The 122,847-nt window shown below is 40.0% G+C and overlaps 2 protein-coding genes and 1 pseudogene across 6 annotated transcripts; 1 reads left to right on the top strand and 2 right to left on the bottom strand.

The window, feature by feature from the left end:
* Positions 1–1,183: 1,183 nt before the first annotated feature.
* On the bottom strand, positions 1,184–10,596 carry LOC112631027 (ribosome biogenesis protein BMS1 homolog). Its single transcript, XM_025395530.1, has 7 exons — positions 10,438–10,596; positions 9,337–9,376; positions 7,982–8,061; positions 4,358–4,553; positions 3,341–3,476; positions 2,493–2,614; positions 1,184–1,259 (listed from the first exon to the last, which is right to left on the bottom strand). The coding sequence occupies exons 1-7, from the start codon at positions 10,594–10,596 to the stop codon at positions 1,237–1,239; spliced, it is 756 nt and encodes a 251-aa protein (XP_025251315.1). The 3' UTR covers positions 1,184–1,236.
* A 14,871-nt stretch (positions 10,597–25,467) lies between these two features.
* LOC112632136 lies at positions 25,468–46,711 on the bottom strand (annotated as a pseudogene). Its single transcript, XR_003121264.1, has 8 exons — positions 46,468–46,711; positions 46,030–46,098; positions 43,642–43,710; positions 42,366–42,400; positions 34,684–34,784; positions 32,049–32,084; positions 28,019–28,074; positions 25,468–27,358 (listed from the first exon to the last, which is right to left on the bottom strand). The product of XR_003121264.1 is annotated as an arf-GAP with GTPase, ANK repeat and PH domain-containing protein 5-like (transcript).
* A 4,623-nt stretch (positions 46,712–51,334) lies between these two features.
* On the top strand, positions 51,335–107,867 carry ZFAND4 (zinc finger AN1-type containing 4). 4 transcript variants are annotated; one of them, XM_025397887.1, is made up of 11 exons: positions 51,335–51,470; positions 63,180–63,480; positions 64,367–64,470; positions 73,944–74,019; positions 74,972–75,039; positions 76,463–76,703; positions 84,502–84,649; positions 96,979–98,130; positions 99,140–99,194; positions 105,208–105,328; positions 106,886–107,867. In XM_025397887.1, the coding sequence occupies exons 4-11, from the start codon at positions 73,982–73,984 to the stop codon at positions 107,019–107,021; spliced, it is 1,959 nt and encodes a 652-aa protein (XP_025253672.1). In that variant the 5' UTR covers positions 51,335–51,470; positions 63,180–63,480; positions 64,367–64,470; positions 73,944–73,981; the 3' UTR covers positions 107,022–107,867. The 4 variants fall into 4 exon arrangements, with proteins under 4 accessions (XP_025253672.1, XP_025253669.1, XP_025253671.1 ...); XM_025397886.1 differs by having other exon boundaries at positions 51,354–51,899; XM_025397884.1 differs by lacking the exon at positions 64,367–64,470 and having other exon boundaries at positions 51,341–51,470.
* Positions 107,868–122,847: the final 14,980 nt, after the last annotated feature.

Genomic DNA, 122,847 nt, shown 5'->3' with positions numbered 1-122,847 from the left:
GGCACATATACACCATGGAATACTATGCAGCTATAAAAAAGGATGAGTTTGTGTCCTTTGTAGGGACATGGATGCAGCTGGAAACCATCATTCTTAGCAAACTATCACAAGAACAGAAAACCAAACACCACATGTTCTCACTCATAGGTGGGAACTGAACAATGAGATCACTTGGACTCGGGAAGGGGAACATCACACACCGGGGCCTATCATGGGGAGGGGGGCAGGGGGGAGGGGGGAGGGATTGCATTGGGAGTTATACCTGATGCAAATGACGAGTTGATGGGTGCTGACGAGTTGATGGGTGCAGCACACCAACATGGCACAAGTATACATATGTAACAAACCTGCACGTTATGCACATGTACCCTAGAACTTAAAGTATAATAATAATTTTTAAAAAAATTATGTATTTTACCTGTAACTGCATTAGAAGAGAGTATTCTTGTAGAAAAAGGATGACTAGAAGGATATGCAAAAATGAAAATAGCTAATAACACTCATTATGTCAGGCACTGTGATAGGTAGTTTATGCATATTATAACAAATTACATACTAGATTATCTCAAATTTTCAGATAAATTTTACTGGGAGTCATAAATCAATACAACAAAACCAATGTTTTGCAAACATCCACTATGTATAAAGGTATATAAATTCCAAACCCAGGCTGAAAAATAATTCACATAAGCCACACATCACTGGAAACCTACCCATGGGAGATAATACAACATAATCTAAATAAAACTTTCAGAGACAAGGCATGTGGCTTCTGGACAGCCACAAACTCCCTGACTCTGCTCTAGTGTTTTGGCCTCCAAAACAAAGTCGAGTGGCCTCAGGTCTCTTAAAAAACAAGAAAGCAACTTACGGAAGATGGCGTGGTATTTGAGGAGTATTTGGGGTCTGTTGAAAAATGCATCCTGTATTTTATTTCTAGAAAAGACTCCCTCATAATGTCAGCTAAGTGAAGAGCCCACAAAGACACATGCACACTCAAAGAAAAACAAAGCAACATAGAATGAATCCCACCAAAATGTGTTACGATGGCAGAATTACAGGTGATATGATCTTCTGTAACATATCTTTTTATTAAAAATAGAAAAAAAGCAGACTTCCCCTTGATTATGTATAACCTCCGACCCAGGTGGCTTGGAATCAGAAAACAGCATCACCTGACTTGAAGCCACCTTGGCATCAATGGTGGAGTGGGTAGAGATGAGACTCTGGACCAGCTCATGGGTGGGCCCCACCTCGTCAACACCACCAAGAAAGGGCACATGAGGAAAGCACAAAGATCCTGGAGAGACACTGGTTTCACTCAGTTTTCAAAATTATCTTAGACATATTTCCTGAGAACCTTTCTTAATGCCTCAAAAACCAGAGAAGAAAATCCTTACAACAAAGCTTTAAATGGATCCCCATATCCATTAAACTTTTCCAAAGCTCAGTGAGTATATAACCTGATAACCTAAACACCTAGCTAGAAAAATCTCAGTTCCAGTGCTACAACAATGCTAGCTTTTCTAACATTTTCAAATAGCCCTGATTTTAACCCGATAAAATTCCACTTCAGAACTAAGAAGTAAACATTGGAAATCTGCTTTAAAATAAAGAATGAGGAGACCATTGTGAATGAGAAAAAGAAAAAGACCAATGAGAGCTGGCGAGCACACTGGTTTTGTAGAAACGGAGATAAGCCGTGCAGGTGCCACACTGGCAGCAGGGCCCACGCCGGGGCCACGGATCAAGGAGGCATGGAGGACAGGACTCTTCTGCTTGGTACAATGAAAAAAAAAGGTATTCTTTTTATTCTACATATTTACAATATGCATTTGGGCCTTTATTATAAGTACAAGAGAAAAATCTTCAATAGATAAAAGCTGAGTACATTACTTTTTTTGATTAAAAAATAGACTCGGAAAGAATAATGAGAGTTCAGAGCAATGACCCCCATCTCACCGATGCCTGAAAACTGGCTGCCACCAAGGTCAACATAGACAGCATCTTTGTCATACAGCACTCGCCCAACTCCAGAAAGAGGCACATAAACCAGCTTCTCTTTCTCATTTAAACAGCACTTCTTTCATTGTTCAGGAAGAGCACAAGGGTCTGGGAGGAAAGTGACATCACTCATGGCAAAACCTTCTACCCCTGGAAGACAGGACCCAAAAAGCCAGCTTCAGCTGACAGGAAGTCAGTATGTACTGTTGACTGGGGGGTTAACAATGATCCACAGTCCAAGGGCTTAATCCATGACCTAAAGAAGGGCATCATGCCACACTGGAACAGTGGCCCTCTAGCTACAACACAAAAGGTCAGAGAAGAGGGGATTCGGTAACACCTTTGCAGGCCTACACACAGCTGGCTTACTTTTAAAACCTCCAGCAAGGCCATCTTCCCTTGTTTGGTCATTTTTCAGTTTTTCTGAGAAATGAAGTCATCCCAAGAATCCTATGTGTAATTCTAGTATGTTCTACAAAAGAGAATATCTGGCATGTGAATTTGGCTTTTATTTTTCAAGTGTGCTCCTCTTACATAACCATAAAGTGACACCTGCCGGTCACATTTGATGTTTGTTCGGATATCCTCTGGGTTTGTCAAATCTTCCATCCTAGAAAAATAAACTCAATCATACAGCAGAAATGAATGCCAAAAGTTCCTATACCTCCTTTCATGTGTCAATGACTCATCACACTCTTGTCCACTAAGCATGTCATTCAGAAAACTAGAAAATGCAGAAACAAGGAAGCACCATTCACCATCCAGCAGAGGACAAGGGGCAGGCACACAACTGTCTCTAGGATGAAAGTGACATTCATTCCATAAGACACCAGACAGGGAGATGACGTCCACCTGGGGTCAGGGAAGAGTGAAGAACATATTCAGAAAATCCCTTTCTGGAAGAGGGTGAGCCTGTGCTCTGGGATTTTTGCTGTGGTTTGGATTCTGGCAGGTGGAGAAAGGATATCCCAGGCTGAGAAAAATCACAGCACAAAGAAGAGCACAAAGGAAGGAAACTGAAGGCACACACGAGGACTCAAGCACCCAGGCATGAAGGCAGCATCACTGAAAACTGAGGATGAACGTAGGATGGGGCCACATCCTGTAGCCTTAAATGCTTCCAAGTCCTCCCATTGTCCTAAACATCTCATAGCTAATTTACTCCCAAAGGCACAGCATCTTTGAGCAATGATATAAGTAGACATTTCCCATCAACTACACTTCTACCCCCACTATTCAAACAGGCACAAAATAAATCCTATCACTATTCTTTTTCTAGCCTTTTTAGCTTTGAAATATATGGCCCAGGAAGAAGAAATTTACAATCACTTTTTACCTGTCTGCCAGGATATAAGGGTGAGAAGTTTGCCATGTGAGAGGCCTAAACTTCATAACTGTAATAAGACGGCCCAGATTGTGCATTTCTTGGTTTTGATATTCTCCATGCACCATTCCAGAAAGGGAGAACAGTTGGCACCCTAAACATTAAAGGAAAATTTAAAATTAATTTCAATTAAATTCTCGTCAATACTGCAACAAAATAAAAGCTCTAACAAGAAGCAATCCTGAGAAGGGAGACTTCCAGCAAATCCACTGTCCTGAGGCTTCCAGAGCCTTGCTGGCTTCTTTCAGGACTTATTAGAACCCCACAGCGGCAGACTGCTCTGCAGCCGAGCAGGGGCATCCATCTAAGTATGGTGAGGAGAGGGAGGTGAGGCCTCTGAGCACAGAAACTGTTCTATGGCCGATGGACCAGAGCAGTATGGAAAGGAAGGGGCAGTGCCTGGTCCTGTAACTGGGAGAAACTTCTGATGTACTCTATTAAGTCGCCACCCCCAAACACCCAGACACTGCCTGGTGCAGCAGGTACAGAGACAAATGAGATACACCAAGAGGCCCAGAATAAGCACTCTCTTGAGGGAAACCTTCCAGAGACTGGGAACACAAACACAAAGGGAATTCAGGAGGCAAATCCTAGAGACGTTTAGTAACGTCTCTTCAGTCTTTCTGTTTGTTTGTTTGAAACGGAGTCTCACTCTGTCACCCAGGCTGGAGTGCAGTGGCACAATCTCAGCTCACTGCACCCTCTGCCTTCCAGCTTCAAGCAATTCTCACGTCTCAACCTCCCAAGTAGCTGGAATTACAGGCGTGCATCATCACACCTGACTAATTTTTGCATTTTTAGTAGACATGGGGTTTGGTCATACTGCCCTGAGCTTGAAATGCCTGGCCTCAAGTGATCCGCCCGAGTCTGCCTCCCCAAGTGCTGGGATTACAGGCATGAGCCACTGTGCCCAGCCTCTTCAGTCTATTTTAAATGGATTATAACATTAGCATCTAAAAATTATTTCTCTTCCTACTGGGTAAACTTCTGTCCAGAACCTGTGTTTTAATCGCTTCTTTGGCTTCTTCAGTTTCTTATTATGCTTGAAGGAGTTGAGGTGGGTGAGAACTCCCATAATTTTAGGAAAGCCATGTACTTGACAGATGTTCAGAAACTCAAAGGTTTCCATTTCAAACCCAAAGCTGGCATCTATAAGCATCAGTACCTACAAACAGAACACATCATTTCTCAAAGAAACTACCAAAACAGACCACTTACACTAGGGGTTGGCAACTGGCCCACATGCCAAATCCACCCATCACCTGTGTTTGTAACTAAAGTTTTATTGGAACACAGCCACATTAATTCATTTACATATTGTCTATGGCTGCCTGTGCACTATAACCGCAGAGCTAAGTAGCTGTAAAAGATATGATCCACAAAGCCGAAAATATTTACTATCTGGCCCTTGACAGAAAAGTCCCACTGCAGACTAAATCTAATGACTACACAGACATCACCCAGAGAAACCACCACCCTCTGACTTGCTCTAAAAGGCAACCGTAAGACAATGTCCACTAGGATATAAACTTTCATTTTAAGAATTCTAATGCATGAGAAGTAACTCAGAAAAGGCTGGGTCTAACCTGGTCCTTACCTATGAAATCCTAATTTAAAGAAATGAAGTTTTCTGTAATGTACTTTTAAGCCAAATAACAGGTCTCTGACATCCAAAGAATGGGAAGAAAGTGATAGTCAATGAAATATATTAAATAGGTACAGAAAACCAACCTCTTCTTTCAATCTCACACACACACACACACACACACACACAAAATCTGTTTTTTGCTGGGAAGTATGCAGTGGAAACCTCTATCTTGTATGTTAATTTGTATAACTCAATAGCTCAGAAAATTTTTTAAATAGCTACCAGTTTAGAATTAAGTCAAAAAACAGTAAGATTACGATGAATGGTAGTCTATAAGAAAATATAAGCAGATAAGACCAATTTTTAAAATTTAAGACCTTCAAAGATGCAAAATAATTTCAGAATTGATTCCTGGAAACTTCTAGTTTTAATATTAAAGACAGTTCTGTTCTTATCTTTCCATGGATAACTGAAAATAACACAAAATGGAAACAGAAATGCCCACCTTTGATTAAACTAGGAAATATTCAAAACCCAAAACCACAGAATATATGAAGTTGGGCTTGTAGGAAAGCACAACTGCCACTGCAGACCGAGGCAGCAAGCAGAGCTCTCCAGCAACACTGGACCAGCTCGAAGAACAGGTGGAAAATCCTCACACCACATCTGATGCCAGAGTGCCAAGGGGTAAGAGGCTGGTTGTAGGGTCAGGAAGAACAGGGACCAAACAGTCCCTCAGCCGCCAATCTTTGTCATCTAAGCCAGTGTTACTCCCCTAATCCACACACGCACGTACACGCCCAAATCCACGTATTGTGTGTGCCTTTGCCGTAGTCAGGAGGCTTTGACAACCCAGAGCAGAGCAATCGACATAACCTAGGCTAAATAAATTATGGTGCATCCATAGAATGGAATATTATATTAAAAAGGAGGAGGCAGAGCTACAGTACTTACTGATTATATACCTCCAAGATATATTACACGAAAAAAATCAAAGCATAGAAGAGTGTGTAAAATAAGCTACCATTTGTGTTTTTAAAGGGTGGCATGTGTGTTTATATGCATCTAGAAGGATACCGCTCTGCAGGGACCTGAGACACAGTGGTTACAGCAAGGAAAGAGAAAACGCGCATTGTGTATACCCTGCATTAGTTAGAGTGCTTTACTAAATGTGTGTGCTCCTTTTGAAAATCTGAAAAAGACTTACATAGGCATCTCTCTCAGTGATGCTTAAGAGGCTGGGAAGGGGAGCAGGGAGGGAGGGACAAAGAGGGAAAAGTTAACAGGGTTAACAGGTACAAAAATACAGTTAGAATACATTCTCGTGTCCAACAGCACAATAGGGTGACTATAATTTATTATATAATTCAGAATAACTAAAAGAATGAAATTAAAATGTTCCTAACACAAACAAATGATAAATGTTTGAAGTGACAGATATCTGTACTACCCTGATTTGATCATCACACATTGTATGCTTCTATCAAAATACTACACGTATCCCATAAATATGTGTAACTATTATGCATCCATAATAACTAAAAATAAAAAAAGTAAAGGCATCTCTTAATACACGTCTTTAAAATTAAAAACGTGCTACATTTTAAATAAAAGAGAAACAAATGACTTCTATGAACTATTTCAATCTTTTCAAGTATAAAAGATTTAGTAATCTTTATACAAGTTTACATTAATTACACTTATTTTTACTAATAGTAGCATTACATGTTCAAAATTTGAATGTTTCTGACATTACAACGGCACAAGTTTAAAATCTGTATTACTTTTTCCTTTATATTTTAGGAGTCTTCCTGGGCCAAAGTATAAAATATGTAGCTCTAGATAAAACTAAATAAAAATGAAAAAAAACAAGGTATCTGTCACCCTGCACTTCCTAATCAATATGGCTTATTTTTTTGCTACTTTTTTTTTTTTTTTTTTTGAGGCAGAATTTCACTCTTGCTGCCCAGGCGGGAGTGCAATGGCGTGATCTCGGCTCACCACAACCTCCACCTCCCGGGTTGAAGTGATTCTCCTGCCTCAGCCTCCTAAGTAACTGGGATTACAGACATGCGCCACCTCACCCAACTAATTTTGTATTTTTAGTAGAGACGGGGTTTCTGCATGTTGGTCAGGTTGGTCTCGAATTCCCGACCTCAGGTGATCTGCCCACTTCGGTCTCCCAAAGTNTTCCCGACCTCAGGTGATCTGCCCACTTCGGTCTCCCAAAGTGCTGGGATTACAGGCGTGAGCCACTGCGTCTGGCCTTTTTTTTTTTTTTTTTTTTTTTTGCTAATTTGTATTTTATTTTTGCTAATTTAAAAGATAGTTAATAGAATATCAGAAATAGTGAACATTATCATTTCCATAAATGCAAGAGCCTGTACATTTTCCACACATTGAGTACTATCTAAATTCTCTATTGATAAACTCTGACCTCTTCTTCAGGCAATTCATGTACTTACTTTAGCAATATCATTAAGGATGAAGGTTCTAGAACCATCAGGAACAAGGGTCCCATCTTCACACAAGTTACTTAACTGCTGGGAGGCTCTATTTCATCTTATGTAAACTACAGATAATACCTACTCACCTCAAGAGTGTATCAAGGGTTTACGTAAGCTAAATTTGTAGAAAGCAGTTAGCACAGTGCCAGGAAAGGTCCAAGAAGAAACGGTACTTACTATGATATATTTGTACGTATATATGTATGCATGTTAATGAGTTCTTATTAGCTGTGTTCATTAAAGGTTTTTTCCATCCTGTCATTTGCTTTTAGATTTTGGAATACATTTCATTGTGCACATTCCATTTGTATTATTAATATAACAACATTTATCACTATTATTATTGTCATCATCAATTCAGTTACATTTACTGTATCCCTGATGATGACCATGTTTCCTTTAATAATCATAAACTCTCTTCCCTTTATCACAGGGTAAATAACCTATCACAACGCTGTAAGTCTCCATCAGCACCCCAGGTTGCCCCTGCTGACTTACCAGATCTGCTGCTTTAGCCAGATCAATCATCATGTTAATATCACACCCACATTCAATAATGGTGAGTCTGCGCTTTTTACCTATAAGTGAAAAGATGAAAATTCTACTTTAAAAAGACTCTGAAAAAACTCTAACCATCAACTCTTAATTTTCATTTTTTAATTGCATCCAGTAAAACACCATATACGTTTACAGGAGTGTACCCGAAGTTCATTTTTATAGGCAAAAACTGGTAAAATAAAATAAATTCCATCCTGTTTTTCTTCCTGTGTTCTAAATTTAGATAATATCAAAAGTCTACCCAGATGAATAAAAGTGCTCAAACAGGGAAAATTCTGGCTTGACAGGCTCCATGATAACCATGATCTTGCTGTTCAGCTGCGGGCCAATGTCTTCACCTCTATCAAAATTTCCTGTATTCCCACTATCGCTAAAAACATCCTCAAACAGAATGCAACAGAATACTTATAACAATAATAATTTCTAAATTAAGGTAATAAGAAAATGGTCAAGAAAATATGGGCTGGGCACAGTGGCTCACGCCTGTAGTTCCAGCACCTTGGGAGACCAGGGAAGGTGGATCCCTTGAGCCCAGTTTTGAGACTAGCCTAGGCCACATGGGTAAACCCCATCTCTACAAAAACATAAAAATTTTTAAAAAAAGGAAAAAAAAGAAAAATTAGCCAGGCATGGTGGCATACATTACTCAGGAGGCTAAGGTAGGAGGATTGCTTGAGCCTGGGAGATTGAGGCTGCAGTGAGCTGTAATCACACCATTGCATTCCAGCCTGTGCCACAGAGTAAGACTCTGTCTCAAAAAAAGGAAAAGAAAATATGGATGCTCCAAAGATAAAGAAAAGCCTCAATCCAACTATATTACTCCAATAACAAGAGATTTCAGAGTGTGCATTGCCATTCTACCACTGGAAGTTTGTTATATTTTCCTTCAAACTTGGAAAGGTCACCGTCTCCCAAAGCTGACAAATTCTCATAGGAAAAAGAGAAAACGCGCACTTCCACCAGCATGTGGTTTCATAAGGGCAAGCATGTGCACCTGGCACATAGGAGGTACCTGCTATCTGTTAAATGATGTGTTCACAGTACCAGGCCTGCTAGGCCCTTCCAAGGAACATGCATGGCAAAGCCATACAGCAGTCAGGATAAGATACGTATCACATCCTTATCTCTGGGAACTTACCCTTTTCTGAAGTTATAGCTAACTTAGTAAAAGTGTAAGAGAGGTAACATGATATGGTAATATTTAACATGTTTCACTCAAGAAAACAACAAACACACGCACATCCCTCAGATGACAACAGCCACGCCAACTCTGTGTCTGCAGCGGCATCTCCTACCTGACACGATCCTCACAGGGCCTCTGATCTTGGTCAACTTCTGCCGGGTGAAGTTCCCAATGAGGCATTATATCAAAGTGCTCTTTCCAACTTTGGAGGCCCCGTCACCACTGCCACTATTGGTGGGGGCTCTAGTGGAGTTCAATCAACCACTGGCATATGATGCTTTCTTATCTTCAAATCCTGAGTCCTATTCATTAAAAAAAAAAAAAAAAAAGGAAACTCACTTTCAAAATAGAGTAAAAGGTATCAACCTTATAAGTAGGCTTTTTTTTTAAGCATACTTACAGATATGAGTACTTTAGTATATAGAGAGTAAAACAGACAATATAAAAATATAAGTAACTTGTCAATTATTAACTTCTGACCCCCATCCAAATCAATTGCTGTTCAATAAAGATGTAACAAGATGACTTCAATAGTATAGAGTTGAAAATTAAACACTCCTTAAGTCTGACTGCTTTACGAGTGATTTTAATAATTTTTTAAAAACCAAAAGGTAAATACCGAGGCAGTGCATCATAACAGATAAGAGCAGAGGCTCTGGAGTTAAATTTGGCTCTCCTACTTACTGGTTATATGATTGGAGGTAACGTGTTTTCTTGACCTCAGTTTTCTTGTCCATAAAATGAGGGCAAGAATGATTCCTACTCCGGTGAGGCTGCTGGAAGCATTTAGTTGAATAATGTTTAAAGTACACTGCTAAGAATATCACAAGGACTCACTAAATAAAGCTATGTTAGTATTACATATTGTAATTTTTGTATTTTATATTACAACTTTGTAAAACATATCCAGAGGGAAAAAAGCACACTTATCACCATACAAACAGTTTAAAGTTTAGGAAGAAACAAATTCTATAAATTCTTGTATCTGGGGCAAGAAACACCAACCAGTGTGCAGATGCTGGAGGCAAGGCAGCTTCTATGGCAAAGCTTCTCACATTTTAGTAAAAGCCACACACCACGCATCTCCATGTCCTTTGGAGCTGGACTAGACTTGTGACTCCAAATGTCACCTGTGAGAGGCTCCTACTATTTAAAAAGAATCAATGGAAGAACCATCAGGCTATAGCTAAACATAGCTGTGAAAGGATCAAACCATCCGCACAGCAGACTGAACTGCAAAAGCTTTGGGATTTCTCTTCCAGGCATCTTCTTTGTCTCCTAGCTGGAGATCCTGCAGATGCCGCTTCTTTTTCTTTGCAGCTTTGGGTCCACTGTTTTTCTTTCTGTGTTTCTTCTGGTCCTTAGTCTCCATAGTGGCTATTTACCAATAACAAGTAACCCTAACCTACAAGGAAGAAGGTTGGGGTAAGGAGGTGGGAGAAGCATTTTACAATCCAGGCAATACCCAGGGAAAAACATTAAATTTCATTTATTTCTTCATGAAGAGATGATGTATATACTTGTTCACTGAACAAGGGTAGAAATTTCATTTCTGTTATGCTATAAATTAGATGAATTGCCTCTGCTAACGTTACATTTTATGGTTAAGTTACTTTTTATTCATCTCAAGTGTCAACATCAGCAGTATCTATTTCTGCAAGGATGAAAATATTCCATATCTGTACTTTTCGGCCATTTAGCCATTAGCCACATGTGATTACTTAAAATGTAAAGAAACTGAAAAAATGAATTTTTAATTAATTTCATTCTAACTCTAAATAGTCACACGTGGCTACCATACTGGACAGCTCAGACCTAGATATAAACTGGACTAATGAAGTGGTTTCCTAACTTAAACTAAAACTTAAATTTTAATAAAAAATTTAAAACGTTTTTATGAACTTTCAGTATGATCGCAGTATTATTTTTAGTACCTGTTGACTCTGTAAAACTCCTAAATTACAGCTCATCTACATACATTTGAAAAATAGCAGTATCTGTATGTATGAGATATGACCAGTTCTAGATGACGCCATGAAGAACTAGATGGAGACCCCATGGACTTATAGAGACCCTTCCAGTGATTTCTGATATACCTGGGAATCTGTGGCCAATGAATTGGTAATCACTGAATTAGTGAGTTTTTTTAGGATATGGGGCTGCACAAAATCTGACAGCTTCATTGAAAAAAAGCGGGGCAGGGTGCCATTTCATTCAATTAAGGTCTTGTATTCATTCCGTTTAATAAATGTTTGTGTCTGTCTATGATGTGCTAGCCACTGTGCCAGTAAATGGATACAGTTATGATCTGACTTGCAGAGGAAATCCAAACTAGTATCTTCCGTGCCATGCAATAAGGGCTACACTGCAAGGCTGCACAGGGTGCTACTCGAGCACAGAGGTGAGTCAGAGGCTTCCCACAGACACACACACACGAGCGGAAACAGAAAGTCTTTATCACCATAATGTCAAGGAACACTGGCCGGGAGTTAGGAGAGCTGGGCACTAGGAACGCTTTGAAACTGAATAGCTGTGTGATTTCAGAGGTTATGTTGCTTCTCTACTATGTTTTAGTGCCGAACTTGTACTGTTTCTCTCCCTTTTCTTCCTGGTGGGAAAAGCACAATTGGGGCTCAACAGATTCGGTGGCTCAGGTCTAAGTCGCCTGCCGGGGCCACGTTGCCAGGAAACGACGTCTCCCCGACACCTTTCCTCCCAGTCCGGGCTCTCTGCAGGGATTCATCCCGTCACTCTCCCAACGACCCCCGGGCACACCTCCAGCAGATGCTAAATATGCTGCTCCTCGGGAGCAAAGATGACCCAGAGGACCGGGGGAGGACCTTCCCACGCGCACGACTCGCGATCTTCCCAGTGCCCCAGAGCCAAGGACCCCGCGGCCGCCTGCCCCAGCCCGCGCACCGAACCTGCTCACTACAACTCCTTAGGGCCGCTTGGACACCGCCGGAAACGGAAATTCACCCTCACGCCGACTCGCTGGAGGGAAACAAAAAGGCAGAAAAAAGACTGCCGCCTGGACGACTTTCAGGGGAGAGCGGGAAGAAAGACTCGTTAACAGCTGAGTGCAGGCGCCAGTGCCGTCTGCGCGGCGCGTTCCACCGGATCCGCGTCCCTCCGGATTCAGCCCCACCCAGCCCTCGGAATCCGCTGCCTCAACTCCCGCGGTGGGACTCCGGAACAGCGTGCACCAGCGAGTCCTCGCTGAAGGCCAGAGCAGCTGTGTGGCCTGGCGCTGGTTACTTGATGCGGTGCAAAACCTAGAAGGAGACACATTTGGTTCTGGCCGCCCCGCAGTCACTGTACCCGGGGCGAATGGACTATGGCTGGATTGGGAGTCCACTTCCTCCTCTGTAAAGATGACAGCCGAGGGAGATCTCGCGTTCTGGGGGTGCCCGATAGCCCTCTTTTGGCCGGAAGCGGTGGCTCACGCCTGTAATCCCAGCCCTTTGGGAGGCCAAGGCGGGAGGATCGCTTGAGCCCAAGGGTTCAAGACCAGCCTGGGCAACATAGGGTGACCCCGTTTCGCGGGGTGGGGGGGAGGGGAAGAAAGAAAAGCCGGGCACGGTGGCTCACGCCTGTAATCCCAGCGCTTTGGAAGTCCACGGCGGGAGGATTGCTTGAGCCCAGGAGTTCAAGACCAACCTGGGCAACATAGGGAGTCTACGTCTCCCAAAAAAAAAAAAAAAACCCAGCGTCGTGGCGGGCGCCTGTGGTCCCAGCTAATCTGGAGGCTGAGGCGGGACGATCCCTTGAGCGTGGGAGGCGGAGGTTGCAGTGAACTGAGATCCAGCCACTGCACTCCAGCCTGGGTGACAGAGCAAGACACTGTATCAAAGAAAAATAAATAAATAAAATAAGGCCCTCTTTTTCCAGGACCAACAGACTCTGAGGGCAGGGACAAACTGCCTCCCCTTCCCTGCTCCCGGGAAAGGGGCTTTCCCTGAGGGAATGTAGCATCTTGCCATTTTCTTCCTGCACAGCTTTGTCTTCCCAGGGATCCACCCACTGCCACCTGAGGAAACGCCTTGGAGCCCATCTAGCCCCTAGCCCAGCTACTTGGGACGCCTACAGAGCGTACATTGTCAGAGGATGCATCTTCCTCTAGTCTTGGAGGGTTTCTTTTCAATATGATCCCACCGGTGCACTCAAGACTCAATTCTACACCAAAAAACTAGGCCCATTCCTGTCACCGAGACCCCAGGCTTCAGGTCCTGTCACAGGGACCTTGCTTTCGCCCCCAGCAGCCCCCAGGTATTCACTCTGCATAGGCTATATACTGGGTGCTAGACTAGGGAGGCTACCCACGTGGCGCATGCTTCCCTTATCCCTGAAGAGCTTAGAATGTAACTTCTTCACACTAGGCCTCTTACTTCTTGGAGATGTCAGTATCCGGGTAGATAATCCTTCTAACATCCTTTTGGTCTCATGAAGCCTACTCTTGTCCTCTGCCCTACCTCAGCTTCCCCCTCCCTCCATGATCAGACCTTAGACCTTGTCAGGTCCAAGGACTGCAACCCTCACAGTATCCCACTCTGACCACCACCTCCTATCTAGAGCAATGGAGAGACTTTGAAGGTGAAAGCCGTCTTTGTTACTGGTTCTCCTATCTTCCCTCGCCTGGCTCCTGCAGGTGCTTGACTTCTTCAGGGACACAGTGGCCAGTGCCCAGCAGGTCCCACTCCATCCACCAGCTCCAGGCAGTTTTGTTATAGAGTAACTCTTCTGAGACACCGCTCCTTTCCCCAGCACCTAAGGAAGTATTTCTAGTAAGTTCCAGTGGTATAGCACCGGTGACTCTCCTGACATGCAAAGGGCCATGGCTGGGTTCCTCTGATGAGGTGCAGGGGCAGGGCACTAAGAGGGGAGGACTCTCCTGAATTCTCTACCTCAGCCCTAGACTAGTGGTTGCTACTCCTATACTTCCTACTAGTCTGTGCCTGGTTACTCCACTTCCATGTTAAAATTAACAATTCCCTATGTACACTTGTCCTGTTCAAATGACTGTGTGGCTTCCCTTTCCTAATTGGACTCTGACCAATATGCTATCATTTGCCAACAACTCCCAAATTTTTATCAGTGACTCAGACCTCTAACCTGAACTCCAGCTGCCTCCATGACATATCCATTTGGATGTTTAATAGACATTTCCAAAGTGATATGCCCAACAGAACTCAGGATCTCCCCTCTCAAACGAACTGCTCAGCAGTCTTATGATCTCAGTTGATGGCAACTCAGAACTGAATTGCAGGACACCCAGTTTGTATCTGTAGAGAACTGGAGAACTGCTTAGTGTGGAAAACCCACACATTTGGTGTCAGAAGTGTGTGAGTAGAAACAGTTTTCCTTTTATGTCTGTTGGATGGATAATGATGAACCTAGCAGGGCACAGAAAGCTAGGCAACAGTGGAACTGAGAATGAAGTTATAGTTAATAGCAGAGAATGAAAAAGAAAAGACAGATAGAACATTTTGAAGAAAGGACAGTAATGTATTCCCAATAGGTAGGATTTACAGCATGAAGGAGAGAAGAGGCAACGTTAACTACAAAATTTCTAGCCTGAGAGACTGGTACGAAAAAAATGGTGGTATCAGGGACAGATGGGGTTATTAAGAAAAAGGATTGGATTTTTAAAATGAAGATCTGGTGTAAAATTATCCTCAGGAAAATTGGAAACCCAGGCACGTACTTCTCTCCATCATGTCCTTGCATAGTGCAGTCCCTCTGCCTGTCCATGCCTCACTTCCCCTCCCTAGGATTCCTCTCCCTCTCTTAAGATCCATCTCAAATATCACCTAGACTTGTAAGTAATTTATATGAAACTGGATAGCTGAGGTTTCAAGACTTTATCCCTTTGAAACTTTTTTATAACATGTTACTGTTATCTTTTAGTAAATCCAGCTTTATATTCACCCTTTTAACTAGCATCATTTCCGTTTCCAAGACCTGTTTGGTGTGAAAGTGCAGCTAAGTTTACAGTCAATCAAGATCAGAATAAAAAAATCTACCAAAAAAATTAACAAGATCCCCTTTTAATGCATAATCTTCCATCCATCAGGCTGTAAATTAAATACCTAACATAAAACAAAGCTGTATGTTTTATGGATATGTACCTATATAACTGCAGGGAACATGATTTGGAAGGATATACACTTAGAGAAGACCTGGGTCACATGTGGTAGTCAAAGGAGTCTTCAGCTTTCTTTTCGTATTTAAATTTTGATAGAAATATATATGTATTATAATTTTAAATTTTTAACGGAAAAAAGTATTTTTCTGTTTTTTCCTTGGTCTGTCAACAGGTTGTATTTTTCCAATATCAGCTAAACATTTGCTTCCCAGAAAGCTTAGTTATCTTTTCAAAATTTATTCAGGTTAAAATAAAAGATTTAGACAATGAATTAAAAATCTAAGATGGTATTTGCCTACTTTATACAGAACAGTACATTGATGCTGCTAAAGCAATTAAAGTATCATTTTTCTTTTCTTTCTTTCTTTCTTTTTTTTTTTTTTTTTTTTGAGATGGAGTCTCAAAGCTCCAGTGCTGGTGGACCATGCCTGAAATGCGAAGAGCTCCCCAGGGGCAGCCCCCAGGGCCACACACCAGCCTCACACTCCTTCCACACTGCATCTTCCCCCAGGGCCACACACCAGCCTCACACTCCTTCCACACTGCATCTTCGCCCAGGCCCACAGTAACAACCCACATGGCTTTGCCAGCACGTGTGTGCACAGGCAGGTTTTGCTTATCTCGTCCTGCCAGCCTGTGTGTATGTGTACACCCTGCCCTGCAACTGCTGCAGCAGGAGTGCAGTCTGCTCCACTCTCCCCTCTGACCACCAACAGTCAGAGCCTTGGCAGGCACAGAGCCAGCCAGCCCAACCCCATCCCTGCCAGTGCCCACACATTTGCCAGCACTGCCCCAAGTGAATCTAGGCATGGAGAACAGCAGACTCTCCCCAGTGCTGAGCGCTCCCCAGCACCCTGCTCTCATGTCAACACCACTACCGGTGCAACCACATGCAGTCACCAGCAGGGGCCCCCACCATGCAAACTGTGTTCCCTTTGCCACTGTGGTAAATGCTGGCACAGAGGCAGGCACACCAGCACCCACTAGCGCCCTACTGCAGCCGTGCTGCTGCTGCCACTGCTGCTGGCACATGCAAACGAAGATGGATTCCACTGTCTCTGTACTACTAAATGCTTTGGCTGACACCACTGATTAGAGTGTAGTGACCAGCCATCTGAGAGCATCTTGGCTCACCCAGTGCAGTGGATTCTTAAACTCGAGGAGACAGAACAAAGTTGGGGCTCGACACAAGTCCTCCGGAGTTAGAGCATGCAGTCCAGGAGCTGGGAGCTGAGTCCTGGCCCTCTCAAATCTTCCAGAAATGAAGCCAGTTGACTGAATCCACCTTATATCACAGTGAAACCCTCAAGGTCATCAAACAGGATAAAAGGAAAAAAACCCATCCGAAGGTCAGCAACTTCAAAGATTGAAGGAACATAACCCTGCAAAGATTAAAAAAAAAAAAAAAAAAAAAAACACCAGTGCAAGAACTCTGACAACTCAAAAAACCAGAGTGCCTTCTTTCCTCCAAACAGCTGCACCTCTTCTCCAGCAGGGGGTCTGAACCAGGCTGAGATGGCTGAAATGACAGAAATAGAATTCAGAATATGGATAGGAATGAAGATTATCAAGATGCAGGAGTATGTTGAAAGTCAATCTGAGGAAGCTAAGAATCATGATAACAATGCAGGAGCCAACAGACAAAATAGCCAGTACAGAAAAGAATGTAACCAACTTGATAGAGCTAAAAAACACACTACAAGAATTTGGTTAATAGCAGAATAGACCAAGTAGAAGAAAGTATCTCAGGGTTTGAAGACTGGCTTTCTGAAAGAAGACAGGCAGACAAGAATGAAGAAAATACAAAGGAAGGAATAAAACTTCTGAGGAATATGGGATTATGTAAAGAGACCAGATCTGTGACTCATTGGTGTCCCTGAAAGAGATGGAGAGAGTATAAGCAACTTGGGAAATATATTCCAAGATATCATTTATGAGAACTTCCCTGACCTAGCTAGAGAGACTGACATTCAAATTCAGAAAATGCAGAGAACCCTAGTAGGATACTTCACAAGAAGATCATCCCCAAGATACAAACTCATTATATTCTCCAAGCTCAAAATGAAAAATAAAAATGCTAAAGGCAGCTAGAGAGAAAGCTCAGGTCACTTACAAAAGGAACCCCATCAGGCTAGCAGTGGACCTTTCAGTAGAACCTCTACAAGCCAGGAGAGATTGGCGGCCTATCTTCAACATTCTTAATAAAAAGAAATTCCAACCGCGAATTTCATATCCGGCTAAATTAAGCTCCATAAGTGAAGGAAAAATAAGATCCTTTTCAGACAAGCAAATGCTGGGAGAATTTGTTATGACAAGACTTGCCTTATAAAAGCTCCTGAAGAAAGCACTAAATGTTAAAGGGAAAGACCATACCAGCCACTATAAAAACATACTGAAGTATGCAGACCAGTGATAGTATAAAGCAACCACACAAAGAAGACCGCATAATAACCAGCTAACATCATGATGACAAGATCAAATCCACACATATCAATACTAACCTTGAATGTAAATGGGCTAAATGCCCCAATTAAAAGGCACACCATGGCAATCTGGATAAAGAATTAAGACTCATTGGTATGCTTTCTTCAAGAGACTCACGTTATGTGCAGTGACACTTATAGGATCAAAATAAAGGGATGGGGAAAATGTAGCCAGCAAATGGAAAACAAACAAACAACAACAAAAAAAGCAGGGGCCGCAATCCTAACTTCAGACAAAACAAACTTTACAAACCAACAAAGATCAAAAAAACACAAAGAAGGGCATTACATAACGTTGAAGTGTTCCATTGAAAAAGAAAACTTAACTATTCTAAATATTAATATATATGCATCTAAAACAGGAGCACCCAGATTCATAAAGCAAGTTCTTAGAGACCTTCAAAGAGACTTAGACTCCCACACAATAGTAGGGGGAGATTTTAACATCTCACTGACAGTATTAGATAGATCACTGGGGCAGAAAATTAACAATGATATTCAGGACTTGAACTCAGCACTGGATCAAATGGACTTGATAGACATCTACAGAACTCTCTTCCCTAAAATAACAGAATATATATTCTCATCACCACATGGCACATACTCAAAATTCAGTCACAGAATCATACATGAAACAGTCATCAGCAAATGCAAAAGAACTGAAATCATAACAACCAACCTCTCAGCCCATAGTGCGATCAAATTAGAAATCAAGACTAAGAAATTCACTCAAAATCATGATTACATGGAAATTGAATAGCCTGCTCTTAAATGACTTTTGGGTAAATAATGAACTGAAGGCCAAAATTAAGAAGTTCTTTGAAACTAATGAGAAAAAGGATACAACATACCAGAGTCTCTGGGACAGAACCATGGCAGCATTAAGATGGAAATTTACAGCACTAAATACCCACATCAAAAAGTTAGAAACATCTCAATTTAGCAACCTAACATCACAACCAAAATAACAAAAGAACCAAGAGAAAACCAACTCCAAAGCCAGCAGAAGACAATAAATAACCAAAATCAGAGCTAAACTGAAGGAGATTGAAACACGAAAGTATTTGGAATATCAATGAATCCAGGAATTGGTTTTTTGAAAAAACCGATAAAATAGAAAGACTCCAGCTAGACTAATAAGAGAGAAAATCCATATAAACACAATCAGAAACAATGGAGGAGATATTACCACTGACTCCAAAGAAATACAAATAACCATCAGATAATATTATGAATACCTCTATGCACACACAAGAAAATGTAGAAGAAATGTATAAATTATTGGGCACATACACCCTCCTAAGACTGAGTCAGGAAAAAATTGAATCCCTGAACAGACCAATAATGAACAAGCTCTGAAATTGAATCAGTAACAAATAGCCTACAAAAAAAAAAAAAAAAAAAAAAGCCCAAGACCAGACAGATTCACAACTGAATTCTACCAGATGTACAAAGAAGAGCTGGTACCATTCCTGCTGAAACTATTCCAAAAAATTGAGGAGGAGGCACTCCTTCTCCTTCATAACTCATTCTGTGAGGCCAGCATCATCCTGATACCAAAACCTGGAGGCAGAGACATAACGAAAAAAAGGAAACTTCAGGCAAATATCCTTGGTGAATATTGATGCAAAAATTCTCAACAAAACTCAGCAAACTGAATCCAGCAGCAGATCAAAAAGCTTATCCATCACGGTTAAGTAGGCTTTATCCCTGGGATGCAAGGTTGGTTCAACATACACAAATCAATAAATGTGATTTGTCACATAAAGAGAACTAAAGATAAAAACCACGTGATTATCTCAATAGATGCAGAAAAGACTTTTGATAAAATTCAACATCCATTCACGTTAAAAATTCTCAGTCAACTAGGTATTGAAGGAACATACCTCAAAATAATAACAGCCATGTATGACAAACCCACAGCCAACATCATACTCAATGGGCAAAAGTTGGCAGGTTCATGCATACCCTCTCTCACCAATTCTATTCAACAAAATATTGGAAGCCTTGGCCAGAGAAATCAAGCAAGAGAAAGAAAGAAAGGACATAAAAATCGAACAAGAGGAAGTCAAACTATTCCTGTTGGTAGATCATCCTATATCTAGAAAACCCTGTAGTCTTGGCCCAAAAGCTCTTTAAGCTGATATGTTCAGTAGGCTCAGGATACAAAATCAATGTACAAAAATCACTAACATTCCTATACACCAACAACAGTGAAGTCAAGAGCCAAATCAGGAATGCACTCCCATTCACAATTGCCACAAAAGAATAAAATACCTGGGAATATTGTTAACCAGGGAAGTGAAAAATCTCTACAATGAGAGCTACAAAACATTGCTCTAATAAATCAGAGATAACACAAAAAATGGAAAAAATTCCATGCTCAAGGATAGGAAGAATCAATATTGTTAAAATGGTCATACTGCCCAAAGTAATTATAACTTTGATGCTATTCCTATTAAACTACCAATGACATTCTTCACAGAATTAGAAAAAAAATTATCTTAAAATTCACATGGAACAAAAAAAAGAACTTGAATAGACAAGGCAATCCTAAACAGAAACAACAAAGCTGGAGGTATTATGCTACTCTACTTCGAACTATACTACAGGACTCCAGTACCTAAAACAGTATGGTACTGGTACCTAAACAGACACCAATGGAACAGAGGAGAGAGCCCAGAAATAAGGCCACGTACCTACAACCGTCTGATCTTTGACAAAGCTGACAAAACAAGCAATGGAGAAAACTCATATTCAATAAATAGTGCTGGGATAACTGGCTAGCCATATGCAGGAGATTGAAGCTGGACCCTTTCTTTATGCCATGTACAAAAATTAACTCAAGATATATCAAAGACTTGGCCTGACACAGTGACTCATGCCTGTAATTCCAGCACTTTGGGAGGCCCAAGCAGGCAGATCACCTGAAGTCAGGGGTTCAAGACCAGCCTGGGAAACATGGTGAAACCCCAGTCTCTACCAAAAATACAAAAATTGGCTAGGCATGGTGGTGCACATCCATAGTCTCAGCTACTCGGGAGGCTGAGGCAGGAGAAACAGTTGAACCTAGGAGGCAGAGGTGGCAGATTGAGCCACTACTCTCCAGTGTGAGTGACAGAGTAAGACTCTGTCACCAAAAAAAAAAGAAAGAAAAAGGAGAAAGAAAAAAAGAAAAAGGGGTGGGTTAAAGATTTAAATGTAAAAACTCTGAAAGATGGCCGGGGACGGTGGCTCATGCCTGTAATTCCAGCAATTAGGGAGGCCGAGGCAGGTGGATCCCCTGAGGTCAGGAGTTCAAGACCAGCCTGGCCAACATGGTGAAACCCCGTCTCTACTAAAAATACAAAAAATTAGCCAGGCATGGTGGTGAGTGCCTGTAATCCCAGCTACTCAGGAGGCTGGGGCAGGAGAATCATTTGAACCGAGGAGGCAGAGGTTGCAGTGAGCCCAGGTTGTGCCACTGTACTTCAGCCTGGGTGACGGAACAAAACTCTGTCTTTAAAAAAAAAAAAACAAAAAACCCTGGAAGATAGCCTAGGCAATACCACTCTGGACATAGGAACAAGCCAAGATTTTATGACAAAGACACCAAAAGCAATTGCAACAAAAGCAAAAATTGACAAATGAGATCTAATTAAACTAAGAATTTCTGCATGGTGAAAGAAACTATCAACAGAATAAGCAGACAACAACAGAACAGGAGAAAATTTTTGCAAACTATCCATCCAACAAAGGTCTAATATCTAGCATCTATAAAGAATGTACACAAATTTACAAGAAAAAAATAATCCCATTAAAATGTCAGCAAAGGACATGAACAGATACTTCTCAAAAGAACACATATGTGATGGTTAATATTCAGTGTCAACTTCATTGGATGGAAGGATGCAAAGTATTTTTCCTGAGTGTGTCTGTGAGAATGTTGCCAAAGCAGATTAACATCTGAGACAGTGGACTGGGAGAGGCAGACCCACCCTCAATCTGGGTGGGCACCATCTAAATAGCTGCCAGCGTGGCAAGAATAAAACAAGCAGAAGAAGGTGGAAGGACTTGACTTGCTAAGTCTTCCAGCCTTCATGTTTCTCCCATACTAGATGCTTCCTGCCCCCGAACATCAGACTCCAAGTTCTTCAGCTTTTGGACTCTTGAACTTACACCAGTGTTATGCCAGGGTCTCTTGGGCCTTTGGCCACTGCAGACTGAAGGCTGCGCTGAGAGTTTCCCTACTTTTGAGGTTTTGGGACTCGGACTGATTCTCCACTGCCTTCCTTGTTCCTCAGCTTGCAGATAGCCTATTGTGGGACTTCACCTTGTGATCGTGTGAGTCAATTATCCTAAAACCTCCCTTTCATATATACATATAGCCTATTAGTTCTGTCCCTCTAGAGTACCCTAATACAACATACATGTGGCCAACAAGCATATAAGAAAAGGGTCAACAACATTGATCATTAGAGAAATGCAAATCAAAACCACAATGAGATGCCATCTCACACCAGTCAGAATGGCTATTATGAAAAATAACAGATGAACAAGAAATAACAGTTGCTGATGAGGTTGTGGAGAAAAATGAACACTTATGCACTGGGTTTAGAATCAAATCTAAGACATGGAGAGATCTGTATAAAAACGACCTTCAGGTAGAGAACAGGTTTCACCACGTTGGCCAGGCTGGTCTCGAACTCCTGACCTCAGGTGATCCGCCCACCTCGGCCTCCTAAAGGGCTGGGATTACAGGCATGAGCCACTGTGCCCAGCCTGCAGCAGCTCAATTTTACAGTGTCCCTTTTCTCCTTCTGGAAACTATATGGAGCAACAACAAGACTGAAGAGGAGGAGGAGGAGAAGGAGGAAGAAAAAGCCTATCATCAACATACACATCAAACTCAACTTCAGAGAAATTAGGAAGCTGGGAAGCTACGTAAACCCGAAAGCAGGTGACACCAGCAGAACCAACACAGGAAGCCAGGAAGTGCAGAACAACAGGGCATGGGGGGCGACCCGGCGGGGGGGGTCTTCACTGTTGCTAGCCACACACACTCCCAGGAGGAGAGGACCCTCAGGAACATGAGATACCAAGGAAAGAGGCTGACAAATTCAGTTTCTCAGAAAGAAACAAATAATAGGCGTTTATGAACAGAAGCCAAGTCAGCGATGGGACCAAGGCAAGATGGTGGATCCATGTGCTATCCCCCCCACCTCCCCGACCCAGGGCTTATACAGCATAGGGAAAGGGTAATGTGTGCTTCAGGAGGGATGTGTACAGCCAGGCATGGTGGTTCACGCCTGTAATCCCAGCACTTTGGGAGGCCGAGGTGGGTGGATCACCTGAAGTCAGGAGTTTGAGACCAGCCTGGCCAAAATGGTAAAACCTCGTCTCTACTAAAAATACAAAAATTAGCCAGGTGTGGTAGCAGGCACCTGTAACCCCAGTTACTTGGGAAGCTAAGGCAGGAGAATCACTTGAACTCAGGAGGTGGAGTTTGCAATGAGCTGAGATTGTGCCACTGCAGTCCAACCTGGGAGACAGAGTGAAACTCCATCTCAAAAAAAAAAAAAAAAAAAAAAAATTAAAAAGATAAAATAGAAATTGTAGAAGTTTTTAATGGAAGTGGGATTAATCAGAACATGGCAGATTAGCATCTAAGATAGAATTGCTTTATTCTCATTCAAGGTTTCCCTCATTGTTCACTCTGACCATGCTGGTCACCTTGCTGTTTGTTCCTCAAACACACATCAAATGCTTTTCTGTCTGTCTTGGCAGTCATCCTGCTGCCTGTAATGTCAGCACTGTTTTCCATCATCCCCTCAGTCAGGTCACTGTTCAAATGTCAGCTCTCTACAGAGGCTCTTCCTTATCATTCTACCTAAAATAGCCCCCAATCACTCTGTGTCCCTTCAGCCTGCTTCCTCTTCCTGCTATTTTATACTCCCTGAAAAAATACTTAAGTTTGAACTTCCTAGAACATAAGCTAGAACTTGCTTCATATAAGCAAGAACTGTGTTCCACTTGTTCTCTCCTCTACCCCAGCACTCAGAAGAGCAACAGAGTCAGCATCCAGTAAGTGTTCACGAATCAAGTCACTGCTTGGCAGCATTCAGCACTGTGACCACAGCCTCTCCTGTCTTGAACTCTTTCGAAAGCCTTTTCTTATCCTCTTCTGCTTTTCCTCCTCTCCCTCTAGTAGCCACTCCTCTGGGGGCTTGTCTTTTAAATGACAATAGTCCTTACCAACCTATTTTCTGTCCACTTTATCTGTTTTTGAGACAGGGTCTCACTCTGTTGCCCAGGCTGGAGTGCAGTAGCACAAATACAGGTCACTGCAGCCTCCGCTTCCTGGGCTCAAGTGATCTTCCTGCCTCAGCCTGCCATGCCATGTAACTGGGGCCACAGGCATGTACCACCATGTCCACCTAATTTCTTGATTTTTTTTTTTTTTTTTTTTGGTAGAAATGGGTCTCACTTTTTTGCCCAGTCTGGTCTTGAACTCCTACACTTGAGCAATCCTCTCAACTTGGCCTCCCAAAGTGCTGGGATTACAGGCATGAAATACTGTACCTGGCCTTATTTTTTCTTTTCTTAAGATACAGGGTCTCACCATCTGGCCCAGGCTGGACTCAACTGCTGAGCTCAAGTAATTCCCCCACCTCAGCCTCCCAAGTAGCTAGGACTAAAGGCATGAAACCACCATGCTTGGCTTGTCCAATTTCATTCTACACACTTTCTTGGTATTTAAAGAGCTGCTGTTGCTCGTCATTCCGCAGCTCTACGTCAGATTCATGCTCTAGTCCTGTACATCCAAATGATGACTAGACACTGCTGGCTCTGCTCTCTCAAAGGCACACTGAGCTTAGCCCATCTACAAAACTCTCCCTTTTCCAATCCAGCTTTCCCTCCTGCATCACCTGTCTCTACATCTGGAACCATCAGCAGCTGCCTTTGTAAGGCACCTCAGTCTGGCATTCAGAAAACCACTCTGTTTTGCCAGAGTTGCTTGGTGTTGGGTAGCAAAAGCTGCATGCAATCTAAATCAAGCTTTTAATCATGAGAAATCACATTCCTTCTTTTCCCTTTCTAATATACTCCAGTGTCTTTTTCTTTTTCCTCAATTTTAATAAGCAAATTGTACCACCATCTGATTCTGAAATGTTCCTTTTTAAAAGCTGTAGATCACATTAATGGAAGTGCTTATGCTGGGAATATTTTCCATGTATAATGATCTGTAAACCTCCTATCTCAATAATTGCACATTATTAGTTCACATCCAGTTCAATTAATTTATAAATTAAGAGAGGTGCCATGAGCTGGGCATGGTGGCTCATGCCTATAATCCCAGCACTTTGGGAGGCTGAGGCTGTGGATCATGAGGTCAGGAGATTGAGACCATCCTGGCTAACACGGTGAAACCCCGTCTCTACTAAAAATACAAAAAAGTAGCCAGGCGTGGTGGTGGGTGCCTGTAGTCCCAGCTACTTGAGAGGCTGAGGCAGGAGAATGGCGTGAACCTGGGAGGCGGAGCTTGCAGTGAGCCCATATCGCGCCACTACACTCCAGCCTGCGCGACAGAGCGAGACTCCATTTCAAAAAAATAAAAGAGAGGTGCCATGTGTACAAAAATCAATGCATATTTACGAACTTTTTTTCAAAGATACTTTCACACATCTTATCTAAATACATAATACAGAAGCCTGTGTGACTTGAGCAATGTGGCCCAGGAGGGCCTGAGATTAACATATCCACCTCAGCAAAAGGACATAAAATATCTCTTACGGTCAGAAAAATTAACCTTTTGTGTATTTACTTAATTTACGAAATGCACTCAAAATGCTATTATTAGGTGAATTCGTGATTTCCTTTTGAATTTCTGAGTTATTCTTATTTATTTTTCCCATTTTGTTTTTGCACCAAGGAGACTGCAGTCAAATAAAATTAAAACAGATACTACACGCACTTGTCGGGGCAGCCGTACTGCAGCAGTACCTTGATGCACTCCTGGCTGGAGGCCTGTCGGGCGTAGGCTAGCGCTGTGTTCCCATGGGCATCTCAGGCCATGACATCCACCCCGTACCAGATCAGGAGCTGAGCCAGGACCACATTCCCTTTGCAGCAGGCCAGATGCAGCGCTGTGCAGCCATCTCCCTCCCAACAGGTCTCGTTCACCTCCTCCCGGGAGCCATGTGCCAGCAGCAGGATGGCTGTCTGCAGGTTCTTATCAGCGGTGGCCTGCAGCAGGTGCTGGCCCAGGGACAGCTCCGTGCAGGGTAGTGGGGCCAGGAAGAGCTTCTGCTCATATTTGGCATGGATCCACCATTCCTTCTCTTCCCTTGTGGAGTCGACCGAGGGTTTCATCTGCCCCTGGCTACTCTCTTGCCAGAGGCTGTCGACTAGCTCATTGCCAACAGATGACATAACCTTCACGAGCTCGACTGGCCAGTCATCCAGGTCCGGAGATCGAACTCGGGAAAGGTAGGTGCCAAGATTATGGTGGATCCCTGAGCATTCAATACACACGAGGACTCCTAAATTCAAAGTGGCCCAGTTAGGATTCTGGGTCTCACAGTCCACACAGTGGGAGTTCCCGCGCATGTTTCTGATGGACTGCAGGGCCATGGCCTCGCTCTGGCTCATCAGCCAGAACTTGCTTTTGCTGCTCTCACATGACTGCAGGCTGGCCAGGATCTGGCTCTCGATGGCTTGGACCCAGGCATCCCGCTCCTCATATGTCGTGGCTTCAAAGTGCCACGTTTGGCCAGTGAGGGACACAATGATAAAGTTTTCTTCTTCTTCTTCAGCAGTGCTGGACAGGCCATCGTCTTTCAAGTTGTTGGTGCTTTTCTTCCTTTGGTGTTTCTTTTTGTTGGTATGAGGAGAGGGGGGTGGGTTGAGCTTGGGGGTGGGTTGAGCTTGGGGCTGGTGGTGCTGGAGATATTGGGGCTGGAGCATATGGAGTCACCCAGCCTGGTGTCTGAATTGGCTGAGGTACATAGACTGTTCATGTCCTTGGATAGGCCATTGCTTTTAAAGCTGGAAATGGGCGCACAGGCCAGTGTGGCTAAGGGTGGCCTCTTTCCTGGGACTTCGATGGTAGATACCCGAAGGTCATCTCTTTTTTAAGAATATTCTTCATATAATCACCTAAGCTTGAATAATAGGTGAGCATGCCATTGTCACAGAGGGTGACATATTTCTTTTTCCATTTCTTCAGCCATTTCCCACTTAGCTTTAAGAGCATGCCCTGTTTAATTGGAATGGCTCTGCTGCTCCCAGTGATGTCAGCATGACTCTCTAGGGCTTTCTTTATCTGGGTCATTCCCTTTCTCAGATGTCAACAGGTTGGACCAGTGCTTGGACTCCTTGCGAACAGGTGTGGGTGTGTTGGCACCGGGAGGACTATCGATCTGAAGGTCCTCCTGGCTGGTGCTGGGAGTCGATGGAATGGAGGAGGAATTTGTTACTTAAACTTCCACCTCCATTTCTTGTCTGGGTAATGTGCATGGTGGAACCTGTGTGGAACAGAAGGAGGAATGGCTTCGAACATTGGGTAGTGACTTGCAGGGTCCTATAGACAGCTCACAATTACCTTTTAAAAAGAAATATTTTCTGGGCCAGGCATGGTGGCTCACACCTGTAATCCCAGCACTTTTGGAGGCCGAGGCAGGTGGATCACAAGGTCAGGATTTCAAGACCATCCTGGCCAACATGGTGAAACCCTATCTACTGAAAAACAAAAAAAGAAAAAAAAATTAGCCGGGCATGGTAGTGCATGCCTGTAATCCCAGTTACTCAAGAGGCTGAGGCAGAAGAATTGCTTGAACAGGGACCTGGGAGGCACAGCCTGCAGTGAGCCGAGATCACGTGACTGCACTCCAGCCTGGGCTACAGAGAGACTCCGTCTCAAAACAAAACAAAACAAAACAAAACAAAAAAAACAAAAAACAAAAAACCCCCACATTTTCTGTTATTTGGATAGTATATTTACTCGTATTAGCTCACTAACTAAACAGAGCTGCAGACCAGTTCTTATTCCAGCACATTCTTTTTACAACACTTAAGATGACTAAATGTGACATGAAATGAGGAAGATTTTAAAAAAGTTGCCTTTGACTTCAGCATGAAACAGATACAAGTGTATGATAAAAATACAACCTCAATAAAAGTGCCACTTACCTTAAATGAGTATAACCATTCATCAAATATGTTCAAAGATCTATCTGCATCTCTATAAAATAAGAATGTGCATTACTTCAAAAACTGTTAATATCTTAGTATAATATCTGTTTAGTAAAATACGGCCTCCTGTGTGCTTTGGTGTTTACTTTACCAAAGCAGTATTTACAAATTCTTCTCCTGGATCCTGACTTGCAGAGGGTTTCCTGACTTCTTCTTTCTCAGCACATCATGTCCTGTACTGTGAAGTCTTTTATATGATAACCAGTCAGAAATGCCCATAAGTATTGACTGTCCCTAACAGGGAATGGCAATAAACCAAATATATTTTCACTCTTCTAACCACACATTGAAACACAAGAGTGTTTTACAAAGCAGTAGTGGTGAACTTTAAAAATGTGGTCAGGCACAGTGGCTCATTCCTGTAACCCCAGCACTTTGGGAGGCTGAGGCAGGCAGATCACAAGGTCACGAGATCAAGACCAGACTGACCAACATGGTGAAACCCTGTCTCTACTAAAAATACAAAAAATAGCTGGGCATAGTGGTGCATGCCTGTAATCCCAGCTACTCAGGAGGCTGAGGTAGAATTGCTTGAACCCATGAAGCGGAGGTTGCAGTGAGCGGAGATCGCGCCATTGCACTCCAGCCTGGTGACAAAGCGAGACTCCATCTCAAAATAAATAAATAAATAAATAAATAAATAAAATAAAATAAATGTAAGTGTGGCCAAGCACAGTGGCTCACACCTGTAATCCCAGCACTTTGGTGGGGCCGAGGCGGGCAGATCATGAGGTCAGGAGATTGAGACCGTTCTGGTTAACACGGTGAAATCCCGTCTCTACTAAAAATACCAAAAATTTCCTGGGCGTGGTGGCATACTCCTGTAGTCCCAGGTACTCAGGAGACTGAGGTAGGAGAATTGTGTGAACCCAGGAGGCAGAGCTTGCAGTGAGCCGAGATTGCACCACCGCACTCCACCCTGGGCAACAGAGCGAGACTCTGTCTCAGAAACAAACAAACAAATAAATAAATAAATAACAAATAAAAAATAAATGTAAACGTGATTCAGATTTCCTAGCTTCCTTTCTCTTTAGTTCGCTGTAGTATATTCTCATGATGTATTTACATATTTTCTGTTGTTTGAATTAAAAACTCATCTGCCTTTTTAAGAGGCCAGTCTTTGATGAACTTTAAACTTTGTAAAACTAATGCATTGTGCCTGTGTGATAAAACAGTGGTTCTCCAAATGTGCTCTGTGGACCTCTCGGGATCCCCAAGACCCTTTCCAGAAGGGCTAAGAGGTCAACACTGTTTTTTTTTAGACCGAGTTTCTCTCTTGTTGCCCAGGCTGGAGTGCAATGGTGTGTGATCTTGGCTCACGGCAACATTTACTTCCTGGGTTCAAGTGATTCTCCTATTTCAGCTTCCCGAGTAGCTGGGATTACAGGTGCCCACCACCATGCCCGGCTAATTTTTGTATTTTTAGTAGAAATGTGGTTTCACCATGTTGGCCAGGCTGGTCTTGAACACCTGACCTCAGGTGATCCACTCGCTTCAGCCTCCCAAAGTGCTGGGATTACAGGACTGAGCCACTGTGCCTGGCTGACACTGTTCTGAATCATACTAATTAAACCTGAGAAAGTTGATTAAAAATTTTAAAAATTTGTAAAAGTAATACAAAGTCATTGCCTGCTTTTTCATTGACACTTGCCATGACTGTATAAAAGTAAAAGTGGGTAAACTGCTGGTTTCTCAGCATAAATCAAGGCAGTGGTACCAATTACATTAGTCACTCTATTCTTTACTGACCCCTACAGTTAAAAAAGATAGCCTGAATTTCTTAAGAATGTCTTTGATGAAGCAGTAAAAATTAATGTTGTTATTAAATGTTGACATGTCTCTTTAATATTCTGAATAAGTGGAAAGTTAACAAGAAGTGCTTCTGCTGACTGCAGTATGGTTGTTGTTTTTTTTTTTTCTAAAAAAAAATTCGTGATTCAATTGTGAACTGAACAATCACTTTTTTTTAACGGAACATCGTTTTTATTTAAAAGTGCAACTGGGCCAGCGCTGTGGCTCATGCCTGTAAAATCCCAGCACTTTCGGAGGCCAAAGCAGGCCGATGGCTTGAGCTCCTTCAGCAGTTCAAGACCAGCCTAGGCAACATAAAAAAAACCCTGTCTCTACCAAAAATACAAGAAAATTAGCCTGGCGTGGTGCCACACATCTGTAGTCCCAGCTACACAGGAGTCTGAGGTGAGAGGATTGCTTGAGCTGAGATCATGCCAATGCACTCCAGCCAAGTGACAGAATGAGACTCAGTCTAAAAAAAAGTACAACTATCATTCTCAAAAATAAATGAAGTGAGAGGTTGTCACTTCAAGGAAAATAAGTATTTATTCCCAATGATGAAATTTAAGCTTTCTTGAGGACTTTGAAAAACTCATTCCTTCTACTGTAGGCTTGACAACTTTTCAATACTTAAAGGTGTTTTAAAGTAAGATCGGTGTTTAAAATAAAAGTGATTTTTGACATAATAAAACATAAACCAATATATTCCAAGTAACTAATGCATAATATTATAAATGCAAGTATGGGGGGGGGGAAGATCCATTTAATGTGCAAGAAAGATCAATGAGTACTGATGGAATAAATTTATTAACATGGAAAATGCCACTGTAACTAATTTAAGAAACTAGCACTTGTGAAGTTTTGATTTAGTATTAAAGAATACCGACAACTGTCTGAAAACTTTAAAAATACACCTTTTTAACAACTACATATTTGCAGGAGGTTAGGTCATTTTATTGCTTCTTTTTTCTTTTTTTTTGAGACAGAGTCTCCCTCTGTCACCCAGGCTGGGGTGCAATGGCGAGATCTCAGCTCACTGCAACCTCTGCCTCTCGGGTCTATGCAATTCTCTGGCCTCAGCCTCAGAAGTAGCTGGTACTACAGGCATGCACCACCACGCCCAGCTATTTTTTATATTTTTAGTAGAGGCGGGTTTCACCATGTTGGTCAGGCTGGTCTCAAATTCCTGACCTCAAGTGATCTGCCCACCTTGGCCTCCCAAAGTGCTGGGATTACAGGTATGAACCACCACACCTGGCCATCTTATTGCCTTTTTTTTTTTTTTTTTGAGATGGACTCTTGCTTTGTCACCAGACTAGAGTGCAGTGGTGCGATCTCAGCTCACTGCAACCTCCGCCTCCCGGGTTCAAGCGGTTCTGCCTCCGCCTCCCAAGTAACTGGTACTACAGGTGTGTGCCACCACGCCTGGTTAAGTTTTTGTATTTTCAGTAGAGATGGGGTTTCACCTTGTTAGCTGGGATGGTCTTGATCTCCTGACCTTGTGATTCACCCACCGCAGCCTCCCGAAGTGCTGGGATTACAGGAGTGAGCCACTGCACCTGGCCTCTTACTGCTTCTTTAAAGCAAATTGCAAAGAAAGATCTAGAGTCCAGTTGTCTCCTATTAAGCTCAGCATGAGAGACTTTAAATAATATAAATACATGACACACTTTTTACTCAACTTTTTGTTGTAGAAAAGTTATTTTTTCAATGAAAAATATCTGTTGATATTGTTCTCAAGGAATATTTTATGTTGTACAACCTCGGTCACGGGTTACTACTGACATCTAGTTGGTAGAGGCCATGAAAGCTGCTAAACTCTCTGCAATGCATGGGACAGTCTTCACAACAAAGCGTTATCTAGCTCATAATATCAACAGTGGTAAGGCTGTGAAATCTAAACTAAAAATAGATTTTGAAAAAAAAATTTCAATTTTATATTTCTACCACAGTAAATATCAATATAATCAATATAAACACATAGTCTTTGGGATTCTCAGTAGTTTAAGTATTAAAAGCATCTTAAGGAACAAAGAAAACACAAATAATTTTCTTTGATATTTTAGCAGGCACAATACAACTTATGATGTCTAGAGCTGTGTCCTAACACTGAGCTTGATATCTTGCAAAGTAATTAGCTAGAATAACAAGACAGGTTTCTAAGAAGCTCACCTTTGCGTGACATCATGATGTATCTCCAAGATCACACTGTGGAAGGAAAAAAAACCTCATAACAATAGATGTTATCATTTGTTAGGCCTGAAGATATTTTTTAAAAGGCGGGCAGAGGAAACTCTCCTAGCGGCCCTGAAATTCAAATCTTCTAGTTTGGAACAGTACCATAAGGGCACTTTCTTGTTTTCATTTCTTGGTTTTCCGCAAAAATATGAGAACCAAAATGTGAGGCAATATGCTGTTAGAAGATGTGTTTCTGTTGATGATTATAATGTATAAATAATAACAGATTTCCCTGTTATATGCTCTTCTACCCACAAAACCTTTTGCCCCATGTGATTTATTTTATGTATTTATTTATTTTTTGACCCAGAGTCTTGCTCTGTTGCTCAGACTGGAGTGCAGTGGTGCGATCTTGGCTCACCACAACCTCCACCTCCCAAGTTCAAGCGATTCTCATGCCTCAGCCTCTCAAGTAGCTGGGACTACAGGTTTGTGCCACTATGCCCAGGTAATGGTTTTTTTTTTTTTTTTTTTTTTTTTTTTTGGTGGGTCTTTTCTGTTTTTCAGCCGGGAGTGCAATGGTGCGATCTTGGCTCACCACAACCTCTGCTTCCTGAGTTCAAGCGATTCTCCTGCCTCAGCCTCCTGAGTAGCTGGGATTACAGGCATGCACCACCACACCCAGCTAATTTTGTAGAACGAGGCTCAAAACAACTGAGGGAGGGCAAATCTCAATTTCAGTTAATAGGTCTATACAATATTAGCACTTTTTAAAAAGCCTGTAACATTAGCATGTAAGATGGATACGTCTATAGTGCTTCAAGTAGTTTTCATCTCTGAAATAATTTTAAAATCACAGAATTTAAAGTTACATGCTGGAAAGGACCAATGACCTTACATGACATTTAATTCAACACTCATTTTACAGATCAGGGAAACAAACCTTAAAACTGACTTGCCCAAGGTCCCACCAAATAGGAGCAGTTTCTTGTCCTAAACTCAAATGAAGCCGTGGCTCTCAAACTTTACTGCACATTAAAATCACCTGAGAAGCTTTAATAACGGCCTCATCTTCAACATGAGACATTTTAATGTAGTTAGTATTGGATATGACTTTGGTCATCAAGGTTGTTGGTAAAAGTTTCCCAGGTGATTTCAATGTGCAGCAAAGTTTGGAATGATTGAGCTGGGGTGAAAATCAGAATCTTCTGCGATGCCTTTCTTCACATAAAGATGTCTCACATCCATCCCTATTTTCCTAAAAGGCTTCTCAGTGCCTAGAGATAGAGGGAAAGTGGAGATGGGAAGATGCATGTGTTTGCAAACACGTATTTTGAAAAAAAAAAAAACCGTGCATAAGTGATCTCAGTGAGTTCCACCTACCCCATTGACAACACTGCACTACTGACTCATGATAAACATTTATCAAAATCTTTTCTTGAAACTAATTTGTCCTATTAATTTGCTCAATAAACCTTTATTTCATCAATAGTGAATATACCAAATGATCATTTCTCAAACTTGCTGATGGCAAATTAAAACTTACTTTACTTTCAGAAGTAGACTTCCAAAAAGTAGAATAATGAGGAAAAAAGCATGAAATTTGTTTGAGCAAGATTAATCTTCAAAGCTACTTTTGAATTGTATGCTAACACATCAAAAGCTTTTGAACTCAAAGAAGCCAGGGACTCTAGTCAAAGTAGCTTTTGTGTATGTGCGCTCAAAGATTTAAGAGACTTGGCTGACTACAGACATTTAGTGATTACTCAATAGGTTCCAAAGCTCAGGACTTGAGACAGAGTTTGAGTCCAGTTTTTGCTGAACCAGAATTTCATCTCAACTACTGTTAAAATGGGGGAAGGAAAGTGACATTATTACGAGTGTAAGCTTGCCATTTTTAATTAAAGTAAAAGTTACTGATAATTGAATTAGCTAAAAAGGCTAGTGTATTTGAAACAAAATTGTGTATAAGCTAGGTATGTTTATAGAATGAAAAATAAAATTAAAGATAAAGACATTAATGTTCTAAATTAGTACTTTCCAAACTGTGTTCTAAAAATCAACACTCATAACCCAAAGAGATGATAATAATGTACACTGGAAAGCCCTTATGGAGGTGGTGGTGGTGTTGGTTGTTGTTCCTTTTAAAATAAACTTCATCTCAGGGTGCTCTCAAAGCGCATCTTTGTGGCCCATGAGGTGCTCATGCACAATGGGAGAAATGCAAATGCAGATACACTGTGGTGCCAGAAGAGAAAAAGCTGTTCCTTCTTCCAAGGCTACTGTCCAAAGTAGTACACATTGATTTAGGCCTATAATGCACTGAACCACTAAGTTTTCATGAAAAACATTCAATAAAGGGAACCCATTCTTCTCACTGCATTCAACATTGTCTTAAGGCATAAAGGCATCAAAAAAATACCCTTTTTCTGGGATTGCTTCTTTGCTGATTTTTTCCTTCCACCATGATATCTAAGATTAAAAGAGAAATTGATATTAATATTTAGAATCTGGATACCAATACACAGTTGACTCCAATTTCTTAAACTGATTGCTGCAGAGGAAAAACAAATGGCCGAAACAATTTTAGAATAAAGGAATCTGCCCTTGGCAGTAGAGTTGTACTCACGATATTATTGTCATTGTAAGATAAGGCTAACTGGCTGTGCTGTCTTCAAGGAATATTGTCAAACATGAGCTGTATTGTTGACTGAAACGCACAGTAGATACCTAAAAGGGAAGGGAAGTATAAGTTAAACTTATCAAAGTGTATTATTTTCTTGGTTAAAATGTGAAATGACAAAGCACTAAGATATTTCTTACACTCCATGAACTGCCTGAGTGCGGTATCATTTGCACTCTATAGAAAACCCATCAGAGGCTCTTAACTTGCAGAGACGATGTTTAAGATATGGGTTATAAAATGCTGCCCTTAATATGGTACCTGTCATCAAACCTAACAAGGATTTTATGAATTCCCTTTAAAAATCATAAGAAAAGTTTAAAATAAGATTTCATTTTTTTTACAGCAATATAAAGCAGCTGAGACTTTCTATTTCTATGATTTATTTACTACAATAAAATGTTATGTATTAAATAATACTGGTACAAGAGCATTTTATTGCAGTGAGTACAAGGCTAATGCATTTACTAAATTACTCATCCTAAATGTATTATTTCAGGTGATATTGTGACAAAACAAGTGTTTCAGATTCAGAGGCTCTGTGTGCCAGGGCTGCTAGGCCACCAACAAGTGAGGAAGCCATAGGTTTCTCTAGTCCTATTTTCTTATGTGGAGGATAAAAAGAGTATCACTTAAATATTCTCTCACATACCCTGAAAACAGATGACAACTTAAAAAATTTAACTTTCACTTCATGTTTAAATAAGACTGCCATGACACGACTCAAATGAGACTCTCAGAGAATACTTTCCATTCATTTCAAAACTTGATCAGTTTCATTCTATAAGTCATCTGACCTGCACCTAGCCATTTTCCTGCTCTACCCCGGCTCTCTGCCTAGAATACTGCTTTTCTCTTTCCTTGTTTCAGCAAAAGCTTGACTCCATCTACCCTCTTGGATCTCTTTGTCAGTAGCCACACCAAAAAATGGTTTTTTTTTTTGTACACTAATTAGTCAAATTCACCACTGCTTACAAGATACTAATTCTTGCAGCGTATCCCCCTCATGAGAGAGTATGCCTCTCCATAAGAGTAAGGGAGGGCCCTTATTCTTGCTACCTCCAGCTGCTGAGCATAGAATTCTGAGTAAACCCAAAACTTCGCAAGTGTTTGACAATTCAGTTATAATTCGGAGGATAAGTTTTACTACATTTAACTACAGCAAAAACACTACTAACAGTTTACTGTTTATAGGTATTATTTAAGGTAGTCACAAAATAGAAACAATCTAACGTCAGTCAGAAGAAATCAGAGTATGAAATTTTATGATCTTTAACAAGAAAGGGAAGGGATTACTTAGTAGTTTTAAGATTTAATAACAAAAACTAGAAAATAATTGTACCTAGTAATTTAGTAAGTCAAAACCAAAGCTTTACCACCAAAGGTCCAGTGCCCATTGGACACCAATGCCCACCCACTGACTTCTTCCGCTGTACCTGCTGCCTCTCATTTTAACCCATTAAAAATACTAAAGTTGTTTTCCTGGTAGAGGTCTTTCATCTCCTTGATTATGTCTATTTCTAAGTATTTTATTTTATTTTATTTTTGCAGTTATCGTAAAAGGGGTTGAGTTATTGGTTTGATTCTAAGCTTGGTCTCTGTTGGGGTATAATAGAGCTACTGATTTGTGTACATTAATTTTGTCTCCTGAAACTTTGCTGAACTCATTTATCAGTTCTAGGAGCTTTTGAGAGGAGTCTTTAGGGTTTCCTAGGTATACGATCATATCATCAGCAAACAGCAACAGTTTGACTTCCTCTTTACCGATCAGGATGCCTTTTATTGCTTTCTCTCATGTGATTGCTCTGGCTGGGTCTTCTAGTACTATGTTGAATAGAAGTGGTGAGAGTGGGCATCCTTGTCTTGTTCCGGTTCTTAGGGGGAATGCTTTCAACTTTTCCCCATTTGATATTATGTTGGTTGTGGGTTTGTCATAGATGGCTTTTATTACATTGAGGTATAACCTTTGTATGTCGATTTTGCTGAGGGTTTTAATCATAAAAGGATGCTGCATTTTGTCAAATGTCTTTTCCACATCTATTAAGATGATCATGTGATTTTTTTTGTTTTCAATTCTGTTCATGGGGTGTATCACATTTATTGACTTGTGTATGTTAACCCATCCCTGCATCATTAGTACGAAACCCATTTGATTATGGTGGAGTATCTTTTTTTTTTTTTTTTTTTTTTCGAGATGGAGTCTCGCTCTGTCACCCAGGCTGGAGTGTGCAGTGGGGCGATCTTGGCTCACTGCAACCTCTGCCTCCCAGGTTCAAGTGATTCTCCTGCCTCAGCCTCCTGAGTAGATGGGATTACAGGCACATGCCACCAGGCCTGGCTAATTTTTGTATTTTTAGTAGAGACGAGGTTTCACCATGTTGACCAGGCTGGTCTCAACCCCTGACCTCGTGATCCACCTGCCTTGGCCTCCCAAAGTGTTGGGATTACAGGCGTGAGCCACTGCGCCCTCTGGAACATCATTTTGATATGCCATTGGGAACTACAAAACATTGCTCAATGAAATCATGGACATAAACAAATGGAAAGACAGCCCATGCTCATGAAAGGGTAGAATGAATATCACGAAAATGACCATACTGCCAAAAGCAATCTACAAATTCAATGTAATTCCCATCAAAATACCACCATTCTTCTTCACAGAACTAGAAAAAACAATCCTAAAATTCATATAGGACCAAACAAGAACCCACGTAGCCAAAACAAATATAAGCAACAACAACAAATCTGGAGGCATCACATTACCTGATTTCAAACTACACTATAAGGCCATAGTCACCAAAACAGCATGGTAGTGGTATAAAAATAGGCATCTACACCAATGGAACAGAATAGAGAACCCAGAAATAAACTCAAATACCTATAGCCAACTAATTTTCAACAAAGCCAACTAAAACACAAGGTGAAGAAAGTGAACCCTATTCAACAAATGGTGCTGGGATAATTGGCAAGCCACATGCAGGAGAATGAAACTGGATCCTCAACTCTCACCTTACACAGAAATCAACTCAAGATGGATCAAGGACATAAATCTATGACCTGAAACCATAAAAATTCTAGAAGATAACATTGGAAACACCTATCTAGACACTGGCTTAGGCAAAGACTTCATGACCAAGAACACAAAAGCAAATGCAACAAAACAAACAGGTGAGACTTAACTAAAGAGCTTCTGCACAGGGAAAGGAACAATCAGCAGAGTAAGCAGACACCCCACAGAGTGGGAGGGAATCTTCACAGTCTATAGAGCTGACAAGGGGCTATTATCCAGAATCTATGTGGAACTCAAACAAATTGCGATTTACAAATTACAATTACAAAAATATGGAACCAGCCCAAATGCCCATCAATCAAGGAGTGGCTAAAGAAACTGTGATATACATACACATATACACATGAGGAATATCACACAGCCACAATAAGAAATAAACTAATGGCATTCCCAGCAACCTGGATGGAAGTAAAGACTATTATTCGAAATGAAGTAACTCAGGCATGGAGAACTAAACATCATATGTTCTCATTCATACGTGGGAGCTAAGTTATAAGGATGCAAAGGCATAAGACTGATACAATGGACTTGGGGACTCTGGAAAGGCTGGGAGGAGGGTGAGGGATAAAATACTACAAATTGGGTTCAGTGGATACTGCTCAGGTGATGCGTGCACCAAAATCTCACAAATCATCACTGAAGAACTTAGTCATGTAACCAAATACCACCTGTTCCCCCAAAAACCTATGGAAATAATAAATAAATAAATAATATACAGCATTTTTCTCAGCAAACATAAAACAAAGACTAAAGTTTACATTTTTTGCTCTCATTTTGGGCAGGACAAATTTTAGATATATTTTTATTTTTATTTTTATTTATTTATTTTTATTTTTTTTTTTTTTGAGACGGAGTCTCGCTCTGTCGCCCGGGCTGGAGTGCAGTGGCCAGATCTCAGCTCACTGCAAGCTCCGCCTCCCGGGTTCACGCCATTCTCCTGCCTCAGCCTCCCGAGCAGCTGGGACTACAGGCGCCCGCCACCTCGCCCGGCTAGTTTTTTTTGTATTTTTTAGTAGAGACGGGGTTTCACCGTGTTAGCCAGGATGGTCTTGATCTCCTGACCTCGTGATCCGCCCGTCTCGGCCTCCCAAAGTGCTGGGATTACAGGCTTGAGCCACCGCGCCCGGCCCTAGATATATTTTTAAAGAATTAATAACTTTTTTCCTTTTTCTGCGACAGGGTCTCCCTGTGTTGCCCAGGCTGGAGTGCAGTGGTGCAATTATGGTTAACAGCAGCTGCAAACTCCTGAGCTCAAGTGATCCTCTGTCTCAGCCTCCTGAGTAGGTTAAATGAAAGGCACATGCCACCAGGCATGGCTAATTTGTTATTTAAACTTACTATGTTGACCAGGCCAAAAATGAACAAATCTTAATTAACTTAAATATTTCTAACACTTTGGGCATTCATGAAAACAGCTCCATCTATTGTGAAGTAATGGGAAGTAGATGGCAGTGGATAAAGTTTGAATGAAAATGTCAAACAAGGCCTTAGAAGAAAAGTGAAATATTCTTATTATAGATACATTCATTTAAAAAAATTCTCTGGATTAATGTCATTAATTATACTCAAATTAGACTTTGATTTAAACATAGGTCCTAAATTTGGATTAAATATAATAGATAGACCACAAATTTATTTCTTCTCCCTCCGGAAGTCTCATTAGTCATAAAATAAAGATTACACACATGACCAGGAGAGAAGGTTGACAGAGATAATTTTTAATAAATGCTGAGACATAAAAAGTAGATAAAGGAGTGGTAAATAACATGGAAGTGCAACTTTGGTGCCTACAGAAAGTGACTGGAACAGAAGTGAGCCAGTTTGTCTTGCAGAACTAAAGGCAGGTTGTGAACTTACGGGCAAATGGCACTTTGGAAAGTAGGGTAAAATGTAAAACAAAAGCCAGCAAGGTCAGTTGAAAATCTCTAACCAGAGGCCCGAGTCTACCTGTCTTTCCATCTGACAAGAAACTTAGATGTGTGTTCTCTGGATATATCAAACCTGAGAATTCCTGGCTCAGAGATACCATGGCTTAAACCTGAGATATAAAGAAAACTGTATACCAAAAATGGAACTCCAACTTCCTTCGCTAACTCTGCTTTTGGAAAGCAAGTGGCCATGCTTTTACTTCCCAGGCAGAAAATTGGGAGATCCTTCTCAGAAGAAACTGAAATGTCTCGAATAAAGATCCCCAGATAATACACTGAGGTCCCCCAAATGAAAAGCTAGTTTGGCTTCCAAAACCTCACAGTGAGTGCTATCAGCTAACAGAAGTCCTGCTTCCAAATAAAGCAGGCCGGGGACCACCACACATTGGAGGGAAGCCTCCAACAACAGAAATCAAAGCAACAGAAAAAAGGAATTCATGGGAGCAGTCAAAACCAGGAGCAAAACTTAACAAAAAAATCTTAAAACACTCTCAAAAATATAAAATTCAACAGAAATAGTAGAGGATAAAGTCACAGAATATCCCAGAACTAGAATAAAAGGACAAACTGAAAGAAAAAGAAGGGGAAAAATAAAAAACAAATGCAGGTGTACTGGTCTAAGCAGCCTAGCATCTGAAAAACAAGACTATCAGTAAAAAAGTAACAGAGAAAATAAAAAAAAATTCTCAAGAAGAGATAGTCTCAGGTTTAGTAGCCTCAATGAAAAGATCCCCGGCAAGCTGTTATTATAAAATTTCAGAACTTCAGAGAGAGAGAAAAATCCTAAAATGTTTCGGGCCAGGCGTGGTGGCTCACGCCTGTAATCCCAGCACTTTGGGAGGCCGAGGTGGATGGATCACTTGAGATCAGGAGTTCGAGACCAGCCTGGCCAACATGGTGAAACCCCATCTCTACTACAAATACAAAAATTAGCCAGGCATGGTGGTGCACGACTGTCCTCCCAGCTACTTGGGAGGTTGAGACAGGAGAATCACTTGAACCCAGGAGGTAGAGGTTGCAGTGAGCCAAGATTGCACCATTGCACTCCAGCCTGTGCAATAAGAGTGAAACTCTTCTCAAAAAAAAAAAAAAAGTTTCCACAGATACCTAAAACCTGGTTGTAAATTGTGTATCACACACCGGTAATAGATTCAAGAACAACACTGTAATGAGAGCACAACTGCAAAATGTCTTTAGAATCATAAAATTTAGATTCAACCTAGAGGTTTCCTCTCTATCAAAGAGGAGGGATTTTAAGACTGGCCAGCTCTCTAAATATCTCCACCCAGGAAAATGTGTTCAGGTACAACTAGAAAGAATTACAGGACAGAAGGAAACACAGAATCTAGGACTCAGGCGATCCCACACAAGACAGCAGTTATGTGAGATCCCAAAAGACTTTAAGGAGATAGCACAGAAAAGCAGACATCGAGCACATCTAGGGAAAGCCACTCCATACTGAACTAGGATGACAAAAGGCCAAAGAAGGTTGACCCCCCCAACACACACACAAAAGGAACAGATGTGTTTTTGCAGATGCAAAATATCTTTGAAAGGCATGTGATAAATGCTACAACACTTGGAGGAAAAGCAACTGTTAGAAAATAAGCAAATGAATATAGTCAGAAAATTAGCTTCATGCTGAAAAATAATGGATGTGAAAGCAAACAGACCACCCAGAGGCTCCTTACTATATTTGGATGGATAAACTAACATAGGCTAGGAAAAAAGAGAAGATCCAGGAGAATTGCAGAATTGCTCAGATTTCAGAACTGTTTCAGAGACAGGATGAAGAATATGTAATGCAGAGGCACAATGAAAACACCATATGACTTAGCAGTGAATAATATTTGCAGAGTCATAATCATGTAAATATTACTGATTTAATGAAGAAGTGTGCTACTATTGGAAGAAACAGAGGGAGGAACATAAGATCATGGTGTAGCAAGAAAGGTATGCTTTCACCTGCTGTGATAAAAAGTCAGTAGACAGTGCTGGCAATTAACTTAGCTATTCTATTTTTGTTATTTCATTAAAAATAAGATTCAATATTTAAGGCAGATCTCTTTGTTTTTTTATTTTGTTTTGTTTTGTTTTGTTTTGAGGCAGAGTTTCGCTCTGTTGCCCAGGCTGGAGTGCAATGGCGCGATCTCGGCTCACTGCAACCTCTGCCTGCCGGGTTCAAGTGATTCTCCTACCTCAGCCTCCTGAGTAGCTGAGATTCCAGGCATGCGCCACAGCGCCCGGCTAATTTTCTATTTTTAGTAGAGACAGAATTCCACTATGTTGGTCAGGGTTGTCTCGAACTCCTGACCTCAGATGATCTGCCCACCTGGGCCTCCTAAAGTGCTGGGATTACAGGCGTGAGCCACCACGTCCAGCCTTAAGGCAGATTTTTTACCACAACCAGACTATTGAAATTCAATTTAAATGTCAGAAATCCTTAAAAGGTGGACACAGTAAGCTAAAAATTTTTCTGGATAAATTACTTAGGAAAATAGAAGAAATTTAGAAAATCCACAAAAAGAGCTCCATGCTACCACCACTGGGTACATATTGTAATTTAAAAAAATCAAGAGAGACATGCTTTTATGTCAAACTATCAGTTTCTCAACTAGCTGTTTACTAACATGGTTTGTACAGTTGCTTCTTCTCATTTCTACAACTAAGAAAAAAAATTTTTTTTGGTCTCTACCACAAATACAAAAATTAGCCAGGTGTTGTGGCACCTGCCTATAGTCTCAACTACTTGGGAGGCTAAGGCAGGAGAATCGCTTGAATCTAGGAGGTGGAGGTTGTAGTGAGCAGAGATCAGGCCATTGCACTCCAGCCTGGGCAACAGAGCGAGGCTCCATTAAAAAAAGAAAAAAAGAAAAAAGAAAAAAGAATGTGGTACCTTCCCCCTTCCCCTCCCTCCTTCCTCTTTCACCATGTGGAACCACCTGCTTCCCTTTTGCCTTCTATCATGATTGTAAGCTTGCTGCGGCCCTCACCAGAAGCAGATGTTGAAGCCATGTTTGTACAGCCCCAAGATCTATGAGCCAATTAAACCTCTTTTTGTTATAAATTACCCAGCCTTAGGTATCTCTTTACAGTAATGTAAAAAATGAACACAAGTTCTAACCAGAAATAACTGATTCAATTTGGGCAAAGTCTACTCAAACTATAAAAACAAAGGTTACAACCTCTCATGTTTTACTGTGCTGCATTACTTCACATATTATTATATAACCCTCACTTGTATTCTTGCTGTTTAAGTCAACTGGAAAACTTGGCTGTGTATGGCTTTTTAGCAAACAAATGAGGATTTAGCATAACATTAAGGAAAATAAGCAGGAGTAGGGCATGTTTAAATTTACATTACATCAAATGAAAAGGTTAAAAACTTAAAAGTTTTGAGTAGCATGAACGTGGATGTGGTAAATGAATGTGGTCAGAGGACTGTGTGAGAGGAGGCCCAAATCACAGATTCAATCCCCGATGATAAACAACTATGTTTTTAATTTGTTTAAATGAAAACCAAGCTGAAGCCTAAGTTCTATCATTCATCTTTAAAATGTACTCTTTCGAGTAAGGAAAGAGGAATTATAAATAAAAAGAAATCCAAGAATTATAAATAAAGATAAATCCAAGAAGTATAAATAAAGAAGTCCATGACTCCTCCGTCACATGACAAATTAATTGTGTTGATAAAAAGATGGCAAAATGTATAAACAAACAGTTTACATGTTTTCACTAAAACAATAACAACTAAAGGAAAGTATATCACATGTTAAAATAAGACAAGTGAACATGTGAAAAGGTGAAAAACTTAAACCAATTTGAGTTTTTCTAAATACTTTCTATAACCTAATCAAACAAGAGTTTTTATTATTTCTCTTGGTAGAAAAAACAATGTTGTCTCACCATCCTTTTGAGAGTTTCTCTGGAATATTGTGCTTGCCTCTGGATTGGCAGGAGGGTTAAACTCCAAAGCTATACGTATAGAGGGAGAAAAGAAAAAAAGATGTAATCATTTATAAAATTTATCAATTTGTTTATTCAACTGCTGCATTTAGGCTGTTTCACTACCTCTACTTTTATTCTTATCCATTGAAATGAATGTATGGACATAAGATAGAGCAAGGCAAGATGGCACATGCTTGTAGTCCCAGCTACTCAGGAGGCTGAGATGGGAAAATCACTTGAACCCAGGTCAGGAATTTGAGGCCAGCATGAGTAACACAGTGACACCTTCCTTTATTTAAAAAAAAAAAAAAAGAAGAGGTAAATATTGGTTTTGAGTGGTATAAAATCCACTTTGCATAAAATAAATCAAGCTGGCAGTAAGTTTTAAAAGACAGGTCTATTTTATAGGCAAAATATAGATGTATTCTAGAGTTTTTTAAATTTTAAAAAAGTAAATTCAGCATATCTGTCACTTCCATGTCATTCTGAGGACATAGAACCTTAGTTCTGTTAAGTAGATGTCTTCCATAGTCATGTGATATCTCTACGTCTTCATTTCTTCATTAACAATACATAGGGAGAACATACCCAGGCCTTATTTGTATTGGAAAGGGCCAAGTGAGACATACATAAACTGTGCTGTAATCCTAAAGAATGACAATAAAGAGCCATTTTTGGGCTCCCATCCAACACTACCCATCTACTAGCTGTGTGTAACATCACTCAGAGGCTTTCCTTACATCACCAAGCAGAGTATAAGTTTACACAAATACTTACACAGTTTGTGTATAAAGGTATAATCAATTAATTCACTTAATATATTTGTTTATTCTAAAGCAATCCTTAAATATCTTGAAAAGTGAGGATAGTACTTCCAAGTTACAAAGTCACACTCATCATGAGTCTTAAATATCCTACCTCTTAAAAAATTAGGAGCCCAACCAAAGTTTAAATAGAAGAGCTATGAGACATTTCTTCTACAGCAATGAAATCTCTGGCATTTAAATGAAACCAATAAGCCAACTGGATTTAATATCTTTATGATGCAATGTTTTCTATTTTGAAAATTTTAGTTTTTATTCATGAACCATATTATTACCCAGAATTACCTTTACTTAGATTCACCTTTTTGCAAAATTTTAGAGGCAAACCAACTAATTGTTTTCTCTTTTCTACCACCTCCCATCCCCTGCCTCTCCCAGCAGTATAGAGACTAAAAAATTCCAACTTTCTTTCTTTCTTTTTCTTTTCTTTCTCTTTTTATTTTTTATTTTTATTTTTTTTGAGATGGGGTCTCACTCTGTCACCCAGGCTGGAGTGCATTGGTGCTCTCTGCTCACTGCAACCTCTGCCTCCTGGGTTCAAGCAATTCTCCTGCCTCAGCCTCTCGAGTAGCTGGAACTACAGGCATGCACCACCACGCCCAGCTAATTTTTGTACTTTTTTCTAGTACAGACGGGGTTTCACCATGTTAGCCAGGCTGGTCTCGAACACCTGACCTCAGGTGATCTGCCCGCCTTGGCCTCCCAAAGTGCTGGAATTACAGGCGTGAGCCACCATGCCCGGTCAAAACTCCAACTTTCTTATCTTTGAACGAGATGCTATTGTCAGGAGGGGAAAGGACAAAGGGGGAGCCTCAGCAACAAACACTCTTACAGGGAAGGTCTGACATTTTAACCTGCAATCTTTATATTACACATTAAAAGTCTACATTGACGTTTCATGTATTTTGAAAGTTTTGATCATGAACCAATCCCCACCTTTTAGAACAAGGAGGTGAATAAAGTCTGTTAAATCACCAGAATAAATTTGGAAACACATTTTGTGTTAAATTAAAAATTTTAGAGTAATCAGAGCCTCATAGGTAAAGTCCTTTGAGAAACCCCAAACACACAGACACACAACCTTTTTCTGCAGCCCTGGCCGTGACATTTCACACCTTTCACAATTATTTTAAGCACCCTTTTTTTGTTTTATTTCCTTCTGTGTTCAAATTACAGTTAGAAGAAACTAAGCAGCTTCTATCAAGGTGACTTACAGCAGCCCATTAAGAATACCATACAGCCTCTCCCATGGCAACCTCCATTCTGATTTTAAGTAAGAAATCCCCGAATATCTGAATATGAACTGTCCTGAGATTTACCTACTTTAACAAAGGAAACAATTAGGCACTTACCTGGTTCCTTCACTTAGGTACCATGTGGACAGGTACAAAGAAAAAATAAGATGGGTGCTGGAAAGTCGGGATATTTGAGTTTTTATTGAGGAAAGGAAGAGAATGGTCCAAAGAAGCCTCAACAAAGTCCCACAGGATAATACACAGACATACAGACAATGTTGTCTCACCATCTGTTTGACAGTTCCTGTGGCATATTGTGCTTGCCTCTGGATTGGCAGAAGGGTTAAACTCCAAAGCTATACGTATAGAGGGAGAAAAGCAAAAAAAGATGTAACCATTTATAAAAATTTATCAACTCATTTATTTGCTGCTTATTTGACAAGAAGAGTCACAAATAAATGGTCCCATGCCAGCCTGGCAGAATGAGATGAGAGAGCAAGAACTGGGCGATTGGGAGGGGAGGCGAAAAGAAACTGACTGGACTCGGTGGGGAAAGACTAAGGGGTGAGAATGCAAGGCAGAGCCAGGTCTTGTTCCTGGCCAGCCCCGGGAAAGCTAGCTACAGGCAGAAAGGAGCTCGAAGTGGGCAATGCCTTCCAGGGGACCTTGGGGGCAGCAGCAGCCAGAGGCAAGCTGAGGGCAGATGGCACCCGTCACCTCCTTACCTTCAGGCATCTCCCGGTCATGGATGTGGTGCATGTGGAGGTCCTCACCAACTTCAACAGTCACCTCAGCAGGCTGCACAGCAGCAGCCATGGGCACTCCTGCCATCCCGTCCCCAGCTCCTGCCATCCTGTCCCCAGCTCCTGCCTCATAGATCTTGGACTCAGAGGGACACACTGACCACTGTTGCTGGTCAAACTCGGGGCTGACCCTGGGTCACACACAACAGGTCAGTATGTTCCCCATGGGGCGCCTCTACTGTCTGCCACCACCTGTGCCTCTGCTCACAGCTTTGGCCTTGCACTCCCGGTGCCCTAGGCTGAGGCTATGCTGCACTTGCAGAGATGGTCTTGCCCACTGCTCGCCTGCCCACCTCACAGCCCGGTCCTGGGCCCTGGCTAGGGCTGCAGGCCAAGGCCCGCACCTGGCCGCCTCCCCTGAGTGACTTGTCTGGGAGGGTGAAGATCAGCCAGCTTATTAAATTGCTTGTGAACCCAACAAGCGCTGAGAGACACAACTGCCTGAAGAGAGAACAGACGGAGCTCCTCCTCCTTCTGTAGTCACCTACAGACTGAAGCCCACTGGCCCAGGTGGGAGGGAGCACAGGCATGTGGCACACAATGCCCCACCCCACACTTCACATTGCCCTCCCCGACAGCTCACAGTGCCCCACCCTGGCTGCCACCCCTCCCCAACAGCTCAGAATGCCCCTGCCTGGGCTGCCCCACCCTGTGGCTTATGATGCTGCTGCTCTCCTGGCCCCTCCTGCAGTGCCAGCAGGACTAAGGTTTTCATTCATCACCAGCTTCCTGAGCTTTTTAGTCCTAAGAAAAGCACAGGGTAGTTGGTTGCTTGAAGCCATCTTCCGCTGTGAGTTCTACACAAAGCCTCAGTAGAGTGGATCGCATTAGCAACCAAGTTGAATGACTTTTATTTGCTGACTGAATATAGATACACCTGAATTGCTGACTGCTTTTGTAACAAAACACTCCTCTCCTATCTTCCAATGAGTAGTCATTTTTGTCTACAACTTGACCACAGCAATCCCTGGGGCCCTAGCTCTATTCTCAATAAAGAGTTATGGCTGTGTGTCTTGAATGACACCTTAGGACCCATCCTGCCTCCACCTCCTTCTCCATAAAATAGAAACCTAACTTGTCCCTCCATGCTCTGAAATGCTGAAACTTACCAACTCCCTTTTCTCCCCGCTATTTCTTCCTTCCATGGCAGGGACTTTCAGATTTTCTTTCTTTTACTAACAAAGCACTAAGCATGATTTTATCATACAAAATCGAGAGCCATAAAATTACCACAGTCCTAATTCAATAAAGATGAATACTTGACATCTGGCAAGCAGTGTGTGTCTGACAGTGTCCCCACTGTGCTATGCTCATTTAACCCTCAGAAACAATCTCATTTACAGATTTTACAGAAGAAGTGGAGACGGAGAAGGTAAGTAACCTCCCCAAGGTCACATGACTGCTAAGGGTGGGGCCACAATTTGATCGCAGGTAGTCTGAATCCCCCAATTCCTCAAGCATGGTTATCAGAAAGTATATTAGTTTGTTTTCACACTGATATAAAGAAATACCTGAGGTTGGGTAATTTATAAAGGAAAGAGGTTTAATTGACTCACAGTTTCGCATGGCTAGGGAGGCCTTAGGAAACGTACAATCATGGCAGAAGGGGAACCAGGTCCGACTAACATGGCGGCCACCCAGAGAGTGTGAGCATGTGAAGGAGCAACTGTCAAACATGTATGAAACCATCAGATCTCAGCTGGGCATGGTGGCTCACACCCGTAACCCTAGCACTTTGGGAGGCCAAGGCAGGTGGATCAATTAAGGTCAGAAGTTCGAGACTACCCTAGCCTACAGGCATGTGCTACCACGCCTGCCTCATTTTTGTATTTTTAGTAGAGACAGGGTTTTACCATGTTGGCCAGGATGGTCTCGACCTCCTGACCTTGTGATCCACCTGCCTCTGCTTCCCAAAGTGCTGGGATTACAGTCGTGAGCCACCATGCTTGGCCACATTTAAATCTTTAATAAATTTTTATTTTAGTTTGGCAAACTATGCCCTCCCCCAAACCCACTGTCGGATTTTGCTAATAAAGTATTATTGGAACACAACCATACTCATTCATTTACTTACTTTCTATTGCTGCTTTCACCCTACCTCCAATGTAAGAGTTGAGTAATTATGACAGAGACCGGATGGCTCACAGAGCCTCAGACGCTTTCTATCTGACCCTTTTATTTTATTTATTTTTTTGAGACAGAGTCTTGCTCTGTCACCTAGGCTGGAGTGCAGTCATATGATCTCAGCTCACTGCAACCTCTGTTTCTCGGCTTCAGGCGATGCTCCTGCCTTAGCCTCCCAAGTAGCTGGGATTACAGGCACCTGCCACAACACCCAGCTAATTTTGGTATTTGTAGTAGAGACGAGGTTTCACCATGTTGGCCAGGTTGGTCTCGAACTCCTGACCTCGTCATCCATCCACCTTGGCCTCCCAAAGTGCTGGGATTACAGGCTTGAGCCACCATGCCTGGCCCTGCCCCTTTACATAAACAGTTTGCTGACCATTGCTCTAAGGCATCCTGTTCATTCTTGCCTTGTGGAAGTAGCAGAATGAATGTAGGTAATAGCAGGGGGAAGTGCTGAGGATGGAAACATCAGCCTCTAGAGCAGCACTGCCCCATTGAACTCTGCGGGAATGAAAACGTTCTTTATCTGCATCGACAAAGGCAGTAGCCACCAGCCACCTGGACTGCTGATCCCATTCTAGTCTGTGCTTTTTGGTGCTCTGTCGTCTTGCTGCTGACTATTCAGCCTGTCACCACAGCACAATCTTGTAGGCAGCCCAGGTTGGTCTCAGCGATCCTGGAGCTACTGACTACTTCCTTGGGTACTGTAAGATCAGATGGGGAATTACTCATATCCAGAGTCAAGATTTTTTACAGCTCCCACAGGTCAACCATTTGCCCAAGTCTGCTCTGAGAGTGACATGATGACAGACGAAGGCACTTGCTAGTTGCCCACTCCTTTCCCCTATTCATTTTATGCATCTTCCTTCTGTCCTTAGGTTATTTGCGCAAATAGTTTCTTGTTCTCGGACCCAGTGTGGGTCAGAGTCAGCATTTGTTAAATATGGTGATTTTCTTTTGGAACAACTAAATCTACTCATCAATCAGTAGGATTGATTTCAGGGGATTCAGGAGACAATAGATTTAGAAAATACACAAACTGCTATTTTGAGAGGCTTGAAAGGGAGAGAGAACTTATGTAAAAAAAAGTTCCTATGGTAACAACTTTTAATGCTGTTTTATTCAGTCTCCATGATCTATCAGATAGGTTATGTAGTAACACTAATTTTACAGATGAAGCTAAAATCTGGAAGCGATGTGGAATAATGGAACGAGTTTGGATTTTTGTATTGTGTCCTACATTTAAATCTGGCTTTCCGACATAGAGCTGTTTGATTATAGGCAAATTGTTCTACTTTAATTAGCTTTTGTTTACTTCTTTGTAGACAAGGGGTTTCAAATACCAACCTTGCAGGATTGTGATGGGGAGAGAATATGTAAAGACCTTTGTCAACTATCTGGCACTCGAAAAATGGTAGATGATAATGATGAAGATGTTGTAAAGAATGAATGACTTGGCCAGGTAATGGAGCTTCCAGTATGGAGAGCCAAGGCTTTAAACACACCTGCCTGACTCCACGGTCCATGCTGTCAATTCTCCAGTGTAAACGGTTTTTACTCAGTAAGTCTCCATCACAGGCCCTATTCTAGGCTCAGGAAGGCAAAGATTATTACCATCATAACTCTGTCCCCAAAGGGCTCCAATTTATTTAGCATTAAGCATATGTAGAGTTTCAGAAGGAACCAGCGGCGAGACTGGTGAATCAAAGCTTAGTGCCTCACCATACTCCCCCAGTGTATGCTCAATAGTTCGTTGAACTGTGGAGATAAGTTGGTGGGTAGGGTCTCAGAAGAATGAGAGGACAGGAGACACAGCTTAGGTGTTTAGTTTCATATTAGACCGGCTCCTCTGAGCCAGAAGTCGAGGATGAGTGAGCCCGCACCGGGAGCAAGATGACATTCTTTGTCAGCTGAATAACCCACGTAGTGACGGAGGTTCACGGAGTTGGAAAATCTGTAGGCGGAACGAGGCAGTGGGCTCCCATGTCAGGTTGAAAGGCAGGTGTTAGCTCGAAGCCAGTTACTGTTTACGCCGCAGCTCAGTAGCTTGGAAACTGGAGCAGGAGGCCTGGCTGGGCTTACCCAAAGCTGGGATTTGAGCCCAGGGTGCCTACTCCATTGCCTGGCCTACAGTCCTCAGTAACTTGTACGAGGACCACAGAAAGTTACCTGTTTTCACCCTTGTCTTCAACCAAGCACGGTAATGCCCCCATTTTCCAGATGAGGCAATTGAGGCCAGAAACATTAGGGGTCGTTGAAGCCCGAAGCGGATTTGTTCAGGGCAGGCCGGCCCAAACGCACCAAGAGTGCCCCTGGCTCTGGAGAGGCCACCTACTGGACAGCATCTGCCTGTATCGCCTATCCCCAGCAAATCAGGCGCCTGGAAGAGGATCCCCGGTGGGTCCGACGGAGAGCACTCCGGCAACCCCGCCGTTCCCAGCAGGCCGTGCGGCCGCCCTCAAGACGCCCGCGTGGGCAAGAGTCAGGGGTGCGGTGTTGCTAGGAATAAAAGATCAACATCCGGGCCTTGTAACCCACAACCTCCAGGGAATGCCAAGAAGGCCCCAGCGCCCTGGCGCCCCTGCAACGGCCCACGTCCGGGTCCAGGCCCGCCCCGCCAGCGCTGATTGGAGGGTAGCGAGAGCGCCGTCCAGCGATTGGTAGGTAGTGTCACAAAAGGGGCGGGGCGCGGCGGTCGCGGAGCGTTGTCGGTCAGTGCCTTACGTGGAGTCGCTCGTGGGGTCGCTGGGCCCTGTCTACCTGTGGGCGGACGAGCGAGCCAGCGGACAAGACTGCGGGTGAGGCTGAGCTAGCAAGCGGCCGGCAGGGGGGGCGCCCGTTCTGCGAGCCGCTGAGCCCAGCCGCGCTGCCGCCGCCGGCCGTAGTAGGGCCGGAATGGCGCAAGGCCGGAGTGGTGTTGCCGCTCGGCGCCTGGCTGCCGGGTAGCGTCCCGTCCCCGCCCCTGGCCTTGCGGCCTGACGCCGGCCGCTGCTGCCCGGGGACCGGAGCGGCGGGTCGCCTTTGCCCAGGACCCACGCTCTGGCGTTTGTTCCTTTGGGCGTGACGCCAGCTTCAACGGGTACCCGGCTTTCCCGACGGGTGCTGATCTCCGAGTCGCTGTTGTCACGCGGTCTGCTGTGCTCCAGATTCAGGCCCGTGGGTCTGGGGAGCCCGGATTGGTCTTGGAGGAGCAACGGCTGCGCAGGTGACTCGGTGGCCTCAAGTGTGTAGGTATCAGGATGGCGCCAGGAGATGCTGGCTGAAATATTTCCCAATTCCGCTTGCAGATAAACTCCGTACTTCAGCTTAGGCTACAGACAAATTAGGCGGTTGATGTGGTTCTGTACCTCGTATTTAGAACTTTAGGGATGTTTTCACATATCAGTAAAGGAAGATCTGTGTCACAGTTTTAATGGCAGCTTCATATTCTGGATATCTTTATGTTTGGGAAAATGTTTCAAAGGTGATGCTCTTCTGTAGCTAAGCTTTAGAGCAGAGGATGGAGCAAATTCTGAGTTACTGAAATTACGTATTCAGCGCTATTGCCTGTTTACCTTTAACTTCCGTTTCATCTTTGGAGTTGTGTTTTTGGAACTTTTTCAGAAGAGATGAGAGAAATGCTTTGGGAATTGATTTTTTCTTTCTTTCTTTTCTTTTTTTTTTTTAAGTTCTAGGGTACATGTGCACAGCGTGCAGATTTGTTACATAGGTATACATGTGCCATGTTGGTTTTCTGCACCGATTACCTCATCGTTTACATTGGGTATTTCTCCTAATGCTGTCCCTCCCACAGTCCACCTCCCCAGACAGGCCGGTGTATGATGTTCCCCTCCCTGTGTCCAAGTGTTCTCGTTGTTCAGTTCCCACCTCTGAGTGAGAACATGCAGTGTTTGGTTTTCTGTCCTTGTCATAGTTTGCTGAGAATGATTGTTTCCAGCTTCATTCATGTCCCTGCAAAGGACATGAATTCATCCTTTTTTTATGGCTGCATAGTATTCCATGGTGTATATGTGCCACATTTTCTTAATCCAGTCTATCACTGATGGACATTTGGGTTGGTTCCAAATCTTTGCTATTGTGAATAGTGCTGCAATAAACATACGTGTGCATGTGTCTTTATAGTGGCATGATTTATAATCCTTTGGGTATATACCCAGTAATGGGATGGCTGGGTCAAATGGTATTTCTAGTTCTGGATCCTTGAGGAATCGCCACATTGTCTTCCACAATGGTTGAACTAATCTACAGTCCCACCAACAGTGTAAAAGTGTTCCTATTTCTCCACATCCTCTCCAGCATCTGTTGTTTCCTGACTTTTTAATGATCGCCATTCTAACTGGTGTGAGATTGTATCTCATTATGGCTTTAATTTGCATTTCTCTGATTGCCAGTGATGATGAGCATTTTTTCATGTGTTTGTTGGCTGCATAAATGTCTTCTTTTGAGAAGTGTCTGTTCATGTCCTTTGCCCACTTTTTGATGTGGTTGTTTATTTTTTTCTTGAAAATTTAAGTTCTTTGTAGATTCTGGATATTAGCCCTTTGTCAGCTGAATAGATTGCAAAAATTTTCTCCCATTCTGTAGGTTGCCTGTTCACTCTGATGGTAGTTCCTTTTGCTGTGCAGAAGCTCTTTAGTTTAATTAGATCCCATTTGTCTCTTTTGACTTTTGTTGCCATTGCTTTTGGTGTTTTAGTCATGAAGTCCTTGCCCATGCACATGTCCTGAATGGTATTACCTAGGTTTTCTTCTAGGGTTTTTAGGGTTTCAGGTCTAACATTTAAGTCTTTAATCAATCTTGAATTAATTTTCGTATAAAGTGTAAGGAAGGGATCCAGTTTCAGCTTTCTGCATATGACTAGCCAGTTTTGCCAGCACCATGTATTAAATAGGGAATCCTTTCCCCGTTTCTTGTTTTTGTCAGGTTTGTCAAAGATGGTTGTAGGCTGAGTGCGGTGGCTCATGCCTGTAATCCCAGCACTTTGGGAGGCCAAGGCAGGCGGATCATCTGAAGTTGGGAGTTCGAGACCTGCCTAACCAACATGGAGAAACCCCATCTCTACTAAAAATACAAAAAAATTAGCCGGGCATGGTGGCACATGCCTGTAATCCCAGCTACTAGGGAGGCTGAGGCCGGAGAATCGCTTGAACCTGGGAGGCCGAGGTTGTGGTGAGCCAAGATCACAACATTGCACTTCAGCCTGGGCAACAAAAGCGAAACTCAATCTCAAAAAAAAAAAAAAAAAAAAATCAGTTGGTTGTGATTTTTGCACATTGATTTTGTATCCTGAGACTTTGCTAAAGTTGCTTATCAGCCTAAGGAGATTTTGGGCTGAGGCGATGGGGTTTTCTAAATATACAACCATGTCATCTGCAAACAGGGACAATTTGACTTCCTCTTTTCTTAATTGAATACCCTTTATTTCTTTCTCTTGCCTGATTGCCCTGGTCAGAACTTGCAACACTGTGTTGAATAGGAGTGGTGAGAGAGGGCATCCCTGTCTTGTGCCGGTTTTCAAAGGGAGTGCTTCCAGTTTTTGGCCATTCAATATGATTTTGGCTGTGGGTTTGTCATAAATAGCTCTTACTATTTTGAGATACGTTCCATCAATACCTAGTTTATTAAGAGTTTTTAGCATGAACGGCTGTTGGATTTTGTCGAAGGTCTTTTCTGCATCTATTAAGATAATCGTGGTTTTTGTCGTTGGTTCTGTTTGTGTGATGGATTATGTTTATTGATTTGCGTATGTTGAACCAGCTTTGCATCCCAGGGATGAAGCCGACTTGATCATAGTGGATAAACTTTTTGATGTGCTGCTGGATTTGGTTTGCCAGTATTTTATTGAGGATTTTCGCATCGATGTTCATCAGGGATATTGGTCTAAAATTGTCTTTTTTTGTTGTGTCTCTGCCAGGCTTTAGTATCAGGATGATGCTGGCCTCATAAAATGAGTTAGGGAGGATTCCCTCTTTTTCTGTTGATTGAAATAGTTTCAGAAGGAATGGTACCAGCTCCTCTTTGTACCTTTGGTAGAATTTGGCTGTGAATCCATCTGGTCCTGGACTTTTTTTGTTGGTAGGCTGTTAGTTATTGCCCTCAATTTCAGAGCCTGTTATTGGTCTCTTCAAAGATTCCACTTCTCCTGGTTTAGTCTTGGGAGGGTGTATGTGTCCAGGAATTTATCCATTTCTTCTAGATTTTCTAGTTTATTTGTGTGGAGATGTTTATAGTAGTCTCTGATGGTAGTTTGTATTTCTGTGGGATTGGTGGTGATACCCCCTTTATCTTTTTTTATTGAGTCTATTTGATTCTTCTCTCTTTTCTTATTAGTCTTGCTAGTGGTCTATCAATTTTGTTGATCTTTTCAAAAAACTGGCTCCTGGATTCATTGATTTTTTGAAGGGTTTTTTGTGTCTCTGTATCCTTCAGTTCTGCTCTGATCTTATTTATTTCTTGCCTCCTACCAGCTTTTGAATGTGTTTGCTCTTGCTTCTCTAGTTCTTTTAATTCTGATGTTACGGTGTCGATTTTAGATTTTTCCTGCTTTCTCTTGTGGGCATTTAGTGCTATAAATTTCCCTCTACACACTGCTTTAAATGTGTCCTACATATTATGGTATGTTGTGTCTTTGTTCTCATTGGTTTCAAAGAACATCTTTATTTCTGCCTTTGTTTCGTTATTTACACAGTAGTCATTCAGGAGCAGGTTGTTCAGTTTCCATGTGGTTGTGCAGTTTTGAGTTTCTTAATCCTGAGTTCTAATTTGATTGCACTGTGGTCTGAGAGACAGTTTATTATAATTTCTGTTCTTTTACATTTGCTAAGGAGTGCTTTACTTCCAACTATGTGGTCAGCTTTGGAATAAGTGCCATCTGGTGCTGAGAAGAATGTATATTCTGTTGATTTGGGGTGGAGAGTTCTGTAGATGTCTATTAGGTCTCCTTGGTGCAGAGTTCAAGTCCTGGATATCCTTGTTAATCTTCTGTCTTATTGATCTGTCTAATGCCAACAGTGGGGTGTTAAAGTCTCCCATTATTATTATGTGGGAGTCTAAGTCTCTTTGTACGTCTCTAAGGACTTGCTTTATGAATCTGGGTGCTCCTGTATTGGATGCATATATAGTTAGGATAGTTAGCTCTTCTTGTTGAATTGATCCCTTTACCATGATGCAATGGCCTTCTTTGTCTCTTATGATCTTTGTTGGTTTAAAGTCTGTTTTTATGAGAGACTAGGATTGCAACCCCTGCCTTTTTTGCTTTCTATTTGCTTGGTAGATCTTCTTCCATCCCTTTATTTTGAGCCTTTGTGTGTCTTTGCACGTGAGATAGGTCTCCCGAATACAGCACACTGATGGGTCTTGACTCTTTATCCAATTTGCCAGTCTGTGTCTTTTAGTTGGGGCATTTAGCCCATTTACATGTAAGGTTAATACTGTTATGTGTGAATTTGATCCTGTCATTATGATGTTAGCTGATTATTTTGCCTATTAATTATTGCAGTTTCTTCATAGCATCAATGGTCTTTACCATTTGGCATGTTTTTTCAGTGTCTGGTACCAGTTGTTCCTTTCCATCTGCTTCCTTCAGGAGCTCTTGTAAGGCAGGCCTGGTGGTGACAAAATCTCTCAGCATTTGCTTGTCTGTAAATGATTTTATTTCTCCTTCACTTATGAAGCTTAGTTTGGCTGGATATGAAATTCTGAGTTGAAAAATCTTTTCTTTAAGAATGTTGAATATTGGCCCCCACTCTCTTCTGGCTTGAAGTTTCTGCTGAGAGATCCACTGTTAGTCTGATGGGCTTCCCTTTGTGGGTAACCCAACCTTTCTCTCTGACTGCCCTTAACATTTTTTCCTTCATTTCAGCCTTGGTGAATCTGACAATTATGTGTCTGGGGGTTGCTGTTCTTGAGGAGTATCTTTGTGGTGTTCTCTTTATTTCCTGAATTTGAATTATGGCCTGCCTTGCTAGTTTGGGGAAGTTCTCCTGGATAATATACTGAAGAGTGTTTTCCAATTTATTTTCATTCTCCCCGTCACTTTTAGGTATACCAATCAAATGTAGATTTGGTCTTTTCACATAGTCCCATATTTGTTGGAGGCTTTGTTCATTTCTTTTTACTTTTTTTCCCTAAACTTCTCTTCTTGCTTTATTTGATTCATTTGATCTTCAATCACTGATACCCTTTCTTCCACTTGATCGAATTGGCTATTGAAGCTTGTGCATATGTCACATAGTTCTCGTGCCATGGTTTTCAGCTCCATCAGGTCATTTAAGGTCTTCTCTACACTGTTTATTCTAGTTAGCCATTCGTCTAATCTTTTTTCAAGGTTTTTAGCTTCCTTGTGATGGGTTCGAACATCCTCCTTTAGCTTGGAGAAGTTTGTTATTACCGGCCTTCTGAAGCCTACTTCTGTCATCTCATCAAAGTTAGTCTCCATCCACCTTTGTACCGTTGCTGGCGAGGAGCTGCGATCCTTTGGAGGAGAAGAGGTGCTCTGGTTTTTAGAATTTTCAGGTTTTCTGCTCTGGTTTCTCCTCATCTTTGTGGTTTTATCTACCTTTGGTTTTTGATGTTGGTGACCTACAAAAGGGGTTTTGGTGTGGATGTCCTTTTTGTTGATGTTGATGCTATTCCTTTCTGTTTGTTAGTTTTCCTTCTAACAGTCAGGTCCCTTACCTGCAGGTCTGTTGGAGTTTGTCGGACCTCCAGACCTTGTTTGCCTGGGTATTACCAGTGGAGGCTGCAGAACTGCAAATATTGCAGAACAGCAAATATTGCTGCCTGATCCTTCCTCTGGAAGCTTTGTCCCAGAGGGGCACCTGCCTGTATGAGGTGTCAGTCGGCCCCTACTGGGAGGTGTCTTCCAGTTAGTCTACATGGCGGTCAGGGACCCACTTGAGGCGGCAGTCTGTCCGTTCTCAGAGCTCAGGCACTGTGCTGGGAGAACCATTGCTTTCTTTGAACTGTCAGACAGGATGTTTAAGTCTACAGAAGTTTCTGCTGCCTTTTGTTCAGCTATGCCCTACCCCCAGAGGTGGAGTCTATAGAGGCAGCAAGCACTGTAGCCCTGCGGTGGGCTCTGCCCAGTTCAAGCTTCCCAGCTGCTTTGTTTACCTACTCAAGCCTCAGCAATGGCAGACACCCCCTCCCTGCTGGGCTGCTGCCTTGCAGGTCAATCGCAGACTGCTGTGCTAGCAGTGAGCAAGGCTCCATGGGCATGGGACCCACTGAGCCAGGTGCGGGATGTAATCTCCTGGTCTGCTGGTTGCTAAGACTTTGGAAAAACCACAGTATTTGAGCGGGAGTGTTGCGTTTTTCCAGGTACTGTCTGTCACGGCTTCTCTTGGCTAGGAAAGGGAAATCCCCTGACCCCTTGCTCTTCCCAGGTGAGGTGACGCCCCACCCTGTTTTGGCTCGCCCTCTGTGGGCTGCACCCACTGTCCAACCAGTCCTAATAAGATGAACCAGGTACCTCAGTTGGAAATGCAGAAATCACCCGTTTTCTGCATTGATGACGCTGGGAGCTGCAGACCGGAGCTGTTCTATTCGGTCATCTTGGAACAAACCAGGAATTGATTTAGAAATCTTTTTGGTGTCATTACTCTTAATAGCTAGATATATAATTGTAAAAATTCTGGAAGTACATTTTTCTCTACCTGCCCCCAATTTTTTTTTTTTTTTTTTTTTTTTTTGAGATAGTGTCTGTCTGTGTTGCCCAGGCTGGAGTGCAGTAGCATAATCATAGCTTGCTGCAGCTTGGATCTCCAGGGCTCCAGTGATCCTCCCACCATACCCTCCTGAATAGCTGGGACTACAGGTGTGTGCCATCATACCCAGCTAATTTTTTTTTTTTTTTAATTTTGTAGAAACAAGGGTGTCGCTATGTTGCCCAGGCTGGTCTCAACCTTCTTGCCTCAAGTGATTCTCCCACCTTGGCCTCATGAATTGCTGCGATTACAGGCATGAGCCACAGTGGCCAGCTTTTTTTCTGTTTTCTTTGTTTCCTGTTCCCCTTCTTTTTTGTTTTTGTTTTTTTTTTTTTTAGCTGTTTTTCCATCCTATCTTGAAGTCTTCATTGCCCCCTCATTTTCCAAGATCATGAGTCCCACAGTATACTCAGCTAAGCATGACCACACACCATTTCAAGAAGCCATTCATGGATCCAGCTTTTAGTACTGGCTAGGTCTTTGGCCTGCCGCAGCTTCCATTTGCTCCTTAGCTACCCTCTAGGCATCCAGTCTGGCTTAACCAGATTTCATGGCCTCATTTTGTCCTCTGCTACAGTGATTTCTACTCCTGAGGAGAAGCATAACTATTTAGAGGGAAGCATTTTTGCTTTTGGTTATCAACCTTGGTTCTTTTGGGATATTGGAAATTACCCCATTGACTGGACCCAGACTTACAGTGGAAGTTCCAGCACAATTAATGCTATTCGGGTTTGTTCTTTTTCTTCTGGCTTATAGTTACATTATCCATTCTCATTATAGATGAAGAACTTCCAAATTTGTTTGTTACCTTCTACCCTCCCCCAGCCTATTATTTTCAGGGTCTCACTATGGAAGAACACTGTGGTGAAGGAAACCCTCCAGATTCCTTGGGCAGGCATAGTCACTCATGTCTTTATTTCTGTCATGTTCATTTTGCAGTCCTGACACCTGACTTCTGTTGCTAGAGCTGCTACTATGTAGTTAGGAGTACTTTTGGCTTCGGGGATATGCACACTGGAAACTCTATAGTATACTCTTATTTGATATAGCATCAGTATGTTTTTAAGAATTCATGTTATCCAAAATTGTAAAAGCAGTTGCCTAAATGAGTGAAAGAAAGAGGATTCAGGTTAGAGAGCTCCATACAAAGTCATATATAAGCAATGCAGCTTAGTATTAAGATTGCAATACTCTCCAAATCTATAGACTTGATACAATCCCTGTCAAAATCCCAGCTGACATTTTTGCAAAATGGGCATACTTAAAATTCATATGGCAATTCAAGGAACCCAGAATAGCCAACAATCTAAAAAGAGAAGAACAAATTGGAGGCTTCACACTTCCTGATTTCAGAACTTACTACAAAGTTACAGTAATTAAGATACAGTGGTACTGGCATAGGTAGATAAACAGAATAAAGAGTCTGGAAATAAAGCTTCACATTGACAATAAATTGGTTTTTAACAAGGATCCAAGAGAATTCAACTGGGAACAAATGGTTATTCTGACAAGTAATACTGGAACAACTGGTTATCCACATGCAAAAGAATAAAGTTAGACCCTACCTCACACCATACACAAAACTAAATTGAAATTAGACAATAGACCTAAATATAAGAGCTAAAACTATACAATTCTTAGAAAAATACTTAAGTCAATCTTTATTACCTTGGGTTAGGCCAAGCTTTTTAAGTATGATAAAAGAAAAATAACCAAATTAGACTTTAACAAAATTAAAAGCTTTTGTGTTTTGAAAGATACTATCAAAAGACAACCCACAAAATGAGAGAAAATATTTGCCATTCATATATCTGTTAAGTGTTTTTATCTAGAACATGTAACATACATACATATCAATACAATATCATACAACTCAATAAAAAATCCAATTAAAAATAGACAAAATATATGAATAGGCATTTCTCCAAAGAGTGTATGCAAATGGCCAATAATCACATAAAAAAGATGTACAATATAATTAGTTTTTAAAGAAATGGAAATCACAGCCACAGCGAGATACTACTTCACACCCACTAGGATAGCTTTAATAGAAAAGAAAGAAGTATTGGCAAGGGTGTGGGGAAATTGGCACCCTCATTCATTGTTGGTGGGACTCTAAAATGATCCATACCATTTAGAAAACAGTTTGGTAGTTCCACAAAGTGCTAAACATAAGAGTTACCACATAACCCAGCAAAGCTACTTCAAAGAGGAAGGAAAACATATGTTTACACAAAAACTTGCAGTTGAATGTTCATCTTAGCATTATATGTAACAGCCCCAAATTGGAAACAACTCAAATGCTCATCAACTGATGGATAGATAAACAACATGAGATATATTGCCACAAGGGACTATTATTCAATAATAAAAAGGAGTGAAGTACTGATATATCTTAGAACATGATAAACTTTGAAAACATTATGCTAAGTGAAAGAAACCAGTCACAAAAAGTCATATGTGATTCTATTTATGTGAAATGTCCAGAATAGACCAATTTGGAGATAGAAAGTAGATTAGTGGTTGCATAGGGTTGAGTGGGGGACTGGGGGAATTTGGGAGTGATGGTTACAGGGTATGGGGTTCCTTTTAGAGGTGATGAACATTTTTTAAAGCAAATGTGGTGATGGTTGCACAACTCTGTGTATATAATAAAAACCATTGAATTTTAGACTTTAAATGAGTGACTTTTATGGCATGTGAATTACATTTCAATAAAGCTTCTTTTTTTTTTTTTTTGTAAGATGGAGTCTTGCTCCATTGCTCAGGTTGGAGTGCAGTGGTGCGATCTCAGCTGACTGCAACCTCTGCCTTCTGGACTCAAGCGATTCTCCTGCCTCAGCCTCCTGAGTAGCTGGGACTACAGGCATGCACCACCATACCCGGCTAATTTTTGTATTTTTTTGGTAGAGACAGGATTTTGCCATTTTGGCCAGGCTAGTCTCGAACTCCTGACCTCAGGTGATCCGCCCACCTCAGCTTCCACTTCCAAAGTGCTGGTATTACAGGTGTGAGCCACTGCGCCCGGCTCTCAATAAAGCTATTTTTAAAAAGGCTTACTCTCCTCACCAGAAAGATGTGTATCATTTGTCTTAGTTTAAGTTCAAGGCCCTCCTGTATAGAATTTTCACAATTAATAGCAATAGCAATTTGATCATTCTTGTGCTCCTAGTTCTATACTTGTCATTTAGTTTACTACTTCTATTTGTTGGGCTTACCACTCATACTCATTAGCCATTGTATGTATGTGAGCAGAGATTGTCTAATATTTATTACCAATTTTAATGTCATCTTAATGCTGTAATATCCTCTGGAATCCGTTGATGATTTAGTGAGTACTACTTTATTTTTTTGAGACGGAGTCTTGCTCTGTCACCCAGGCTGGGGTGCTGTGGCATGATTTCAGCTCACTGCAAGCTCTGCCTCCCAGGTTCATGGCATTCTCCTGCGTCTCCCGAGTAGCTGGGACTACAGGTGCGTGCCGCCACACCCGGCTAATGTTTTTTGTATTTTTAGTAGAGATGGGGTCTCACCGTGTTAGCCAGGATGGTCTCAATCTCCTGACCTCGTGATCCTCCCGTCTCGGCTTCCCAAAGTGCTGGGATTACAAGCGTGAGCCACAGCACCCGGCCTAGTGAGTACTACTTTTAAGCAACCTATTATGATGGTTGGCATTCCTGTTATCCAGTATGATTCAAATATACAACAGGAGTAGGCATGGTGGCTCATGCCTGTAATCCCAGCACTTTAGGAGGCCAAAGCAGGAGGATTGCTTGAGCCCAGGAGTTTGAGACCAGCCTGTGCAACATAGAGATACCCTGTCTCTACAACAAATATAAAAATTACCCAGGTATGATGGTGCATGCCTGTAGTCCCAGTTGCTTTGGAGGCTGGGTGGGAGGATCGCTTGAGCCCAGGAGGTTGAGGTTGCAGTGAGCTGTAATCATTGCCACTGCATTCCAGCTCAGGGCAACAGAGCAAGACCCTGCCTCAAAAAAAAAAAAAATATATATATATACACACACACACACACACACACACACACACACACATATATGTCAAATGGCTGGGCACGGTGGCTCACGCCTGTAATCCCAGCACTTTGGGAGGCCGAGGTAGGTGGATCACGAGGTCAAGAGATCGAGACCATTCTGGCCAACATGGTGAAACCTTGTTTCTACTAAAAATACAAAAATCTTCTGGGCATGGTGGTGGGTGCCTGTAATTCCAGCTACTTGGGAGGCTGAGGCAGGAGAATTGCTTGAACCCGGGAGGCGGAGGTTGCAGTGAGCCAAGATTGTGCCACCGCACTCCAACCTGGTGACAGAACAAGACTCTGTCAAAAAAAAAAAAAAAAAAATCAAATGTACAATGGTTGTAAGCTTATGCTTTGTATGGTATAGAAGACATAATTTATATGTTTTAGAAAAGGATATGAATAAATTTTTCAAAGCCTTGCAAAAATGTACTGATGTGTTTGTTGAGTTTGGTTTATACATCATTTAACAACGAAAGTATTTGTTGAGCATGTACTGTATATATAAGTAACTGTGCTGAGCTCTCGTATGATATATTTTTATAATATAAAAAATATACCTCTTCTTAATAATCTTATGGTCTAGATGGGAGAGTGATTTCAGAGACAAATGTGAAAAGTTCAGGATTAGACATAGTTAAAAGCACTAAAGTGAATTCTGGGGCTGTCTGGAAGATTGATATGGACCACAGGTACATGAAAAATCTTTATGGACAAATACGACTTTCAGATAGGCTTATTAAAAAAATTCTTGTTTTTTTTAGGTACAAAACTCAAAACATGAACAACAATATATATTACCAGTCTTCAAACCTGATTTGGCTAGAACTGGAATACAGTTGCCTACGACATATTTTAGAAGAACTAGAAAAATCAAAGTAATGGATAACAGAAAAGAGCCTCCATTCTTCAATGATGATAACATGGGACCATATTACTACAGACTTCATTTCTATGATACCATGGAGCTCTTCATTGAAACATTAACTGGAACATGTTTTGAGCTGAGAGTTTCACCTTTTGAAACTATTATTTCTGTGAAAGCAAAAATTCGAAGATTGGAAGGTACTCATCTTTCTTTGTTTTTAGGATATGAAAATTAAATTTGTTCAATAATATCTAGTAATTTTTAAAGTATTTTAATGGAGACAATTTCAAACATATATGATGTTAGAAAGAATAAGATACTGAACCCCCTTCTACTCCCTCTCTCCAACATTTATCAGCTTATGAACTATTTTGTTCCCGTTGCTGTGTTCACCAGATTCTTTGGAAGCAAATCCCTGGCATCATGCTGTGGTGTGAAATAGTATTTTAGAGTAACTTTCAGCAGGTTATGGTGACATGCAAATTCTGCCTTAACTATTTTATAGTTACTTTTAATGTTACTTTTTATTTTACTTTTAATGGGAAATAGTAATTATATTCCCTTCTAGGGATCTTATTTCCCTTTTTACACTGCTTTGCAACCACCCTTTTTTTTTTTTTTTTTTTTTTAATGTGGAGGTTTTCCGAAAAGAGTTTTTGGCTTACATTTACATACATTCAAAGTTCCCTTAGCATAGCAGGGGTGCTGAATAATGTGTAACGTCTCTTTTGTGGTTTGTATATTTGCAAAAAGTGCCTAAAAGTGCACTTTTTAAAAATTAAAAATTAAAATTAGCCTTTTTCTTTTCATTTTGCAGATTTCTGCAATAAGTAATGTTTACCATTTGTAGTTGTTAAAAATCCAGTTTTGAGTAGAAAATTAAATTGTTCCATATAACAGTAAATGGATCTTTGTTGATGAAACCAGCTGGAACTTGCTTGTAATATAAAGGTAGTGACTAGGGTTGCCCTCCAGCTGGTTTAAGTTCAGAATTATAGAAGGATGAGGAGGGTTAGAATTTTTCATTTTTGTGAGGTCAAGGATTCTGATACATGAGCTCCTGAATATTTGCTATTTATCTAGCCCCAGGAGACATCCTACTGAAGTAAGTGGCTGGCCGAGTCCAGTGACCACATCAGCACATTCAGTAATGGCTGTTGAAGCTTTTGTCTGCCCTAAATGATTTGGTGAGGTCTAGAGTCATAATAGTCTATTTTGACTTTGTTCTGCTTTGCAATTTATATCATAGTTTAGAGGATACCTTTTTTGGAGCATGAAGATGAAATCCTCTTGTGTTGTATATTATCTCTGTATTTTTAATCTCGTTCATGAATTTTAAATAATCTCTATGCAGCAGAAGCACTTTAGAGAGAGTTCTGTTTCAATCTTTTTGTGTCAGAAGAGTCAACTTGGGTTTAGAGGAGATTAATAACTCATCCAAGGGGAAATACTTAGTTTCCACGAGTCAGAACCAGAGCCAAGTTATAGATTCCTTGTCCTCTGTAGGAGGAGACATTGTAGGGACAAAAGCAGTGGCTTTGTGGTTATTAGACAATTGAATCTAAGTTTAAATGTTTATGAACAAATACAGATATTAGGAAATTAAATAAGGTAATATGTAAAATACCCTACTGTCTTAGTCTCCTGGAGCTGTCATAACAAAATACCACAGACTGGTGGCTTAAACAACAGAAATTTATTTCTGTCTGAAGGCTGAATATCAGGGTACCAGCATGGACAGGTTCTGGTGGGGACTTTCCTCTAGGCTTGCCCACTGCATTTTCACTGCATCTTCACATGGCAGAGAGAGAACATAGTCTTCCTTTTTTTTTTTTTCTCTGAGACGGAGTTTTGCTCTCGCTGCCCAGGCTGGAGTGCAATGGCACAATCTCTACTCACCACAACCTCTGCCTCCTGGGTTCAAATGATTCTCCTGCCTCAGCCTCCCGAATAGCTGGGATTACAGGCATGTGCCACCACGCCCGACTAATTTTGTACTTTTAGTAGAAATGGAGTTTCACCATGTTGACCAGGCTGGTCTCGAACTCCTGACCTCAGGTGATCCACCTGCCTTGGCCTCCCAAAGTGTTGGGATTACAGGCATGAGCCACCGCACCCAGCCGAAAAATACATTTTAAGCCCTTTCTGGGTGATCTATTTTATACCCTGGAAGACATTGGGGGTCACACGGTGTGAGTCAGACTCTCCAAGTTAGAGGGATATGGAATACGGAGGGCAGAGGTGAGGCTGCTTGGGTTTATCCTGCTGGGAAAATGATTATTCTGCCAGACTGCTTTTCCTTTAGGGGAAGTTTTTGGTAAGTTGAGTACTAGAGCCTGGTGGGGAGAGTGGGGAGGATGGAGGGGCTAGTGGAGAAAGGGCTGAAGGAGTGTGCTGCATTAGGAACAAGGAGGCTGCAGCAAGGGAGGAGCAGGGCCTGCTCAGGGACTTGCAAAGGGCCTCGAAAAAGGGGACTGGAGTGCCGAAGGCTTGCTGCCTGGCTTCAGATTACTGGCTGCCCAAATTACTTAACCTCTCTTTATCTTAGATGTCTCAGTCTAAAATGGAAGAATAATAGTATTTATCTCAAAGAGTTGTTCTCAGGATTAAATGAGTTAAAGGTGAAGTGCTTAGCAGAGCGATCCTCCTGCCTCAGCCTTCCAAAAAGCTGGGATTACAGACGTGAGCCACCATGCCCAGCCCTCTTCCTTTGTTTATGTAGATCTGAGTTTCTGACCTACATCCTGTTTTCTGTGAATAATGTCTTTTAACATTTCTTGCAATATGGGTCCACTGGCAACAAATTCCACCATGCTCAGCCCTCTTGCTTTCTTTGTGTAGATCTTAGTTTCTAACCTACATCATTTTTTTGGTGAATAATGTCTTTTAAGGTTTCTTGCAAAAAAACCCAGATTTTAACTTTTCTTGTTTGTCTGAAAAAGTATTTCTCCTTCATTTCTGAAGGATAATATTTCAGGGTATAGAATTCTAAGTTGGTGTTTTTTTTCTTTCAACACTAAATATTTCACTACACTCTTTTCTTATTTGCATGATTTCTGATGATAAGTCGCCTGTAGTAATTATCTTTGCTTCTCTTTAGGTAAGGTGTTTTTTCCCCTTTTCTGCCTGATTTAAGGATTTTGTCTTTGTCTTTGCTTTTCTACAGTTTGATATAATACGTTGAAGGTGTAGATTTTTTGGTAGTTATTGTGTTTGGTATTCTCTGAGCTTCTTGGATCTGCGGTTTGGTATGTTTCATTAATTTTGGAAAATCGGGCCATTATTTAAGTATTTCTTCTGTCTCATTTTTTCTTCTGATATTCTAGTAGCACCTTTTGAAATTGCTACAACTTTTGAAATTGTCCCACAGTTAATAGATGTTGTTTTTGTGTGTTCTTTTTTCTCTTAACAGTCCGTTTTGCCAAGTTTATTTTCTTTTCTTTGTTTCTTTTATGTATTTATTTTGAGATGGGATTTCACTATGTTGGCCAGGCTGGACTCAAACTCCTAGACTCAAAATAATCCTTGTGCCTCAGCCTTTCAAGTAGTTGGGACTACGGGTGCATACCACTGTGCCTCTCCTAGGAAGTTTCTGTTGCCATTTTTCAAACTTCCCGATTCTTTTCTCACCACATCCAGTCTGCAGATGACCAATCAAAGGCATTCTTTATTTCTGTTAGTGTTTTTATTTTTAACATCTACTTTTTATCCTTAAAGTTTCCATCTCTGCTTGTATTATCAATCTGTTATTTCATGTTGTATACTTTTCCATTAGATTTCTTAGCATATTAATCTTAGCTGTTTTAATTTCCCTGTCTGATAATTTCAAGATCTCTGCCATATCTGAGTCTATTTCTGATGCTAGTTTTCTCTTTTCAGACTGTGTGTTTTCATGTCTTTTAGCATGCTTTGTAATTTTTAGTTGAAAACCAGATATATCAGGTAATAGGAATTGAGGTAAATAGGACATTAGAGTGATGTTTTATCTTCAACTGGCTAGAAATTGGGCTGTGTTTAATGTTTGCTGTAGTTGCAAGTGCTAGAGGCTTCAAATTCCTCTCATTTTCTTGTTTTGTCTCCCCTGATGCCTTTGAGTTTCCCTGAAGACTCCTCCTTAGAGTTTGTGTCTTACAATTCTTTCAGTTGTAATCCACTGTTGTTTTACTGGAGCCTTGTTAGTGTGGTGGTGAGATATTGGGAAGAGGGGGAACATTCTGTAATCTTACGATTAAATCTTTCAGTGGGTCTGTGCCTCTGGGCTGGGACCTTCAAAGTGTGTCTTAGCTTCTCTTCTCCCTCAGCTTCTAGTAGTTCAAGTGAGGTAGGGAGGCTAGACGGGCCTGGTGTACTGGCCCTCAGTAATTTCCCAGTCTCATGCTGGTCCACACTCAGCCTCTATGAATTCATCAAAATTACCATGTAAGTGTTCCTTCCAATTCATGACTTTGGAGGCTTCTGCTTCACATAAACGGATCTTGACTCTGACTCTCTGGGTTTGCCTATCTCAACAGATTTTGTTATGGTGGTTTACCTTACTACCTAATTTCTCTGATGGCACCAGGAAAAGTTGTTGGTTTTCAGTTTGTTCAGCTTTTTTTCTTGTAAGGAGTGGTGAATTAAAAGTTCTCCACATATCAGAGCTGAAACTAGGAGTCTCAACTTCTTAAAAACTTAACCATTTATTTTAAAATTCCAATAACTGTGTTAGCTATATCCTATAAGTTTTTGGTAAGTTGAATGTCAGTGTTATTAAATTCCAAGTACTTGTTTTGCTAAAAATATTTTTTTGTTTAAAAAATTGTAATAGTTACTTAAGGGCTTTGTAATCACAGCAATATATATGATTAGATAGCTTCGATCATTTTTTGTAGTTTATACACATTGTTAATTTGCTAACTAATAATACTGAGCATGTTTTCATTTGTCTCCAGATTCTAACAAACCATTTTTTAGGAAGATATAATTTACATATCATACAATTTACACATTGTATTAGTTTGCTAGGGCTGTCATAGCAAAGTATCACAAACTGGGTGACTTAAACAACAGAAAGTTACAGTTTTGGAGGCTGAAAATACGAAATTTAGCTGGTGACTGTCAGGTCCTTCTGAGGGCTGTAGAATCTGTCATATGCCTCTCACCCAGCTCCTAGGGATTTGCTTTCAATCTTTCTAGTTCATTGGCTTATTCAAGGCATCACCCTGGTCTTCTTACATGATAATCTCCTTGTATCTGTGTGTATCTGCCTCCAAATTTCTCGTTTTTATGTGGATACCAGTCATATTGGATTAGGGCCCTCCCTAGTTACCTCACTTTAACTTGAATACATATGTCAAGATTCTATCTTCAAATTAAGGTCACATTCTGAGGTATAAGGGGCTTAGACTTCAACATAAGAATTTTGAAGGGACACAGTTCAACCCATAACAAGTATATCGTTCTGTTGGTGTTGGCAGACATTTACTATCATACTGTCACCACCACAATCAAGATATAGAACAGTTCCATCACCCATCAGAATTCTTCTGTACCTTTTGTGGTCAATCCATTCCTCTATTCCAAGCCCCTGTCGTACTCACTGATCTGTTTCTGTTCCTGTAATTTTGCCTTTTTTAGAATTTTATATAAATGAAATCATACACTTTATAGTCTCTTAAGTCTGGTTGTTTTTCACTTATGCATAATACATTTGAGACTTATCATATTGTTACATGTATCAGTAGTTCATTCTGTTTATGGCCGAGTAATATTCTGTTATAAGGAAGTACCATAGTTATTCATTCCCAAGTTAAGGGACATCTGGGTGGTTTTTAGTGATTACAAATAAAGTCATATAAATTTTCACATACACATTTTTATGGAAGCATAGGTTTTTATTTCACTTGGGTGAATACTTAAGAGTGGAATTGCTGAATTGCATAGGAAGTATATATTAACTTTATAAAACTGCTAAATTATTTTCCAGAGCAGCTGTTACCATTTTGTGTTTGTATGAGTAATACGTAAAAGTTCTGGTTGCTCTGTATCCTTATCAGCACTTAATAATATTGTCTGGGTTCTTTTAGTTTCAGTTTTTGTTTCATTTTTGCTATTATAATATGAATTGGCAATATTTCACTGTGGTTTTAATTTACGGTTTCGTAATGACTGATGATGTTATGCATCTTTTAATCTGCTTGTCATCTGTCTTAATAAGTTCAGGCCGAGAGGCTGAGCCAGGTGGATCACTCATGTCCTGGAGTTCAAGACCAGTCTGAGCAACATTGTGAAACCGTCTCTACTAAAAATACAGAAATTATCTGGGCGTGGTGGCATGCGCCTGGAGTCCCAGCTGCTCAGGAGGCTGAAGTGGGAGGATCGCTTGAGCTCAGGAGGTGGAGGTTGCAGTGAACTAAAATTGCACCATTACACTCCAGCCTGGGCAACAGATGAGACCCTGTCTCAAAAAAAAAAAAAAAAGAAAAAGTTCAGGTTGCTGTCACAGAATACCATAGATTGGATGGCTTAAACAACAGAATTTAATTTCTCACAGTTCTGGAGCTGGGAAGTCCAAGATTACCCACAGGTCTAGGATCTGGTGAGGGCACTCTTTCTGGTTTGCAGACAGCTGTTTTCTTTCTATATCCTCTCATGGTAAAGAGAGAGAGAGAGAGGGAGATCATCTCTCTTCTAAGGACACTAGTCCCATTCTTGAGGACCCTACCCTTATGACCTAATTACCTCCAAAGACCCCCAACCTTACCTCTGATACCATTATATTGGGTATTTAGGCTTCAGCATATGAATTTGAGTGGGTGAATACAAACACTCAGTCTGTTGCATCATCTGTATCTTTTCTGGTGAAGTGTCTATTCAAATTTTTGTTGTTTTCTTGTTACTATGTTTTGAGTTCTAATGCTTTTAACTTTTCCATTACAGATTTTTGTTTGTTTGTTTTTGTTTTTGAGACAGGTTCTCACTTTGTTACGCAGCCTGGAGTGCAGTGGCACAATGACAGCTCACTGCAGCTTTGAGCTCTCAGAGACAGGGTTTCACCATATTGGCCAGGCCGGTCTCAAACTCCTGACCTTGTGATCTGCCCACCTCAGCCTCCCAAAGTGCTGAGATTACAGGCGTGAGGCGTGAGCCACCTTGCCTGGCCAATTCCCTCTTTTTCAATCTTTTGGAATAGTTTGAGTAGGATTGGTACCAATTCTTTTCTTTTGATTTTTTTTGAAACGGAGCCTTGCTCTGTCACCCAGCCTGGAGTGCAGTGGTACGATCTTGGCTCACTGCAACCTCTGCCTCCCGGGTTCAAGCAATTCTCCTGCCTCAGCCTCCCAAGTAGCTGGGATTACAGGTGCGTGAACCACACCCAGCTAATTTTTTGTATTTTTAGTAGAGATGGGGTTTCACTGTGTTAGCCAGGATGGTCTTGATCTCCTGACCTCGTGATCCACCCATCTTGGCCTCCCAAAGTGCTGGGATTACAGGCATGAGCCACCGAGCCTGGCCAGTACCAATTCTTTTTTTTTTTTTTTTTTGAGATGGAGTCTGGCTCTGTCGCCCAGGCTGGAGTGCAGTGGCCGGATCTCAGCTCACTGCAAGCTCCGCCTCCCGGGTTTACGCCATTCTCCTGCCTCAGCCTCCCGAGTAGCTGGGACTACAGGCGCCGGCCACCTCGCCTGGCTAGTTTTTTTGTATTTTTTAGTAGAGACGGGGTTTCACCGTGTTCGCCAGGATGGTCTCGATCCCCTGTCCTCGTGATCCGCCCGTCTCGGCCTCCCAAAGTGCTGGGATTACAGGCTTGAGCCACCGCGCCCGGCCTGTACCAATTCTTTGAATGTCTGGTAGAATTAGTCTGTGAATCCATCTAGCCCTGGGCTTTTTTTTTGTTGGCAATTTAAAAATTACTGATTCATTGTCACTGCTTGTTATTGGTTCAGGATTTCTATTTCTTCCTTACTTAAGGTAGGAGGATTGTATGTTTCTAGGAGTTTATCCATTTCATCTAGATTGTCTAGGTTGTGTGCATAAAGGTATTTGTAGTAGTCTTGAATGATCTTCTGTATTTCTGTGGTGTAAGTTGTAATGTCTCCATTTTTATTTCTCAGTGAGTTTATTTGCATCTTCTGTTTTCTTTTCTTGATTGATATAGCTAATGGCCTGTGGATTTTGTTTATATTTTCAAAGAACCAACCTTTTGTTTATTGATCTTTAGCATTTTTTTGTTTCAATTCAATTTAGTTCTGCTCTGATCTTTATTTCTTTTCTTCTGCTAGCTGTGGGTTTGGTTCGTTCTTGTTTCTTTAGTTCCTTGAGGTGTGATGTTACACATCAAACTGTGATGTCAGTTTGTGACTTTTCAGACTTTTTGATGTAGGCATTTAGCACTATAAACTTGCCTCTTAGCACTGCTTTTGCTGTATCTCAGAGGTTTAGATAACTTGTATCACTATTATCATTCCTTTGGAAGAATTTCTAAATCTCCATTTTGATTTCGAAATGTTAACCCAAAAATCGTTCAGTAGCAGATTGTTTAATTTCTGTGTATTTGGAGTTGATTTCTAATTTTATTCCACTGTGGTCTGGGGGGATACTTGACAGAATTTTGATTTTTAAAAATTTTTTGAGACTTTTTTGTGTCCTCTCATATGATCTTGGAGTTTCATGTGCTGATGAGAAGAATGTATATTTTTCAGTTCTTTGGTCGAATGTTCTGTAAGTATCTGTTAGGTCTATTTGTTCTAGAGTGCAGTTTAAGTCCATTGTTTCTTTGTTGACTTTCTGTCTTGATGACCTGTCTAGTGCTGTCGGTGGAGTGTTAAAGTCCCCCACTATTGTGTTGTTGTCTATCTCTTTTCTTAGTAGTAATTGTTTTATGAATCTGGGAGCTCAGGAGTTAGGTGCATATATATTTAGGATTGTAATATCTTCTTGTTGGACTGATCCTTTTATCATTATGTAATGACCTTCTTTGTCTTTTTTTTTTTTAAATGTTGTTGCTTTAAAGTCTGTTTTATGTGATATAAGAATAGCTATTCCTGTTTGCTTTTGATTTCCATTTTAGGCCTTAAATATTAAACTCTTCAGGCCTGATTCATGATATCTTTTTTTTTTTTTTTTTGAGATGGAGTCTCACTCTGTTGCCAGGCTGGAGTGCAGTGGCGCAATCTCGGCTCACTGCAACCTCCACCTCACAGGTTCAAGTGATTCTCCTGCCTCAGCCTCCCGAGTAGCTGCGACTATAGGCGCCTGCCATCATGCCTGGCTAGTTTTTGTATTTTTAGTAGAGATGGGGTTTCACCATGTTGGCCAAGATGGTCTCAATCTCTTGACCTCGTGATCTACCTGCCTCGGCCTCCCAAAGTGCTGGGATTACAGGCATGAGCCACTGCACCCAGCCCAATATCTTTTTTTTTTTTTTTCCAAGTTTTATTTTAGGTTCAGTGGATACATGGGCAGGTTTGTTACATGAGTAAATTGTGTGTTACTGAAGTTTGGTGTATGAATTATCCTGTCACCCAGGATGTGAGCCTAGTACTCGATAGGTAGTTTTTCAACCCACATCCCTTTCCTCCCCATGTAGTCCATAGTGTCTATTGTTCCCATCTTTGTGTCCATATATACTCAGTGTTTAGCTCCTGCTTATAAGTGAGAACACACGGTATTTGGGTTTTCTGTTCCTGCATTTGTTCTCTTAGGATGATGGCCTCCAGCTGCACTCATGTTGCTGCAAAGGACATAATTTTATTATTTTTATGGCTGCATGGTGTTCTGTGGTGTATATGCACCACATTTTGTTTGTCCAGTCCACTGTTGCGGGGGCGTCTTGATTGATTTCATCTCTTTGGTATTGTGAATAGTGCTGTGATGGACATACCAGTGCATGTGTCTTTCTGATAGAACGATTTATTTTTCTTTGGGTATATACCCAGTAGTGGGATTGCTGGGTTGAATGGTAGTTCTATTTTAAACTCTTTGAGAAATCTCCACATTGCTTTCCACAATGGCTGAACTAATTTGCATTCCCACCCGCAGTGTATGCGTTTCCTGTTCTCCTCAACCTTGCCAACATCTGTTATTTTTTGACTTTTTAATAATGGCCATTCTGACAGGTGTGAGCTTGTATCTCATTGTGGTTTTGATTTACATTTCTCTAATGATTAGTGATATTGAGCTTTTAAAATATATTTGTTGGCCACATATATGTCTTTTTTTTTTTTTGAGAAGTGTCTGTTCATGTCCTTTGCCCATTTTTAAATGGGGTTGTTTTTTGTTTGTTGAATTAAGTTCTTTATAGCATATAGATATTAGACTTTTGTCAGATGCATAGTTTGTGAATATGTTCTCCCATTCTGTAGATCATCTCTTTACTCTGTTGATAGCTTCTTTTGCTGTGCAGGAGCATGTTATCTTGCCTTTTAAAGGGCTCTCTATCTTATACCTTGTTTTAGGACCAGAGAGTTGTTGCAACATCTGTTCTTTTCTACAGTGAATGGATTGGACTATATCTCCTTTTAGGCATGCCTTCTGTAAATTTTAGCACCTAGCATTCAATTTAGAAGAATGTTTAATTTATTAGTACTCTTAGTTCCTTAATGAAATAGATTTGTATCATACTCTTTTGGAGATGCTATTGAATTCTTTTAACACTTTTTTTTAATAACTTTCCCTTAAGGTATTCCCATCTGTCGACAGCACTTAATTTGGAATAACATGGAACTTGAAAATGATTATTGCTTGAATGATTACAAGTGAGTGTAATTGCATATTGGCTGTTTTGTAGGCACTTAGTATTATGACTCCATATGCTAATATTTGTCTTTTGAACTCTTAGATCATGTCTCTTTTTCTTCTGAATAGTTCAGATTCCTAGATTTCATCATACATCCTGAACTTTAGATGCATTAGTTTGGTACTCTATACTACTTAACCTTTATCCTCTGATACGTTTATGTTCCCTTTTCATTTTTCATGTCAAGCTGTTTATCTCTTGCCTTTTGAAATCCTCCTATTATCTTCTTGCCTACTTTGCTCCTTTCTTTGAATATTGAACCATTCCTTCCTGGCCATGTTCCTTTTCTTTCTGTTTTTACAAGAGTTTTGGATAAGAGAGAATTGTTCTTCCCAAAGTCTTTCCTTTCTCGTTAAGCCCTGCTTTTGTTACTAAGCAATGCTGTGTGCACCAGTGACTACCAACATACTTTCTGACACTTTGTCTCTCTTATTTCTCCCCTCTTTCACATAATTCATCACTCCTTTCTTAAGAAAAGGGCAAAAGGATAAGAGGCAGTGTGGAATAGCTGTAAGAGCACTGAGAGTCAGGAGACCTTGTTATTTTTCTATTTTCTATTTTATTAAATAGATTTGCTATTTTCTATACTTTGGGTCTTGGGCAAGCCACTTTTGTTCTCTGGGCCTCCTTGTCCTTAATGTGAAATGAACAAGCTAAAACACATAGTCACAGAGGTCTTTTCCAGTATGTTTATTCTTGGATTTCTTTATGGCTTATGAGAATTTGTTTCACTTCTTTTATTATTTGTACCAATAAATACGTTAACATTTTATATGTATTTACATTGCTATATCTTTTTATATTTTAGAGAGTAGGCACTCTGCCTGATAAGCCAGCATGTAATTATGTGTACATTTAGCACTGAATGCATTTTGATGATTATGATTTATTTTTGTGTTAACTCTCCACAGCATTTCAGAAGGGTGTACCTTAAAGCTAGTTTTGGCTATGCGTGGCGGACCTATAAATACTAGAAGAGGTAGGCATATATATACATATATATATATATATATAAACAATTTGACAGTAACATTCTTTATGTCAGTTAGTATTTTTATAGCCTCAGGTTTCATTTAGGTTTCCTTTCTGCTATTAGGTCTTAGAAAAATCACATTTGGTTCTCTAGGCATTGTTCTTTAAAACCTAAATGCCTAGAGGCTGGAACTCTAAAATACAATTCAGAAAAATCACCTGATTCCTGATCCAATTCAGGGAGATTTAAAAATAAACCTTTTGCCAATATAGGGAACAGAAATGGAATGACATACTGTAAGTATTATATTACCATTGTGTTTAGTTTCATAGGAATCTTGTTTATTTTTAAATCGACCAGATCTTCAATTCCTGAGATTATGATTGTTTTGCAAAATTCCAACGTTGTCTGTTTACTTGGTTTGTGATGCATCTGGGTTTCATGGATATTATCATGGCCCTGTTGCATCCTTTCTCAGAATATAAGTAGTTCTGAAATCCAGTCATTCATTCAACAAATACATATTGAGCATCTACTAAATGGTCAGTGCAATGTTCCAAGTATAGTAGACATGGGAGAGAAAGTCTCTGCTTCATGACAGTGCCTACAATAAATGTGTAAAGAGTTGATGTAACTCCTAATGGTTGTAAGTGCTATGTAGAAAATAGGGTAGGAAGGGCCCTCAAAAAGATGACGTTAGTGGAGACTCCAGGCTGGAGTGTAGTGGCGCAATCTCAGCTCACTGCAACCGCCGGCCCCTGGGTTCAAGCAATTCTCCTGCCTTACCCTCCCGAATAGCTGGGACTACAGGTGCACGCCACCATGCCCAGCTAATTTTTGTATTTTTATTTTTTTTTAGTAGAGACGGGGTTTCACCATGTTGGCCAGGATGGTCTCGATCTCTTGACCTCATGATCTGCCTGCCTCGGCCTCCCAAAGTGCTGGGATTACAGGCATGAGCCACCACATACGGCTGTGTCTGTGTACTTTTAATCTAAAGTAAGTGGGATTTATGTTGATTTTAATTATTGTTGGAACCAATATTTGAAAATATAGGGAGCAGAAAGTATATAGTAAAAGAATTGTTGATAGTAATGTCATAGAATCAGCAAATATACAGACTCTAGTGGCACAGGGAAAAAAATATAGACTATAATGGCATAGGACAAAAAACCCTCATGTTTTGGTTTAGCTCTGTCTTTGAACATAGTAACATAATCATGCATTTCGTTTGTTTGTTTCTTATTAATACAACATAAGGAATGCTATATTAACTCTAGAAAGATCAGAAACTTATTTGAAGAATATCATGTTTATATTATATGCACAGGGCTGTTGTTCAAATTCAGTACATTATATCCTGTCACTACTGTGCCCAGATGCATAAAACTTGATCCAAATCGAAGACTTATCAATTTTCCATTTGTAGTTCCTACAGAAGATCCACTTAGGAAGATGGCAGAGTACTTGGATTCCAGTCGAGTTGAGGTCTGGGAGAAGACCTCCTGCAACAAACAAGTTACATTTTTGGTGTACCGAGAAGGAGATCAATTGAATTTCTTTCCTGCTGTAGATAGGGGAGATGGCACTTTAACACCGTTATCTGACTCTTCAAAGAAAATAGGTTTTCATTTGCATGTCTTACGGAGAAAAGGAGAACATCGTATGAGGTACACCATAAACTTTTGTTTACCTTGTGTTGTCAAAATAATCTATATATATTAACAAATGTCATGCATCTCATTCCTACCCCAGCCCCCAATATATAAGTCTGAAATTGTCCTTCATATGATTGATATGATAAAACTGAGGTTTTTTTTACAGAGTGGGATGTTTTCATAAAAAGATTTGTTTCTGTTACTCTGTGAAACTCTAAGATGCCTAATAGATTATAGAATCCTGTCATAATAGTGTGTTATTATACAACCTTAGCATAATAGAAAGGGTTAAACCTGAAGTTGATACCTTTTTTCCTAAATTTAAGTCTGCTGCTTAAAGGCGGATAAATCTCTTTATTTCTCTGATCTTGTTTTCCTATTCTATAAAAGGGAGAGAAATTGTAATATTCTAAAATCAGGAGGAGAAACCCTACAGATATTTAGCTAAGCAATAGAAAAATTAGAGAATTGGACAAGGCAACCTCTCAGTTAGTTGCTGTGCATTCTGAGTTACTATGATTGTTTATCTTCTTTCACTTCAAGTTATTAAGCATTCACTCACTGAACTTTTATGGCCATTCATTGAGCAAGGCACTGATGATGTAAAGATGATTGTTCCTACCTTCATGGAGCATACAGTCTGCTATAAAGAGTATCGGTGATATAATGTTGGTGATGTTATAAAAAGATACCAGGATCTCTGGGAGAATAGGTGAGAGGGCCTTTATTATGCATGAAAGGCAGAGAGTTAGACACAACCTCTGAGAAGCTGTGACCCTAAAAGGGGAGTGGAGTTTGCCAAGCAGACAGAGAAAGGGAAGGTGTTACAGGTCCTGCAAAATAAAAAGGTAGTGGTGAAATCATTTAAAGAAAAAACAGCTTGTAGTTTGGAGAACAGTTTCTTTGGGTCAAGAGTCCAGGCACAGCATCACTGTGCTCCAAGTCTCACAATCTGGAGTCAAGGTGTCAGCAAGTCTCTTATCAGGAGGCTTGACTGGGGAGGAGAATCTACTTACAAGGTCACTCTTATTGCTGGCATAATTCATTTCCTTTCAGTTATATGATGGAGGGCCCAGTTTTTTGCTGGCTGTTGACTAGAGGCTGCCCTCAGCTCCCTCTTGATGAATTCAAAACTGACTGATTTAGGGCCTAAATTACATCTGCAACGTCCTTTGCCATATTCAGTTGGCTAGAAGCAAGACGTCCATCATGCCTAGGCTCAAGGATAGGAAACCATATTTGATGTGAACACCAGGGGTCAAGAGTCAGAGAGATTCTCCTCGGATTCTGCCCACCACAGAGTGTTACGTGAAAGAAAGATTAGACTCAATTTTTTGTGGCCTCAGAGAGCAGACTGTGACACATGGGTGTTACCTGTTGACTTTAATATGTCAGCATCTGGTTAGCACTACAAACTTGGCATAAACCATGGGCAAGAAATGGAGGAGGTAGCAGTGAGGGTTACAGCCTTAGGCCATTAATAGAATGTCTTCATACCACTTTTGCCATGTGCTGGCTCACTGTTTAGTTTTCTTCCCTAGTACACACTCTTTTGGCTTTCTTTTCCTAAAGGAAACCCAAGCTCCTCAGCTTAGTGTATGAGTCCTTTAACAACCTGTCACCATAGTTTTCCAGGTCTTTTCGTTATGCTGTGTTTTTATACACCTTTTCCCTTTTTCTTAAAACGTCGTTTTCTCCTCTTACTCCGGCTTCTCCTCGGCCAACTTCTATTTGTTTTTATGACTCAGCTCAAATGTCATCATGGAATTTAATTAGAACTGTCTTATTGTTCATCACAAGATAATTTATTTATTTTTTCTTCCTTTGTATTCATTTACAATAATTGGACAAGGAAAGGGATGGATGAATGAGAAAGAGGAGTAGAAAACGATCTGGTCATACCATGAAGGACATTTATCTTTCCTGTTCTAGAAGAGGCTTTCCTAGTCTACAACAAAGGTAGCAAACTTCTTCTGTAAAGGTGTGCAGATAGTAACTATTTTAGGATTTTTAGGCCAAGATACAGCATTAAGGATATTAAATAGGTACTTACATAACGAGAGAAAACAGATCTCCACAAAACTTTTACTAACAAAGTTCAAAATATAAGACTAACAATTGGGTACTTTTCTTCTGTTTGTACCACAGAATTCCAGAGAAGAATGGAATTCTTTTTCATGGGAATAATGTTTTACCTAATTGAGGTTGAAAGTTAGTGTTGCCCATCAAATTTGCAAGGTTAATTGCAAAAGTCCGCTTGTTAATACTGATCTGTAATGAGATTTTGTGTATTTTATCTTAGAAAAATTTTTTTTCACACAGATAGGTACTGTCAGATACTGCTATCAGTCCATGAGCACATTATTTTATTGAGCATATTGATCATTTGTAAGACATTTATAAAATTCTATCAGATCTTTTCTTGCTGTTTGCCCTGGAAGCTCCTCAGTTCCACATTTAAATGAATTTTGAAATAGGACATTTTTTGGAAATTGCCCTGAGGTATAAAATCACTGCTAGACCTATAGCTTGAGCTCAGAAATACATCTGCTGCAAATTTCTGTGGGAATAGAGATATTACCTAATTTCAACTTTTGAAAGCATGGGAATGATTGCAGCTTGCTATTACATGCAATTCAAACATTAGTTGTTGTTAACATGACAGTATTGCAGTATATGTTTCACGTATAAACATTGTTTTATTTTGTAATTTTGGGTTAAATTCATTACAAAACATGAAGTCCACATTAAAATTAATTTCCAAAGACAATTAAAAAATTTAAAAAGTGTTTGATAATAGTAGTTAAGGCCAGTTCTTCTCATTCAGAGTTCCTGAGCTAAAAAAAATCATAATGAAACTTTATTACCAGTAAGCCACCAAACTGATGATGGATAAGTCCATGAAACAATTGAAGTTTACCATTAACACTGCTGGTTTAATAACACAGGATAGATTCAGATATTTACCATGAAATACCTGCTGATGAATAACTGTATACTTTAAATACCTTACATGTTTAAAGGGCATGGTGGCTCACACCTGTAATCCCAGCACTTTTAGAAGATGGGTGAATCTCTTGAGTCCAGGAGTTTGAGAAGCCCGGGCAACACAGTGAAACTCCATCTCGAAAAAAATTAGCTGGGCCTGGTGGCACACACCTGTAGTCCCAGCTACTTCGGAGGCTGTGGTGGGAACATTACTTGAGCCCAGGAGTTGAGGTTGCAGTGAGCCGAGATCGCACCACTGCACTCCAGCCTGGGTGACAGAGTGAGACCCTGTCTCAAAAAGACAAAAAAAAAAAAAAAAAAAGAAGACCTTACGTGTTCACTAACTCTATAAATTTGTCCAACTAAGTTTTTTTTTTTTTTCTGTTCCACACATCACCCCATCAGTCATAGCAGAGTTCACTTAAAGTTGTACTAAATTAATGTTTTAGCAATTTATTTGAAAATATTCTCACCTGTAGTAGCTTCATGCAGACTATTCATAGAGGCCAACTCTTCAGTCACTTCAAACTTGGTAATGATGCCCTCAATAAATAGTAACACAGAGCAATATGGGTGATATATGTCAGCTCATCAAAAAACAAGGAAAATGACTCAATCATTTACCTTATTTTTAAATCAGCTGTTGACGTTGCTTCCAATGCTGTCAACTTTTTGCGAAATTGTTCCTGCTGAAAAAGTGACCTTTAAACAAGTTTATTTTCTCAGGACATACTTCCTCAACTGCTATGATCAATAGTGAATTAATTCACTATTGATAAGTAGCTTTCCTTGCTTGGCTAGCAGATATAAACAATCGGAAACTTCTTTGGTTATAGCTTCATTTTCATTTTTTATTTTTGTAAAGAAATTCTGCTGTGATGTAAATTGTAAATGTGATGTAAATTGTACTATGATGTAAATTGTAAATTTTCTAATTTTTCTGACTGTTGCTTTCCTGCAAGTTGGGAATATTGTGATGAACACCTAACCTGGTAATGCTTATTTATGCTGTTTTCCTTTAGCATAGCTATAGTGTCACTGCATAATAAGCATCATGCTTTGCTATCTAATTGCTGACAAATAATCCACTCTATGGAACCTTAAAATGGCAACATTTGAAATCTACTTTTCTTGTTTGACAAGGTTGGGTGTACACTACTAATAAAAAAAGTCACAGAATAGCAATATACATGGCAGTCAAAATGCTGTTGAATTATGACTGTGTCACAGTGATTTGTAGTTTCCCATATCACAATGTAGAGCAATGAGAGAACCACATAAAATCTGTCATCGCTACTCAATTCTGCCATTGTAGGCAAAAGCAGCCATTTGTAATACATGATTGGGTGAATGTGGCTGTGTTCCAATAAAACTTTATTTATGAACTCAAATTTGAATTTTATTTACTTTTCATGTGTTATGAAATACCCTTATTTGGAGTTTTTTCGACTAATTAAAGTTCATAAACCATTCTTAGTTCATGGGCCACACAGAAATAGACATAGGTGGTAGGGCAGATTTGACCCATGACCATGGTTTGCTGGCTCCTACTCTAGAAAGGAAGAGGTAGAATTGAGTGTTAATTTGTTTCATTCTGACACAAAATTCAGCATCAGTCTTTTCTTAGTCTCAAATCTTTTTAGTGGATCATGCCACCTTACTGGGATTTTTTTGTTTGTTTGTTTGTTTTTTGAGATGGAGTCTTGCTCTGTTGTCCAGGGTGGAGTACAGTGGGGCTATCTTGGCTCACTGCAACCTCCGCCTCCCAAATTGAAGCGATTCTCCTGCCTCAGCCTCCCGAGTAGCTGGAACTACAGGCATATGCCACCACGCCCGGCTAATTTTTTTGTAGTTTTAGTAGAGATGGGGTTTTACCGTGTTAGCCGGGATGATCTCGATCTCCTGTCCTGGTGATCCGCCCACCTCGGCCCCCCAGAGTGCTGGGATTATAGGCGTGAGCCACTGCACCTGGCCTGGGATTTTTTAAACAGAAAGATAAGGAGACATTGTAAGACTTAATGGTAAATTGTGAAAGTTAAATGAGGTCTTGGCTTTGGGATGTACAGATTTCATGTTTGAATAATATTACATTTGCCCATCTCGTATCCTTTAATCCTATCATTAAATCAAAAGATTTAAATATGATATTTAAATATAAAGAAAGCCATTTCAGATTAAATTTATAAATTACTATGTTAACCTAATCTAGTTACATTTTTCATCTGAAAAAAATTTGTGATTGGCTTCTAACTCATCTCATGAATCTATACTTCATGAGAGAAAACACAATAATGTGGTTCTTTGAAAAAAAAGGTGAACTTAAAGGTGCTTTTATACTCTAAAATGAGTCCAGTGATTTATCATTATTGTTCTTTTATATATGTATATAATACATATTATATATATAAAAGATATATATGTGTGTATGTATGTGTGTGTGTATATGTATATATTCCATGAGAGAATAGGTCTTTTCAAGACAGTAATGTTGAATCAGAAACTTTTTTCAGTATTCAATAAAGATACTTAAAATGCCACAGGGTAACTCAGAAGTATTTAAGATTAAAATATTGCAAGGTAACTGAGAGTAGTGTATACTTGAGTTATTCCTTCTAACTCCACAGGGTGAAATGACAAAAATCTTCATACACCCTTCCTCTTCAGGTATTGTGTAGTTGGCCTTGAGACAGAAGCCTTCACACAGTAGAAGTTCTGGCACTCATTTGGGTGCACAAGCATGATGCAGTAAGGCCTGTCTTTTGGTGCCTGGGGAAGCAATGAGTGGTAGTAGGAAGAATCAGCTTGGGAACCAGACAGATGGGGGATTTGAATCTTAGGTCTGCTGTCGATAGCTTTCTGATCTTGCGCCAAATCACTTAACCTCTCTCACCTGGAGTTTCTCCATTAATAAAATCGGCTATAATATCTACCTTATGTAGTTTTGTGAGAATTAGGAATAATGTGTGGGAAGTGCCTGGCAGAGTAGGCATTCAGTAAATGGCAGGCAATGTTATTACTTCAGTGTTGTACTTGTGTTGGTTATCATACTGTGGTAGCCATGTTGTAGTAGGTAACTGTGACTTTCATAAGTCAAGCATTACAGACTGAATTGGTTGTGGAGACTAGTCCTACATTCTTCCTTCTGATGCTATTACCCATGCGTGTAGTGCATGTAATTAACCCACAGTTTCAGAGCATTTCATGTTGCACCGTATAAAATGTAGGAATGGGGCTGTCTACTCTCTTTTTTGCACTTGTGTGGCAATAATATGTGCTTCAGAAACATTAAGGAATATATCCTATTAAGGCTATCCTAAATTGTTTCCATTTCTTACAACCATATAAAATGGGAAATTTTATTAACCCTCATACTTGCATTGTGTGGATAACCTAGTTTTCCTATAAGTAAATCTGCATAAAAACTAATATGTATTCTTATTCTGCTTTAAAGTTTTAATCGTTCTCCAAATGTGCTGAGCTTGTATTTTATCAAATCCTTGCCATTCTAATTTTCCCATTATAGAAAAGATAAATGAAATTTCAAAATCTTTGTGTTCAGTTCATCAAACATTTATTGGCTATGTACCAAGCGCTGTGCCTGGTGCAGACTAAGAAGATAAAATCTAATATCTGCTTTCAACTTGCTTACATATGGGTGAATAAGGGGCAAAACAAACATGTAAATATAAATATGAGGATAGTGTGATACATCATTATGCAATCAAAGAGGAAGGGTTCCAAATATTAATTACATTGAAATATGAATAACGTCACTGTGGTTGATCAGTATTGAAATGTTTAACCTGTTTAATAGCTTGTATCATGACTTGACTGGATGTCTTTTTTCTTGTTAAAATCTATGCTATTCTAGGTTTTTACATTTTCAAACATATTTAGAAAAATTTTAAGTTATTTCTACTTAAGAAAATTTATTAGCTGGGCGCAGTGGCTTACACCTGTAATCCCAGCACTTTGGGAGGCCGAGGTAGGTGGATCACGAGGTCAGGAGATCAAGACTGTCCTGGCTAACACGGTGAAACCCCGTTTCTACTAAAAATACAAAAAATTAGCCGGGTGTGGTGGCACACACCTGTAGTCCCAGCTACTCGGGAGGCCGAGGCAGGAGAATCGCTTGAACCTGGGAGGCAGATGTTGCAGTGAGCCGAAATTGCACCCTGCACTCCAGCCTGGTGACAGAGTGAGACTCCATCTCAAAAAAAAAAAAAAAAAAGTGTGTGTATGTATATATATATACACATACACACACACACATATATATATTTGCCCTTTAAGAATAGTCTTAAGAATAGAAAGTGATGACACCTGTGCATGAATTCTTTTTTTTTTTTTTTTTTTAGTGAGAATCCCCTCAGGATGACTAAAAATGTATGCTACTCTCCCGTGCCAATTTTTAAAAAATTCTGATTCATGGAAATCTCATCAACCTGTTGTCTGGGTTGCATAATTATCAGCCTTGCCTGATAAAATGAAATCAGACATTCTCAAGGAAATGGATTTTGCCTCTTTGGGAATGATATGACAGGTGCCAAAACGTCTTCATTTATGATATGCTGAATTTGGAGAAGCTCAGCTATACTAGATTTTCAGTAATGCTAGATCATAATATTTATTCCCATTTCATTTTTTCTTTTAAGAAGTACATTCTTTGAAGTATATTTTCCTTGCATTGACATTGACATTGACAAAATGGAAGTAGTGTTTTATCATTAGTAACTTCTATAGATTGCTGTTTCATATAGAGCATTTTTAGTCACTGAGCAGGTATCAGAAAAATTTCAAGTAGTTATTGTTTTCTTTTCAGTGGTGGTTCTATGTATAATTCGGATACAGATGAGGATGAAGAAACTGAGCCTCCTTCTTCTGGGCAACAGATAATTGAAAATTCAATAACTATGAATAAGATGAAGCTGCTAAAGGCTAAGATGAAGAATATGAATCTCAGCAAAAAGGTGAAGCTGTTGGCATTTGGCCAGGCTTATCTCTCGCTTACCCCTGCAGGGCACTCAGCAATGAGGTCTGTTGGTCATTGTGAAAATATTATAAAGTATTATTCATTTCAGGTTTCTGGCCTCAGTTATTTATTAAACTTCTAAAAGGGATAAATTGTTTTTTTTAGATTAGAAGCACACCTGAAGGGATTATACTGCACTTAATATAATTCATTATTTTAAAGATCATTCTGGGTCTAAGAAGGATAAAAAAAGAGAGCTTAATCTTAATCTTGCAATAATTACTTTTTAAAAATATGTTAATAGTTATTTATTATGGATAAAGATATCTACTATTTAGTAGATAGTGTCAGTTTTCCAAAGTGATTGAACCAGTTTACATTCTTTACAACAGTGAATGAGAGTTGCCGTTTTCCCATATTCTTCCCAGTATTTGGCATGGTCCTTTGTAATTTTTGTAATTCTACTTTGTAGTGGCATCACATTGTGGTTTTAATTGCATTTCTCTGATGAGACCTGGAAGGTTGAGCACCTTTCATACGTTTATTGGTCATTTGGATACGCTTTTTAATAAAACACCTATATTTTTCCATTTTTCTGTTGGGTTGTATGTTTTTTGTTACAGAATTTTTTTGGAGTTTTATATATATTCTAGATAAAAGTCCTTTGTTTCATATTACCACTTTATTGCTTTCCTTTTTACTCTATTAATGGTTCCCTTCCTTTTTTTTTTTTTTTTTTTTTTTTTTGAGACGGAGTCTCGCTCTGTCACCCAGGCTGGAGTGCAGTGGCCGGATCTCAGCTCACTGCAAGCTCCGCCTCCCGGGTTCACGCCATTCTCCTGCCTCAGCCTCCCGAGTAGCTGGGACTACAGGCGCCCGCCGCCACGCCCGGCTAAGTTTTTGTATTTTTAGTAGAGACGGGGTTTCACCGTGTTAGCCAGGATGGTCTCGATCTCCTGACCTCGCCCTTCCTTTTAATATATAATAAAATTCAAAAATCTTTAATATACGACATGATGAATTTTTACATTTATATACACTCATGTAGACACAACCCAAGTTAAAATAGGACCTTTCACTCCAGAATGTTACCTCATAATATTTCCCAGTTAATATCTACCTTTTCCCACTCTCAGAAATAACTACTGTTCTTACATCTATTACCATAAATACGTTTTTCCTATTCCTGAAATTTATATAAATGGAATCATAGAGAATATGGTCTGGTTTCTTTTGTTCAACATATTTGTTTGATTTATCCATGTGGTTGCATGTATCAGTTAATTCTTTTTTATTGTTGTGTACTATTGTACTATGTGATTGATTTACCTCAATTTGCTTCTCTCTTTTCCTTTTGATGGACATTTGAGTTGTCTCTAGCTTTTGGCTTTTATCAGTAAACCTGCTTTGAATATTCTCATACATTCTTTGGTGGACATATGCACTTGTTTCTTTAGAGCATATACCTAGCAATGGACTTTCAGAGTCAGAGGAAAGATATGTGTTTAACTTTAGTATCATGCCAAACAATTTTGCCAAGCATTTGAACCAATTTACACTCTTACCAGCAATGTGAGAGTTCTAGTTTATGCCACATTCTTGCCAACACTTGATATTGTCAGTCCTTTTAATTTTAACCATTCTGGTGACTGTGTAAATGGTTTTCATTTATATTTCTCTAATGAGGAGTAATGCTGACTTTTCATGTGATTATTGACCATTAAGATTTTTTTTTGTGTGTGAAGTGCCTGTTCAAGTCTTTTGTTTATTTTTAAATTGAGTTCTCTGCCTTTTGCTAATTGATTTCTAGGCATTTTTGTATACTGTGGATACAAGTCCTTTGTCAGATACGTGGGTTGCAGATATTTCTAACACTCTTTGGTGACTTGTTCTTTTACTTTCTTATTCTTTTGGTGAATGTTTTTAATTCTATTCTAATTTATCAGTTTTGCTTTTGTTTTTTTTAATTTTGAGATGGAGTCTCACCCTGTCGCCCAGGCTGGAGTGCAGTGGTACGATCCCTGCTCACTGCAACCTCCACCTCCCGGGTTCAAGCAATACTCCTGCCCCAACCTCCCAAGTAGCTGGGATTACAGGCGCGTGCCTCTGCGCCTGACTGATTTTTGTATTTTTAGTAGAGATGGGGGTTTCACCTTGTTGGTCAGGCTGGTCTCGAACTTTTGACCTCGTGATCCACCTGCCTCGGCCTCCCAAAATGCTGGGATTACAGGTATGAGCCACTGTGCCCAGTTTGCTTTTATGGTTATCATTTTTGATAACCTTTTGATGAAATATTTTCCTGCCACAGGTCTCAAAGCTTTATGATTGTTTTTCTTTCACTTAGGTTTAGTCCAGCTGAATTTTTTTTTTTTTTTTTTTGAGACGGAGTCTTGCTCTGTCACCAGGCTGGACTGCAGTGGCACAATCTTGGCCCACTGCAACCTCCACCTCCTTGGTTCAAGCAATTCTTCTGCCTCAGCCTCCTGAGTAGCTGGGACTACAGGCATGTGCCACCATGCCTGGCTAATTTTTGTATTTTTAGTAGAGATGGGGCTTTGCCATGTTGGCCAGGCTGGTCTCAAAGTCCTGACCTCAGGTAGTCCTCCCGCCTTGGCTTCCCAAAGTGTTGGGATTACAGGCGTGAGCCACACGCCCAGCTGAAATTTTTTTGATATAATGTAAAGTGGGGTAAAGATCTTTTTCTTTTTTTTTTTTCAGTTGGAGAACAATTGACCTAGCTCTATTAAGAAAAAAAAAATCCTTTCTTTACAGTCCTAAATGTTTATGCACCTAATAATAGAACTTTAAAATACATGAAGCAAAATCTACAAAGAAATAAACAAATACTTTTGTTCAAAGATTCCTACATCCCACTCTCAAAAATCGATGGAACAGATAGAAAATCAGTGGATTTAGGAGACTTGAACAACACTATCAACCTACTTGACCCAACTGCCATTTACAGTATGCTCTACCCAAAACAGCAGAGTACACATTTCTTTTTAAGTGCATGTAGAACATTTACCAGGGTAAACCATATTGTGTGCCATAAAACAGGTTCTTTCTTTTTTTTTTTTTTTTTTTTTGAGACAGAATCTTGCTCTGTCCTCCAGACTGAAGGTCAGTGGCACAATCTTGGCTCACTACAATCTCCACCTCCTAGGTTGAAGCGATTGTCTTGCCTCAGCCTCCCGAGTAGCTGGGACTACAGGCTCATGCCACCATGCCTGGCTAATTTTTTGTATTTTTAGTAGAGACGGGGTTTCATCATGTTGGTCAGATTGGTCTTGAACTCCTGACCTCAAGCAATCTGCCTGTCTCGGCCTCCCAAAGTGCTGGGATTACAGGTATGAGTCACTGAGCCCAGACCAGTTTCAAATAAAGTATAAAAGATTCCAAATAATACAAAAATGCTCTCTGATTACAATGGAATACAATTGGAAATCAATAATAGATATTATATCTATAGATATAGATATTATATCTGATATTTGATATAATATCAAATATCAGACAGAAAACCGTCTGATATTTGAAAATAACACACTTCTAAGTAACTGATAGTCAAAAAGTCCAAAGAGAAATAAGAATTATTTTACACTGAATAAAAATATTCTGATATTGTGATGAATTGATTTTTAAAAAATATGAAATATTCTTGCATTGTTAGAATGAACCATTCTTGGTTGTGATGTATTTTCCTTTTCATTTCTTTAGATTTAAATTATTAATATTTTCTTTAGGATTTTTGCATTAAGGATTTTGTTCATGAGAGAAATTTTGATCTATATTTTTATTTCTTTTCCAATATACAGTAAGGTTGAAAGAATTTTACCATGAACACTTATTTATCTAATACCTAGATTCTACCATTAAAATTTTAAAAATTTTATGTTTAATTGTGGTAAAATACATATGACATAAAATTATCTTTACCATCTTAAGTGTACACACAGTTCAGTAATGTTAAGTGTATAACACGTTGTTGTGCAACCAATCTCCAGAAGTTTTTTATCTTATAAAATTGTCATAATGTGTCAGAATTTCCTTCTTTTCTAAGGCTGGATAATATTTCATTGTATGGCTGTATACCATATTTTTTTAATCCATTTATTCCTCAGTGGACACTTGGTTTGCCCCCATCTTTTAGGGCCATTGTGAATAATGGTGCTATGAACATAAGTATACAAATATCTCTGTGAGACCCTACTTTCAGTGTTTTCTTTTAGTAGTTTCATCGTTTTAGATCTTAGAGTTAAGTCTTTAGTTCATTTAGATTTGATTTTTGTATATGGTGAAAAATGAGGGGTCTAATTTCATTCTTCTGCATGTGGATCCCGTTTTCCCAGCATCATTTATTGAAGAGACTGTCCTTTCCTCAGTGTATGTTCTTGGCATCTTTATCAAAAATAAGTTCACTGTGGGTCTGTGGACTTGTTTCTGGTTTCTCTATTCTGTTCCATTGGTTGTGCATCTATGGTCATGTCAGTACCATGCTGTTTTGGTTACTGTAGCTCTGTAGTATAATTTAAAGTCAGATAATTATGATTCCTCCAGTTTTGTTCTTTTTGCTTAGATGGCTTTGACTATTCTGTGTCTTTTGTGGTTCCATGTAAATTTTAGGATTATTTTTTCTGTTTCTGTGAAAAATGTCATTGGTATCTTGATAGAGATTATGTTGAATTTGTAGATTGCTTTGGGCAGTATGGACATTTTAACAATATTAATTCTTCCAACTCATGAACATGGAATTTTTTTTCATTTTTTTGTGTCCTCCAATGTTTAATAGCTTTCATTATAGAGATCTTTCACTTCTTTAGATAAGTTTATTCCTAGGTATTTTATTTTACTTTATTTGTAGCTATTGTAAATGAGATTACTTCCTTGATTTTTCTAGATTATTCACTGTTGGCATATAGAAATGCTACTGGGTTTTATATGTTGATTTTGTATCCTGCAACTTTACTGAATGTGTTTATCAGTTCTAATCATTTTTTGGTGGAGTCTTTTGGTTTTTCCAAATACAAGATCATATTATCTGCAATCAAGGATAATTTGACTTCCTTTTTTCAAATTTGTATGCCCTTTCTTTCTTTCTCTTGTCTGATTTCTCCAGCTAGGACTTCTAGTACTAGTGCTTCCATTTAGGGTTCCTGATGATATTTTCTCTTAGCATTTGTCCAAAAACTTATTTTTACCTTTTTAATTTTGAGAAATGTTTAATTCTTTTTTTTTTTTTTTTGAGATGGAGTCTTGCTCTGTTGTCCAGGCTGGAGTGCAGTGGCGTGGTCTCGGCTCACTGCAACCTCTGCCTCCCAGGTTCAAGCGATTCTCCTGCCTCAGCTTCCCGAGTACCTGGGACTACAGGCGTGCGCCACCATGCCCAACTAATTTTTGTTTCTTAAATAGAGATAGGGTTTCATCGTGTTGGCCAGGATGGTTTTGATCTCTTGATCCCGTGATCTGCCTGCCTCAGCCTCCCAAAGTGCTGGGATTACAGGTGTGAGCCACTGCACCTGGCTGAGAAATGTTTAATTATTTAGAAATGTTATAAGACTAGATTAATCGATTAATATTTTCCCACATTTGCTTTCTGTTTGGATTTTTTTTTAGCTGATCTATTTGCGAGTTAAGATATCATGACACTTCCCCCAAATACTTTAGCATGTGTCTCCTAAGTGCCACCTTTTACATGATTATGATACAGTTACCATACTCATTTATGATTGATACATATTATGTCATCTATATTCATATTTCTCAGGTCTTAATAATGTGCTTAATAGCATTTTATATTGTTTTTGATCTGGGATCCAATCAAGAACGATGCATGGCATTTCATTGTAATGTTTTCATCGCTTCTAAGCCTTATTTGGACATTCATGTAAAATATTTTAGAAGAATGTAAATCAGTTGTTTTGTAAAATATTCTTCAATTTGGAGATTTGGCTATTTCATTATGATTAGATGGAAGCTGAACATTTTTGGTAGGAATACTACACAGATGATTTATTCTTCTCAGTGCAACACATCAGAAGGCACATAATGTTAATTTGTAGTAGTTTCTTTTTCTTTTTTTTTTTTTAAAGAAAATTTGCAATTTTAGTTGGTGTTTCCTCATTAGTCCATGAGTAGTTTAATATATTTTGAAAATGTTCTGGTGGTAGAGGCTTTTTGGTTTTTCTTTTTCTTTTCTTTTCTTTTTTTAAGAGTTGGGAGTCTTACTATGTTAGTGAACTGGGATCAAGGGATCCTCCGATTTCAGCCTCCCACATGGCTGGGACTATGTGTGCAGAACCATGCCGTGCTTGATTTTTCATTGTTTTTAATTTCTAGTTTTATTGCTTGGAACTCAGAGAATGTTGTTCGTATTTCTACTTTATAGCATTTTATTCTTTGGGATCTAATAGCACTTTTCATGAATATATACTTCAGAAGACAGTTTATTCTCTATCGTAAAGGTAAAAGTTTGCTAGATGTTTATAAGATAGACCTTATTGATTAAGGTTTTTTTTTTTTTTTGTCAACTTGATCTGTCTTAGAATGAGAATAGTAATAGATGAAGGTCTATTATTCATAGGTTTCTGTGTATTTCTCTTTTCATTTCCCATACTTTTTGCTGTAAGAAGGTAGTTGTGTAATTTGGTACATAAATATTAATAACTTATATTTTCACTGTGTTGCTAGTTACAAAAGCAGTGAAATGTTTGATCTCTATCACACTGACTGACTTTCCCCTTGAATTTTCATTGCCTGATATCAGGCCCATACCTACTGGTATCTTCTTGGTTTCATTTGCTTGGTATACCTTTTCCCATGCCTCTGTTTATTAACTTTTAAGTTACTTTGTTTTATATATTTCCTTTATATACAGTATAGAGTTGGTTTTTGCTTTGTGAGCCAGTTTGAAATTTTAAAAAACGGGTAACTTAATCACATTTATATTTATTGATATGACTTCATATTTGGTCTTAAATGTCTTATTTTGTTATATTTACAGTTTCCTTCTCTATGCTTTCTTTTGTGTGTATCTGTATATATGAATGTGTAAGTGTGTATTTTTTGGTATTTCAGAAGGCTTTTGCATTTTGTTTTATTGATTCACTTTACATTAATACTGTTTATTGTGTTCTTGATCTGCCTTTTCCTTATTTAACCTTCTCTCTCATTTGCCAGCTTTAAGTATCCTTTGACTCCCAATTACTAAGTGAAAATCAGGAAACATTTTTCTTTTCTCTCTTCATCCTCTCATTAAAAATTTTTTCTGCTTTTTAAAAGAAAACATAGCATTTACAAATCATTTATCTTTGTACTCACCCTTATTTTAGTTTTAGTTATATTCCATCTTTTTTTTTTTTTTTTTTTTTGAGATGGAGTCTCGCCCTGTCGACCAGGCGGGAGTGCAATGGTGCGATCTTGGCTCACTGTAACCTCTGCCTCCTGGGTTCAAGCGATTCTTCTGCCTAAGCTTCCCGAGTAGCTGGGATTACAGGTGTGCGCCCCCACGCCCGGCTAATTTTTTTTTGTATCTTTATTAGAAACAGTGTTTCAGCATGTTGGCCAGGCTGGTCTCGAACTCATGACCTTGTGATCCACCCACCTTGGCCTCCCAAAGTGCTGGGATTACAGGCATGAGCCACCGTGCCCGGCCAATTATATTCCATTCTTATGATCAGTCTTTTTGCTGTAGGTTTCTCCATACATTTTGGTTAGAAGAAGCTCATCTAAAGTCCTCAAGAAAGGCTTGTAGGTACAGTAATTCTTGAATGTTTCGATGTTCAAACCCTTTTCTTTAGACTTAACATTTTTTGTTTTTACCATTATGTAGGATATTAATTGTAGGTTTTTCTTCTATTTTGGTATTTTCCTATTTACATTGATACATAATAGATATACTTTCAGGGTACATGTGATAATTTAATACATGAATATAATTTGTAAACATCAAATCAGTATAATTGGGATATCCATAACCTTAAATATTCATCTTTTTTTTAACGCTGGAAACATTAGCCTTAATCCTTGAATACGGCTTGCCTAGATATAAAATGCTTAGTTCACATCTTTTCCCTTGAGTTTGTCTAAAATGTTTCTCTGCTGTTGTTTTGCTTTTTATATTGCCATTGGGAAATCTAATCACCAATCTTTCTTTTCTCTGTAAATGATTTGGTTTTCTTGTCTAGAGAAAATGAGGATTTTTTTTTTCTTTTAAATGTAATGGTTTTACTAGGATGTATCTTGGAATTAACTCGTCAGGGTCAATTTTCACTATACACTTGAGCCTTTTTAACATAAAGATTCAAGTCTTCTTTATTTCAGGATGATTTCTTAGAATTTATGTTTTTTCTTTTTTAGTACTTTGTTTTTTTGGTTTGTTTTCGTTTTTGGAACTTTTTTTTTTTTTTTTAAGATGGAGTCTCGCTCTGTCACCCAGGCTGGTGCAGTGGCGCGATCTGGGCCCACTGCAAGCTCTGCCTCCCAGGTCCACGCCATTCTCCCGCCTCAGCCTCCGGAGTAGTTGGACTACAGGCGCCCGCCACTGCGCCCAGCTGATTTTTTTGTATTTTTAATAGAGACAGGGTTTCACCGTGTTAGCCAGGATGGTCTCGATCTCCTGAACTGGTGATTTGCCCACCTCGGCCTCCCAGAGTGCTGGGATTATAGACGTGAGCCACCGCACCCGGCCTTTGGTGCTTATTTTATACATAAGTTAGAACGTCGTCGTCGTCGTCGTTTTTTTGTTTGTTTGTTTGTTTGTTTTGTTTTGTTTTAGAGACAGGGTCTTGCGGTGTCACCCAGGCTGGGGTGCCATAGCCTGAGCTCACTGCAGCCTCGAACCCCTGGACTCAAGTGACCTTCCTGCCTCAGCGGCATGAGATACCCTGCCTGCCCTGTTAGAACTTCTATGTCTAATATACAAGCACCTTCTCTCTTATCCTTTTACATTCTTTATTTTTATTCTTTTGGCTGTTTTCATACCTTTCTTCAGTATTCTTTATTAAATGTTCAGTAGAATTCTAGTCTTCTGTGGGCACCTTGTAATTTAGTCTTCATTTCTGAGATGATTTTGTTTTCTGCAGAGTATTTCTGGGTTTGCTCACCTCTCATTTCATATCTTCCTATTACTTTTATCCATTCTGCCTTGAGTTTTTGCATTTGTGATTTGATGAGATTTTTAAAAATATCTGCAAATTCTAACTTAAAGATACTTAATTTAAGTTGGGATATTGTGATGTAGTTTTCTTTTGTTTCATTGTTTTAAGGAGCATTTTCATTAGCTAAAATGTCTGATTCTCATTTTCTGTTTTATTTTTATAGCAACTTTACATGGATTTGGTCTGCCTTTTTCTGTTTATTTTGTAACTGTATTTTCCATAATTTTATTTACTTAGATGAGTATTAACAGTTATATGTTAATACACAGAAGCGAGGATTTTGTATAGGGAAGTTTCTTATTTCAAAAGCACTCTCTTCCTTTGGTGTGGTGAAATGCAGGTTTTTTAAATCAATGACACACTTTTGAGATGGGGTCTTGCTCTGTCACCCAGGCTGGGGTGTAATACGTGGCATGATCTTGACTCACTGCAACCTCTGCCTCCTGAGCTCAAGCTATCCTCCCACCTCAACCTCCCAAGTAGCTGGGACCACAGGCTCCTGCCACTATGTCCAGCTAATTTTTTTGTATTATTGGTAAAGATGGGTTTTTGTCATGTTTTCCAGGCTGGTCTTGAACTCCTGAGCTCAAGCGATCTTTCCAGCTTGGCCTCCCAAAGTGCTGGGGTTATGGGTGTGAGCCACCATGCCTGGCCCAAATCAATGACACTCTTATTAGAGGGCAGTGTCAGTATGTTTTCTAAGTTATGATTCACTATTGTTTTTGTAGGATCCTTACTTTCCCTTTCCTGCTTCTTTCTTTACTTTTACTATCAAAGTCTCAGTGGGTGCCTTTCCTTTCAATTTACCCCTTCTGCCTCCAAAAGTGATGCCTTCTTGAAGGTACTTCCTTTATCCTGAACAACTTTAAGGTGGGGTGTGTTGGCTCATGCCTATAATCCCAGAACTTTGGGAGGCCGAGGCGGGAGGATCACTTGAATCCAGGAGTTTGAGACCAGCCTATCAACATAGGGAGACCCCGTCTCTACAAAAAATACAAAAATTAGCTGGGCATGGTGATGTGTGTCTGTAGTCCCAGCTACTCAGAGGATCAGTTGACCCTGGGAGGGCAAGGCTGCAGTGAGCCATTATTGTCCACTGCACTCTAGCCTGGGTAACAGAGCCAGACCCTGTCTCAAAAAATGCACATAAAACTAAAGTCAATTCCTTTTAATTTCTCAGTAGCGTGTGTTTGATATCCCATATCTTAGACCTATTTTTAGTATCTTCATAATCAAGTGGGATTTTTGTCTTTTGTGGATTTTTCTTTGTTCCATCAGCTGTAGGTTATGCAAACCTCTCCTTTTCTTTTTTACTCCCCCCTCCCCCGGCTTTTAAAAGTTTTATTTTGGTGAAGCTCTTACTCTTGCCTGTCTCTCACCACAGGCATAGGCTTTGCAGATGAGTTTCTTGGATTGGGAAATATTTTGAAGTTCATATTATATGTCTCCCAGTTTTTCTGAGGCATGGGTTATGAGTGATTTTATTTGTGTATGCTGTTGATATGTGTAGTTTTTCTGGAGCATGGAGAAATTCAGTTTTAGGCAGCTGTCATTAATTTTGACAGCTCAGAAGTCATATCCTTCATTTTTGAAGAATTTTTTGCTGGATAAAGAATTGCAGATTGGGCCAGGCATGGTGGCTCACACCTGTAATCCCAGCACTTTGGGAGGCCAAGATGGGTGAATCACCTGAGGTCGGGAGTTCGAGACCAGCCTGGTCAATCTAGAGAAACCCCATCTCTACTAAAAATACAAAAATTAGCTGGACATGGTGGCGGGTGCCTGTAATCCCAGCTACTCAGGAGGCTGAGGCAGAAGAATTGCTTGAACCCGGGAGGCGGAGGTTGCAGTGAGCTGAGATTATGCCATTGCACTCTAGCCTGGGCGACAAGAGTGAAACTCTATCTCCAGGATAAAAGCATCTACAGGAGCCAGCTCATCTTTCTAAGGTTCTTCTTTCTTAGCTCCTCTAATTTTTCTTGCCTCAGTTGGTATCCACTGAATTATCCAGCTCTTCTTATATTTTCATATATTTTATATTTTCTATAAGTGGGAGCATTGGTATGTCATAAGATATTCCATCCCATCCTCATGCCTGCTTGCTACCATTTTTGCTTACTTTTAAGAGCTGAGATTTCTTAATGTTTAGTTCTCAACTTTATTCATAAGATCTTGAAGTTTTATGGTACTTTTATTAAAATCTACTATGCCAGAGGGCCCCAGGACCCACCCCAGGTGTGATGGTTTGATAGGAAGATTCACAGGGCTGTAGTATGTTGTTGTATATAGTTGTACTTATTGCTAAGATTTATTACAGCAAAAAGATACAAGGCAAAATCAGCAAATGTAAAAGGTGCATAGAGCCACGTCTGGAGGAAACCAGGCACAAGCTTCCTAGAATCCTCTTTCAGTGGAGTCTCATGAGACGTGCTTAGTCCTCTATCAATGAGTCATGACAACATATGTGAAATGTTATTTACCAGGGAGGCTCATTAGAGACTCTGTGCCCAGGGATTTTACTGGGCCTCTTCATGTAGGCACCCTCTGCCTAGTGTTTGCAGTTCAGACTCCCAGAAGGAAAGCAAGTGTTCATCATGAACTGTATTATTGCATAAATAGTTGGGCACAATGAGCCACTCTTATCAGTTAGGTTCATGGGAACCCTCCTGAACCTCCTGAAATAGATGTTCCCAGAAGCCAGCCAGAGGCCAGTGTTGCCAGCAAGTCTTTTCAAGGATAGCAGTTTAGGCCTTTTAACTCTTTCTTTCTTTCTTTCTTTTTTTTTAGGGTTGATAACTTTTTTTCTGTATACCAATCCAATGAAACATTTATTCAACATAGTAGGAAAAATTGTTGGAGATCTAAAATAGGTCAGCAATGTCATATCTAATATAATCAGTTCATTTTCTTTGTAGTAAAACTCTGAGAAACAGTAGTAAGCAAAATAAAACAAAATTATTTTTCTTTAATATTACTGGAAAAGTATACTCAGTGAAGGAAAATAGCATCTTCCCTATCATAATCTTAAGATTTTATTTTTCTTAAACAGTTTAAATTGAGATAGTAAAAGTGCCAGTATGTTATGGTAAGTAACATTTTCTTCCTTCACTAATTTTTGTTAATGGGCAGAGAAAACGACTGTGTAAAGAAACTGTATATTAATTCCTTTTAGCCTAAGAAAGCTGTCAAGATAAAACCTCACCCACCTATAGCTCCTCGACCTTCTAGTGGTTCCACTGCACCATCTCGCCACCGATTGTTAAGGGTCCTCCCCAACATTGGTCAATCTTGTTTACCTGCTTTTGGGAATGCATATCTGCCCGAAATCTCTAGGAATGGAGTTTCAAGTTTGGCAACTCAACTCCCTGCTGAGAGATCCATGTCTTCTATCACTGGTGAATTTCTTAAGGAAAATAATAGCTGGGAGACTAACACACTGTCTCACTCTAGCAGCAACGTCAAACTACCTCCTCAGATACCCCATTTGGAGTTGGGAAATGACCAGGAGCTTGCTGACTCTGTTCTCCATCTTGGATCATCCCTGCCTAGGCAGACAAAACACTTTTTAGGAAACTTGCCATCTAGTAATGAGGACACTGTCTTACCTTCAGAAGAATGTGTAATCGAAGAATCACTTCTACCTGAAGTGGGCTCACTGGCTTCATTTGCAGATGGAAATGCTGATGAGCAGAGCAGCAGCTTAGAAGATGCATGCAAGGTGAATCCGGAGTTGTTACTCACTAATGCTGACAAAGGGTTGAAAGCTCCAGAGCAGCATCTTAAGCATGCTGCGGGAGTGCTGAGTGGGGAATCAGTAGAGACTTCAGTTCTTAACTACCGGGAATTAAGTCCTCACAAGAATAGACTCTTGTCACCTCTTCGCTGTTCTGCACCAATGTCGCTACATAATTCTCTGGTGAAACCACAGAGACAGTCCCAATGTTTTGAGTTTGGGAAACTACAGCCTTCTTCTCGGTCACTGGATGTTCAAAACATAACTGATTGTTCTTCCTCTAGGACCCCTCGCTTTCAAGGGGTTAAAGTTGATTCACCTGGGAAAAGATCTGATGTTATTTCCAAAGTTGAGGCTCGGGATATCACAGAAATGGCTAACAAGGCTTCCAAAGAACCTGTTGATTGTGTAAATAATATCAGTTTTCTTGCTTCACTGGCCCGGAGCACAAGCAGAGATAGATTACAGAGCACACGTGGGGCAGGCAGGCCTCAGACCTCTGGAATTGGGCTGTCTACAAACCTCCAGCATTTTCAGGAAGAAAACCTTAGGAAAAGTTCTCCCCAGTTAGAACATCCAGAAGTTTTTTTGGTCAGTATTTTCCTTTCAGCATGCTCTAGTAGTTACCCTTGTAGTGATCCAACTTACTTAAAGTTTGGTTTTTGTTTACATAAATAAGGAAGGCTAAAATTATTTTCATAAGTTTATCTGAAAATGTTTCTTTAGTTTGTATAAAATCTTCTTGATGGTTGAATTTTGAATGCTCTTTTAGTCCTGAAATGAGAATAGTAATTTGAACATAAATTAATGTAAACAGTTTATCAGATATGTATGTATGTTTTGAACTCCTCGAACTCCTGGGCTCAAGCAATCCTCCTGCCTTAGCCTCCTGAGTAGCTGGGAATATAGGGACATGCCAATACACCGGTATTTTTAAATACGTATTAAAAATATGTATTTTTAAATGCTAAATCTTTTTAATGTTTTTTTCCATCCCAAGTAAGAACTTTTTATTTGAGTCATCAAATTTTACTCTCTCTCTCCCTTTTTTTTTTTTTTTTTGAGACAGGGTCTCATTCTGTCACCCAGGCTGGAGCACATTGGCATAATCATGGTTCACTGTAGCCTGACCTCCCGGGCTCAAGCAATCCTCCCACCCCAGTCGCTCGAGTCACTGAGACTACAGGCATATGCCACCATGCCTGATTAACTTTTATATTCTTTGTAGAGATGGGGTTTCACCATGTTGCCCAGGCTGCTCTCAAACTCCTGGAACACAGTGGTGCAATCATAGCTCACTGCAGCCGCGATGTCCTAGGCTCAAGCGATCCTCTCACCTCAGCCTCCCAAAGTGCTGGGATTACAGGCATGAGTCACCACACCCAGCAAATTTTACCCTCTTAAAGATAAATAATAAGCATGATATTGCTAGATGTGCAATCAGGTTCTGAGTTAATTTAATTAAACAAAAATTGGATTAAATAATTTAAAATGAAAGTCCAACAGCATGTTAGTGATAAAATACAAGTATTTCATGTTTGTTGATCATTTCTATTCTTCATTGACTCACCTCTATAGATGTTTTGTGTTTTAATTGTAGTCTGCCCATGGTGTTGGAATGAATGGAAATAATGCAGCAACAGGGAAAAGCGTAGGTAAGCTACAGATAATTTTGAAAACAATATAAGGCTGATAATTACATAATTATGCATCCGGTTGAATTTTCAAAGAGAAATGGGAAGAACCTTCTCTGTGGCATGTAAAGAGTAAATTCTCTCCCTAAATGTTTTTTCCAATTAAGAAAATAATTATGAGAACGGACTGTAGGACACACATAAAGAGCAAAACAAAAATTGAAATGGAAATGTCTTGTCTTGGAAGAGGTGTTATCTATGTCAAAAAACCCACAAGATTATTGAAGAATGAACATGTCGTTCCCAACCACCTTAGTTACTGGCCACTCTAGAGCCATGTGGGTTTTGAAGGAATTACCCTAGAAAGATGTCTTTCGACATCATGGCCAAACATTAGAGGTGGTGGTAAGAATCTCTTTTTGATGATCTGGTCATTTCTGGATAAAAGAAAGGGACCGTCTCTAGGGCCATCCCTTTCCATGGCATACTAGTAGAAGTGACTATAACATTAGCACTTCTTTCTGCCAATATAGAAAAACATTAAAGATGCACTGGCTAGTCCTTATTTTCAAGCAGGAAGGAAGCCATCTTTTTAAATGTTTTAATACCCAGACCAGGGATGGGAAACTCGTTACCAAAGATGTGCCACCTTTGTAGCCCCAAGGGTTTAAAAAATATTTGTTATGGTTGTCATGTGAGTTTTATGTTTTTATTGAAGACATTTAGGGTTTGTTTTTCATTCCTATGTAAGGCCCAAGATTATAAAGTCATAATCTATTTGCATATTTTTTCAATTCTTTTGTACTGTGGTAAAATAAACATAACATAAATTTTACTGTCATAACCATTTTTAAGTATAAAGTTCAGTGACTTTCACATTGTTGGGGATCCATCACCATCTTTCTCCAGAACACTTTTCAAACTGAAACACTTTTCCCCCTCCCACCACCTTGGCAACCACCATTTCATTTCCTAATTCAATGATTTTTTAGGTACTCTAAGTACCTCATGTAAGTGGAATCATACAGTATTTGTCTTTTTATGACTGGCTTATTTCACTTATCAGAATGTCCTCAAGATTTACCCATGTAGTAGTACATATCAAATTTTTTTCTTTTGGGGGCTGATACTCTATTGTACGTGTGTGTGTACACACACACACAATATACACATACACACAGAGCACATTTTGCTTATCCATTCATCTGTTAATCAACAGTTGTATTGCTTCCGTGTTTTAGCTATTGTGAATAATGGTGCTGTGAACACTACTTTCAATTATTTAGAATATATACCCAGAATGAAATTGCGGTATCAGAAGGTATTTCTATTTTTAATTTTTTGAGGAACCATCATAGTGTTTTCCACAGTTGCTGTACCATGTTTCATTCCATCAACAATGCAAAAGGATTCCAATTTCTCCACATCCTTGGCAACATTTGTTATTTTCCTATTTTCTTTTGCTAGTAGCCATCCTAATGGGTGTGAGGTGATGTCACTGTGGTTTTGATTTGCATATCTGTGATGATTAGTGTTACTGATTATCGATTCCCTAATTAGTGAAGTTGATTTCCTAATGGGTAGTTTCATGTGCTTATTGGTCGTTTCTAGATCTTCTTTGGAGAAATGTCTTTTCATGTTTTCCTCCCTCCAACCCAAACTGTATCCAGCTTTATTAAAGATACTTTCCTTAAACAATCATGGTATTTCAGGCAGGACATGGACAGACAGTCATTAACAGTATACAACAACTTTCAAACTCCCTTCTTCAGTGGAATACCAAAAATCAGAAAGCCATTATAAAACCCAATGAAATATCTGATGTTCTGAACAGGGGAAGTTTAGAGTGAGGGTTGACATTTCACATTTAGCATGTTGTTTAACAACTTTTCACAAGCCGACCCTGACTTTCAGGAAGTGCAATAAAAATGGCAGAATTTATCTGAAGATCCACAATCTAGAAATGGAACCACTGCTTTTTTGACAGGTGCCATCTCAGTGGCATCACTGGAAAGTCCAGAATGCCTGACACATTAGGAAATCCAATGTCTGACACATTAGGAAATCCAGTTTGTTTATTTTCTCCTTTTGTTACCTGTGCCTTTGGTGTCATATCCAAGAAATCACCACCAAATCCAGTATCATGAAGGTTTTCCCCTATCTTTTCTTCTAGAAGTTTTATAGTTTTAGGTCTTATGTTTAGGACTTCGATCCATTTTGAGTTAATTGTTATGTAGAGTGTAAGGTAAGGGTTCCACTTCATTCTTTTGCATGTGAACATCCCATTTTCTTGCTAACTTTTGTTGAAACACTGTCCTTCTTCATTGAATGGTCTTGGCACCCGTATTGAAAGTCATTTGATCATGTATATGAGGATTTGTTTCTGGACTCTCTACTCATTGGTCTATGTGTCTGTTTTATGCCAGTGTCACATTGTTTTCATTACTGTAATTTATTGACTTTTAATGTTATAGTTGTTGTTTTTCCTTGACACATAACTCTGTCCTGCCCTAACACACGGCTAATCTTCTTGGAAATTTGCATTACAGCCATCCCTACTCACTCAGCTCTAGTTCAGTCTTCAGTGCTGGCTCACGTCTCACTTGCTACTCTTCTGAAACTGCTATTGCTGTGGTCACTGACGATCTCCATAATTTCAAATCCATTGGATGCCTCCTTATCTTTATCTTACTTGATTTTTGTGTCCTTCATTCTTGAAATAGTTTTCTTTTTTTTTTTTTTTAATTCTAGGCTATCACATTGTTATAAATTCTTTCGTGTTAATCTTTTTTTAACCTCAGTTTTCTTCTGTCCTTTTTTTTTTTTTTTAACCAGCCCTCTGCTTGTCATCAGATACATGCTCTTTTTGTTTGATTTCATTTAGGTTTGAAGTATCAGCTGCTAGCTGCAGTAGAGCTGTGTAACTTGCTTCCATTTTCTCTCACCATAATAACTATCATTCTGAATTATCTAGAAGAGTCTGTATATATTTTGATGCAAGTTTCATTTAATTGACCTCCTAGATTCCTCCATTGGTCCTCTGTTCTTTTCACTATAAGGTTTTTCTTGGAAACTGTATCAATTATTGTAGTTTTAGCCATTGATTTTAGGCAGATGACTACCAACCTTGTGTCTGAAACACTAATTTACTACTTTTTGCTGCCTTTCTGTTGGGTCAGTTTTTGTAGATTCTGTTAGATGTTAGATCAAATATGAGACTAGGAAATGGCAAACAAGTGAATTACCTCAAGTACCTTTCATCTTCTTCTGAAAAGCAACTCTTCCCATCAATATGATTTTATGGATTTTTTTTCTTTATTCATCTGTTCAGTACACATTTGAGAGAAGGCGTCAGAGAGGAGTTGATAATTGATGATGTCTTACAGGACAAGTCAAACGCTACGGGGTTGACAGGCAGAGTTTATTTTAGAAGAGATTGCAGATGTAGAAGGACTTGGTACATCCTTCAGGGTGGGTTTGACATGGTAAATTACGGTGTCTCTGGATAGTTAGAAAGGCATTATATTGGACATAATAATACCTTAAATGCCAGTCCAAGGAATTTATATTTTTCCTGTTTATAGTGGGGAATCAATATGTTTAATGATGGTTCCTAGCACACAGTAGTTGACTAATAGTTTTCTCTGAATGGTAGAAGGATGTATGGAAGCTGCTCTCATAGAATACTTATATTTTTGTGCTGCCTCATTACTGTCACTAATGTATTCTCTGTCTCTACACATTCACAAGAGTTGTTTTTTTTTTTTGGCAGAGTCTCGCTCTGTTGCCTGGTTAGGCTGAAGTGCAGTGGCACGATCTCGGCTCGCTGCAACCTCTTCCTCACGGGTTGAAGCGATTCTTCTGCCTCAGCCTCCTGAGTAGCTGGGACTACAGACACGTGCTACCATGCCCAGCTAACTTTTGTATTTTTAGTAGAGACGGGGTTTTACCATGTTGGCCTGACTGGTCTCGAACTCCTGACCTCAGGTGATTTGCCAACCTTGGCCTCCCAAAGTGCTAGGATTACAGGTGTGAGCCACCATGCCTGGCCTCACAAGAGTTCTTGAATGAAAAAAAGTGTGGAGAATACTGAGTTAAGTATCCCCTAAGAAAAGAAAAATAATGAAAGTGTGACTACAGTGAATTAAATTATTATCAAAAAAAAGAAAGTGTGACTACAGTGAATTAAATTATTATCAGAGATTCTTCACCATTGTTTAAGGAAGAATATCCCAAGCCTGAATTTTAAAGATAGTTTCGAGTAGATAAACTTCCATTGGGCATCATGTAATATATGCCCTTCTTTGGTGTTCTGTGCAAGTGCAAGTAAATATCTTTTAAAAAATATTTTAAATAATGGAATTACACCATCACCTTTGTGAGATGTTCTTGGTATCTCTAAGTGCACTTGAGAAAGAAAATGTTTATTAACTGAGTTGGTACCCAGGCACTATTAGGAGTCACTCCAGTTGTTTCAAATTTTGTTTCTAGTTTTGGCAAGATCTGGGAATGTATTTTAGACTGGTAATAAAGAAGATTTAATTTTGCTGGGCTTGTGTAAATTACCTAATCTCTGTTGTGACAAAAGACATAGAACCAATTAATTGTAAATCCAATTTTTTGAAGCCTTTAAGAAATTTCAGACTTTTAGCTGCCAAATAAATACCAAGCTTAGGCCTCCCAAACCTTTTTCAGGAGTGGAGAAAAGGTCCCAGCACTATTGACACTACCAGTTGTTCCTCACTCCTTCCACTTGTTCTTGCATTTTTCTTTGCCTCTTGCTTCTTAGCCTTTGAGTGACACCAAGCACATGTGTACTTATACTGTTACTTTATCAACTATGGGCAGGAACTTTGAGTCTCTCTGCTTATGACTGGGGTTTGTTGGCATTTTGATCAGTTCTAAAAGACATTTCACTTAGTAATTAAAGAAATTGATTTGGCCTGGCACGGTGGCTCACACCTGTAATCCCAGCACTTTGGGAGGCCGAGATTGTCGGATCATGAGGTCAGGAGTTCAAGAGCAGAACAGACAGACCAAGATGGTAAAACCCCATCTCTACTAAAAATACAAAAAAATTAGCTGGGCATGGCGGCGCATGCCTGTAGTCCCAGCTACTCGGGAGGCTGAGGCAGAAGAATCACTTGAACCTGGGAGGCGGAGCTTGCAGTGAGCCGAGATCGTGCCACTGCACTCCAGCCTGGGCAACAGAGCGAAACTGTCCCAAAAAAAAAAACAAAAAACAAACCAGATTTAATTCTTTCTTATGTAATAACAGATGCACTCTTATTTTTAAGGTAAAAACTCAAAGTTGATACAGTAGTACAGAATTCAGTAAATATTTTTGGAAAACTAGTAGTACTGTGAAATTGATCTGTGTACTGTGTTAGTATTATTAATATGACATTTTATGTAATTATAACATGCTTAAAACTTTCAGAGTGCTTTTTACATATGTGGACTGAACTGACCTTAAAGTGCTTATTAATCTAGAGAGAAAAATACATGTTCTATTATGTTAAAAATAAACATATTGAAGTTTTGAAAGAATAAATGACTTGCTCGTGGTTTGATGAACTTACTGTCTGTGGTGTAATAGGACTAAAAGGCATGTTTCATGATACTCTGGTACTCCTTTTTGGTGTGAACAAACAGAATATTTGTATTGCAATCATGTTCTCAGAGGTTTCATCAAATATGATTTTGAAGCAGACATTTTTCTTTATTCTCTGTCAAAATTTGGTATACTTTATATAAACTGATTACCATTAGAAATAATCAGAAAAGTGGTGTGTATAAGAAGTTCTAAAAATATAAATGCTAATCAGTGGAAACCTACCACATCTTAAAAAAAATAGTTCCACTGCAACTTGACCTGTAGATTTTATAAATAATTTTAGATATAAAAATAGCACAAATTAATTTTTATGGCATAGATATTTACTTTGATAGGACTATGTTTTGTGTTTTGCTTAATAGTTTCATGTTTAGGATTTTATGCCTGTGTTAATCAAGGTGTCCTTTCTCTAAACAGGAGAATGTACTACTCATCACCTCCCACCTGTGAAAGCCCCTCTTCAGGCAAAGAAGAAAAAAACAAATCATTGTTTTCTTTGTGGAAAGAAAACAGGACTGGCTAGTAGCTACGAATGCAGGCAGGTTGGCCAGCTGGAGAAGCTGAGATGCTTTCTCTGTGATAACCCAGCTTGGGGATTAGGCAAAATAAAATATTTAAATTGCTTATTTATAATATCATTAAGATGATGTTCAAATAGCTATATTCAGTTGAACTTCTAATTGGCTGAAGTAAAGAACAAGTAGATAGCTCGTGAGTTTCCAAAAGATAAAAACAGATCCTTCCTTGTCCTTTAAGTTAGGAGATTTAAACTAATCTGAGAGTGTACCTTTTTTGTCTTATGATGAACCTGCTTGGATTTTGTTTGAACAGCACCTTGAAAGAACCCCTCCCTGAATATTCTATTAAAAATTAACAAAAAAAGTAAAAGTTAATATAAAATAGATGAATAATATATTTCCAAAAATTATGAAATTTTTGTTACCGTAATTATTTATTTCATTAGTATTGATGGATATCCTCCAAGGATGATATGTCATCTTGGATGTCAGCCCTTAGATTGAGGCTAGGCTTGAAAATAACTGCTGCTGCGGCCTGTTTTTTTTTTTTTTTTCAGTACTGCGATCATAGCTCACTGGAGCCTTGATGTCTTGGGCTCAAGCGATCCCCCTGCCTCAGCCTCCCTAATAGCTAGGACTATAGGCATGTGCCATCATGCCTGGTTAATTTTTTAAATGTTTTGTAGAGACAGATCTCACTATATTGCCTAGGCTGGTCTCAAACTCCTGGCCTCAACTGATCTTCTCACCTTGGCCTCCCAAAGTGCTGGAATTTCAGGTGTGAGCCGCCACCACACTCAGCCCAATCCCTGCTTTTTAGAGTGTATTCTGTTCAAATGAAAACAACTTATCTTGCTACTAGAGATATTTTTTTAAAAAATTCTTTCATGGCATAGTTAGATTTTACTATTTTAATTTTATCATGAGACTGAATTTCTCAGAAATTCAGAATTCTTTGAGGTTTACTAGGTATAAGAGAAATGATGGGCATATTTATCGGCTTTTTGCAGTTTTACTACTGATAGAGTTCTACACCCTGTTTCATTTTTTTTTCTTCTTCTTCTTCTTTTTGAGACTGAGTCTTGCTCTGTCACCAGGCTGGAGTGCAGTGGCATGATCTTGGCTCACTGCAACCTCCACCTCCTAGGTTCAAGCAATTCTCTTGCCTCAGCCTCCCAAGTAGCTGGACTACAGGTACATGCCAGCACGCCCAGCTAATTTTTGTATTTTTAGTAGAGATGGGTTTTCACCATGTTGGTCAGGATGGCCTCGAGATCCACCCGCCTCGGCTTTCCAAAGTGCTGGGATTACAGGCATGAGCCACCGCACCTGGCCTACCCTGTTTCATTCTATGATGACTTCTTTATCATAAATTGTCATATTCATAGACAATTAACTTGTTCTTTTTAGGGGGTATTTATGTTTGTTTACGAATGAAAGGGACATGTCAGCAGTGAAATTGCTAAAAAGAACCAAAGGGCCCCTGTTGGACTACCTGAAGTCAAGCTCTTCTCTCCCAGAGAGATGAGCCTTTCATAGAAATACAACTATTCACGTAAACTTTTTTTGTGCTTTAGATGTGGAAACAACTTCTGTGCATCTCATCGTTATGCAGAAACTCATGGCTGTACCTATGATTACAAGAGTGCAGGGAGGAGATACTTGCACGAGGCAAATCCTGTGGTTAATGCACCAAAACTTCCAAAAATCTAACTCTTCCTCTACATCTTACTGTTCTGCCTGGGAATCGTATTATAATGACAGAAGAAATACTGTTTAGACTATTATTTTTGTTCGACTCTAAAAGATTTGCCAAATAACAAAAGCATACAATGCATACTGTTGGAGAACAAGAATGCTACTGTATTTTACATCTTTATTTCTTGGTGAAACAAAAGTTTTAAAAGTAGTTTTAAAAACTTTACAGTGGAATGATTTAGCTTTGTTATTGCATGTCTTGTGTTAAGTGTTTTATATATGATATTGCAGTTTTACTAGACAAATCTTCAAAAGATGCACTTTAGGAAACGAAATATTTCCTAAATAACCAGCCTTCCACATTGTACAGAATGAGCAGTCATGTAATGAATGGCTCTACTCAAATTGACCATATGGTTTTTTTCTTTTTCTTTCTTTTCTTCTTCTTCTTCTTCTTTTTTTTTTCAGAGGTGGGATGGGTGGAGATTTTAAAAAATTCCCATACGTGAAAGTTTACTGGGTTTTTAAGCAAGTTCCTTTTTACTTCAAGCTACTTTTTTAAAAAAGAACATTTTTCCAGTGTGATTTTTAACAGATATATATTTCTTCCACATTCAGATTAGCATTCAGACATGTATCCATTCTAGAAAACACATAACGTTCATGATAGTGTATATTTTACTACTTTTTGAATGTTAATTTTAAAATAGAAGATGTCCCACTTGCCATTAAATATAGAAGCCAACTTTTTACCTTTTGAAAAACGGCTACATTTAAAACAAAATCTCACAGCTTGATTTTTCTTATTTGTTGAGAGCTATTACCAGGAGAAATTCAAATAAATATTCAATTTCATTATGAGTTTTATTATTTATTTATAATAGTTTTTCTTTTATAAATAATTTTTCTTTTATAAAATCATTTAATTAAATGAGTGATTTATTTTACGTGGATGAAATAACTATCAGTATGAAAGTATTCTTTTAGGGGATTAAGGATCCTGTTCCCCAGGTGTAACCAGAAACCATTAAGGCATTTGGGAGGCCACTTGCTGTATAGAAGCTCAGTTCAGACTGATGCCGAACCCTGGTGAACAACTAGCACCCAACCCAGGTAGACTCTGCAGCCCTGGGGTAGCAGACTCTGCTAAGAGTACCAGAAGGCTAACTTAGGAGCTGTGAGGGGCCTCTTCCTCCACTTAAGGTTGAATGAACGGGAGAGCTCACTGCCCCTGCTCCTGTAAGAAATGAAATGTTGATGGAGACAGATGCTTTCAGACAAAGAGGGCAGTAAATTTATAAGAGAGAATGGCTAAAAGTTAGCAGAGGAGCTATGCAAATTGGGATTGAAGGCATGCTTTTTAAGAAGGCTGGATATAAGTAGATGAAAAATACTTTCATTTGTGTTATGAATAATTCAGTATTTCCTCACGTATCATGTGTTTTAGACACTTAAAATATTAGAACTGCATTACAGAGATAGACTGCTGAGAAGTGGACCATAGCATATTTATTCTGCAAACAAATATGAATGCTTAGGGCATACTTGATGTAGTGTACTCTGCTTTTTAAACCAAGACTATAAGTAGAAGTAAGTCTCATTCTAAGTTTTACTAAAGATTGTGGTGAAAGTTAAGTCTTTTTACTAGTCTTAAATAACTGAGAGCTGAACTATTTTAATTCAGTAAGTTATATCATTATATTGAGGGGCATTTATTTATGCTGTAAATTCTTATACAGACACATTCCAAATTTTAGAGACATTGTATCTGTCTTTGCATTTCCAGTATAGCAGAGTGGGTTGCATGTAGGTACTGGTTAAACATTTTTTTTAACCATGTTTTTTTTTTTTTTGAGATGGTGTCTTGCTCTGTCACCCAGGCTGGGTACAGTGGCGTGATCTTGGCTCACTGCAACCTCTACCTCCTGGGTTCATGCTATTCTCCTGCTACAGCCTCCTGAGTAGCTGGGATTACAGGTGCCCACCACCATGCCTAGTTAATTTTTGTATTTTTAGTAGAGATGGGGTTTCACCATGTTAGCCAGGCCAGTCTTGAACTCCTAACCTCAAGTGATCTGCCTACCTCGGCCTCCCAAAGTGGGGATTATAGCCGTGAGCCACTGCACCTGGCCCATGATTTTTTTAAAAAGGCATTTATGTTGTTTTATTTAGCTAAGCCCATTTTATATGACGAAGTTCAGTTCTGGATTTTTTAAAAACAGCATTTAGTTTCACAGCACTAAAAGTTTAAAATTTTTAACTTCTGGCTATGTGAAATATTTTCAGGTTATATTTAATGTAATCATTCTAAAATGGGAAAATCCAAATACTCAGATGTTCTTAAAATTCTATCAGTGTACGTGTAACTTGTAGAGAGAATTATTTTTTAAAAGACAGGAATTCATTTTCTCATATATGTTATTAGGTTTTTCTTTTCTATTTTTTTTTTTTTTCAGACAGAGTCTCACTCTGTCACCAGGCTGGAGTGCAGTGGTGTGATCTTGGCTCACTGCAACCTCTGCCTCTGGTTCAAGTGATTCTCCTGCCAGCCTTCCGAGTAGCTAGGACTACAGGCACGCACCACCACGCGCAGCTAATTTTTGTATTTTTATTAGAGTTGGGGTCTCACCATGTTGGCCAGGATGGTCTCAATCTCTTGACCCCGTGATCCACCTGCCTTGGCCTCCCGAAGTGCTGGGATTACAGGCATGAGCCACCATGCCCAGCCTGTTTAACGTTTTTAAGCCATCAAGACAAATAATCAAATTTTGCATCTAGTCATGTTTTTCAAAGTGTAAGCCTTCTACCACTCCTGGAACGTGAGATAATTTTAGGTATTACATGGGTGAACATTTGTAATAATTATATACGTTTAATGTATTGGAAAATATAAGTATAAGCCATTTAAGTTGAAAATAATGTAAAATCAATTGATTTAGGTTAAAAACGGTTTAAAATTGGCAAGGATTAATATAGCAAAAATTATAAAAGTAAAACAATGACTGAAATTTAAGGAATGAAGTCATGATATTTTAAGTGTCTTAACTTTTGAAATGGTTGATAAAACTAATATACATGGTTTTAGTAAAACTAAGGGTTAAAAAGTAAAATTTTATCATTGACACCCCCCTCCAATTTCTTCTAATAATCAATTTTAGTTTTTCTAGTTGTTACCATCATAACACTAGCCAGTATATTTTAGACATTATTTTATTCTACTCTACTATTAAAAATGAGGAATTAGCTTAACAACACATTGCCCCAATACTTCCTAATTTTTATCAGTGTATTACTGTGTTCAGGCTGCCATAACAAAATAACACAACCTACAGAAATTTTTCTGAGAGTTCTATAAGCTAGAAGTCTCAGATCAAGGTCCAACAGGGTCAGTTTCTGGTGAAGGCTCTCTTCCTGGCTTGCAGATAGCTGCCTTCTTGCTATGTCCTCACATGGCCTTTTCTCATTGTGTACACACAAAGCGGGTTGTGGGTGGGAGAAGAGCATGAGTGCTATCTGGTGTCTCTTCTTAAAAGGACACTAGTCTTGTCAGATCAGGGCCCCACCCTTATTACCTAATTTAATCTTAATTGCTGTCTTAATCCAAATGTAGCCACACTGGGGGTTAGGGCCTCAAAATGGGAATTTTGAAGTGGGGAGTACATGCATTCAGTCTATAACATACTGGCCGTGGCCTGCCAAAATCTATGTTCTTGTCACATGTAGATATATTCCATTCTATCCCAAGAACACTAAAAGCCTTAACTTGTTTAAATATCAACTCTAAAGTCTAAAATCCAAAGCCTAATTTAAGCATAAATCAGGTATGGCCAAGACTTTTGGTACCATTCAGTCTGAGGCAAAATTCCTCTCCAGCTGTGAACCTGTGAAACCAGACAGTATGCTCTTCCAAAACACAATGATGAGATGGGCATAGGAAAGACATTCCATCTCAGAAAGGAGAAAAAAGAAAGAAAAAAAGGATGACAAGTCCCAAGCAAGTCCCCAAACCTGGCAAGGCAAATCCCATTAGCTCTTAAGGCTGTAGAATTATTCTTTTTGGTTTGATGCAATGCTCTCCAGGCCCACTTGGGTGGCATTGTCACCCTTATGGCACTGGGCCTCAGCCTTGTCCCTGAGACACTGGTCAGTAGGATCCTGGCCTCCCATGAATGAAAAGGCCTCATCCTTTGAAATGGAGGAGGAACTAGCCCTGCCTCTTAGGCCTGTGGTGACAGTGGCAGGCTGTGGTTCGCGGACAATATTTGAATCACTTTTGGGGCCATTCTTCACTTTTTAAAAGGGTAGCTCATGCTCATAGCCAGATAGCTCTGTTGTCTGTTTCTGTAGAATCTGAGAAGTCCTATAGCTTTCTTTCATTCCATTCTGATTTTCCTGTCCCCTTTAGTCCCAGCTGGCAGTATCTCTGTTGGTACAATCCCATCTCTATTCTTGGCTTCTGCTCAGGTGGCTGATTAAATCTGTGGTTCATACCCACACTAATGTTATCAAATGGTTGTTCAGCCACACCTTTAATGTTCTCTTCAAAACAAGCTTTCTGATTTCTTTGAAATGTGGATAGGCTGAGAATTTTCTATATCTTCAAGTTCTAGTTTCTGCTTAAAATTCCTTCAGTTTATCTTCTTGCATTTTAAGTGGTAGAGAAACCAAGTTGCTCCTTCAATATTTTGCTTAGAAATCTCTTTAGCTAAATTTAGATCCAGTTTCATTGCTCACAATTTCCGCCTTCCACAAAACACTAGAACACAACTCAGCTAAGTTATTTCCATTTTATAACAGGAATCTCCTTTGTTTCTATTAACCTGTTCTGCATTTCTACCTAAGACTTCACCAGATCGGGCCTTTAAAGTCCATCATGCCCATGAACATTCTGTTGATGATGATATATATATTCTGTAAGAATACAGAGGCTTTCTCTCTGGCTCTCCTCTTTTCTTTCTGAGTCCTTGTAAGAGTTACCTTTAATCCAATCACCTGTTGGACCACAGCTATCAACAGTCCTTCAGGACACTATAGACTATCTTTTTTTAGCATGCATGTTAAAACTACTCCAGCCTCTCACCATTACCCAGTTCCAAAGCCACTTCCATATTTTTAGGTATTTGTTAAGAAATACCACACTTTTTGGTACCAAAATCTGTATTTATCTGCTCAGGCTGCCACAACAAAATATAGTTGGTCCTCCATATCTAAGGGTTCCACATCCATAGATTCAACCAACTGGGGATAAAAATATTTCCGTTAAAAAAGGATATATTTGCATCTATGTTGAACATGTACAGACTTTTTTCCCCTCTCATTCTCTAAATAAGGCAGTGTAATTACAAGAGGATGTGCAGCAGGGTGGGGGCAGTGGGGAGAGAGCAAGCTCTTCAGTGTTCTTTCTTATAAGGATATCAGTCCTATTCGATTAGGGCTCTACTCTCATGACCTCTTTAGCCTTAATTACTTTCTTACTCCAAATACAGCCACACACGGGTTAGGGCCTCAACATAGGAATTTGGGGGAGGGGGGACACATACATTCAGTCCATAAGTCAGTTATTTCAAATTCCCTACTTTACTGCAGTTAGACTAGTCCATGTTACCACAGCTTTTACCTGAGCTATTGCAATAGGTTCCTAACTAGGCTCCCTGAATTACTTCTATGCCCTTTACAGCCTGTTTCTATACTTAGCCAGAGTGAGCTTACAGAAACAAAACTTTGAGCACATCAGTGTTTGAAATATTTCAGTGACTTCCTTTGTTCTTAGGATAGACTCTGTGTTACTCTGTTTGGCCTGCTATAACAGAATGCTATAAAAACTACAGAAATGTATTTCTTACAGTTCTGGAGATTGGGAAGTCCAGTATCAAGGCACTAGCAGATCTGTTGTCTGGTGAGGGCCTACTTCTTCATCGGTGACCATATTTTCATTGTGTCCACGTGGTGGAAGGCACAAGGGGCCTCCCTCTTGGGTCTCTTTTATAAGGGCTCTAATCCCATTAATGAAGGCTCTGCTGTGATTACCTAATCACTTCCCTAAGGCCCCATCTCAAAATACCATCACACTGGGAATTAGATTTCACCCTAATGAATTCAGTGAATTTTAGGAAGACATAAACATTCAGTCTATGGCAGAGCCAAATCTTTAAACTTTCCTCTTCCTAGTAAGGCTTCTTTGGTGTAGCCCATTCTTACTTCTCCAGCCTCATCTTGCACTATGTCCCTAGGTTTCCTGGGATTTGCCTAGATTCACTTTCTTTTAGCTTTTCCAGCCTGTTTTCTCTTGTTAACACCCACTCTTCTTTCAGATGTTAAATCCATCATTACTTCCTGAAGGAAGCCTGCTAGGATATATTCCTATCTAGGTCAGTGCCCTTCCTCTTGATACCATTTTCCTTCCCTGAAAGGAAATCCACAACAGGTTTAATTGTGTGAGCCTTTGAGTCGCACAAGATGGCAAGTCCATGAGAGCAGGAATTGCTCTCCTGCCCATCTATCCATCCTTGTTCCCAAGCCATCACCAGGCATTGTGCTTAAGCCCTCAAAAAATATTTGTTGAATGAATGAAAATGTTTTTAAGAATGTACTGAGTCTCGGCTGGGTGTGGTGGCTCACGCCCATAATCCCAGCACTTTGGGAGGCAGAGGCAGGTAGATCCCCTGAGGTCAGGCGTTCAAGACCAGCCTGGCCAATGTGGTGAAACACCGTCTCTACTAGAAATACAAAAATTAGCCAGGCGTGGTGGTGGGTGCCTGTAATTCCAGCTACTCAGGAGGCTGAGGCAGGAGAATCGCTTGAACCCGGAAGGCGGAGATTGCAGTGAGCCAAGATCATGCCACTGCCCTCTAGCCTGGGCAACAGAGCGGGACTCCATCTAAAAAAAAAAAAAGAGCCAGGCGCCGTGGCTCACGCCTGTAATCCCAGCACTTTGGGAGGCCGAGGTGGGTGGATCACAAGGTCAGGAGTTCAAGACCAGCCTGGCCAGCATGATGAAACCCCATCTCTACTAAAAATATAAAAAATTAGCCAAGCGTGGTGGTGTGCACCTGTAATCCCAGCTACTTGGGAGGCTGAGGCAGGAGAATTGCTTGAACCCAGGAGGTGGAGGTTGCAGTGAGCTGAGATCATAAGAAGACTCCATCTCAAAAAAAAAAGAAAAAAGAAAAAAAGAATGTGCTAAGTCTTTTTAGTGATCTATCCACTTTAAGTAGTATCTGTTAGCCCTAAAGCATATTACATTCTATTAAATTATAGCCTTTTCTGCCTTGTTTTTAGAATTGACTTAAAATCTGACACTAATAAAGTTAAAATATTATATTTTTAGAAATATTTACTGAAGATCTAATTAGTATGAGAGTATGATATCTTTTCTGTAATCCAAGATCACTAAACCTGTGATAGGCAAAGGTTCATTTTCTAAACAGAGAGATAAAACTGATTCCCCTTAAATTCCTTCATTTGCCTAAAATTATGCCATAGTTTATTTTGCTTTTTAATTTCTTTTTATTGTGAAGCTCATGGGTTTTTGTTTTCCCGTTACTTTTCTTGTTTATTAATGTCATAGGAAAAATATACCTGGATCTTATCATCAGATTAAGACTGTCCCTATTAAGGCTACTAATCATATAATTAATATATTGAGAATTATTATTCTTGAAGACATTTTTCACATAATCATTTGACTTTTGTCTTAATTTAGTATTCTTATAATTTATTTTGAAATACTTTCAACTTTATAGAAAAGTTATAAGTGTAGAAAAAGAACTTTCTTGGTTCCCAGCTACTAATATTTCACCATATTTGCACTCTCTGTCAACACGTGTTTAGCAATTACCATTAGCCTTTTTCTGAACCGTTTGAGAGTAAGATGCAGACATCATGCCCATCCATCTGTATTTCTAGTATGTGTTTTCCCTGAACAAGGACACACTCTTACCTAACTCCTCCTTTCTTTCTCTTTCCCCCTTCCTTCCCTTTCCCTTCCCCCTCCCCCTTCCCCCTTTTCCCTCCCCCATTTAGTCCCCTGGGGACTGGCTTTTGTTTATAATTTCTCATATCCTCCTCCACTCCTCAAGTTCCCTTTCTACCAGCCTCAGAGTACCCTTCTTTTGCAGACTTGGGGGTTGGGAGGTAGAGTGGGATCCCAGTTTTGGGGAGAAGAGGGTCTCCCTTAGGTGACATTGAGCTTTGACTTGTGTCTCCCTGGCTTTGGGAAGCCATGGGAATCAAAATCACACTACTTGGTTTGTCACATGCACATAGGACACAGGATTTCAGTGCTCTAACATTTTGGATGCATACTTTCACTTAGATTTTATCCCAGTGATTCTTGAGAGTTGTCCCAGTTCTTTGATTCTTTAAGCATACATACTTTTAAATTTTTTTATCCAGCATTTTCAGTTTGAGGAGTGGCCCAATTAACCTATTCAGCCTTATTCCTAGAAACAGATGTTTTATTTTAGTTGAATTTTTTCCAATTCATTCTCTTGGATTCTTTGTCAGTCATAATTTCTTTCTTTTATACTGTTGACTTTTCTCAAATGTTTGAGAATTTTGTACACAGCAAGGAAGTAAGAATATGACCGATTAGCATGGGTGGGGCCTAAGGATAAGACTGGAAGTATTGCTTAACTTATATATACTTGGTAACTACGCTTTATTTGGTAATCTTTTGCAAATTTATTCATTCAGATGTTTATGGAGTGCTTCCCAGGTGCACGGGACTGTAATTAGTGTTTGGAATATAGTAGTAAATTAGACAGGTGGAGTTTACATTGCAATATAGGCAGGCTTTAAACAACTAAGTGTGTCATTATATAATTATAATTTTGATAAATATTATAAAGGGGAAGTATGTGGAGCTATGCAAGTATGCAAGACAGGCACCTGACCTAGTACAGGACTCTTGAAGTTGAAACTTCTGAAAGAGTAATGAAAATTAGCTAGGAAAGTGGTAAGGGAGGTGATGGGAGAGAGGCCTAGGAGAAAAAATATATATAGCCGGCCCTTCGTATCTGTATTAGTCTGTTTTCACGCTGCTGATAAAGACATACCCAAGACTGGGCAATTTACAAAAGAAAGAGGTTTATTGGACTTACAGTTTCACGTGGTTGGGGAGGCCTCACAATCATGATGGAAGGTGAAAGCCACCTCTCATATGGCAGCAGACAAGAGAAGAAGAGTTTGTGCAGGGAAATGCCCATTTTTATTCATTTATTATTATTATTTTTGAGATGGAGTCTTACTCTGTCACCCAGGTTAGAGTGTGGCGGCACAATCTCAGCTCACTGCAACCTCCCCCTCCAAGATTCAAGTGATTCTCCCGCCTCAGCCCCTCGAGTATCTGGGACTACAGGCATGTGCCACCATGCCTGGCTAACTTTTTTGTACTTTTAGTAAAGACCAGGTTTTCCCATGTTGGCCAGGCTGGTCTCAAACTCCTGACCTCAAGTGATCTCCCCACCTTGGCCTCCCAAAGTGCTGGGATTATAGGCGTGAGCTACCACACCTGGCCAAAACTCCCATTTTTAAACCATCAGATCTTGTGAAACTTACTATCATGAGAACAGCAAGGGAAAGACCTGCCCCCATGATTCAGTTATCTCCTACAAGGTACCTCCAACAACACATGGGAATTATGGGAGCTACTAGATAAGATTTGGGTGGGGACACAGAGCCAAATCATATCTGTATCCATGGGTTCCATGTTCATGGATTCAACCAAGGATTGAAAATATTCGAAAAAATAGATGGTTGCATCTGTACTGAACATGTATAGAATTTTCTTGTCATTATTCCCTAAACAACACAGTATAACAACTATTTACATAGCACTTATGCTGTATGAGGTATTATATGTAATCTAGAGAAGATTTAAGTTATACAGGAGGATGTTTGTAGGTTGTGCAAATACTATACCATTTTATATAAGAGACTTAAGCATCTGTGGATTTTGGTATCTGTAGGGGATCCTGGAGCCAATTGCTGACAGATACCAAGGGACAACTGTATATTCTGAAGGACTTTTTCCTAGTCAAACTTTATTCTCTTTATTTAGGAATGGGTGCCCTGCTGAGAGACTTCAGCCTATACTTCATTGATCAGAATCTGTTAAAAGGGTAGCCTTTCCATTATAGCAGTTTCAATCAAGGGAGAACAAGTTTGGAAAAAAAGATTGAGCTAATGATCTACAATATCTGCTACAGAAGATGATTTGATTCCAAAAGAGTATTTAAGGTTTGTTGAGATAGAAGGAAAATGTAAAGAACAAAATCCTAATGAAGAGAATGTAGGAACACTAAATCAGCCCAAAAACTCATATCCAATTTGCCCAAGAAAGAAATGAAACATTTTATTAAATGCATAGAATAGAAAAAAAAAAAGAATAAGGTTGAGGTTTTAGTCTATATAGTATTTTAAAATTATAATCATATCTTTAGTATTTAATGATATTCAGTTCTACTTTACCACAACTAATATCAATAGAATTACTTATAAAACAAAGACCTTGAGGGGAGAAAAGGTTGATAAAGGATAGAATAAATACTAATAGACTTTAGTCTTTAATAAAAAGAAACAATTACAGATAGGATTAAAAAAATAAAATCTGGTACCTTGCTGCCTGTAAGAAACACCTGAAGTAGAAAGATACAGACAAATAGTAGGCTAATCTTTTACTGTTAGCTCATTTCTTTGTACTGGTAAATCATGTTTTATTATGTGAATATATTTCGTTGTGATGTCAGCTGAGAGGACCTAGACACAACCATATCCTAGCAGCAATGAGCACAGGTAGTGCCCATATCTTACTTTCTAATACCATTCTCTAAAGAGGGCACACGGCTCCTTGGAGAGATGCCTGCTTGTGGAACTGGGGCAGGACTTTTTTTTTTTTTTTTCTTTTTTGAGATGGAGTCTCACTCTTGTTGCCCAGGCTGGAGTGCAATGGCGTGAACTTGTCTCACCGCAACCTCCACCTCCTGGGTTCAAGCAATTCTCCTGCCTCAGCCTCCCGAGTAGCTGGGATTTCAGGCATCCGCCACCATGCCTGGCTAGTTTTTTTGTATTTTTAGTACAGACAGGGTTTCAACATGTTGTCCAGGCTGGTCTTGAACTCCTGACCTCAGGTGATCTGCCCGCCTTGGCCTCCTAAAGTGTTGGGATTACAGGCATGAGCCACCGCGCGCGGCCAAAAAAATATGTCTTAAAGTGCCAAAGAGTAAAGAAGTACTGAAAAAAAACCCCAAGATAGCAAAAAGTTACAAGAACGATGGGGTGTGCCAGGGGGACACAGGAACCAAATGAAAGTATTCTCAATGGCTAAATCTAAAACAATTTGAGCAACAAAATACAGTAGTATTGGTTTATAACTCAGTATAAAATAAATATCCATGATTCTATACTGATATAAATAAATAGATTAATAAATAAGGGAGAAGGGCCGTATTCTCCACACAGAAGAATTCTGTAGATACTCCACTTCCAAGGAGGAGGAGGAGAAACGCCTCAAGCCTTAGGTGTGGGCTATGCATAATGACTTTCTTCCAAGGAGTACAGTCTGGAAATGGGGAAGAGTAACTTTATTTTATTTTTTTTTATTTATTTTTTTGAGACGGAGTCTTGCTCTTTGCAAAGATAGTTGAGCTCCCATACATCTCACACCCACTCTCCCCTATGAACATCTTACGTTACTATGGTATACTTGTTACAATTAATGAACCAATAATGAGACATTATTTAAAGTCCATGCTTTCTTCAGATTCCCTCAGCTTTCCTTTTTCTGTTTCAGGACCCCATCCAGGGTACCACATGGTATCTGTCAGCATGTCCCCGTACTCTTGGCTGTGACAGTTTCTCAGACTTTCTTTCTTTTCGATAACCTTGACAGTGTTGAGAAGTACTGGTCAGCTATTGTGTAGAATGTGCCTCAATGGACAGTGTCTAATGTTTTCCTCATGGTTACACTGGGGTTGTGGGTTTTGAGAGGAAGACTACTGAAGTGTCATTCTCACTAATGGTATCAAGTGAACACACTAGCAACATGATTTATGCCTGCTGATGTTGACCTTCACTACCTGGCTGAGGAGTTTGTCAGGTCTCTCCATTATAAAGTTACTCTTTTCCAGCCGGGTGCGGTGGCTCACGCCTGTAATCCCAGCACTTTGGGAGGCCGCGGCGGGCAGATCACGAGGTCAGGAGATGGAGACCATCCTGACTAACATGGTGAAACCCTGTCTCTACTAAAAAATACAAAAAATTAGCCAGGCGTAGTGGCGGGCGCCTGTAGTCCCAGCTACTTGGGAGGCTGAGGCAGGAGAATGGCATGAACCCGGGAGGTGGAGCTTGCAGTGAGCCGAGATTGCGCCACTGCACTCTATCCTGGGCGACAGAGCGAGGCTCCATCTCAAAATAAAATAAAATAAAATAAAATAAAGTAGTACCTATTAAGTTGTTGAGAGCACCATCAAAGCTGTCATTACCAAAATATTTATACTGCTATATTCTTTGTTCCAGAAAGGATTGAATATGGAAATGTCCATGTTACCAAGAGAGAAAAACTATAATCTAAAACGAGAAAAGACGTCAGAAAACCAAAATAAAGGAGGAAATGGAAATTAGGAAAAAAGTGAATACTGGAAATTGAATAAAATTGCAGTTGTCCTGAAATATTTCAACCAAATTCACATCAACCTTACCTTAAGAAAGAAAAGCACACTTGCAAAATTATAAATGAAAATAAAGTTCAATGCAGAGGAGTCTAAAAATTTATTAGAGAAAGTTAGCAAAATGAATACAGCCCCAGAAAGATTTTCTTTGAACTTTTTCATTAAAATACAGTATTCAGTCATTTAATAGATATTGATTGAGCCTCTGGTAGGTGTCAGGCTCAATTAAATACTGTGGATACAGTGTTGGAACTAAACATCCTTGCTTTCATCACACACTTACATTCTAGAGGAAATAAACAAAACAAATATGCCAGATGGTGTTAGGATTCTGCATTCATTTGTAGGACTGCCGTAACAAAGTATCACAGACTGAGTGGCTTCAGAGACAAATTAATTTACTCACATTTTTGGAGGCTGTAACTCTAAGATCAAGGTGTCAGAAGAGCTGGTTTCTTCCGAAGCCGCCTTGCCTTGCAGATGACCGTCTTCTCCTTGTGTGCTCTCATAGTCTTTCCTCTGTGTGTGTTTGCGTCCTAATCTCCGGTTTTTTTTTTGTTGTTGTTGGTTGTTGTTTTTGAGATGGAGCCTTGCTCTGCCGCTCAGGCTGGAGGGCAAAGGTGCTATCTTGACTCACTGCAACCTCCGCCTCCCAGGTTCAAGTGATTCTCCTGCTTCAGCCTCCTGAGTAGCTGGGATTACAGGTGTACTCCACCACACCTGGCTAATTTTTGTATTTTTGGTAGAGATGGGGTTTCATCATATTGGTTAGGCTGGTCTCGAACTCTTGACCTCGTGATCCATCTACCTCGGCCTCTTTAAAGTGCTGGGATTACAGGGATGAGCCACTGCACCCGACCTAATCGCCTCTCCTTCTGAAGACATCTGTCATTGGATTAGGGCCCACTCTGATCTCCTTTTTTAATCTCCTCTTTAAGGACCCTATCTCAAAATGCAGTCACATTCTGAGATCTGGAAGTTAGGACTTCAACAAATGAATTTTGGGGGTGGAGGGACATAATTTAGACCGTATCAGATATTACATTATGCTGCGGTAACAAATGAATCCCCAAAGCTCAGTGATTTAACACAACAAAGTTTATTTTTCCACCATGGAAAACTCACTGAGCCAGGCAACTTCCCAGGACAGCTGACCTAGTCAGTGACTCAGTGATTCAGGCTGTGTCCACTCTGTGACTTCGCCACTGCAACATGTGGTGTAGATCACTGCAGCAGGCCATTGGTTATAGGGCCTGACCTAATTGCAAGGGTTATATGAAGGGGGCTGGTAGCAAATAGATATTTTTAATTTGCTATAAATATCTCTGCCAGAGATGGCAATAAGTGCTAATAACAAAAACCAAGCAGGGAAAGGTGACATTGATAGGAGTGCTGTTTCACAAAGAATGGTCAAAGGCAACCTGAGAAAGTCACATTTAAAGAAGCCACAAAGGAAGTGAGGAAATGGAAGGAAATGTTCTACTCTTGAGGAAAGTAAGGAACAGCAAGGAAGCCAGGTGGCTAGAGCAAAGCAAGTAAGAGGACGATGAGAAGTAGGGGCTAGATCATGCAGGACTTTAGAGCCAAGCACTTTTGGATTTTATTCTGAATTGGGAAAATATTGGGGTTGACATGCTCTGACTTAGGTTTTGAAAAGTCACTTTGGTGATTGTGTAGAAAAAAAAAAAAAGACTGTAAGGAGGCAAGGATGGAAGTCGAGAGAAATATACAGCAGTCACCCACGTGGGAGGTCCTAGGGCTGGGTTTGGCTGGGCTGTAGCACGCTCCTGGATGATAGTTACATGCTCTTCTCCTTTCTCAAACCACCAGCACCTCTCTCCCTCTCCTCACGCTCAGCATTTATTTTATTAAACTATCAACAATCAGTAGAGAAATTCCACATGCATCCGTTACAGAAACATCAGGGGTTCTAAGTGTTGCAGCTCACTGCTGAGGAAGAAGAGTTTAATCACGTGTTTCAGCCAAGGAGATGGGGAGGTCAGTCTCAAATCCATCTCCCTGACTGACTAAAATTTAGGGTTTATATAGCAGGGAAGAAGTATAACAATGTGTTAGAAAACAGGAACTACGCAGGGGTAAGGAAATAAAAGTAAAGGTCTGGCATCTCATTGTCTGAATGTGGTGATCTGGTAAGTTTCAGTTCTTTGATACTTTTTGAGAGGCCAGGGGTCCTTCCCGAGAAAGGAACTCAGATAAAACAAATGTAAGTTTTGAGCTTTAAGAAAAGAAGGGTCGGCCGGGCGCGGTGGCTCAAGCCTGTAATCCCAGCACTTTGGGAGGCCGAGACGGGCGGATCACGAGGTCAGGAGATCGAGACCATCCTGGCTAACACGGTGAAACCCCGTCTCTACTAAAAAATACGAAAAAACTAGCCGGGTGAGGTGGCCGGCGCCTGTAGTCCCAGCTACTCGGGAGGCTGAGGCAGGAGAATGGCGTAAACCCGGGAGGCGGAGCTTGCAGTGAGCCGAGATCGCGCCACTGCACTCCAGGCCGGGCGACAGAGCGAGACTCCGTCTCAAAAAAAAAAAAGAAAAGAAGGGTCATTTTCTATGTTTGGCCAAAAGAACTGTCTGTGGGGCTACTGGGTCAGTTTCATGTTCAACAACAAATCTACCAAGCTGTCTGTATCTGTGGCCAGCCATTCCTTTTCTCTTGTTTCTTCCTTATCTTAGGATGACTCCTCCAATCTACTCAAGATTTTCCTTCCTACAGTTGTTACTCTCTTGTACATCCAGTTACTACAGCATTTGTATTAGCATATAAATATTTAAACAGAAAACCTCAATCCCACATCTCTTACCTGCTATGATCCTATTTCCCTGCTCTCCTTTACAGGAAGAGAACAATGCTTGTATTTACTTGTCGGCACCATCTATTATCTCAAGAATCAGGCTTTTAACCCTACCACTTTATCTTAATTGCTCCGTTCCCAAGGTCTCAGTGATCTCTACACTGCCAGTTCAGAGGTCAATCCTCATCTGACTCAGCCTCTCAGTGCAAATGACACCTTTAGGCACTTCTCTCTTGAAACATTTTCTTCACTTGATCAGGACTCCTCTGTTCCAGTTCTCCTCTTACCTCTGATTGCTTCTTCTCAGTTTCCTTCTTATCTCTACAGTGCCACATGTCTAGCCTTTCAGTCTCTTTTGCTG

The sequence above is a fragment of the Theropithecus gelada genome, chromosome 9, assembly GCF_003255815.1.
Source record: "Theropithecus gelada isolate Dixy chromosome 9, Tgel_1.0, whole genome shotgun sequence".
NCBI lineage: Eukaryota > Metazoa > Chordata > Mammalia > Primates > Cercopithecidae > Theropithecus > Theropithecus gelada.
This window is presented reverse-complemented; position numbering and strand designations above follow the sequence as displayed.

Bases quoted from the DNA above. Each gene is read 5' to 3' on its own strand.
- LOC112631027 (XM_025395530.1), bottom strand. From the start codon at position 10,596: ATGGAGACTAAGGACCAGAAGAAACACAGAAAGAAAAACAGTGGACCC. The intron at 9,377-10,437 runs GTTTGATCCTTT...TTCACCCGGCAG, and splicing joins TTCAGTCTGCTGTGCGGATG to AAGTTGACCAAGATCAGAGG. The intron at 4,554-7,981 runs GTAAGTCAGCAG...TTCTGTTTGTAG, and splicing joins TGGCTAAAGCAGCAGATCTG to GTACTGATGCTTATAGATGC.
- ZFAND4 (XM_025397884.1), top strand. From the start codon at position 63,297: ATGGATAACAGAAAAGAGCCTCCATTCTTCAATGATGATAACATGGGA. The intron at 63,481-73,943 runs GTACTCATCTTT...CTTTCCCTTAAG, and splicing joins AAAAATTCGAAGATTGGAAG to GTATTCCCATCTGTCGACAG. The intron at 84,650-96,978 runs GTGAAGCTGTTG...AATTCCTTTTAG, and splicing joins ATATGAATCTCAGCAAAAAG to CCTAAGAAAGCTGTCAAGAT.